This window comes from Daucus carota, chromosome 2 (assembly GCF_001625215.2).
Source record: "Daucus carota subsp. sativus chromosome 2, DH1 v3.0, whole genome shotgun sequence".
NCBI classification, from domain to species: Eukaryota; Viridiplantae; Streptophyta; class Magnoliopsida; order Apiales; family Apiaceae; genus Daucus; species Daucus carota.
Genome location: NC_030382.2, coordinates 27,717,314 through 27,861,492, shown reverse-complemented (window position 1 = coordinate 27,861,492; position 144,179 = coordinate 27,717,314). Strand labels below are relative to the sequence as shown.

The following is a 144,179-nucleotide window of genomic DNA, read 5'->3' as shown; positions in this document are numbered from 1 at the left end:
TGACTAGTAGATCCACTTTGACTTACTCCCCCTGAGCTGATGTATATCCTATTTGATGATCCTCCACTTTGACCACTGTGACCATGATGATCATTTGTATTGTTGCCAATACTTCCTCCAGATGGTTCAGGATCAGCATTCTCTTCATTTGCATTAGGATCTCTTATATCAGCTTCAGGTTCATCTTCTCCTAAGTAGATGTCTTCTAAATTCTCAAACTCCAGAGAATCAGATTCATTTTCCTTTTGAAGACTTGGGAGTCTGGTATCATCAAATCTTACATTGATGCTTTCAATCAGCTTGTCGTCATTGATCAGATAAACCCTGTAGGCCTTAGACTCCAAAGAATAGCCCAGAAATATGCCTTCTTCAGCTTTGGCATCAAACTTTCCCAAATGCTCTTCTTTTAACACAAAGCATTTTGCACCAAACACATGAAAGTAACTCAGTGATGGTTTTCTGTTGGCCATTACTTCATAAGGAGTCTTATCCAAATCCTTGTTAATCAGGGTACGATTTTGAGTGTAGCAAGCAGTGCTTACAGCTTCAGCCCAGAAATAGATTGGAAGTCTTGATTGACTAATCATAGTCCTTGCTGCTTCAATCAAGGTTCTGTTCTTCCTTTCTACGACACCATTTTGTTGTGGAGTCCTTGGTGCTGAATACTGACGAGAGATGCCCTTATCAGTACAGAAGTCATTAAGAACAGCATTACGAAATTCTGTTCCATTATCTGATCTGATTGCCCTTACTGGCAGATCTGCTTCCTTTTCAATCTTCTTGATATGATCAATGATGACGAGTGCTGCTTCATCCTTTGAATGTAAGAATAATACCCATGTGTATTTTGAGTAGTCATCGACGATCACAAGAGCATATCTTTTCCTTGATATAGAAGGAATGTTGACTGGTCCAAACAGATCCATATGAATCAGTTGAAGGGGTGAACCAATGTCAGTCATGCCTTTGCTCCTGTGTGATGCTTTCTTTGACTTCCCTTTTTCACATGCATCACAGAGTCCTTCTTGACAGAATTCTTTCTGTGGCAATCCTCTCACAAGTTCCCTTTTGACTAAAGAGTTCATAGTCTTAAAGTTCAAGTGTGAGAGCTTCCGATGCCATAACCAACTATCATCAGCAGAGGCCTTGGTGTAGAAACACTTGACCTCCCCCTTACTTGCTGAGTCTATGTCGGCTATAAACAAACTTGATTTTCTTACACCACGGAGTGTAAGATCCTTGTTCTTCCGGTTCTGGATTAAGCAAACTTCCTTCTGAAAGATTACGTTGTATCCTTTGTCACAGAACTGACTGATACTTAGTAAGTTGTGCTTGAGTCCTTCAACTAGAGAGATATCTTCAATGATGACATTTCCAACTTTCAGCTTACCATATCCCGTTGTAAAACCTTTGCTGTCATCTCCAAAGATTACAATTGGGCCGGTTCTCATTACCACATCTGTGAGCAGGGACTTTTCTCCAGTCATGTGTCTTGAACAACCACTATCAAGAACCCACACAACTTTACTTTTCCTTCCTGTGCCCTGCATTCACAAATGGATTAAACTTTCTTTGGTACCCAGACGTTCTTGGGTCCAGGTGATTTAGTAGAAACAGGATTATCAACAGAAACTGGTTTAACATGTGCTTGTTCAGAGGTGACTGGACTCTTCTCCTTTTTAGTCTTAGCAGAAGTGCTTTTAGACTTGGAGTTGGGAGTTTCCTTCTTCTTAGAAGGACTAGCAGTCTTTGCCACAGGGGCAACAGAAGGTGCAGGCATATTCATATTCATGGTAGATGGTGCAGAAAAAGATGCATTCAACATGGTAAAGCATGCAGACATCATATTCATAGCACATAGCATGCAACCTACTCTACCACATGGCAAATGAACAGCATTCATGTTAACAGTATTAGGCATGCTAGAAACAGAATTATCTACTTTAATCACTTTACATGCATGAGTAAGATGATTAGTAGAATTGCAATTATTACAAACCTTTCTAGCATTAGAATTCCTAGAGTTGGTGTTCTTAGGATCTAACTTGCCATTCCTGTTGTTCTTCTTTTTGTTGGAACTAGTACTTCCTAATCCAGTTTTATCTGAGTCATCTCTGACATGGGAATTAGAAGGTACATCTTGTGATTCCTGTTTTACTTGAGGCTTAACAACTTCCTCATTTTTCAACTCTTCCTTGATGACAAGGTCTTCTTCTATCAGAGGTTCTGTTTGTGCCATTCTAAAGATAGGGGTCTTGGTGTTCTTCAGAATTTTAGGTATATTTGTTCCTTCAGGAGCATTCTCAGTTCCTGCTGAAACAAATATGCCTTCATTCTCTTTTCTTTTCTTTCTTTTAGCCCTTTCCAAAGAACTATAGTCAAGGCCAATAGCAACCTTCTTATCAACCCTTTGACTATCCAAGATCTCTTTCTGTAGAAAGGCAGAATTCTGATAGGCCCTAAGCTTAGTTTCTAGGTCAGCAATCTGAGACCTAAGGGACTCCTCAATTTCTGCACTACACTTCTCCTTATTCTCTAGATATTCAATTCTATCTTTAAGGTTAGTGTTTATGAGTTTCTCTAAAGCTAATTCATCTACTCTTTCTTCAAGTTTAGCTATCTTTAGAGAAAGACTACTGTTATCTGATTCTGAAGCTAATAAACTAGTGTGCAAGTTATACATCTCTTGACCTAGTTCATTTATAGTCTTTTTATAATCAGCAGTAGTCATGTCATCAACAGAAATTTCAGGAGATACCTGAGATGGAGATTCCTCGACAGTGTCAGCCATTAATGCAAATGCATAATTGCTCTGGACAGGTTCATCATCAGAATCTGTGTCATCCCAGCTTTTTCCCTCAGCAATGTAAGCCTTTCCTTTGTGCTTGGCCACCATTGCTTCCAACTTAGCTTTTAGCTTCTCATTCTCTTTCTTCAGATCCTCATAAGAATTCTTCTTATCATATGAGTTGCTTCTGACAGGAGCTGCTTTGGGTTTCCTGCACTCCGTTGCAAAGTGCCCTAAGTCATTGCAGTTGTAGCATCTGACCTTGCTCTTGTCATACATGTTTGGTTTGAAACTGCCAGTAGTCTTTGACCCTGAGCCTGAGTATCCTCCTTTACCCTGAAACTTGTTCCCTGAAGTTTTCTTGTACCGGGGGTTCTTCCTGAACTTGATATGCTTGAACCTTGCAGCCATATAAGCCATTGACTTATCTTCCAGCTGCTCCAGCTCTTCTTGAGTGTAGAACTCATCCTCCGGTTCTTCAGAAACTTCATCAACTTCAGCTTCTACAATCTCAGTAATGGTAGAAGGATAGTCAGCTTTGATGGATGAACAATCACTCTGAGCAACAGTGTGATCATTGATACCATATTCAACTAATTGTTGATAACCAAAGTATGGTTGATCAGCAATCAGTGCAGTGGTCTTCTGTAAGGCCATACTCTTGGATTCTGTTGATCCACCACCATATATGATCTTTCTCTGTTCAAGTTCCATCTCAAACGTCTTCAGTTTTCCAAACAGCTTTTCCAAAGTCATAGTCCTGAAGTCGCTTCTTTCCCGGATGGTCTCTGTCTTTACAACTAGATGGGGTGGCATCACAAATGAGAACTTTCTGTTAATCTCTTTCTGTGGATAAGTCTTTCCATGCAGGGTGAGTTCATTCAGTAACAACATGAACCTCTCGTAGATTTGAGAAATGTTCTCTCCAGGTATTGCCTGAAATGCTTCATATCTGGCAATTAGCATATCGTATCTGTTTTCCCTGACTTCTTCAGATCCCTCCATCAATGCTTCAATAGTGTCCCACATCTGCTTTGAAGTTTTCAGACTTAGTATCAGATGTGTCATTGTCTTGGTCATTGATTCAACAATTATGAGTTGCAGATTATGATCTTGTGCAACATATTCCTTATCAGTGTCAGTGTATTCACTTTTCTCTTTGGGAACAGACTTCTGTGGAATACGAACACCATTTTCAACAGATTCAGGAATAATCTTCATAGGCACAAATGGACCATTTTCCAGAATCCCAATAAACATGGGATTAGCAACTCTGATGTACAGCAACATCTTCATCTTCCAGTTGTTGTAGTCATCCTTGTCAAATGGAGGTACTTTGATTCCTAACTTGTGTGTCGACATTGTTATCAGATAAAATTACGATTGTACGGACAGCTAGCTTTTCAGATTGGTTACGGATCTCAGATCTGTATATCGATCAGCTAAGCTCTGATACCAATTGTTAGGTCCAATCAGACGTAGAAGGGGGGGGTTGAATACGTCGTACCAATTTCTTCGATTTAATTTAAATGCGGATAATCTTTGTTTCAGTCCATGTTAAATCAATCGTAAATAAATAACTCCAGCAAGTCGGGGAATATTCTTGTATTAGAAATAATCCTCGGGTGCTACAAATTCCAACACAAGTGTCGGCTGCAGAGACTACAATCACTCTATTACAAACTCTCGATAAATACGATCTTCTAATTGAACTCTCGAGAACGTGTATAGTGTGTGCACTTACAAAGTGTGTAGTTAGTTTCAAATGAAACTACAAGCTCTATTTATAGGCTTTACAAAATCTAACCATGGTTAACGAGTTCGTCCTGGACGACTTGAGTTCGTCCTGGACGGATTCGTTTTATAAAAATAAAACTAACTCCATACTATAATGAAGATGGCGCCAGTTACATATACATATACATATAAGTATGTATATATACATGTATCACAAGGTTGTGCTTTCCTGGGGTCAAACATGGCGCCTCCAAGTCAAATCTTGCGCTTATACATTGTTCTCCTGTGGCTTGTACTTAGAAAAACTCTAAGGAAGTTGCGCTTTGCCCCAAGGTGAGAGTGAGGCGCAAACTTTGACTGGAGTCAAAGGTTGCGCTCACTATAGCTTTCACTGAGTCCCAGTAAGTGACTTAGAATATTTTTGAGAGAGGATGGGAGTCGCAACCTTTGACTTAGTCAAAGGTTGCGCTCAATATTGTGGTGACTCCAACTGTAGAGTACTTAGATAATATTCCAGAGTTGCGCCTCTCTTCATTAGGGGGTCAAAGGCGCAAACCTTGACTAAGTCAAAGGTTGCGCTTTGACCTCCAGAGTACTACCACCTCACAGTATAGATACTTAGAAATATTTCTAAGTAGAAAACTTGCGCCCCTTTTCTCCTTGTAGTCTTGTGTATCATATACATATGTATATTTATATATATTATTAATTGACTTAATAATTACTTGAATTAATTTCTTATTCAAGTAATGATCAATTAATACCACATATATAAATATATATATATATACATATATACATTTAGATACAATTCCTTGAAGTCACTTTCTGAATTAGCTTAATTGATTTGATCAATTAATTCGTTGATCGAATCCACTGAATACTTTCGTACGTCCTGACGTCCTGTGCACTGGTCTGGTTCACGAACGACTCGAACTGAAATAATTCGTTGAATCCTTTGCTTGATAATATACTGGATCAATCATTCCGGGTTAGATGTTGCTTCGATAAATTTGATTATAAATAATCAAATTAAATATACTGGAATCTTCTGGTCTTTGATACTTGATCTTCAGGCAATCTTGATAGCAGACACATTGAACTTTATTCTTCACTGAGGCTTGAACATATTAATGAACTTCTTCCAGTGGACGGATGCTCGTCTCAGTTATCTTGATTGTCTTTGTCTGTTCGTATCGAATCTCCAACCTGTAGATTCCTGTATTATACTTACGTATTGTTTCCTGTCTTTCGTTGTGTTGAGTTATCGTAATTACAGTTACGTTACATTATGCTTTACAATTTTTGAGCATTTTGATTCAAAATTATTTAAATATTCATTTGTTGTCTACCGTTATATATTGTGAATAATTTAGTATCAAATGAGAAAATACTAGATTATTAATTTCTTATATAATATAATAAAGTTTTACAGTATAAGTGGTGTTAGACAAACCACTGGAACGACTGAATTATTATTTGGAAATAGTCTATCTTAACTATTAAAAAAATACTTGTATACTTTGTGAGCATTTAACGGAATCAAAATGGTAGAATTTTTTTTTTTCTATTTTGATATGTAACAAGAACTAAGATTCTATAATATTATTATTTCTTAGATTCTTATGATATAGTGATTGACACTTGAATGCAATGCACATGTTTTGATTCATATATGATGTAATTTATTATTAACTAAAAAAATTATGTATTCGACATTGACAATATAGTCAGAGTGGGATATCTAATTTAATTAAATTAAATATCAGAAATTAATTGAATTAATGGACATGCGATATCTTTAATGTGGAAAATCTAATAAGTAAATAATATTGGAGCCGAATTAATTAATGAAATTATGATGTTAGCAGAGGTATTGCAAATATTAATTCTTTAGTAAATCAAATTAATATTTAATGACATTGGGCTTGACATGTGTTATATGCATTTGATGATATCAGATTTTCTTATCAGCATTTAGAATTAGGATTTGCTATCAAAGTTTACACGGAGAACAGAGTTTTTCAGATACTGAAGATCTTATAGTTTACCAAAAAGAAGATACTTTATATTGGTTTGAGACCTAACAATTGGTATCAGAGGCAATCTATTAACATACAACAATTAAGATCCAAAAAGCTGTACAATCATGTTAGAGAAAACACAAACACCAACAATCAGTAGATTTGAATCCATAAGGATTCCAATTCTCAGGGCATCTGAATACCCACAAGGAAGGTGAAGATGGCTATGTTTCTAAAAACTACAAATCTAGAAAATCTTGATAGGATCTATAATGGTCCACACAAGCCAACAAAGCTTTCTATTGCAGTTGGAGAAAAGCAACAAAAGATGATTCCTAAGGAAAAGATTGACTACACTCATGAGGACATCAATTTCATAAGCAAGGATGCCAAGGTAAGGCATTTACTTTATAGTGCACTTGACAATATTATGTCCAACAAAGTTATAGGATGCAAAATGTCCAAAGAAATGTGAAATGTTTTGGAAGTCGGATATCAAAGAAAATGGCAATAAAAAAGAACATAAAACCATACTCATACAGGAATATGAACATTTTGACTCTAAGACTGATGAGTCATTGACATATCTTTATGACAGATTTATTTAATTGTTGAATGATCTGTCACTGGTTAACAAGGTACATGATCTTGAATACTCCAACCTAAATTTTTATTAGCTCTATCTGAGAAGTGAGATTTGAATGCCACCACCATTAGAGACACCTATGGTCTGGAAGACATGTGTCTTGATGAAATCTATGGTAAGACACATGAACTTAAAATGGAATAGAAAAAAAAGAGACATGGAGGAAAGTCCATGTTAATTACCTTGAAGGCTGAGGAGAAAGCTCCGAAGGAAGTTGTTGTGAAGAAGAATCACTTCGAAAGAAATGCTCTACTTACAAAATTTGACAGTGAGTCATCAAGCTCTAATAATGACTCAAACTCTAATAATCTCTCATATTATGATGAAGATCATACTAATAGTGAGATGATGCGACTTGCAGCCTTGATGGCCAACAGTTTTAAAAAGATGGCCTATAAGAACTTCAAGAAGGGCAAGAAGTTCTCTAGAAGGAATTTAAACTCTGATATGAAGAGTTTTATAAAAGTTGAAGAAAAAGATGACATATATGACAAAGTGGACAACTTCAAAATAAATTGTTACAATTATGGTGAGAAAGTGAACAGATCTAGATCCAATCAGAATGAATTTTCTATTTATAGGAGATCGACAAAACTCTGAATATGATTCACTTTATTGATGAGTTGGTTGAGGATCGGGGATTTATGAAAATCAATTGTACCGTTAGTGATCTTTTTTGAAGGGGCTATGATGATTTTCTCATGCAGGTACATAAGAATATATTATGAGTGCTGAGAGAAATATTGTGCGTCAAACACTGGAATTAAACACTTAGTGAGATTCTGAGTAGAACCAGTGAGGTATTAGAATGAGAAATATGTGAGCATGATTGAGTGCAAACATATATAGAAATTGAGAATAGTGTAACACTAGTGAAGTACACAAAACAATATTTGGTATAGGACACTCACAATCTGTTGGAAGAATTGAAGAAAATAACTACAGTTCATTTCATTTCACGGTGTGAACTTATTGTTGATGATTCTTTATGAATTAATTGTTTTCACAGACATTGAGGAGGATTTAGGCCTTTGCTGTAATTGAGCCTTTATCTAACCTCCCAGAGCAAACAACTCTGGATCCTAATTGGATAAACCATTTAGTGGTTGGCAACTTGTGGACCATGATTTAGTTTTATCAGATGAGTCTGCAGAGACTGGGAATTATGAACTCCTATTAAATCACCGGTGACCCCTATAAGGGCAGCCAGGTACTCAACATTCTAGAAGCTCAGTATTTGTGTGGAGGGATACAATAACAGAACTCATTAGCGACAACCCTTACCCAAAAATCGAGAGAAATTTGAGTATCGAGTGATACAGCTGCAAAATATTTTAGTGAGACACCCAATGATTACCAAATTTAAACTTATAAGCAAAATGGATGTTGTTATTGGAATGTTTGACTGACTACTGATGGATCCATATTGAAGATGTTATCGGTACCTAATGGGGACCTAGTCGGAACCTATCCGCGATCTGACAATTGATATTGGGACCTAACAAAAACAAGGACCTTTATCAATTGGTAATGCAAAAGACACGATTGACAGACCTTACTCATTACTTTTCCATTTGGAACCTACTTTATCAGTTTAGGGACCAACCCAACCAAAGTAAGCTTTTCTTCTGAATCCTATCTTTGAACTCCACTTTAGTGTTGTTTAGTTCTCTATGGGAAGATTATATTTTGGGAGAGGAAGTATCGTCTATTTACTTTCCTTAACTATATCCTCAGAGGATTCAACTAAGGGGGAGAAATTATTGAGGGGGAGAAAAAGTAAGTATTAAGTTCTCTTTAACTGTTTACAACTAAGGGGGAGAAAACTACTAAATAAAATGGGAGGAGAAGTAGTAATAATAATACATATATACTCCTCATCACCGTGTTGTATTCGTATTCAGGTGGAATGTGGTATGATTCCGAGGAAGTAGTGGAAATGGCTCACTACTATCTCCGACAGAGGGAAAAGCATAAGCAATAACTAGATCTTTCCTATGAGGAATCATGATGGTACATTTATTCTTCAATAAGTGATAGACATGAACGTATTCATTCGCTGAAGGATTCATTGAAATTGTTGACTATTCTTCGCATGGAATATTTTGAATCCTTTTCAAAATAGATCGTGAAAATTTATCTGGCAGCTAAGCAAAAATCAGAGAAATAAAAGTGATATGTACATCTGCTATTTTTACTCATGAGATCTGGAAAATGTATTATATGATCCATGAAAATTATAGTATTATTTACTAGTCTAGGACCTCTAGAGAATTTGTATGTTAGAATTAACAAACAAATAGGGAGAAATTGTAAGTCTAAATGTGAAGACAACTTTATCTGTTACATAAGGATGATAAATCAACAATTGAATATTTTCGGGGCAATTTTTTCGCATTGTGATATCCTGAACACTAATAATAAATATTATGCTAATTATAAGGCCCCACGTCCAAATCCCCTAAATTATAAATCCTCAAACTTTTTACATGTCCTTTTTACACCCCCTACCCCAAGACTTGCATTCTAATTACAAAATATGCCACTCCAATATGTATGCCTGCTATCCCAAATAAATTTTATATATAGAAAAAGCTATACACATCTTTCCATGTGTGCAAGAAACAAAAAAGGAGCATGGTTTTTTAGTTGACTCCACTGAGTAGAAAACTGTGTTCTCGATTTCCACATTTCCTCATTCCTTTCTTTTGCCAAATAACAAACTGAAGGTACCAACAACAGTGTTGTCCCCCACCCATTCTCGGTATGTTGCATCTGTCAATCACTCATATAGTAAGTTTTGAAGCTGAAGCTGTGTACCGAAATTGCAGTACCATCTGATTTCATTCCTCTTCCGTTCAAGATTGCAGGTTTGTTATGTATTGATTTTCAAAATTCAAACAACTTATGGTTTCATTTGATGTCCTCATCTTCATTACACCTCTAATTATATTCTCCATTTTATCTACATCCTTCCTGATTTTTTTTCTCAATAATGAAAGAGGTTAGATTTTCAGCAGTGGTTCAGTTTTTGGGTCTAAATCCTGTTATTAATTCATGTTTTTTTTGTTTATGATGCAGCTATCTTACGACCATTTGAAGCTTGATAATTTCACATCATTTGTTTCTGATATAGGTGATGTGCCCTCCTCTTTATATGTAGTTCTTTATTTGTTATTTAATGAATGAATGTTGAATATGATTTTATCTTATCTTCTCCTAGGTTCGAGTACGAGGATTGCTAGATTGAGGTCTGGGTTTGGAAAAGAGCTCAGGGAAAACAGGAATGAGATTAACAAGGAAAATGGTGAATCTTTCTATATATCATTGTTGTCATTTGTTTATATTGTTTTTATGAAGACATTTATTTCATAGTTGGTACCAACTTCATTTATTTTTGGATCTTGGAATGTTTGTGAAGCAGTCCCACCTGGAAGAGGAGTTGGTAGTGTTATTACACCACAACCTGACTATCATAATGTCAGGGGAAGAAATCCACTGTCAAGGCAATCTATTATGCCACCTACCACATCATGTAACATTCTATTTTACTTTTTTCATAGATGTCTAGATTGATTCTTCACTCCACTGTAGTCACATATAAGTAATAAATGAAGATAAAATAAATATGCTTATACCTGATTTCCACATAATAGGTCCCAGTAGCCATATGTGTAGTCCTACCAGACCTGTTGGTGGTTTGTTAAACACCATTGCACTTAAAGATTCATTCCATAGCACTCCACTTTCATATATATCTAATAATAATTGTTGGAACAAGACTGCAGGTAGTGGTTTGTTGATTATCTGGTATTCTTTCAATTAATGATCTGATATTCCATTTTATAAATCAACTAACTCTACTTAGGTGAATCAAGTAACAAAGGCTCACATGGGGCTTCATCCTATCAACATGTGCATCATGCATCTCATGATAAAGGAGTCTCAAAATCAACTCCTTCGTCTTGTGTTACAAATACGGGAAGTTCAAGAATCAACCTTAACAGAGGAGGTAATATATTATAGGAGTATATAATGAGCTTAATAGATCAAGTTCCTTAACACTTAATGTTCCTAATTTCTTGACAAATCATTGTTCAATCAGCAGGACTCAATGTGAATACTGGAAGATCAACTCCTTTGTCTTGTGTTACAAATACAGGAAGTTCAAGAATCAACCATAGGGAAGCAGGTAATAATTTATATATGTCCTGCACAATGAGGTTAATAGATCAAGTTCCTTAACACTTTATGTTCCTAATTTATTGAAAAATCATTGTTCAATAAGCAAGACTCAATTTGAATACCGGAAGATCAACTCCTTTGTCTTGTGTTAGAAATACAGGAAGTTCAAGAATCAACCTTAACAGAACAGGTAATAATTTATACATGTCCTCAATGTGAATAGATCAATGAGGTTAATAGATCAACTTCTTCAACACTTTATGTTTCTAATTTGTTCCTAAATCATTTAATATCAGCAGGACTCAATGTGAATAACCTCACCACCACATCTGGTGTTTCTAAGAGTAAAACAGAAATCACCACTGTCCAACCGAGGAGAAAATACAGAAAAATTAAGAGAGCCACTTTAGATGAATCTTCCACCCAATTGTTTGACGATCCCTTTTCTCCAATATAAGATTCTCTTGCTGATTCTGTTCCAAATACAGGTACTTCATATTTAAAATCTTTCATATTTTTCATTTGTTTTTTCTGTTTATTTGTTCTTATATAATCTGATGTTGTTTCTTCTTTTTAAGGGAACCGTGAAAACATAGTTCAGGATGATGACCTGATATACGATGGTGGTAAGGTTTAAATTATATTGTGTTTTTTTGTGCCTTTCATTATATTGTACAACGATCACCCCCTACTCCACCCTACCTCATGCAGCTGTACAACGATCCTGTGAAAGCAAACCATTTCAAAAAAAATATCCGTTTGTATAACACAATGTTTGCCTTTACTTCTATGGGGGTGAAGGTTGATCATTCCATCAATAATGGTCGTTCTCCTTACATCTATAGGTTAAATGGACAAAACCATCATGTTTTTGGTTCCCTTATTCCGAATAACGGTGGTGACCCAAAGTTTTGTCAGTTATATATTTATGATACTGAGCATGAGGTTGAGAATCGAATGAGGTGGGTTAACATGGATAATGGTGATACAGTTGATGAAGAAATTGTCTGCGGTCTGTTAAATATGCTTGATTCCACGAATGAGCTGGTTCCCTATTTCAGAATGGCGCGTGATCGTTTTAAAGATGATCCTGTACAAGATCATAAAATAGTCATGAAGGTTTGTCGTGCAGTTACCGGGCGTGAAAATTTCATTGGCCCATCTAATGAAGTCTGGGAGATCATGGTAGGTGATTTAGAGGATACATGTGGTCTTAGAGACATTATTATTGAGAGTTTTGCAGATGGTCTTGAGCGAATATTAGATATCCATCCTAAGCTGATGGCACTACAGTACCCACTGCTTTTCCCTAATGGCGAAGATGGTTACCATGATGATATACCTTATGAACGGACCAAAAACAATGCAGGCAAGAAACGTAAAAGAGTCACCATGAAAGAGTTTTACTCATACAAGATACAAGTCCGTCCGAGCGAAGGTATTGCCCCCTTAATGCGAATTCTTACTTTGTATAATGTTAACTTGCAGCCTGGATTTATTGTTATCTGTTTGTAACATATAAAATATTATTTGCATGATTTTATTGTTTAATATTGATTTTATTATTTTCTTAATTTGGACAAAATCACCACTTCATCTGTGATTTTGTTTTCAACTTGCAGCCTGGATATATTGTTTAATATTGATTTTGTTTTTTTTCATTTTAATAGGTAGTACTGCAAGGCTTGGTGGCAGATTATTCCAACAGTATATTGTAGATTCGTTCTCGGCTATTGAACAAGCACGATTATGGTGGTATCGCACACACCAAACAACCTTGCGCAGTGATCTTTACAGCAATATGAAGAAAAGCCTACGCAGTGGTGAAGAATCTACAACTAATGTGGGTAAAGGTTTTATTTTACCTGCAAGTTTTCTTGGTTCTAAACGCTACATGCAGCAGAGCTTTCAAGATGCTCTTTCTGTGTGTCGTTATATTGGTCATCCCGACATATTTCTGACGATGACTACGAATCCACTATGGGATGAGATAGTGCAGATGATGAAAAACATGCCTGGTTGTAATACAGTTGATTCACCTGACATTATTGCCCGTGTCTTTAAACTTAAACTTGATCAGATTGTGGAGGACATTAAGATGAAGTCATATTTTGGAACATGTATTGGAAGTAAGTAATTTAAATGTGATTTTTTATTGTTTTAAAACTGTGTTCTGATTACAGCCATAAGTTTATGTTATTATTTTTTCAGTTGTTCTCATTACACTCATAATTTTATGTCATTATGTTCGCAGTAATGTAAGTTGTTGAGTTCCAAAAGCGCGGGTTGCCACATGTGCATATACTTATTTGGCTGGATGGAGATTCCAAGAAGAAACTGAATGCCAATGTTGATGCATTTGTATCAGCTAAAATTCTGGATCCTGAAACTGATCGTATTGGTTACAATGCTGTGGCAAGGCATATGATGCACGGTCCCTGTGGACTGGAGAATCCAAAGTCTCCATGCATGAAGAATATGAAATGTACCAAACACTTTCCAAAGCAGTTAGTTTCTCCCTCTTACTTCACTAATGCAAGTATACTTTTCAATTCTATTTTATTTCTCATATGCCTTATTTTGATGGAATCATGTCATTGTATACTTTTTAATGCAGGTACTCTTCCCAGACAATCTTTGACCAATCTGGCTTCCCTGTTTACAAGCGCCGAAACACTGGAATTACAGTTAAAAAAGGGAAGTCGTTGCTTGACAACCAATATGTCGTGCCTTACAACCGTGATTTATTGGTTAAATATCAGTGCCACATGAATGTAGAGATCTGTTGCCATGCTCGCAGTCTAAAGTATTTGTTTAAATATTGCCTCAAAGGCCATGACCGTGCTACGGTGGAGATTTCCAAAAAAAATTCAAATGTTGATGTTGATGAAAATCTTCTTAAGGATGAAATTCAAGCTTATTTTGATGACCGATATATATGTGGTGCTGAAGCTGCATATCGCATATTTGGATTTGATATCCATTATCGTTCCATTTCAGTCTTACGTCTTTCACTTGCCTGGCAATCGTAATTGTACTTTCCGTGAAGGCGATGAGCTGCAAAAAGTTGTAAACAGGGAGAAGTTTAAACGCAGTCAACTGGAAGCATTTTTCCAACTGAACATTGATGACAGAAATGCCAGGAAGTACACTTATGATGAAATTCCATGCTATTATGTGTGGAATGCATTAGATTGTGTATGGACTGTCCGCAAGAAAGGAAACCAAATTGGAAGATTATTACATTGTCACCACACTTCTGGTGAAATTTGGTACTTACGTTTGTTACTTACCAAGGTGCGTGGTCCGACATCTTTTGACAATTTAAAAACTGTTGGTGGTTGGATTTGCAAGACATTCAAAGAAGCATGTCAGAAGTATGGCTTCCTAGACGACGACAATGAATGGGATGAGTTGATGACAGAGTGTTCGAAGTGTGGGTTCCCTGGTCAGATAAGAGAGCTTTTTGTGCATATCATCGTTAATTGTCAGGTGTCTGATATTAGAGCATTGTGGAATAAACACTGGAAGGAAATGTCACACGACATACTCATGCAGCAGACCAGACAAAACCAGCCTGCAGATACTATTCTAAGTGGGAAGCAGCTTCAGTTTAAAGTTCTTGCTGGTGAGTATTTCCAAAGACATTTAATTTTTACAAGCCTCACTTATTTGGCTTTCAAATTTTCATAGTAAGTACTTTTACATTATGTTTTAAACTCTAAGAGTATGTTCTTCATATGACATATAAAGTCCTTTTTACAATCCTCACTTATCTGGTTATCATATTTTGATCTGAGGTAAAACATAATAAGAGTATGTTCTTCACATGACATATAAAATTTTAAGCGCTCATAATTTATGTGCAGAGGTTGACAAATTGCTCCGATCCAGTGGCAAGTCATTAAAGCAATATGGTCAGATGCCTCAGCCTTCATCATCATATCTGCAAGCAGGTACTGATAACTTAATAAATGATGAAACCAGTTACGATGTCAAAGTCATGGAGGATGAGTTCAATAAGCTATATCCAAACTGCAATGCTGAGCAGCTGGAAGTATATAATGCAGTAATGAATTCGGTTCAGAATGGCGAAGGGGGTTTATTTTTTGTGTATGGTAGTGGTGGATGCGGGAAAACTTATGTATGGAAGACACTAATTTACAAACTCAGATCACTAGGTAAGATTGTTCCACCTGTAGCATCTTCTGGAATAGCTGCAACCTTGATGCCAGGAGGTCGCACAGCTCATTCCCGTTTCAAGATCCCCATTGTCCTGGACGAGGATTCCTCATGCTCCATTGCTCACAATTCTTATATTGCTGAATTGATCAAGCAGACCTCCCTTATCATTTGGGATGAAGCTCCCATGCAACATAGGTACGCCTTTGAGTGCCTAGACTGTTCACTTAGAGATATTATGAAATCTGTCAGCAAGGAACGCGGTCAAATGCCTTTTGGAGGTAAAACAGTCTTGCTCGGAGGCGATTTTCGGCAAATTCTCCCGGTTATAACCTGTGGTGACAGGGCTGACATTGTTTCAGCATGTATTACAAGATCGAGGCTATGGCATGCAGCAAAAATTTATATTCTTAAGCAGAACATGCGGCTTAATCAGGGTCAATCTGAAGAGGAAATAGAGATCCTGAGGGTTTTTGCTGAATGGGTACTTAAGATTGGTGATGGTAAAGTTGGCCCTCCTCATGGTGATCTCAGCAACTATGAAGAAGATGATATTTCAATTCTTTCTGATTTTTGTGACACTGAACTCCAGAACTCAGTTGAGAACATGATAAAATGGACTTATCCACAATTTACTGAGAATTACCAAAATCCACAATACCTAAGTGAGAGAGCAATTTTAACACCTACTAACCAAACTGTTGGCCATCTGAATTCTGCTATAATGGACACAATTCCAGGTGAAGAGTTCACATATTACAGCATTGACAAAGCTGAAGAATTTTGTGGTACAGCTACTGATCTTGATTTTGCCTTTCCTCCTGAATATCTCCACTCTTTTAATATTCATGGCCTCCCGCCTCATGAACTAAAATTAAAGGTTGGTGTTGCTGTAATGCTTATGCGTAATTTAAACCAGACTCTTGGACTGTGCAATGGCACACGAATGATGGTCACAAAGTGCTTGAAGCATTGTGTCCAGTGTGAAGTCATATGTGGTGCATTCGCTGGTACGAGACATTTTATTCCTAGAATGGAACTGTGTCCCAGTGAATCAAAATTGCCTTTCAAGTTGCTGCGTAAACAAATGCCATTACAGATTTGCTATTCAATGACTATTAACAAAGCTCAGGGTCAGTCATTGCAAAGAGTTGGTTTGTTTTTGCCTAAATCAGTTTTTACTCATGGCCAGTTGTACGTTGCATTAAGCAGGGTAACATCTCCCAGAGGGCTCAAACTCTTTATTGATGCAAGTAATGGTCAGTCCACTGATGTCACCAAGAATATTGTATACCGCGAGGTCTTCTACAACTTGCCAGTAACTTAGAATTTCTGGAAATATTTTTTTTTTGAAGTTGGCTTATTATGTTTTAGTTTATGTCTGGAATAGAATTCATGATGAGCCTTATGTGCCTCAGTTGCACACTATTTTTTGGGGACTACATGTGCTGTTATGTACTGATAATATTTATGGAAACATGTTTCAATATATCACTTTGCATAATCGCAATTATCAGTTCCATTAGTTTGCTTTGTCCAATAGATTATGGTGTTCAGAAGTGAATAAACAACTTCACTTTGAATAGTAGGCAATATAATTAAATGCCTTCACTGTATTTGCTTACAGTTTTAATTTTCATGAATTTGAAACTTATATTTACAGCTCTCAAAATCTTATATAATTTATATCTTCAATTTATGTTAGACTACAATTTATCCATGTACTTTTGATAGCCTTGACCGTGTACTTATAAATGTACCAAATAGAAAGAATTTCTTAATTTTGTAGTACAGGATATAAATTGATTTCAGAAATGGTCAACCCATAATTATGAAAAACTACATCCAATTTACTTAACCTGACAATGGTTTCTGCCTCTTTCCAAATCAATTTGAATTTGTACATATAAATGATTATTTAGAAGAACAAATAAAAGATTTAAAACACCAAATAAAACGGACTGTTGGTCGAATATAACAACATTCAAGAATCATGTAGTATCGTGACATATAGTTCAATGAAGACGGTATCCTTCCCCGATTTTCAAATTAATATATTATACAAGTTGTCCTTATTAAATAATTTGTTCATATTAATATTTATTTTGCTGATCTAAATAAATAATTTATGCAAATAATGTATGCAATGTTACAATAAAACATCGATATACCTAAACTTGAAATATTTGTGTACATGTAGAGGCTCAATCTTCCGTGTAATTTTGATAGCCTTGACCGTGTAATTATAAATGTACCAAATAAAATGAATTTCTTAATTTTGTAGTACAGGATATAAAATAAGGTCACAAATAGTAAAACCATAATTAAAAAAAAAACTACTTCCAATTTACTTAACCTGACAATGATTTCTGCCTCTTTCCAAATAAATTTGAATTTGTACACATAAATGATTATTTAGAAGAACGAATAAAAGGTTTAACATACCGAATAAAACGAACTGTTGGCAACATTCAAGAATATTGTAGTATCGTTACATATAGTTCGCCCAAAAAGGTAGCCTTCTCTGAATTTCATGAGAAAACATTATACTCTCCTCAATTTCTTAAATCCGTACTATAGTATACAAATGTCCTCATAAACTGTATGACTATTAAATACTTCTCAAACAACTATTATGCTTAATATATTAGACATAATGAGGGTAATATCGATAAATACCACCATCACCAACATTCAAGAATCATGTAGTGTTTTTCCCCTAATTTTTTCTAACAAAATTGTAGTATAATGTGTGTCCAAAAGAATTCTGTAGTTTGTGCTTAATTATACAAATGTCCTTATAAACCACTACACCGACTAATTTATTTTAAATAAGTATTATGCTTAATAATTATTTTGTTGTGTAAATAATAATTACAGATACACAGCAATATTCCACGTTAATATTGTTACATAGAAGTAAGACCTGATACACCTCTGCAAAAAAGATACCCAAATATCCTCTCCAGATTCGTTTCAAAGTTGACGTTGTCATGTATGTCCAAGAAAACAGCTGGATACTCAACTTTTCTCAACTACATAAGATCAGCTGTCAAACCTTATCCTTTGACTGTCTTCCCAAGCAATCAATTTCAGCTCACTTCGCCTTCTCTACACTAACAAAAACCAGGTCTTCTTTAACTCCTTCATCCTGCACACACCTAATTTCTATTCTCACCATCTGCTTATATTAATTTCTAGCTTTCTAAAACAGGATGACAAACCATTTGACGTTTAATCGATATGACAAAGTGAAGTATTTGAAAGAAGAGAGAACTGAGTGGACTCTACGGGTTAGAGCTCAGGTTGTCTGGAAAGTCATTAATAGGCAGAGTCAGGAATTTCGCGGCATGAATATCATATTTATTGATGATTCGGTATGAGCTACGATATTTATTACTGATTTATAGTCGTTACAACCATAAACTTTATTTTTCACAATTTATATGATGGGTTGCTTTATGTTTTCATATGCAGAAATCCAGGATTCATGCTTTTATGAGTGCAAAGATTTTTGAGTTGTTCAGGATGCTCTGAAAGAAGGTTGCATTTACACCCTTTCAAATTTTCATGTACGAACTTATGGACTTGAGGAGAACAATCGATCTGTCAGGTTTGCAAAGCATATCTATTTTGCAAACCATACCCGTCTACAGCTAGAGACAGAAAATATCACCAAGATTCCCCCCTATGGTTTTGATAAATTCAGTTTGTCTGATCTTCCCAAATTTCTTGCTGATGGTAGATTCTTAATTGGTAATTTCTTAGTGTTTTCATTTATTAAGTGATTAATAAGTGATTGACAACTAATAGTAGATACTAATTATGTATTATTGAATCTTTTTTAAGATGTTCTTGGATTAATACAAGACACCAATGTACAATGCATACGCTCAAAAGATGATGACAAGAAATCGCATATCAGATTTAGAATTACTGATGGGAGGTACCAAAACTGCATATTTATATTAACTAAGTATTAATACTTTGAAAATGATTCATCCACATCCCTATCCATTTCAAAATAGGTCTTATGTCAGCGTTACATTCTTCAACAACTTTGGAGGAGAGTTTGAGAAAGCTCTCAGAGAGTGTAAAACAGAAAAAGTGGTTGTTCTAATCAGTTCTGCTAAAGTGAATGAATATGAAGGTGTCACTATTTATTAATATCAATTTCATTTATCTTCATTGTCAACAGCTTATCATCCATTACTTTTGTGATACTGAAATAGAATTAATTTCCCTCTATGCAAGGACACCCCTGCCTGAACAACTATGCAGCTACTAGGTTCTATCTCAATATCAATCACCCAGGTGTTGACTCTCTTAAGAATTGATATGACCTTGGAAACTATTAGAGTACTGTTAGTATTAATTCAATTAAGATTATAATTTTTATCTTTTAAATTCCTGTTTATGAAACAGTGTTGTCGCTTGTACTATGTCTAATGTTTCTTTTGAGGAAGCAGAAGAAACCATTCCTCCTATACTAACTATTGTTGAGATTAAAAAATTGGGAGTAGACTATATTGAGGTAGATTTCTATCCATTCAATAATGATCACAACTACAGAGCTTATGTACAACTATATCTTACTCACCTCATAATGTTGTTTGGCTGCAGAAAAAGGTAAGGTGCCAAATTACAGTGAAAAAAGTTGATCAAAAGACGAATTGGTATGGCAATGTATGCACTACATGTGGCGAAGAGGTGAACATAGTCGAAGCTAGGTATAAATGTGTTTTCTGTTCAAGAAACATACCTTATCCTGATAAGAGGTATGATTTTGATTCAAATACAGTATTCATCCAAATACATTGTTTCCTAAGGCCACTAACAGTAATGATTCTTATTAAACTCCTAGGTTCCGCCTGGCCACTGTCTGCAATGATACTACCGGAGTTATTGTAATTATCTTTCCTGATGATGAGATCCAACGAATTATTGGGAAAGATGCTTTTGAGGTGGAAATGGAAGAATAAGATGTAATAAAACAATTATGACTTAAATATATGATCTAACTTTTTGTTATTCTTAGTTATAGTAAATGACCATGTTCATATTTTTTAGGACTTTCTGTGTTTTAGAGTAAAACTGACGTCAGCTTCCCAACCATTCTAAAAGTATTTGAGAAGAAAGATTATCTTCTTACTCTGAAGATTGTTGATAGGAATGTGAACAACTCATCCAACATCTACACGGCCACAGAAATTAACAATCCTCTTGAAAACAATGGCAATCACAGCCCTACTGCAGTTCAAACTATCCAAACCGTGGATACCTCCGCTCCTATTGTAAGTATTTAGTTTTTAGCTCAAAATTTAAAGATCATTCTCCATATAAGAAATAACATTTTCCCTTTTGTAGCTGGTAGAGACAACTGTCGAAGTTCCAAGCAGTCCTCCAACTGCCAAGTCATCCAACAAAGTGCGACAGCGTGAAAAAAAGGGTAACACAATTGAAGTCATGGAAGAAAATGTCCCAATTGGCAAATACAAAATGATCAAAACTGAGAAGGTGTTGCATTTATTCTTCTTTCATATGTAATATCTAACTTTTCTGATATAAATTTTTGACTGTTTTTTTCCCTAATGCAGCCTTGAAATTTCAGTCGGAGGGACATCACCAAGGAGTTAACTTTTTAATTACAAATGCAAGATTAGTCTGAAAGCTGCAGGCCTCTTTTGTTTTTTGTTGAATTGCATCTATGCATGCCTTTAAGTTGCTGAACTACTTTCATACAGTATAACTATTTCAAATGAAGGATGTTTTTAAATGTTCATTTGTATTGGCAGATGTACTGATTTCCTTGATGGTGTATGTCCTTTTCTAGATATATTATTTTGTTCATGAATGGATGTTTATGTATTCTATTCAAACTGCTTTTCTTACTGCTATTCTGAACAACTTATAATTTTGTGAAATTGTCACAAACCCCTTAATTATGATGTTGACAACACAGGATGAAATACAAATTACAATATCGTCTCACTATATAAAGCAGATCAAGCAGGTTTTGTACCACACAAACCTCTTGAAAAGTTGCATTATTGAGAAATACAGATAACAATGTCCAACAAGAAGGTTGATAGTTTCAAAAATCTCAGAACATGGAAATATGATTGGAAAGTCCCTGCCAGAGTTCTTAATATTTGGAGGGGTTACACAAAAACTGGAGAGGCTTTCAAAAGTTTCAACATGTTATTAATTGATCACAAAGTGAGTTATTTTTTTTCACCTACTTATCTATCAATAGGCTCCAGAAAGTTTTCAGCTAATTTTGGTTTGTTTTGGATGCAGAGGTCTAGGATACATGCTTTCGTTCCTACAAATGTAGCAGATCAATTGGAGACTATTTTGAACATCAGCGACATTTATCTATTTCATAATTTCACTGTAAAAGATCTGACTGCAGAAGACAAGTTTAGGCTAGGCAGAAAGCAAATTCAAATTCAGTTGGGAGCTGAAACTCTCATTAAAAAGCTTGAAGAGAATGAATTTAGTGTTGAAAAATTCTGGTTTGATTTTTATGACCTTGATGACCTTAAGCCTCTAACTAAGCAGACAACCTAACTGGCTGGTATGGGAAAACGTACTTAAGAGATTGTCATTTTTTATGAGTTATGTACTGTTATATCAAAATAATATAACTATGCAGATGTCATCGGAATTATTGAAGAACATGATCCTGTTGGTAAGATCAAAAACAGAAATAGACAGATTCAATCTCAGATCAAATTCAATATAACGGATGGAAGGTCTGTATGTCACCTTATATTTGTCGTGTACATTGGTAACACAAACTATGTGCTTAACTTTTTGGTTTATTGTTCACAGTACAAGTGTAAAAGTTACTTTCTGGGATGACTTTGCCCACATGTTTGCTGATGAATGTAAGGAAGAAATAGTTTTTCCACTGATTCTCATAATTGGGAGTGCTAGAGTTCAGCTATGGCAAGGTATAAAATTATCCTATCTTCACATCTTAATATATTTTTTACATCTGATTGCTGCTCTCTATTATAATACAGATGAAGTAGTGCTATCAAATGTCCCCGCCACCACTATACATATTAACTGCAACCACTGCAGTGTCACAGAAATGCGGAGAATGTGAGTATATGTACATTACCAAAGACAATTAAATTATGTACTGAAGATGTGCAAATAACGCAGTGGTGTTGTAACTGCAGGCTTGACCAGAGAGACTTCTCAGAGAGGAAGTTAACTCAACATGCAAGGACTTGTTCAACTGCATACAAAGTCAAAGATCTCAAAAATCTAAGTGCTGTATATACTGAAGTAATTCTTAATTCTTCATTCTATTATTAGTTTTTCTTATGATCTTTTTCAATATGGATTTGCCCCCCTTATTACTCTGTGTAGTGCGAGGTCCTGTGTGTAGTTCAGATAGATAAGATTCAAGATGCAAGAGAATGGTGTCATTACATATGCACTTCATGCTATGAAAAACTTATAAAGGTTGACAACGAGGATACTTGCACCACCTGTCAGAGATTTGTGCCATTTCCTGATTTCAAGTACATGTCATTACTGATCTTATTTGTTCAGTTCACTATATCATAGATATATGCTTAACCCTAATTATAACAAAAAATTGCAGCTTTGAAATTTATGCTGAAGCGAGTGATGATACCGGATCAATCATTGTCATCTTAGAAGACAGGGAAGTTCGTAACCTACTGCAAACAACAGCACTTGAACTGATTGCAAATGTAAAATATTAATCAAAAGTCAAAAAAATGTTCTATTACGTCACAGTGCGTGAAACAATTCTATATTTCTTGCCGTTAAAACAGGGAACCAAGCAGGACACCATTCCGGAACTTTTCCGTGTTTTGGAAAAAAATATGTACACAGTCAAGTTGTTCATATCAGAGAAAAATACTGTTCAAAAAGACCACTGCTACATTGCAACAGACATTATGCAGGGAGCATACAATAAGAACAATCACAGTGAACATACCAGCTTCCCCCATCCAATTCAAGACATGAATGCAGAGGTATTATCAGATTCTATATAGATCTTACAAAAAATTGATGACACTACATAACAAGTATAACACATCAATTTTATTATTAAAAATTTTAATTTTTACTGCAGCCATCCTGATCAAGTTGCCTAAATGGATCAGCATCAACATACAATCTTGCATCGGATTCTTAGTTGTCAGAAAGTGAATCAATAGCATGGCCAATGATTTGTATTCCATCACATGTTTTTATCATCAAATTTGATCCTATCATGATGTAGTCCCTTTTATTTATATTAAGATATTTAAATTTGTGTTCTTCATATGATTTTAGGCCTTCAACATCGACTAAATCATGTAACAGCCAGACTAATATATTTCGAAAATAAGGTATATGTTATTAGGAGACATAATTTTCTGTTCATTACTTCAACTGAACCAAACATAATTTTTCAAGATTCAACAGTTCTGCAGGTTAAGTACAAAATATGATATGCAGTGCCAAAGAATGCAAAATCATTTTCGACTAACACACAAAGAAACAATGAAAACAGACAAAAAAATTGGTTCATGCACCCTGCTGAGAACACTATAAAATTAAAACATTACAAACACGAAAATAAAACATTACAAATACGAAAATAAAACAAATGATCATGCACCCTGCAGAAAACTTTCTTAATTTTTTAACAGTTTCATTAGGCCTCATTCACCGATAATAACATTACAATACAAATATTTAGTTTTATGCCAATGCAAAGCGTGCACAAATACTCCAAACAACAGAAGACTAAAGATCCACATAATATCTTAATAATCCATAAAAATTAATAACTCCTTAAATAAGCTTTAAAATGACTTAAACAGTATTTGGTGACTCAAAGATGCAGAGCATGACCTTCTTTAATTTTGGACTACTTGATCAATTCCATACATCCACTGGCCAAATCTTTAGATATCAAAGCTTCCAAATGTCACCTGTTGAAGACTAAAATATATTGTAAAACTAAATATGCAGAAGACGACCGTTGCATAACAAAGATTACAATGGAAACAGAATAATACCTGACAACAAATTATGCACTGTCATTCCTCATGACTTGAACAGCAAAGTGAGTACGGAAGTTATCTACACCCTCCAACAAAACAACATCACCCAGCCGGAGGCCCAAATCATCCCTAAATTGGATCCAACCATCATGGATGGTTGTACGTCGAGATTTGCCACCCCGGGACCTCACCTGCAATCTCCACGCATTATCCCCTGAATAGATATTAATGTAGTCTCTATTCTTCCAATAGGCAGTCACATTGTAGTGCTCAGTAGATATATCCTAGATGAACAGAGCAAATAGTTCTGGACAAATTACCAAAAAACACCAAATCAGCAAAATAAAAAGTTGAAAATACTAATCATCTTTTTCCTATCTTACCACTCCATAAACATATCTATATAAGTGATGAGCCTGGACTGTTATCTCAATACGAAAACGCACAACCGGGTTATGTGAGTTTAGACCTTCAAAACAAATGAAATAATATATTCAATTACTTCAGATTTGGAAAAACAAAAAGAAAAAGAAATTAACATATAAATTTCACATACCAGTTGACACTGGTGTGCCGGGAAACAAGTACTCGACAAAGTGGTCATCAAAAACTAAAACCGTTGTTAGGTCCAATCAGACGTAGAAGGGGGGGGTTGAATACGTCGTACCAATTTCTTCGATTTAATTTAATTGCGGATAATCTTATTTCAGTCCATGTTAAATCAATCGTAAATAAATAACTCCAGCAAGTCGGGGAATATTCTTGTATTAGAAATAATCCTCGGGTGCTACAAATTCCAACACAAGTGTCGGCTGCAGAGACTACAATCACTCTATTACAAACTCTCGATAAATACGATCTTCTAATTTAACTCTCGAGAACGTGTATAGTGTGTGCACTTACAAAGTGTGTAGTCGTTTTCAAATGAAAACACTAAGCTCTATTTATAGGCTTTCCAACAACTAACCATGGTTAACGAGTTCGTCCTGGACGACTTGAGTTCGTCCTGGACGGATTCGTTTTATAAAAAATAAAACTAACTCCACAATATGGACCAAAGTTGCGCCTGTAGTGAAAGTCAAAGTTGGCGCCCCTCTTAGTCAAACATGGCGCTCATCAGTACACCTCTGTGACTTGAGATGGAATTTTTACTTGGCCACAGAGTTGATTTAGTGTCAAGCGCAAGTTTTGACCAAGTCAAACCTTGCGCTTTGACACGGTCAAAACTTGCGCCCTTCAAAGGAGATGGTGCCACAGTGTAGTAGCAGAGTTAGACGAATTGTGAGCAATGAAGATTTTACTGTATGTGGCGCAAGTGTTGACTTAAAGTCAAACCTTGCGCCTGTACAGTGGATGAGTGAAGTTTGTTACTTAGAATAAATCTAAGTAATGAGACAACCTTGCGCCACTCTTCAAAGTCCTTCCCTGTTATCTCTCATAAGACTGAGGGTTGACCGTGGAGACTTTACATAATATATATATATGTATATGTATATTTATGATTTATTAATTGATTTGATAATCACTTGAATTAATTTCTTATTCAAGTAATAATCAATTAATATCACATAAATATAAATATATAAATATATATATTAACTTGAAATTCCTTTGTCACTTTTAGGAATAGTTCTTTTGACTTGGTCAAATATTCGTTGATCGAATCCACTGAATACTTTCGTACATCCTGACGTCCTGTGCACTGGTCTGGTTCACGAACGACTTGAACTGAAATAATTCTTTGAATCCTTTGCTTGATAATATACTTGATCAGTCATTCCGGGTTAGATGTTGCTTCGATAACTTTGATTATAAATAATCAATTTAAATATACTGGAATCTTCTGGTCGTTGATACTTGATCTTCAGGCAATCTTGATAGCAGACACATTGAACTTTATTCTTCACTGAGGCTTGAACATATTAATGAACTTCTTTCAGTGGACTGATGCTCGTCTCAGATATCTTGATTGTCTTTGTCTGTTCGTATCGAATCTCCAACCTGTATATTCCTGTATTATACTTACGTATTGTTTCCTGTCTTTTGTTGTGTTGAGTTATCGTAATTACATTTACGTTACATTATGCTTTACAATCTCCCCCTATTTGTTTGTTAGAGTTCGACAAGCAAATCCTTTAAGAGGATAACTCAACTGACACAATGAAAAAGCATACTATTTTAAACAGGAAATAATACTAAGTACAGTCTGGATTATATCTTACATTTTCCAGAAATCAAAAGTAAATACAAGCAGCCATTGTTCCTCTAGCCTGAACTAATCTTTCCTTGGTTTCTTGGCTCTTGCATTAATCAGCTTTTGCTCAGCTTTCCTCTTTGCAGCTTCCTCTACTCTCTTCTGAGTAAGCTTGTTTTCAATCTCTTCAATCCTTGCTGTAATGGTACTCAGTGCCACTTGCTCCAGTGTATTCTCAGGTGGAGGTTGCTCTAGATTTTTCTTCATCTTCTCTAAAGTCTGCAGGTGAACCATCTTTTTCAACTTCTTAAAAGTGACATTCATCTCCATTCCTTCAATCTTCATAATGATCCTTGATGGATGAGCATGAACTCTAGAAGTGTTGTGGACAGTCTCTACAGCTTTTCTTATCTCCAGAAGATCAATCAAATCTTTGAGCACACTCTTGTCTTCTTTTACCACTGACCACTTAACAGCTGCAACTGCACGAGTGATTCTTTTGGAATTGAGTTTTCCAATCTCTGTGAGTGGTATAGCAGTGACTTCAGAGTCTTTCTTCTTCTTGAATAGTACAGATGTAGGATTGTAAGTGACAACAGGTGCATTTGGATTTTCAGGAATTTCAGGGTTTAGTGGAGGCAGTGGATATGGTGGTTGACGATTGATGGCTGATAAGTCTAAGTCTCTCAGAGCAGCAAAGTTCAGACGATAAGCATATAACAATTCAGCAGTTAGTCTTCCCTTGCTAGTCCTTGAGCACTTCTCCCTGACTTGAGCTTCCAGATATTTCAGTATACGAGGATTGTATGTTGATAATGCTTCATCAGTGAGTCCAATACTCTGAATCATACCATCCTCGAAATACTTGATAACTGAAGGCTTGTCATGAATTTCAACTCCAATATCAGATATCCAACCTTCCACCATATCTCTGAATATTTCATTATGCTTTCTGCCGGTTGAGATGATCTTGTTTCTTACCACAAACAGCTCAGTTAAAGAAAGATCTCTGAGAAACTGACTTGACACATGCTTGAGACCATGGCCTTCTCTCTGTAGCTCAAATGATATGTTCACCATCCATCCTCTCCTGGGAAGAACAGCAACAGACACAGTAGAAATGATATCATTTAACACCTCGTGATAATCATGTAAATCCTTGTAGTTGTTCCTGAAGGAGTCAAAGATATCTTTTACTTCGTCATTATCATTGTCTTGAGTGACCTCTGGAAAATCAAACACAGATCTAGCAGCATCCCATTCAGCTCCATCTTTATGTAAGTTGGCAAGTCTCCTTTCCCTTCGAATCCGTCTTTGGTTTTCTAACTTCTCCCTTGCTCTCCTTTGCTCAGCATAATCCCTAGCAACATTAGCAATGTCTTGTGGATTTGCAATTTCAAACTCTTCAGCAGGAAAGATGTCATTGTGATATGCAAGTTCATCAGCAAAGACTTCAGCGTCTGGGATTTCTCCTTCTTCAAGATCTTCATTCTCAGCACCAACCATCCTAATCACCCTGTCATCCACAAACTCAGGGATGTATTCATCATGACTGTAACTGAATTGATGCCTAAGAGCAGAATCAATCAGTTCTTCAGACACCCCTGTTATCACCCTCTTTCCCTTTGCTTTTTCTGCTGCTCTCTCCCCCTCAGTTGAGTAATCCTCTCTGGAAGGTTGAGATGCCAGCAACTTAGCCTCCAGGGTAGCCAACCTTTGTTCCATTGTTGATTTGATTTCTACCAACTCCTCCCGCAGAACAAGATTCTCAGCTTCTAAGTGTTGAACTTTGAATTTCAGAGCTTCAAATTCTGTCACAGATACAGTTGGAATAGCAGATTCAATTGTAGGTTGGGATGTGGGGTTCTCACTTGTTCGTTCTGTAGGTGTTTCTCTCGTTTCACTCAAAGCCAGAACACTCAGTGGGTCAGAGGGTTTCTGTATATCAAGTTCTGTTGGTGTTTCCCTCTCACTCAAAGACATTCCAGCATCCTTAGATGTACCTGCAGAAGAAATCTTCTTAGCCTCTTCTAGAGAGATCACAGAAGGTGCAATGAAGGTTCGTAAGCCTTCGTCCTCGGTTTCCTCGTCAGATGAATCTGAGTCATAAGAAACAAGTTGCCGACCACTTGAAAGTGGTGAGTCCTTTGATGGATCCTGAGTTGGAATCTCAGGGTGGGTAGACACAGGGCTCGAAGGATGTGATCCTTGAATCGGCGAAGCACCCTGGTTTCCCACAACTGCCTTTGACGGCGAAAGACTTTGTGACAAGTCCTCTATAACTGGCACACTTCCTGATATGAAGGGCTCAGAAACAGATTGCCGTTCACCTTCGAGAGGTGAAGAGTCCTTTGAAGGATCTGGGAATGTTCCTCCCAGGGGGGTAGACAAGGATGTAGAAAGTGGCATTTCATCCAAGTTTCCCCCAGAAGCCTGTGAGGGCACTTGACCCTGAAAAGGATCAGAAACAACAGTGTCTATCCCTGACATGGACGACAAAGTGTTCGCAACCGTCAATTCCTCAACTGTGTGTGCAACCTCACTGTGCATTGGAATAGTATTTGGCTGAGGTGGTGAAGAAATAGACATATCTGCAGTTGTCTCAGGTTCTATTCTCCTTTCCTGACTAGGAGACAGAGCTGCAGTTTCAGAAACAGACTCCTTGTGTGGTGCACTTAAGGCACTTTCTCCCTCTCTCTCAGAAATAAGACTTGGTTGGCTGAGGGGTAGAGTAGTTTCTGCTTCAATTGTTTGTGAAGTGGTGCCTTGGTTATGAACTTGGGGGATTTCAAATTCATTGGCACTTGTGAGAGGTGGTGAAAGCTGATTGGAATCCAAAAGATTCTGAACCCAATCAGGTGCATCGAAGGACAAGTTGTCAGAGTCAGAAGGAATACCTGACTGTAGCAGTGGATTGTAAGTGTTAGAGAAAAGTTCATCAACATCCACCATTACATCAGCTGCAGTGGTTTGAATAGGAGTATTCACTTCATCTTCAGAATCAGTGGAGTTGTCTTGCAGTGAATCCTCTCCTTCAGATTGAGCATTGTCATCTGAGGATGTCTGTGCATCTTCAACTATCACTTCCTCTTCCATTTGAGAAGTTTGAGTCTCAGGGATATCAGCTTGATGAGATGACTCAGTGACTTCTTCCGCTTGTGTTTCAGGGGCCTCCTCTTCCTGAACCACAGGATCAGCAACATTTTGAATGTGGGGTGGAGGCACATTTGGATTGTTCAGGAATTCTTGCATTGCCTCCGGAAGAACCACATCTTCATTGTTGGTGTAGTTCTGATGGTTTTCCAGCATAGAAATGACCCTGGTAGTCATGAAAGAGCATATAACATTGTCTATATTGGGATAGACAGCTCTCTCAGCAGGAGTCAGCAGTTGATTCAGCACAATCTGGAAGAACCGAGGATAGAGGAGTATATTCCTGTTTTTCCTGAGGGAGTCCTGAAAAGCTCCCATGATCAAGTGTCCCAGATTAATCCTTGTATTCTGAGCTATTGCAATTCCAATCTCCTGGTTGAAGGTGGTGATGCCATGGAACCCTCCAGTCTTTGGTGCAAATACATGAGAAATGGAATTAAAGAAGAAATTCCATTCTCGAGGTAAATGCTTGACATACATTTTGCTCGGAAGATCACCATTCTCCCTCTGGCAATGAATAGCAAAGAAGAAATTTGTTCGTTCAGCCTTGTCTGGAACAGCCTCAAAGTTGTTAGTTGGCAATTGGAGTGCAGTGTTCAGGGTTTGTTCAGTAATCATCAGTGTTCGTCCCTGAATGACGCACTTGAGTCCAAATACCTGTCCTTCATTTACAACAGAAATAGAAGACAGAAAATCTCGAAGTAGAGATTTGTTAAGATAAACTGATTCTGTCATGGCAAATCTAGCAAAGGAAAATTCTGACATGTAACGAACCCAGCGTCGATAATTCGCTTGCGTAATTAAATTATTATTTTCAACAATAGTGAAATTTGTTTTCGGAATATCAAAATTTGCAGCCATTTTTAATTAGAATTAAAAATGATTATAAATTTTGTTTCACGAATAAACACGAACAAATATTCACTTTATGTTACGAGAATAATTAATTAATAACGCTCCGAAAAACCCTAATCCCAAGAATTTTAGAATTTGATGAAATTCAAGTATGTTGTTCTACTCGAAATTCTAAGAATTATGGGATCGGCTTCGCAAATTTTCGATGCTAAACTCACGTACAAATCTGTCCTAGAAGTTGAAAAGCTTCGAAAAACCCTCACGAAAAATCTTAATGGATTGTTAATATTCTGGTATCAAATGAAAGCCCTCGTCACAGAGGTTCTAAAACTGGTTCCAGATCACAGAATGGGCAAGAATCCAAGGTGTGGTGTTCGATCAAATATCTCGACTTCGAGTAATTTGAAAACGGCTGAGAGAGGTTTTAGTGGTGTGTATATGCGTATGTATATATGAGAAGATGAAAGAAAACTGTTTAAGGGAGAGTTATATATACACACAGTAGTATTGAGGCGCAAGTTGATTAATTACCAACTTGCCCTCTATACTAAGTACAGGGGACGAGGTAAAGCGCAACAATCAAATTTACTGTCGTGCCCTCTATACATGTATGTATAGAGGCGCGAACTCATGACTTAGAAAATTCTAAGTCATTACAGTGGCTACATATGATCAAAGCGCAACCTTTGAAAAGACTGTTTTGCCCTCTATACTGGAGTATAGAGGCGCAACTCTGCTAATCGGAGAAATGATTCTAAGTCCCTTATACAACACATACACAAGTAACAGAGGCTGGTGGCGCAACGTTTGACTGAAAAGTCAAATGTTGCGCCGAGTTCCTGACTTGGCTGAAGAGAAATGTACACAGATACATTCCTGAACAGAGGCGCAAAGTTTGACTTGAAAAAGTCAAAAGTTGCGCTCTGTTACCACTTTGTACTTAAAGAATTTTTAGAAAACAAAATTCTTTCAAATCCAAACGCCAGTATATCAATTTAGTAAGTATTTTGAACAAATCAAAATGAATTAATAAATTGATAAGAGAACTCACAATTTATTCAAATAAAATTAAACCGAATTAAATTCAGTTAAATGATATTTAAATAATTATGCTGCAAGTATTTTAATTACAATTCAATTAATGGTCAACTTAAAATAACTTGAATTGCTCCAAATCCATTAATCAAATATAATTAAAATATGAATTAAATAAACACTAATATTCATTAATTGAATATAAGCACTTAAATAATTCAAGAAAATTAATTCTAAATATCTACCACTTAGCAATTAATCACATAATCACATAAAATCATGCAAATCATATAAATCATGGCAAATAATTAAAACTAATTATCAGTAAATTATGTAAAGTACTGGATGCACTTTGTAAATTCACAAGTCCTGAAAATATGGACATTTTAAAACTTGTGAACTTACGAACAAATTGCAGTTATTTCTTGTCTAATTAATTAGACATATTTAACATCCCAAGTTCACCAACCAGTCTAGAGAAAGTGGATTCGTCTAGTGGTTTAGTGAAGATGTCTGCAATTTGTTGATCAGTAGGTACGAAGTGTAACTCTACTGTTCCATTCATGACATGCTCGCGAAGGAAATGATACCTGATATCAATATGCTTTGTCCTGGAGTGTTGAACAGGATTGTTGGCAATGGCAATGGCACTCGTGTTATCACACAGAATCGGAATTTTATTCAACATGAGTCCATAATCTTGTAGTTGATTCCTCATCCACAAGATTTGAGCACAGCAACTTCCAGCAGCTATGTATTCAGCTTCCGCTGTAGACGTAGACACGGAGTGTTGCTTCTTGCTATACCATGACACCAACCTTCGTCCAAGAAACTGACAGCTTCCTGAAGTACTTTTCCTATCAATCTTACATCCTGCAAAGTCAGAATCTGTATAGCCAATCAGATTAAAACCTGTATCTTTAGGGTACCAAATCCCTAGATTGGGGGTTCCCTTAAGATACCTAAAAATACGCTTAACAGCTATAAGATGTGACTCTTTAGGATCAGCCTGGAATCTAGCACATAAACAAGTTGCGAACATGATATCTGGTCTACTAGCAGTTATGTATAAGAGAGAGCCAATCATACCTCGATACTTCGTGATGTCAACTGACTTACCAGATTTGTCCTGATCAAGTTTGACAGCAGTTGGCATAGGGGTTTTGGCAGGAGATGCTTCTTCCATTCCATATTTCTTTAGAAGATCCTTGATGTATTTAGATTGGCAGATAAAAATACCGTCAGGCTTCTGAATAACTTGAAGTCCTAGGAAGAAGGACAATTCTCCCATCATGCTCATCTCATACTTGCTCTGCATTAACTTAGCAAATCTCTCGCACAAAAGATCATTAGTAGAACCAAATATAATGTCATCGACATATACTTGTACAAGAATTGTATCATCCTTATGCTTTTTATGGAAAAGAGTTTTATCGATGATACCTCTGGTGAAACCATTTTCAAGTAAGAACTTGGACAGAGTGTCATACCAGGTTCGAGGGGCTTGCTTCAGGCCATAGAGTGCTTTGAAGAGAAAGTATACAAAGTCTTCAAATTCCTTGTCTTCAAACCCAGGGGGTTGTTCAACATAGACTTCCTCTTCCAGATCACCATTCAGGAATGCACTTTTCACATCCATCTGATATACTTTGAAGTTGGAGTGTGCAGCAAATGCTAAGAACATCCTGATTGCTTCAAGCCTAGCAACTGGAGCATAGGTTTCATCGTAATCAATTCCTTCTTCTTGTGAATAACCCTTTGCAACCAGTCTTGCCTTATTCCTCGTAACAATACCATCTTCATCCAGTTTGTTTCTAAAAACCCATCTAGTGCCAACTATAGATTTTCCTTTAGGTCTTGGCACCAGTTTCCAAACTTTCTGCCTTTCGAATTGATTGAGTTCTTCCTGCATTGCAGATACCCAATCTGGATCACTTAGAGCCTCTTCAACTTTCTTTGGTTCTATCTGAGACAAGAACCCAACAAAGTTGCATTCATTCTGAGTTGCTCTTCTAGTCTGTACTCCAGTGTCTGGATCACCAATGATTTGTTCAACAGGATGGTCTCTACTCCATACCCTTTGTCTTGGCAGATTCAATCTTGATGATTCACCAAAATCATAGTTGTGTTGAGTGTGATGACTAGTAGATCCACTTTGACTTACTCCCCCTGAGCTGATGTATATCCTATTTGATGATCCTCCACTTTGACCACTGTGACCATGATGATCATTTGTATTGTTGCCAATACTTCCTCCAGATGGTTCAGGATCAGCATTCTCTTCATTTGCATTAGGATCTCTTATATCAGCTTCAGGTTCATCTTCTCCTAAGTAGATGTCTTCTAAATTTTCAAACTCCAGAGAATCAGATTCATTTTCCTTTTGAAGACTTGGGAGTCTGGTATCATCAAATCTTACATTGATGCTTTCAATCAGCTTGTCGTCATTGATCAGATAAACCCTGTAGGCCTTAGACTCCAAAGAATAACCCAGAAATATGCCTTCTTCAGCTTTGGCATCAAACTTTCCCAAATGCTCTTCTTTTAACACAAAGCATTTTGCACCAAACACATGAAAGTAACTCAGTGATGGTTTTCTGTTGGCCATTACTTCATAAGGGGTCTTATCCAAATCCTTGTTAATCAGGGTACGATTTTGAGTGTAGCAAGCAGTGCTTACAGCTTCAGCCCAGAAATAGATTGGAAGTCTTGATTGACTAATCATAGTCCTTGCTGCTTCAATCAAGGTTCTGTTCTTCCTTTCTACGACACCATTTTGTTGTGGAGTCCTTGGAGCTGAATACTGACGAGAGATGCCCTTATCAGTACAGAAGTCATTAAGAACAGCATTACGAAATTCTGTTCCATTATCTGATCTGATTGCCCTTACTGGCAGATCTGCTTCCTTTTCAATCTTCTTGATATGATCAATGATGACGAGTGCTGCTTCATCCTTTGAATGTAAGAATAATACCCATGTGTATTTTGAGTAGTCATCGACGATCACAAGAGCATATCTTTTCCTTGATATAGAAGGAATGTTGACTGGTCCAAACAGATCCATATGAATCAGTTGAAGGGGTGAACCAATGTCAGTCATGCCTTTGCTCCTGTGTGATGCTTTCTTTGACTTCCCTTTTTCACATGCATCACAGAGTCCTTCTTGACAGAATTCCTTCTGTGGCAATCCTCTCACAAGTTCCCTTTTAACTAAAGAGTTCATAGTCTTAAAGTTCAAGTGTGAGAGCTTCCGATGCCATAACCAACTATCATCAGCAGAGGCCTTGGTGTAGAAACACTTGACCTCCCCCTTACTTGCTGAGTCTATGTCGGCTATAAACAAACTTGATTTTCTTACACCACGGAGTGTAAGATCCTTGTTCTTCCGATCTGGATTAAGCAAACTTCCTTCTGAAAGGTTACGTCGTATCCTTTGTCACAGAACTGACTGATACTCAGTAAGTTGTGCTTAAGTCCTTCCACCAGAGAGATATCTTCAATGATGACATTTCCAACTTTCAGCTTACCATATCCCGTTGTAAAACCTTTGCTGTCATCTCCAAAGATTACAATTGGGCCGGTCTTCATCACCACATCTGTGAGCAGGGACTTTTCTCCAGTCATGTGTCTTGAACAACCACTATCAAGAACCCACACAACTTTACTTTTCCTTCCTGTGCCCTGCATTCACAAATGGATTAAACTTTCTTTGGTACCCAGACGTTCTTGGGTCCAGGTGATTTAGTAGAAACAGGATTATCAACAGAAACTGGTTTAACATGTGCTTGTTCAGGGGTGACTGGACTCTTCTCCTTTTTAGTCTTAGCAGAAGTGCTTTTAGACTTGGAGTTTGGAGTTTCCTTCTTCTTAGAAGGACTAGCAGTCTTTGCCACAGGGGCAACAGAAGGTGCAGGCATATTCATATTCATGGTAGATGGTGCAGAAAAAGATGCATTCAACATGGTAAAGCATGCAGACATCATATTCATAGCACATAGCATGCATCCTACTCTACCACATGGCAAATGAACAGCATTCATGTTAACAGTATTAGGCATGCTAGAAACAGAATTATCTACTTTAATCACTTTACATGCATGAGTAAGATGATTAGTAGAATTGCAATTATTACAAACCTTTCTCGCATTAGAATTCCTAGAATTGGTGTTCTTAGAATCTAACTTGCCATTCCTGTTGTTCTTCTTTTTGTTGGAACTAGTACTTCCTAATCCAGTTTTATCTGAGTCATCTCTGACATGGGAATTAGAAGGTACATCTTGTGATTCCTGTTTTACTTGAGGCTTAACAACTTCCTCATTTTTCAACTCTTCCTTGATTACAAGATCTTCTTCTATCAGAGGTTCTGTTTGTGCCATCCTAAAGATAGGGGTCTTGGTGTTCTTTAGAATTTTAGGTATATTTGTTCGTTCAGGAGCATTCTCAGTTCCTGCTGAAACAAATATGCCTTCATTCTCTTTTCTCTTCTTTCTTTTGGCTCTTTCCAAAGAACTATAGTCAAGGCCAATAGCAACCTTCTTATCAACCCTTTGACTATCCAAGATCTCTTTCTGTACAAAAGCAGAATTCTGATAGGCCCTAAGCTTAGTTTCTAGGTCAGCAATCTGAGACCTAAGGGACTCCTCAATTTCTGCACTACACTTCTCCTTATTCTCTAGATATTCAATTCTATCTTTAAGGTTAGTGTTTATGAGTTTCTCTAAAGCTAATTCATCTACTCTTTCTTCAAGTTTAGCTATCTTTAGAGAAAGACTACAGTTATCTGATTCTGAAGCTAATAAACTAGTGTGCAAGTTGTACATCTCTTGACCTAGTTCATTTATAGTCTTTTTATAATCAGTAGTAGTCATGTCATCAACAGAAATTTCAGGAGATACCTGAGATGGAGATTCCTCGACAGTGTCAGCCATTAATGCAAATGCATAATTGCTCTGGACAGGTTCATCATCAGAATCTGTGTCATCCCAGCTTTTTCCCTCAGCAATGTAAGCCCTTCCTTTGTGCTTGGCCACCATTGCTTCCAACTTAGCTTTTAGCTTCTCATTTTCTTTCTTCAGATCCTCATAAGAATTCTTCTTATCATATGAGTTGCTTCTGACAGGAGCTGCTTTGGGTTTCCAGCACTCTGTTGCAAAGTGCCCTAAGTCATTGCAGTTGTAGCATCTGACCTTGCTCTTGTCATACATGTTTGGTTTGAAACTGCCAGTACTCTTTGACCCTGAGCCTGAGTATCCTCCTTTACCCTGAAACTTGTTCCCTGAAGTTTTCTTGTACCGGGGGTTCTTCCTGAACTTGATATGCTTGAACCTTGCAGCCATATAAGCCATTGACTTATCTTCCAGCTGCTCCAGCTCTTCTTGAGTGTAAAACTCATCCTCCGGTTCATCAGAAACTTCATCAACTTCAGCTTCTACAATCTCAGTGATGGTAGAAGGATAGTCAGCTTTGATGGATGAACAATCACTCTGAGCAACAGTGTGATCATTGATACCATATTCAACTAATTGTTGATAACCAAAGTATGGTTGATCAGCAATAAGTGCAGTGGTCTTCTGTAAGGCCATACTCTTGGATTCTGTTGATCCACCACCATATATAATCTTTCTCTGTTCAAGTTCCATCTCAAACGTCTTCAGTTTTCCAAACAGCTTTTCCAAAGTCATAGTTCTGAAGTCGCTTCTTTCCCGGATGGTCTCTGTCTTTACAACTAGATGGGGTGGCATCACAAATGAGAACTTTCTGTTAATCTCTTTCTGTGGATAAGTCTTTCCATGCAGGGTGAGTTCATTCAGTAACAACATGAACCTCTCGTAGATTTGAGAAATGTTCTCTCCAGGTATTGCCTGAAATGCTTCATATCTGGCAATTAGCATATCGTATCTGTTTTCCCTGACTTCTTCAGATCCCTCCATCAATGCCTCAATAGTGTCCCACATCTGCTTTGAAGTTTTCAGACTTAGTATCAGATGTGTCATTGTCTTGGTCATTGATTCAACAATTATGAGTTGCAGATTATGATCTTGTACAACATATTCCTTATCAGTGTCAGTGTATTCACTTTTCTCTTTGGGAACAGACTTCTGTGGAATACGAACACCATTTTCAACAGATTCAGGAATAATCTTCATAGGCACAAATGGACCATTTTCCAGAATCCCAATGAACATGGGATTAGCAACTCTGATGTACAGCAACATCTTCATTTTCCAGTTGTTGTAGTCATCCTTGTCAAATGGAGGTACTTTGATTCCTAACTTGTGTGTCGACATTGTTATCAGATAAAATTACGATTGTACGGACAGCTAGCTTTTCAGATTGGTTACGGATCTCAGATCTGTATATCGATCAACCTCGCTCTGATACCAATTGTTAGGTCCAATCAGACGTAGAAGGGGGGGGTTGAATACGTCGTACCAATTTCTTCGATTTAATTTAATTGCGGATAATCTTATTTCAGTCCATGTTAAATCAATCGTAAATAAATAACTCCAGCAAGTCGGGGAATATTCTTGTATTAGAAATAATCCTCGGGTGCTACAAATTCCAACACAAGTGTCGGCTGCAGAGACTACAATCACTCTATTACAAACTCTCGATAAATACGATCTTCTAATTTAACTCTCGAGAACGTGTATAGTGTGTGCACTTACAAAGTGTGTAGTCGTTTTCAAATGAAAACACTAAGCTCTATTTATAGGCTTTCCAACAACTAACCATGGTTAACGAGTTCGTCCTGGACGACTTGAGTTCGTCCTGGACGGATTCGTTTTATAAAAAATAAAACTAACTCCACAATATGGACCAAAGTTGCGCCTGTAGTGAAAGTCAAAGTTGGCGCCCCTCTTAGTCAAACATGGCGCTCATCAGTACACCTCTGTGACTTGAGATGGAATTTTTACTTGGCCACAGAGTTGATTTAGTGTCAAGCGCAAGTTTTGACCAAGTCAAACCTTGCGCTTTGACACGGTCAAAACTTGCGCCCTTCAAAGGAGATGGTGCCACAGTGTAGTAGCAGAGTTAGACGAATTGTGAGCAATGAAGATTTTACTGTATGTGGCGCAAGTGTTGACTTAAAGTCAAACCTTGCGCCTGTACAGTGGATGAGTGAAGTTTGTTACTTAGAATAAATCTAAGTAATGAGACAACCTTGCGCCACTCTTCAAAGTCCTTCCCTGTTATCTCTCATAAGACTGAGGGTTGACCGTGGAGACTTTACATAATATATATATATGTATATGTATATTTATGATTTATTAATTGATTTGATAATCACTTGAATTAATTTCTTATTCAAGTAATAATCAATTAATATCACATAAATATAAATATATAAATATATATATTAACTTGAAATTCCTTTGTCACTTTTAGGAATAGTTCTTTTGACTTGGTCAAATATTCGTTGATCGAATCCACTGAATACTTTCGTACATCCTGACGTCCTGTGCACTGGTCTGGTTCACGAACGACTTGAACTGAAATAATTCTTTGAATCCTTTGCTTGATAATATACTTGATCAGTCATTCCGGGTTAGATGTTGCTTCGATAACTTTGATTATAAATAATCAATTTAAATATACTGGAATCTTCTGGTCTTTGATACTTGATCTTCAGGCAATCTTGATAGCAGACACATTGAACTTTATTCTTCACTGAGGCTTGAACATATTAATGAACTTCTTTCAGTGGACTGATGCTCGTCTCAGATATCTTGATTGTCTTTGTCTGTTCGTATCGAATCTCCAACCTGTATATTCCTGTATTATACTTACGTATTGTTTCCTGTCTTTTGTTGTGTTGAGTTATCGTAATTACATTTACGTTACATTATGCTTTACAACCGTTGTGATGCCTGAGTCCTCATAACTGAACAGATGTAAGTTAAAGCCACTAAAATTTTCCAGCCCCGCTATTGAGCAGAACTTACTCAGTCCATGAAATCTTTTAGTGTCATGATGGTAACCACCCTTAATTCTTTTCCCATTACTAAAAAAAAAGTTCTGGTAGCCTCCCAACATGGGAAATGTTCTCCTAAAGGACCTAGGAGTAGGGCTGAGCATTCGGCCGGTTCGGTTCAAAACCGAACCGAACCGAAAAAACCGAAAACCGAATAAGACTTTTTTCCGAAACCGAACCGGACCGAATTATTATTCTAAACCGAACCGAACAAACCGAATTATTTCGGTTCGGTTTTGGTTTGGGTTTAAAAAACCGAAAATTTTAATTACATTCATGGATCTCATCCCGAACAATCTTGAAACCCTCTGCTAGCAAAGACAAGACATGATCAGAGAGCTGAGACAAAGCAGCATTAACACTAAACAAAACAACACTACACCCTGCAATAACACCCAACAGAACACTTACTCCCTGCTTTACCAAAAGCTGGCCACTTAATCTCTCCGATCTATTCACACACCTTTGAAATAATCATCACTTTCTTGTGGCTTCTTGAGACACACCACTGCTGTTGGGGTCTTGAAGGGAAGTGTGATTTTTTGTGACATTTTGGAGTGACGGGGTGAATATCAGGGTGAGAGTAGAGATGATGTTTGATGGGGTTCTCCGAAGGAAGAAGGGAAGGGAATGGGTAAGAGAGAAAGGGGATGCTAATCTGGAAATATACAGAAAAAGGTAGGAATAATAAACATAATATATATTTATTTTATTTGTAATAAAAATTCGGTTATTTCGGTTTAAACCGAAATATTATATCAAAAACCGAACCAAACCGATTTTATTTTCGGTTCAAACCGAAAAACCGAATTAACCGAAATTCTTGAAAAAACGAAACCAAACCGAACCGAAATTTTACAATTCGGTTCGGTTTTACGGTTTCGGTTTGGTTTTGCTCACCCCTACCTAGGAGGCTCCTGTAAAATTAATTAATTCACATGCAAATTCCTAAGCAAATTATAGATTCTTTTAATTAAGGGGTAAAGGGTGCTTACAAATTCATCAAACCTCCTTTTTGAACATTGACTACCCGAAAAAAAATTAAATCAGTAACGTATAAAGTTCCAACAGTAAAATAAACATATAAAGTGCTATTAGAGTTAAGAGGTGAACAAGTACCATCTCGAGGACGCGTTTGCTGCAAGTGGTGAACTATCGGTAGGTATTCAATCTCCGAAAAGTCAGTCCCAATCACATAAACATTGAAATGATAGGAACCATCAAATTCAAATACAAGCATTTGCCCTGGTTCCAATTCGAAGTCCTCATACATAGTGGAGTTTCTAGATATAACTCCATCCTCTTTGTGGAACACAACCGGAATCTCATAGCCATTTCGAAATTTCAAGAGGAAACTATCCTGAATACGGCTACCATATTTGCTCAGAATTTTTGAAGGCAAATCCTGAGAAAATAGACCTATAGTTAGGGGAGCACCCGGAACTACTTAATACAAAACAATTGAACTAACAATTTCATCTGATAATGTGTCCATGTTTGTTATAAATCTGATGAATTTCTCAAGAATAATACCCGATGTTTCCATAGCCCTGTGTCAATTAAAATGGAAGACCTAATCTCACTTGCATGCAATCCATTTTGAAAGAAAATAATCTCAAGATAGGAAGAAAAGAATACCTGAAAGGATTTCTGATTGAAGCTGCTTGAAAATGGAGATGCTGAATGACTTGAGCGAACACTGATGTTACTTGAGAGCTTAAATTAAGAATGTGCTTTGTACTGATGAAATAGGTGTTAATAGTACCGTTACAGACATATGTATTTACTACCTTTTTTTTATAAGCACATAAATTAGGTAGTGAGTTACGGTTAATGAATTGAGCTACAGCTTTTTGTGGATTACAGCTTACCACAATTTTTAAGTCTGTGAAATAATACGAATTGACTCAAATCGTATAATATGTGATAGCCTACGTTAAATAATTTTGTTAAATCAATCATATTGTCTTCCTAAAATGTCTGTAAATTCAATTTGACGGAATTATGGAGAAAGAAAATATATTCAAAATTTGACTTTTTCAAATGGAATAAAAAATTATTTAGTTTTTTCAAATGAACCAAAAAAAAGTAAAAAATTTGATTCCTCACTTATAATTGGATTACATTTTAAATTAAATATATATAAATAAGGATTCCTCAATTATAATTTTTTTGAATTTATATATATTAATGAAAGACAAAAGTGGTTTGCTCAATTAACGTTCACAGGATTATTTTTTACAAAATAAATCACGTCAATTATCTTCGGTGGATATTTTGACTGGTATAGAAAAAATCTATGCAAAAAGGTTTGGAAATTTTTGATTTTTTCAAAACAAAAAATATGAAAAAATTATTTTAATGATATTAGAATATAAATAAAATATTCATTTTGTGTTGTTACCCACATATGTATTTACTACCTTTTTTTTATAAGCACGTAAATTAAGTAGGGAGTTACGGTAATGAATTAAGTTACAGCTTTTTATTGCAACATCTTACCACAATATTTAACTCTACTACAGTTATGAAGAATCTATATTAAATCGTATAGTATAGACTATGTTAAATATTTTTCTTAAATTAATCATATTGCCTTCCTAACATGTCTGTAAATTCAATTTGACAAAATTATGGACAAAAAGAAATATTTTCAAAAAATGACTTTTTTTGTATTTACAAATGAACAAAAACAAAATATACATAAAATGATTCCTCACTTATAATTAGATTACATTTTAAATTAAACATATATAAATAAGGATTCCTCAATTATAATTTTAAGTGAACTTATATGTATTAATGAAAGACAAAAGTTGGTTGCTCTCTCACTTAGGAATTTAGAATATACAATTCAGATGGCCGACAGTTTAGTTAGTAGATGTTAAAATTGCTCAAAAAAAATTATTTTAATGATATTACAATATAAATCAAATATTCATTTTGAAAGCTGTAGCGGGCATAAATACTACTCCCTCCGTCCCATTTTATGTGACCCTTATTCCTTTTTGGGACGTCCCAAAAAGAATGAACCTACAATACTTACTATTTTTGAACACTACTTTTCACTATTACAACCACTACTTTCTTCCACTATCTCTTTTCTATAATAATATAAACACTATTACACCCACTATCTTCCTCCACTATCTCAAATCTATTATTAAATATTGGTAGGTCCCACCACTTTACCCACTTTTCAACTAAACTTACTGCATTTTTCTTAATCTCCGTGAAAGTCAAACCAGCTCACTCTTTTTGGGACGGAGGGAGTAGTAATTAAGAATTGACTAATTGAGATATTAAGAAATCATTGATTTTTTACTACTTTAGTCGAGAGAGAGATAAGATATCTTATCCCACAAAAAAGGCTTTACTTTGAGTGTATGTGAACTAACAAAGTGTAATAAATAAGCTGCAGAAGAGAAGAAAGAAGATCAGATCCACTGAACAAAATGCCACATACAGGTTTTGGAGCGTCGCTGAGCTCGCCCAAGGTGGACGTTGCCATCGACACCGGCAATCATTTTCTTAATCACACACTCGATGGTTTCTTGAAGATCGGCTCTGTATGTATATATGCATTTTTCTTGTATATCTAATGTTTGTAACCCACATTGTTCATCACTTTGATCTGTATTTTAAATGGGTCGTGGGTCTGGTTTTCTTAATAGGTTGCTGTGGCCAGAACAGCTGCAGAGGAAACTTACAATGCTGTCTCACAAGGTTACTCTCCTTGCTGTTTTTTCTTATCTTTCGTGTTCTTTTTATAATTTTTCTTGATTAGATTTAGTTTCTATTTAAGTTATTTTTATAATTTTATTTGATTATTTGTCATCTTGTATATATTGTATTATAAGATTTGATATTCATATTTGTAAGAACATTACAAGATTAAATGACAAAATGATAGGGACAGAGGGACTTTTAAGAAAGGTGAAACATATACTTGACTTTGATGCAAAGTGCAAGCAATTGTTTTGATTGAACTTAGGAACATTGCAGAATATGCATGATTTAAGTATAATTCGTGTCAGATGAAAAAAAAGTGGTTGCTAAATGCTAATGCACTCACCGGAAAATATGAATTAAATTAAATTTTTTGTAGATTGTTCACTGCTTTCATGTTTGGATATGTTTTTCATTTAATTCGTCTGGTGGAATTGAATTTTGCAGGGAGTATATCGCAGCACAAGTTTGAGCAATCAGTGAGCCTTCCTTTCTTTAAAAAAATAAATCCTGTTTATAACTTCAGAAAGTAGTTCTTCATGTACATGAATTTCTGCCACCATATTATATGCCATTATGGTGCTAGTAAGATACAGTTTGCTAGTGTAAATTTGATAGACATGCACAAGATATTGTGAGAGTAAAAACATGAGGATTTCCTAGCTGGCAGAAAACTCTCCCTGATACTGGAGATGAACAAAATTTTGAAGCTGTTAAATGCTAAATTCGTTATTGATATCACATATCAATTATCATACACTTCTTAATTTTCGGAAAACTTCCAATATCCGCGATGCTGCCTAGATGCTACGAAATGTAAATTGTAAGCCTCTTAGTCTCTTACTGATAATAAAAAGAGCTCTAATAGCAATGTTTTGTAACTATTTCAATAAAATACATTACTTGCATTTTATTATATACCCCACAAATCTAAATCACTTCTCAATGTCGTTAAAATTTTACATTTTTTGGGTTCTTATATGATTCTTTTGTAGTAGCTCTCGTACCATGACCCTCCGATCTTTGTAGTGTCTATACTCTATATCCTATAATGAATGCTTTTGTAATCTTAGTCATTTTTTTAGATCTAAAGAAATACTCTGTAAGAGTATCATTAGAAAATAAATCTGACAATGTTATTATATTGCAGCTAAAGAAAATGTGTAAAGAAGGCGTGTATTGGGGTAAGTTTTTCTAATATATTAATCTAGTAAGAAAAAAGAGTTCATTTGCTAGGCTTTTGCTTGATTCTTACTATAAATTCTTGGTCCTTTGAGTCTGTAATATAACCCTGATTGTTGACATATTGTAGGATCCATAGCTGGAGTTTATGTTGGTATGGATTATGGAGTGGAGAGGATCCGCGGCACAAGGGACTGGGTAATTCGTAGTCTACTTAACCTATATCTTATATTACTAAACCTCCTACATATTGACCTTGCATGACTCTTTCAACTTGATTCTTGCCTCTAGACAGTTCAATCCAACAATAAAAAGACCATAGGGTCAATTTGTTATTTTTTTTTTTCACAGCTTCATATTACTTTCTTCCAAGTTATCCCGTGTCCTGTTTTCATATAATACTGAAAATCCTGTTCTTGCCTCTTTGTATTCATAAGTCATAACATTCTCATGTTGCAGAAAAATGCATTAATTGGCGGTGCACTCACCGGGGCTCTAGTATCTGTCATCAGCAGCAACAAAAGGGACAAAATTGTGAAGGATGCAATTACAGGAGGGGCAGTTGCAACTGCTGCAGAGTTCATTAACTATCTGACATAAAGTGAAACTATGGCAATATTCAAATTGGTTTTGTAGCCAGTTGTGATCATATATTAGTATATTATTTACTTTGTGTTCTCTTAATTTTGTCAACTTGTAGACATCAAAATCTTATATTTTGCAAATTAAGTTCAAAACTATCACTATGGATTTTTTCGGGGTGTCCAACATTTGCCTAGCTCGAACCATAGCACTGGCTACTACACTATAAAGGCTATAGTTGCGCCATCTCCAACAAGTAGTTGCTTCTAGTGTAGTGGCATGTTGTGCAGTCATGTTAGTGCTGACAGATGCTGGGGGGATTGCCTTATCAGTTTTCCTAGTTCATAAACATGTCAGAAAGAAGTTTCGATGAAACCAAATTTAACATTTCAAAATGATAATCCGAGGAAGATTAAGTTGTACATATGAGCTAAGAACATATATACATAAATATTTGCTCATGTGCAGCAAATTTTTTGAATCAATTAGCTCGTGCAGCAAATTTTGTTATCAAGTAGCATACTAGGGTCTAGGGCAAGATAAATTGAGCTCTGCGTATCTACATCACTAGATGACATGCATGCTATTTCTTCTCATTATTTCATGGAGAAATATGTTTGACAGGTAAGTTATCCAGGTCAACTGTACAAACTATAAAAGGTAGTACACACTAGTAACAGATGCTCAGATCTACCAAAATCACATTCTTTTCTGCAAAACAATGCATATGTATATATAGATCAGGTTGACATCTTTTGAAATTAGAGGATGGTATCTACGTACAAAGTATAGTGGCCAATAAACTTGTTAAAGAACTACATAAAACATGTGATCACTTTTCACAAGCAAAAATAAGACCTAAATAATTTGCAGACTGCATGATAATTCTCCTTCACTCACCAAATTGGTAATGCACTTGCAGCATTGGGATTTGGGCACCAAACTAGCATCCTCATTCCATTCTAGATTATTGAGAATGAGAAAGGCCCCTATATATTTAAACCAATGATAACCACATCAGGTTCGAAACTGTTCAGTAAGCTTCAACAGACTGTAGGTCTCTGAATCTGGCCTAGCCCCTCCTAAGATCATCCTCTTCAAAAGTTTTGGATCAAATATTTTGGCCTTAACATACGCCTTGATTAGGGTGTTGTACACAAAAGTATATTTGGTATAATTTGCTTTCTTTAATTCTTCAAACAACTTCTCTGCATTCTCCACATCACCCTTCTCTGCAAATATTTCAACCATTGAATGCGTGGTTTCTAGCCATGGAGTTGATTGCCTGATCTTCATTATTGCCGAGTGTTGCATCCCCAGCTCTAAAGTTCGCAGAGCTTCCTTTGCTGACCCCGCTTTTAGTAAACCTAAAGCAAGGTGTCGGTAAGTTACAGCATTTGGGTTGCATCCAATCTGTTCCATCTCTTTGCACACTTCTGTTGCTTCACTAACAAAACCATGTTTACAGTAAACAGATATCATTGAATTGAACTGCTCAGTTGACTTCAATCCCTGCTTTGTTTTCATATCATGCCAAATTTCTTCAGACCGCTTTACCTCTCCAATCCTACCAAATGCTTCAATCGCCAATTCAAAGCTCTTGGACATTAAATGAGGAAGTTCTTGTAAAGACCGCCATTTTCTTTCAACGTCCTTCCGCTTTCCCAAGTACCCATACAGCATAATAAGAATGTCTGTTGTTGACCAGTTATTTCCTGTCATGCACTTCTCTATAGCTTCAACATAAGCTGCACATACAGTATACAATCTTGCTTCAGCATATGCAGTTCCCAATATGCAGAAAGATATTTCATTGGGTTCAACTTTTGCTCGCTTCATATCTTCATACACATTTACCAACCTATCAATGTTATGCTGATTTGCTTCGATCTTCATCAGAATGTTAAATGTGGATACATGAGCAGTCACTTTATCAGCTCGCATCTGCTTCAAAATTTTTGGAATGGCTTTTTTACGTCCAGGACAGGAATGAAGAATAATCAGCCTATTGAAACATAAGTGCGAGATCGAATAACCAAGTTCCCTCATTTTTCTCATGTAAGCAAGTGAAAGGGTAATCTTGCCCTTATCCAAGCACGCCATCACTAGACTGTTATACAGCAACTCACATTGAAATTCTAATGGAACACAAGAAAAGAGTCTTTCACCATGAGAAACCCCATGAAGCTTAGTGGTAAATTCCAGTAAATACGAGTAGTCTAGTTGCTTTGGCCTATATGGTCTTTCCCTGATCACCCATTCCATTACCTGTTAAAATAATAACCCATGCTCAATTTCAATAAAACAACATGCTTTTGTATTAGAGCTCAGGCGTTATGAGAACCGGTCAACTTCACATATTGGGCCGGTTTCGCCACTGTGCCTTTAAAAAATAAGGGCTTAATTTTATTTTTTTTGAAAATATTGTTTTTATAATTTTTTGGATATAAGTGGTGAAGGTGCTTCATTTTCGTTATTTAATAAAAAAATAAGGGCTTATTTCATAAAAAAGTAGGATTTTATGTACTTTTCTTCAGAAATAAACCCTTATTTCTAAAAAATAAGTTTACCAAACTGCACCCTTATATACCAACTTACTGTTTTACTTGCAATAATTTCCATGACAAGGATACCACAATTTAAAACACTGACTACACATATCTGAGATGCTATCTTTTGATTTTGAAATATATATTCGGGTAATAAGATCATGGAAGAACATAAAGCTAAAATATTGACCTTTTCGGTGAGGCATAACTACAAACAGTTGGATGTAAACATCACAGACAACAGACTTAAATGCATGGTTACCTCAAGGGCACGTTTGTTGAATCTACGCTTGCGTAAACGATTGATGGTATGAAAAATATCGGCTCTTTGGACTGGTAGGCCTTCACCCATCCAACTCTGAAAGGCCGAACCGATTGATTCTCCTCGTGGGAGCATCTCAATTCTTCTACACAACGTGATCGTTTCTTTATCTTTATAATCTTTAACATTTTCGTCAGAGTTATTAAATGTTTGGGTACAGAAGTGGTAACAATTGGGTTGAGTTGGATAGACTGTCCATGTATAGCAGAATGCTGGACAAATTGCCCGTAAGAGATTTTTTCTGTTTATGATTAATGTCTGCATCGTTGGACGGAGAATGTAACAGTACAATGAATATCGGATTTTACGGCGTGTGTCATGTGCACAAGCTAACAACACGCTAACAACCACTTTTTAATCGGGTGCTAGATTTTTTTATTAGCTTTCATCCCATTAGTAATGATGATTTTACGTGCACTTAAATCTTCGGATCAATCAAAATATTCCGCTCAACTAAAAACTAGTTACTAGTGTGTATAGAAAATCCAATAAATATTTCGTGGCGAATCGCGGTGGGGAGATATTTAGTATCCTAACCATCCCGGTCCCCGAATTTTTTGTAAAACTTTTCCCGATCTGTCTCCCGATTCCCGAAAAACTGCATGATTTCCACACCCAAACGGATGGGACGGGGATCGGGCGGGCTGGGCGGGGGTGAATGCCACCGGCAGCCAGTCTTGTAATCTGAGGGTTGTCTGTAAAGCTGTTTACATAGTATATATATATTTCAATACCAACATAGCAGTTAATTACAAAGGAACAACACAAGTGCGTACACTAATCTAAGCCATCTGTAAAATCCAAAAAGAATGGAAGTTCTAGATGGTAAGATCAGAGATGCCTTATTCAATATTCATTAATTTAAACTGAACATATATAAACAAAGCGACGAGCTGCTAAGTCTTTGCTGGTAATCTCCATATATATCATATGCATGATGTTGATGATGATCAGCAGTTGCATGGATCACAGGTGCAGTTTGATCCGCACTTGCAGGCGTTTCCTCCTTCTGCTCCAAAGCTCTTCTCAGCTCCATCAAAATAGCTGAAATATATAGTAATATGAATAATCATTATTTTTGTTCACAAAATTTTCATTTTGAACAAGTTGGAATTTCATTAATTAGTCTGTTGGCGGACACAATTCATACCTCTTCATTGGTGCAACACCAGCAATGATGGTGGCAGTTGCGGTGTTCTCCAAGTCAAGGTGAGAGCAGCTGCATATGATATGATTGTTATGTACAAATTAAATTTTTTATGATTAATGATACAGATCTAAAGAGCAAGATGAAGAAGGGCAGATATATGTGTCCTTTTGAAGCTTCCCAAAACTTTTCAAGAACTTCCAAAATTAAAAACCGTAAAAATTTACAGTGATTTCCCAGTCCTTGTTTTTGCAGCACATATGTATAGGGTCCTAGTCCCTAACAGTCGATTGTCAGGGACTTTTTAATCGTTTCTGGTCATTGGATGCATATCTAGCCATCAGGATTATAAATTTTTTTTAATACGCAAGCGCTTTTAATCGCTGGACGGGTAAAATGACTCCAGCCAGGCTGGACGTATTAAAAAAATGTTATAATCCTGACCGCTAGATGTTCATCTAACAACCAGAAACTAGCTTGCCAAATAAAAGATTCCTGACTGCCAGGGATCAGGACCTGATTTGTATATTATGTAAACATATAATTGTTATCATATTTGTATACAGTAGTAAAAATATGAGGGTTTGGCTTACTTGCAACCGCTGCCACATTTGCAGCTGGAACCGCAGCTACAAGTTGATGATCCACAGCTAGACATCTTCTTTGATATGCAAGAAACTAATATGCAGGTTATACCAAAATAGTGAAGACTTGCTCAGTTCTTGTTGAATAAAACTTCTCCTGGCCTGTCTATTTATAGTCCTAGAAGGAAATTAGAATGTGATATTGACCATACACTTGTATGAATCGCAGTGTAGTTACGTATACTACAATATGATATGTTAGTCTCCTCCACTACTTCCAAGTCTTCTTGCTCATATTTATCAAATCTATCATTTTCACCCAGTTAATTGAACATAGATTAGTGGTATATTAGGTAGAAGGGTGTGTCCTTATTAGTCAATTGGACAATTGCAGAAGCAACATAATTAAACTCTACTTAGATTTGTTTCTTCTTATCTTAATTTATATACATCTTCTAATCAAATTCCCTTTCTGTGTATTAACTATCAAGTTTGCATGGCAGAGGTAGAGTAAGAGAAGAACCTTCCAGGTACAGCAACCGTCTCTATAAATTTGGGGTCTCAAAATGATCAAACATCAGTTAAAATGGGACAGAAGGGAATATGTAGTTTCTGAACAAAGAGAATAACGGATTAACAGTTAGCATGCCGCTACAGATATTGTCCTAATTTCTAAGAAAGAATAAACTGTATTTTTTGAGAAAAAAAGGGAGTATATATATTACTGCAACTTGTTGTCATTGAAGCATAAATGAGCTTAGCATCACACTGACTTGACTAATAACAAACAAAAATATTATTCAAGAGGCAGGAAGCATGCTGCTATGTACTAGATAATTAAAGCTGTCATGATCAAACAGTTGGTTGACATTTCTTGTTAACACTTCCTCAGTTATTTGGCTCTCCAATCTCAAGAGAAAGAAGGCCTGAAATTGTCAGTGTTTTGTCCGGCAATCTTATAACCGGATGCTGTTTATGCGCAACAACATTTTGTTATTGCTGAACACATTTTACATGCATTCATTCTGCACTTGTAGCTAAGTTTGATAGAAGAGTTTGAATTTAGAAAGAATGCTTAAACTTTGTAAAATTGACAGAGGTACAATTGTTGTGCGATAAAACTCAGTTTCCAACATCAGTATCATGGTTTTTTCTAATGATTAAAAAAGTAAAACATTTACCTTTGTTTGATAACTCCAAAACGTTCCCTGGGCTCCTCTTGTCGTGAGAAAAGAACTTATCAATATTGTGCAAGTATTACAATGAGCGGGAGATGGAGTAACCCCAAAATCAGTCTTCTCAAAGAGCAAATATATAAAATATTTTATTCAGCGGAGTCGGACACTCGTGAATTCACAGAATAGGGGTTAAATCCGAGCTCTTGCCCGTAATATTTTCCCCATCTTTCATAAGCAAAATGGGTTTTTAGTTCATGAGATTAACACTTGAGCAAAATAAATCTATGAACTTATTGCATTCTTACCTAATTAATATAAATGACAATCTAATTAAGCTCTATATTATCAAGTTGCAGCCTGTGGGATTCTTCCCCGATCACAAGCTTCCTAAGACTGCTTCTTAGCTCCTCAACCCCTTCATCTAGGACTGCACAGACCGGAAAAATAGGAACACCAGGAACTCTTCTTTTCAATTCCTCATATACTTTATCTGCCCCTGGTTCATCAATTTTATTTGCCACAATTATTGATGGACGACTTGATAGACCCACACGATGGAACTCAAGCTCCAAAATCAAATCTTTCAGTTGCTCCCAAGGATGGACTCCTTTTTTGCCATCTAATGCAGCAGCTAAGTCGAGCACATAAGCAAGAACCTTCGTGCGCTCAATGTGACGAAGAAAAGCATGTCCAAGCCCACGATTTTCATGAGCCCCTTTGATAAGGCCTGGTATGTCGGCCACTACAACTGAAAAATCCACATAATTCACATTTCCCAAATTAGGCCTTAAAGTTGTGAAGGCATAATGCCCAACTGTAGGCCTAGCTCTGGACAAAGAGCCTAATAAAGTAGATTTACCAGCATTTGGCATTCCCACCAGCCCCACATCAGCAATACTTTTAAGTTCTAGTAAAATAACAGCATGAGAACCAGGCATGCCAAGGCTAAGTGAGGAATGCTCGTTAGCCTCAGGTTCAATATCATCAACTCCCTTGTTCTTTTGTTCCCCCAACTTTAGAAGTTTGGGGTTCTTAAAGGCTTTTGGATAACACAAATTGCCCAACCCTCCAGTTCCTCCCCTTGCAATAATTATCTGTTGACCAGGTACGGTTAATTCCGCGACATCATATCGAACCTGTTCTTCTTTCTCTGTGTCTTCTCCCAACTCTGTTTCTGAGATATTATCACCCATGATATTAGGTTCAGTCCCAGACCCCAGATTTTTTATATTACTTTCACTGTCTTCATCCCAAGTTTTGTTACTAATATCCGGAACTTTAGAGATTGAATCATTTGACGGGCTTTCACTTGCTTTCTTTGTGTTGGCTGAATTCACCAAACTATTGTTATACTTTGTCTGCATCAACTGGGAACTCACGTTATTGGATGATTGCTCAGTAGTTTTGGGATTGACGTCTACTGTACTGGGGATATCCCATGGTTCAAGATCTGGCGAGGAAATCTTTTCTACCACAACAGGAATTTCACCGTCTACTAGATGAATTACAGTGCCAACAGGAACTAGAACAACCTACCAAACAAAAAAGGGCATCAGTGCCCGTCACTATAGTCTCAAATAAAAAAATCATAGAGTTAAATGGCAATAACATCATAGAGTCCAAAAACGATAAGAAGTTGATGAATTTCAACCTTATCTGGCCCTCGACTTCCTATCATATTCTTGGAAGTGCCATTTCCTCCTCGTTGTGCATTCTGTTAGATATCAGGGTTATAACATATAGTATAAATAAGAAGCAATAACAAGTACAAAAGAGACCAATAACTGAAGCAAGAATTTTAAAAGGGAGAATACACAACTATGTGATGCTTTAAGCTACTGAAGTCCCAAATTCCGGGAGAACATTCCAATATCACATCACCACCTCTTCCACCATTGGCACCTACAGGAATATGCATATAACTTAAAAAACGAACAACCAAGTCAAACAATATTATTCCTGTCCCAAATTAACTGTTTTGTTTTACTTTTTGGTGGCGAAATTGACCCAACTTTGACTGAATATTATAATATATAACTGAAAAAATTTCAAAAATATTATATCATTAAAAGTATATCTAGTATACTTTAGAATGTAAGTTTTAAAATTTTAAATTTATATAAAAATAATTTTTATATTATAATCAAAGATTGGTTAATTTAACCTCAAAAATTCAAACAGGACTGTTTTGGGACGGATGGAGTATTATGGTGGCTGATTTAATCATATTATTTACTTGATATATTTCAAATTAAAGATAGATAGAAGAAGCATATTGTTGGGCATAACAAACATATAGTAATTGTTCGTGGAGAAAAGCAACTTGAGAAATTGAACATTTTTAATAGATTACTAGATAAAGTCAACGAGATTTAATATACACGATCTTGATTATTATAGTTATATGCATATCGGAGAAAATTAAGAACCCACCATCAGCTTTACCACGCCGATCATGCCTGCTGCGGCGAATGCTGTAACAACCATTTCCCCCGTCACCTCCTTTAGCTGATAGCCTAATCCGGTCTATCATTCTACGGTCCTGCAACAATATAATAATAAAATTATAGCATAAGAAGACCAGATGTATTTAACAAAGATAATGCAAGAGTGAGCATAGACCTGTAAAGGATCATTCTTTGATTTTTTGAAAGACGAGTACGAGCAGGCTTGCATAAGCCAAGGTGACTTTGAGAAATTTCCAATACTTTGTAGAAATTGAAGGTTTCTTCTGCAGTTTACCCACATCTCTATTATAACATGTGTCCCTTGAGCTCTTCTGAGGCTTGAAAACCCATGCCAACAACAGGGTAGATCTATGTTAGAATTATTTATGATATATGATAGTCCTAATATTTGAAAAAATCAATATAACAATACTGTTTAACATGATACTCCCATAATATGGCAGAACATACAAAAGCCTCAATCATGTGCTGCACATTGTTTTGAAGTGCAATTAATACATTAATCTATGTGTTAAATAGTTAAATATATATAAATTTTGATGATAACCACCCCTTGGATTCCTCTTGTCATGACCATTATACAAATGTATACCCTCAATTCTCAAATTCTAGACTAATTCTGGGCTGTGTGGTGCCTAATGATGTCCAATCTGTATGTAGGGTTAGTGTAGACCATTTAGGTTGCAGTTACATATTGCACTCTACCTTACTCCGACTGGTCACTTCCGACCATCATACCCGTGTCGACCCGACTCACACGGGACACAACCCAGAGTGATCCGTCATGCGAAATTCCGACCTGTTGTCGAAAAATTACTAAATGATATTTCAGCCTGTATATTTTTACTATTGAGATTGTTTAAAAGGATTGTTTTTGTTGCTACTTGCTTATTCATGATCATTTTACAATGATGAAGAAGAAAATCACTGAGGGACAAATGAACTGCCGGCGGGGAAGAAAAGAAAAGGGCGTGATAAAAGGGAAGAAGAGAATGAGCTGTATTCTGTGAAGCAGGGATACTTCATATTACTGAAGAATCCAGGGGGGGAGGGCAACATCCGTAATTTCATAGCATATTAAACAGAAACAAAAAACAATCCGCCTGTATTCTTTACCAGTTGTAAAAGCAGAGAGAGGGTCTGAATTTTCTATTAAAAGCTTTTATGGGTATTAAAAACTTTTATTGCAGTAAGAATGTAAAGTTGGAATTTGTCCAAATGTATTATGAGCTAAAAAGTATTATAAAATTTATAGTATATTATGTCGTGTCCCCGTACCCTTGTCCGAAATTCGGACGGTGTCGCCATGTCCTAGATTTTCAGATGTGCCGAGTCCGACAATCTGATAGGTGTCATGTCCAACACTCCCTACCCGAGTCTGAGCGACTTAGATTACACTAAACCATCTTTCAAACATACCAAAAAACAATCAAAGTAAACTGAGATGTATATAGAAATTTTGGTGAACTATATATATAAAAATGAATACTAGCAGGAGACAAACACGAGCAAATAAAAAGCATGGAGTAGATTTACATTTTCATGGGAAATAGCACATATGAAACTTTCCATTTTGTATTTCATTATTTGCTACTGATTTAATATTTCAGTTCCAGAAATTTATGTTTCATAGAAAAGTGGCACAGAGGTGCCAAATACTATATTAATAAGGCAAACCCAGTTTAAAAAAATCAACACTTGTTAATAGACCTAACGAAAAAAATCCCACGTCATAGGTCTTATTGAGGAGAACACATTATTTTATACAGTGTTAACATGTTAATATGATGATACTCACATTATCTGAATTATCAATTATGAACTCTCACTGTTACATTTAAATGACTAACGACACCCTACTTCAGTGTTAAAATAACAATATCATTTAACTTCTTTAAAAATAAAATAAAATATATCATTTAACTTGACGCTCTTCACCAAAAATAAATCATCGCTTTGTTAATTTATGTGTGTGTATGTATATATGTAGTTTTTTCCATCTTGCTACAAAGAAGACATGACTAGTGAGCAGATTAATCATCCCCCAATCCCATGGCTGAAGCTGAGTCACTGACACCCGCAAAACCATAAACACACTATAGCAAACATAACTCGACATACATTCCATCCCAACCTTACTCCTCTTTGTTTTATTAGTTACTTTCGGAACCACACTCATGATCAGTCCACTTATAAATTAATCATTTACCTACAAACTACAATAACATTACATAGAACTACTGAACTAGACATATTGACAAACATCTGGTATGCATATGATTATGAATGCGTAAGAACAAACAACATAGAGCATAAATTGAAGGGGGCTTTAACCTGAGTGGGAAGACGCTAGAATTTCTGAATACCCGGGAAAAACCCTAAATCTTCTACAAGCTTTGCTGCACACTATCCACCTGACCGCCTTTCAATTGCTTGCTTGTTTAGTAGGTTCGGCTTAACCTGGAAATGTGTCTATTTTTCGGGTTATATGTATTTTATAAACCATTTTTTCTTTTTTTTATTATCAATCTGCTATTTTGCATTTAAGTAATAAAATAAATTTAATATTTATGTGATTAATTAATTATTTAATAATAGAACTTTATTCTAATAATTATCAATAGAAGTAGTGGAAAAAACACGCTCTGCACGAATGAAAAAAATTGACGATAGTTTTTTCTTGTCATCAAACCAAATCAAACTCACTGTAATAAACCAGCCTGAAAATAAACAGAACAAAACCGAGCAGTAAAACACAATTTTGTTAGGATAAATAAGCTGGGGTTTGATGAAAGAATGAAAAGGTGGCTGAAAACACAAGGAGAAGTAGAGCAAGTTGGAGTGAGATTCTGTTATTGCAGAACAAGTTTCATCAGTTCGACCATTTTAAAAGTGAGAAGTGATAAGTTAATAATAAAGTGTCCGAAAAAGAAGTAAAAGTTCCGAGAGAGCCTTAAAGTTAATAATAAAGTATCTTCTTTGCTACATTTATTTAAGCAATATCAAATTTATATATACCAATTACCAAGCCTTCAAAATTGTAGTACTATGCACTTGTACATCTACATTTCTCCTTTCACTGCTATAAGCTTTACACGATTACAAGAACAATACCTATTTTCTAAAATATATACACTCAAAGACATGCAATAAACTTCATTTTACATTACTGACTTAAAATACAAAATCAGCTTCATTTCCCCTTGGTCTATGCTAGGCAGTCTCTTCAACAATCTCAAGTACATATTAGTTCTTCCAAGAGTTCATCGAAAATCAAATCCTCCAACTCAAGTGCCACACACTCGGAGTCTGTTTGGAGATTCATCCAACCATCAGCTTTTGACAAATCACGTTCCACTACATCGTCTGGTGGCTGGTCAAGTTCAGATTTAAAGCCAATGTACTTGAGAAGATTTTTCAGCACCTCCTCTTCATTGGATGGTTCGCGCAATGAATGGACTTGGCAACTTGTTGATAATTGCCTTGGGTAGTATGTGAATGCTGTCTCATATATTTGGATAATTGATTCATTGATTAAATCAAACAGGAGTTGGTGATGATACAGTAAAATGAGGTTCTCTTGTGAACATTCTGATTCATGGGGCCACCAAGATTCCTCTACTTCATCGAATATTAGTGGGCTTATTGGTTGCTCAGATGAATACCATTCCCCATGAAAGCCTTTATCGTTGAAGTTTGCCACCGTAAGGATGTCTCTCACATAACTTAAGTCAGACTCTTCATCTTTGTCCAACTTGGTATCCATGTGACTTTTAAAATTCTTGCGTGTATTGTTAAGATTTTCAGGGCATGCTGTACTTGTCATCGACACAGAATCTTTATCTGAGTTGTTGAGCAAGGTGAGCAAAGATTCTCTCTCGTAGGAATGATCGCATGTGTGCTCCAAACCTAAAACCAGCATTATTTGAATGAGTGTTCTAATTACAAAGTATGACCCTTTCTGCTAGATGTAAATTTAACTCTTGGATGGATAGTATAGAGAAGTAGAGTAAAGAAAACTACGTATTTGGCAAGTTCAAAAATTGAGCTATAAGTTCAGTGACAAAAAAATGTTCATCAGAAAACTAATATGTCTGCTCATGCTTTCATATATTATGAAGTTCGGTTGATTTAAGGTAGACATTAAATACCTTCTGATACCGAAAGCTCTGTTGGGCTTGCTACATCCTCTTGCAAACAGCTTATAAGAGTTGAGTCCATTAGACTTGTTCTTGTGTCCTTGTCATCGTCAATCTCCATGGAGTTGACTTGAAGATCTTTGTAACAGCTGCTTTTCTCAAACGCTGGTCCAACTATTTCCTCACAATGTCCATTCATCAAAGCCGTAGTACCACAAACATCGATCACCCTTGTCGAGCTCTCCAAATATTTCTCCTCTTGATTACTTTTAACATCCTCCACACTTGTTTCAGAATGCAAATTTCCTTCATTTTTAACCAACCGTAAGCACTTCTCTGAGTTCTTACCCACAGATTGTTCCACCGGCTTTGATTCACTCAGACTATTATCTTCAGTAGCTGTTGTGCAAACCAGAGAATGCATACTTGACACATATGGATATAAGGTTTCGAGAGAATCCTCATCATGATTGGGCCAAGGAGATTTACCATGAGGCAAAGACTGATTCCTTTTGAAGGATATTGGAGCATTCCCAGTTGAGGAGGTGTCATATTCGTTTGTAAATCTAACACTCTTAGATATATCCAATTTGTTTGTCATGCTGAAGCTATAATCAAACAAGCGAGCATATCTGTGCAGTGAATCATTTAGGGAGGATGTTCTTCTGTGCCTCAAAGTACTTCTAAGATTATTAATAGGACCAAAAGTAATATTGCAACTGTTTAAGTCCTTGAAATCATCATCCCGTACTGTTCTTGTATCACATATTCTAGTCAACTGCTTCTCTCTCATGGAAGGTAAATATTCATTTGAAACTTGATCGAGTAGTGAAGCAGAGCTGCAAGGAAGCTTATTTCTATCTGCCTTGTCACAAGGAACCTCATCTTTATCCGTATTGTTCTGAAGCTTTAATTTTTGCCTCTGATCTTCCATATGTGCAAACACTTCACTACCCACTGTTTGTGGAGTCTCATTATGCAAATTTTTTCCTCTTGAAGAAGACCATGTTTCTGTTTGTTTGTCTTCAAGTGTAGCAGGCTTATAGTTTTTTCTGCGCAAGTATGACAAATTAGCTGCAGGGAATGTCCCTGACTTTGTTAATCTAGCTTTTGCATTAGAATTTTTAGGCATCCAAAAGTCATTTTCTTTGCAAAGATCCACCTCTTGTTGATATTCTTGAAAAAGATCTTCATTTATTTGTAGTAGTTTTAAAACATCCGCATGCTCTTTCAACTGTTGCTGGGAAGCATTCTGTATAAACTGGGTAGCATGTGCTTGATCCACCGATATTTCTCTTGCTCCAGAGAAACTGTAGTTTTGAGAAAGCCTTTGGTGCTCAATGTAGTCCATTAAACTTTCTTTAGTGTACAAATCAAATTTATTCCAGTCACTAGCCATCATCATAGCTGGACGCTGCAATTTGGTGGCGCCATCCTTCCTAGGAAAGAATATGATTGGACTTCTCCAATCCTTACCTGTTTTCCTGAAGCTGTCATTTGATGTGTCTAGATGCTTGACAGAAAGAGTTCTCTCCAGCTGCAAAAGTGCAGGAAAGTTCAGGCCTGTTCTTTTGTTATCATCTTCCTTGCGAATCATTTTAGCAACTAGTGCTTTCACGCGAGCTTTGAGAGACCGTTTATGAGTTGGGCTAGCCTCTGTACGTGGATTAACCTGATTAACATTCCATAATGTTAGCAATTGATTATGATCAGAGAACAAGGACCTCCAAAGCTTAATAGAATAAAAAAATGTAGCAAAGAAGTATACAAGAGAATGACTTGTTTCAGCACCCACAAGCTTCTCTCCAGCACAATCGGCACCTGGTGTTGTCTTCGGAATTTTACTGTCTGCAACAACAAATACATTCCCCAGAACATTAATACGGGACTTTCTATGCACATTCATCAACTCCCAACTAAACAACCAACTTCTTATCAACTACTCTAACAAATTAGGAGAATTACATTCATTGAGACCATTTAGAACATCAATTCTTTTGATTTTTCTAATGTAGTACATTTATAATACATATGCTATTTAACCATCATATTCCCTAAACTACTGCATCTTGAGACATTAGAATGCTAAATATAGAACCATCTATGCATCAAGCTTAGAACTGTCACCCATCAAAGTACGACTTAAGCGTGATACAAATTCAACACTGCGACGTAACTCAGTTGACATTGTTAATTGAGGTGTGTGCTACTGCTACCAGCAATTTCAGTATGTCAGTTAACATTGAATGATCCATTAACATTCCCCAACATCAATAAGACACAGATAGATGAACCTAGAGACAAGCACCAAGACGCGAAATAAAGATCCATCAAATTAAATGAAACAAAAACTTACTTTTGGCATTATTCTGCTTATTGTGCCTTTTGTGAGGTAACATTTTTCTGACATTGTTCTGCCAATGATGGTAGTCAAGAGCGCAAATTATTCTCCACAAGATTCCCCGGGATTGATCATTATTCCGGTAAGCTGGGTACTGCTTTCCCATCTACAACGCAACAGGATATAATTCTTCAAATTTTTTAAAATACGAAATTCAACAAGGCCCTTTCTTCTTTGACAATTATAAAAACAAGTATCATGTTAGTTATTAAAGATAGCTATTATCACACAAACACACTCACACACCAAAAAGCTACAAATCTCCTCCTAATGTGTGCCCATTTGGCTAAACTTATTTCTCAGAAATAAGAACTTAATTATGGAAAAAAGTACTTACATCTCTAATTTTTCCTGAAATAAGCCCTTATTTTTACTAATTAACAGAATATAAAACACCTCAATCCTCATTAACATTTATATCTAAAAAAAATCATTTTTTTAAAGAAATAGGCCCTTAAATTTTCCAAAATAAGCTAATAAACAGCTCCTTACACTTTGACATCTATATAGAGGAACTAACTACTTGTGCTTATGAACAGAACTCAAGTACAAGAAACACTTGTAATAAACAATACAAACCAATACAAATTTACTCTTAGATTCACATAAGCTATAAAAATAAAGGCATAAATTAGCCAAAACATCTCAAACCAAACGGAACACAAGGAGAAATGATTTTGCAGGAAACGCAAAAAATTAATAAATTAACAAAAGGCAGCAACAAGTAAAATCTAACCTCTGAACAGAAGGTGGGCGGAGAGAATGAATAACAGAGAGAGAGAAAACAAGTTCTGGTGCATGCGCATCAACTGATCAAACTAAAATATAACGGCTTGAGGAGACTAAGAGCAAAGAACATGTATAAAAGAGAAGACTGAGATAGAGACAATTTATCTAATAAATAATTATACTAATCGTAAGTATTGTAAAGTAATGACTAACTAGTAATCAAGTTAGCTGAGGGATGTTGAGTTTATCCTATAATACATTGTAAATCAGTATTCTCTCCGTTTCAGAATAATACAAAAATAATATATTTTTATAAAATATTTTCTAAATTAAAGTACTATGAATATTAAATTTTTTTCAAAAATTTTTTGAACAAACATTTACATCTAAAATTATGTGAGAAAAATCAAAAGTATTATTATTTCAAGGAGAGGAAATGAGAAATTGACCAGGACCAAGAACAGAGAAACAGTAATCGAGAAAATGGTCAAAGAGTTTAAGGAATCAAACTTCAAATAACAACTAGAAGAAGTATACGTCAAGCCAGGTTAGGCGCGCACCCATTTTACCAGTCAACTACTTCTCCCTCCCTTTCATGTACACGTAGACATACATATAAAAAAGAAAAATGGCAGAATATTAGTAATATTCTGCTTTTAAGAAACAAATGACGCTATCAGGAGGCTGAGATAATGTCATGCGCCCGAGTTATAATTAGGAGTCCTGAATTATAATTAGAAGGAACACAAATGATAAGAAAGTAAACTTTATAACTTTCACTCGTGCTTATACTCCCAGGTTTTTTAAAAAGAAGAAAACAAATAAAAGTGGATGCAAATATAACATACTTTCACTTCAAAAGTTTCACTACAAAAGTGGGATGAAAGTGAAAGCACATTTGCTTTCACTTGTATTCACTTGCTTTCTCTACTAAAAAAACTCAGGAGCAGGACCGAAATATTTAACAAAGCTATTAAAACAACAAGAAACGTAAGCCATTTGAGGAGCTGTTTTGTTCGCTTGACAAATCTAATTAAAATGTTATGTTGAGAACGAAGATACTTAAAGCACCCTTTCACAGTGTTCCCCTGATATATACTCCCTCTCTCCCGATTTATCACATTTTAATATTTCTAAAAAATATGTTTTGATACAATAGTTTTTAATTTGAGTAGTCATAATGGTGTTCCAACACTCTTACTTAAAGCAGTCGCCTCATTTGATCTATGGATATGGCATGCATTTTCGGGGGTTGCTGGTTCCAACAATGATATAAATGTTTTAGATCGTTCATCATTATTTGATGAAGTGCTAGAAGGTCGTGCCCCGAAATTAAGTTATACTCTGAATGATAACAATTGTAATTTGGGATATTATTTAGCTGATAGAATATATCCAGAATAGGCTAATTTTGTCAAAACAATTCCACGTCCACAAGGTGAGAAGAGAAAGTCATTTTCCAAATATCGAGAAGGTCAGCGAAAAGATGTTAATTAAACGAGCATTTGGTGTATTGCAGTCTCGTTTCTGGAATAAAGGAGATCTCGCTAGAATAATGAGAGCATGCATCATACTACACAATATGATGTAGGGGCGAGCAGGAAAAACCGAAACCGCAAAAAAAACCTAAAAAAACCGAAAAACCACACCGAAAAAAACCAAACCGCAAATAAAACCGAAATAAAAAACCGAAATTAGTGGTGCGGTTTTATTTTCGGTTTTATGCTAAAACCGCACCGAAATTAACCGAACCGAAATATATATATATATATATATATATATATATTAATAATAGTAATAAAGCACTTTAGTCATTTTTAAACTTCACATCTAATTTTATATGGAGGTTCTTCTTCCATACTTGCATACTTGTTGAGTCACTTAAATAACCGGGCACCTAAATATTTAGAGGAGCGCTTGATCGAAAACTATGGCTATTGTGATTTGCCACAAAGCAGAAATATTTCTGTTGTTATTCAGCTAATCAAATTTTATTATGAAATCTATTCTACTTTTTTTTATTTATGTACTTTTTGAAAACTTTTTATTTGAATTTCATGATTAGTTGATTTTGGGTAATTTTATTGACTTGACATCATCTAATTTCTTGTCAAAATATGTATGTTTTAGTTTTTATTGTGTATTAAAGTTTTTTAGATGAAAGTATGTAATGTTTCCTATATCCTCATATAGAAACAATAGTAAATAGTAACCGAACATATTGTACATATTCATGAAAATTTTATATTTTTTTAAAAAAATCATTATGCACAAGAGTAGCAAATAATAGTGGAAAAATCGGAAAAAAAACCGCAACCGACTAATGGTTAACCGCAACCGAAAAACCGTTTTAATTGGTGCGGTTACGGTTAATGATGATTAACCGAACCGAACCGCATTTATCGGTTTGGTAACGGTTAATGTCCGGAACCGCACCAAACCGCACCATGCACACCCCTAATATGATTGTTGAGGATGAATTAAAGAGACACATATGCTACACCATTTGGTCTTCTACCATCTTATGATGACACAACAAATGGAATACCACAACCGAATTTAGGCGAGGAGCCTTTTGCTCCGTATGAGAACTATATTGAAAAAACTATACAGATCCGTGACCGACAAAAATATCGTCAATTACAGACCGACTTGATGGAGCACATCACAAAATTCCACAATTCCAGCTAAAATGATTTGAATTTCATGTTTTGAATAATAAATATGTTGTTCTTGTAGCATTTTTTTAATTATATGTCATGTACTTGAATTTATGAAAAATATTTAATTTTAATTTTAAATTTATGTCAATTAAAAAAAATCATATTTTATTGTGTGTAACTTGATTTAGTTATATGAAAAATGTTAACATATAATAAAGACGTTAAGAAAATTTTTGGCCATCATACGATTGGGGGGAATTGAATGGGATTGCCCAAGATATATTCTAAGGCCAACTTTTATTATGTGGCACATTTGTGGGGTTACTTAATTAAAAAGTTGACCACATGCACTGGAGCTGCTCTTAGACCATCTCCAATGCAAGCCAGAATGCTTCATAGGAGACTATAAGAAGGATCCGTGATATGATAATTGCGTTGAATGAAAAAAGTGGCTAGGCTAGAGCCCAAGTTGGCGGGCTCAGCCAACTCTCTCAATTTTATTATTGTTTTTGTTGTGTATCCTGATATGTCCAGAACTGACCAACAGTGAAAATATAATATAATTAAAAAGTGAGGTCGGGCTACCATCTTGCATGGATTGCAAGTGTATGTCTTGTTCGTGTGATAAGGAGTATTTCATATTTTAAAGTTTAAGGGGGAATCCGGTATTATGGTGGGTATATTTATCTTGTTACTTTTAGTCCTATTTCATTTCTTGAGTTTTTTTGTGTGAATATGGAGAAGAGTAAAGCTAGTTTGGAAGAAATGTGTGCACGGCTGGTGTTAGAAGATGAGGAGGGAGAGGAAATTCTGGTGGGAGAAGAAGAAGTAGTAAAAACTAAGGAATCATTCATTTTGGTGGGCCGATTTCTAACAGATAAAAATATTAATTTTCCGGCGATGCAGCATGTTTTGTCATCATTATGGCGACCCAGAGAGGGGGTGGAAATACATGATTTGGGGATTGGAAGGTATTCATTTGTCTTTTATCACATATTGGAGTTACAGAAAGTCATTGATGGGGCACCATGGAATTTTGAGCAAAGCTTGCTAGTGTTTCACAAGTTGGAAACAGACGACCCTAATGTGGTTGCATTAGATAGAATGGATATATGGGTACAAGTTTATGATATTCCATTACGTATGCTGACTGAGAAAATTGTGCAGTCAATAGGGAACTTAGTGGGCACATTTGTTAAGATGGATCCAACAACTTTGAATGGCTTGTGGAAACAGTATATTAGAATTCGTGTAACAATGGATATTAAGAAACCATTGAAGCGCCGAATGAAATTAAAACGAGAAGGTGGGAGTTCCAGTTGGATCAATTATAAATATGAACGTTTAAGCATGTTTTGTTTTGTATGTGGCCGATTAGGTCATTCGGATAGAGACTGTGAGATAGTTTATGCGAATCCGGAAAAGATGGTGGAGTGGGCTTATGGGGTGTGGCTTCGAGCTCCCACCAAAAATACTAGAATGCAGAAAATGGGATCGAAATGGTTAAGAAACGGGCCTGATGGTGTGCGGTCATGGCAAGTCGGTAACAATCATGGAGGCGGTGTTGATGTTGCAGTTCGATTCATGGAAACTGGGGGTGTGGTTAGCGAAATCCCAAGGGTTTGTTGACATAATTCAAATTTCTCACTGAAATCAAGGAGGATCACAAAGTCATACAGGTAACCAAAAAGCAAGAAATACGGTAGATTGATATGAGAGAGCAGATTACGAATAATACAGTTATGATAATGGATGTCAAAAGGAAAAGGGTAGATACAGAAGATGAAAATAATGAGATAATTGAGGAGGATGTGGTGAACGGTAATAATACAATTACTAGTGTGCCAAAAAATGTATTAGAGGCGGGTTCTCGACTCTAGACCCGCCTAGCCCAATGAGTGTCTTGTCCTGGAATTGTTGTGGTTTGGGTAAGCCACGAACAATTCGGTTTTTGAAAGAAATTACCCAAAATAAAAGGCCCAATATAATTCTCTTGTGTGAAACGTTAGCTAAAAAACAAAAAATAGAAGAGTTATGTTGTATGCTTCACTTTGCAGAGTATGTAGCTGTGGATGTTCAAGGATGTAGCGGGGGCGTGGCGCTATTGTGGAGAAATAAGGGGGGATATAAAGTGTTGGAAGCCATGAGAAACTATATTGATGTTGAGGTTGAGCATAATGAAATAGGGCGATGGCGTTACACCGGATTTTATGGATTTTTGAAACATCAACGACGAAGAGAGTCATGGGAGATGCTAAAAATGTTGAAAGATAAATCTGCGCTACCTTAGTGTGTGTTAGGAGACTTTAATGACATGATGTATACTCATGAGAAGAGGGGATTGAGAAGCCATCCATTTAACTTATTAACTGGTTTTACTACTATTCTTTTTGATTGTGGACTGATGGATTTAGGGTATGTAGGAGAGAAATATACGTGGGGTAAGTCTTGTGGGAAACATAACTGGATTCCGGAAAGACTAGATTGTGGTGTAGCAAATCTAGGTGTAACATAACTGGATGCATCAAACGTGCAAAAATATAACAAATCTAGGTGGGATTATTTGAATTTATTGGAAAAACAACAAGTCTATTGGAAGCAGAGGGCAAAGCAATATTGTTTACGGGAGGGGGATAAAAATACACGTATTTTTCACCATTTTGCATCAACAAGAAGGCAAAAAAATAAGCTGGAGCGGATTAAAGATGTGAACCCCCACACGAGGTTTGTGAATAAGTGATTGTTTGATAATGAGCAAGGAATATCCGTGTTTCTGCTACCTTGATTGGTGGGAGAGGCCACCGAATTAGGATATCACTACTAGCACGGACTACGCAGGAAATTTATATCCTCTAGATGTCTCGGCGCTTTCATTATCTACGTTGTCTCTAAAATTGAAATAGGATCCTATAGCGATAGATTTCTCGTTATATTCTATGGCCTGTGGTAAGTATGGTGACTGGCAGGAAACAACAGAGGGTGTGCAAAAGGTGATTGAAGATTATTTTGCTACTTTGTTCAGGTCCGTAAATACAGATGGGAAATTATCAGATTATGAGTCAGTGAATCAAGTCTCGGGGTCTGTTAACGAGGAGCTCATAGATGAGGTTACTTGTGATGAAGTCAAGAATTCAATTTTCTCAATGCACCCAGATAAGGCATCTAGACCAGATGGATTTAACCCCGCTATCAGGAATTTTGGGATGTTGTTCAAAAGGATGTGGTCGAGTTTTGTCATACATTTATTAGTTCTGGGTTGATACTTGAGGGTGTAATAATGCATTGGTTTGCTTAATTCCGAAAATTAGGAATCCTGAGGCGATGGCAGACTTGAGACCCATATCATTATGCAATGTTCTGGCTAGAATACTTTCAAAAATATTATCGAATATATTGAAGAAGTGCATGTGATCTATAATTTCTGATAAACAGAGTGCCTTTATTGAAGGGTGGTTGTTGACAAACAATGCACTTATAGCTTTGAAGATCAATCATCACATGAAAAGAAAGACTCAGGGTAATGCTGGAATTGCAGGCCTTAAAGTTGATATTTCCAAAGCCTATAATAGATTGGAGTGGTCTTTTATTCGAAACATGATGCAACGATTTGGTTTCAATTAGGTATGGACCGATAGGCTAATGTATTACATCACCTTAGTTAATTACAGCTTTATTTATAATGGCGTGGTGTATGGTAATATCAAGCTTGAACGAGGATTACGGCAAGGCGACCCCATTTATCCGTATTTGTATAAAATATGTGCGGAAGGGCTTAATGCTATTTTACGGAGAAACGAAGAATCTGGATTGATTCATTGATTCCGAATTGCTAGGGGTGCTCCAACGATCTCACACTTATTATTTACGGATGACTGCTATTTACTTTTTAAAGCTACCAAGGCAGAAGCTCAGACTATGATGAGAATATTATATAGATATGCTGTTATTTCTGGGCAACTAATCAATTATATTAAATCTGTAGTTATGTTTTCGGCAAACACAAGTGATGCAGCTCGTATTGAGGTATGTACTGAGCTAGAAGTTCAACATAAGTCAGACCCGGATAAATATTTGGGTATGCCAATGAGAATTGGAGCTAATAAAACGGCTGTATTTGGTTGTTTGGTAGACAAAATTGAGCAAAAATTACAAGCTTGGAAGAGGCAGAATATTTCAAAGGCAGGAAAAGTCACATTGTTGAAAGCAGCTCAATCCATACCTAACTTTTGGATGAGCTTGCTATTGGTGCCAGTGGAAATTTGCACTAAGATCGAAAACATAATGAATGGGTATTGGTGGGTGATAAGTGGTATTTATACACACTTATAGGCCTTCATTTCCACTTAAATTGGTTGGTTGTACTTAAGTGTTTAGTGTCTTTTGATGTGTTTTTATTATTTTTCTGTGCAGGTCACGAGTTGAGGTGATGAAGTGATTTTCTATCATTTTAGGTTGTTTTTGGGGCATTATTTGCAAGAATAGAGAATTGTGGATTCATCACGACTTGGGATTTTGTGGGTACATCTTCTACAAACCCTCACGAGAACACACTCGTCCACTAGAGCTATCTAGGGGTTTAAAGGGCTTGTTGCATGTGCTAAATGCAACCGTGATCACCTACGGAAGTGGTACTAGAGCGAGGAAGGGCATGCACGCGAGAACGAGCTAAAAACGAAGAAACAGGGCTGCCAGTGGCAGACACTAGCGCGCCCGCGCTATCCACTGGGACCACTAGCGCGCCTGCGCTAGTTTAGCGCGGCCGCGCCCAGCAGAAGTGCCCCGGGCCGATTTTCGAAGCTTTTCTGATGGATTTTCGCAGCGGTCGAGGCCCGGTTGACTTGGTCAATGCACTTTATTATTTTTCATGTGTAAAACCCTAGCCTCGTAGTAGTTGAATATAGTAGAATATCAGATTATAGTTTTATCAGTTTTCTCTCTTGTAATCAAGCACATTATCAGTTTGTATTGGATCGTTCTTCGCGAGGAAGTGACAGTTTCGAGCGAGATCGTGAACATCAAATCTGTAACGTTGTGTTCTTTATTATTAATTCAAGTACTTTTATTCCATTTAATTCTCGTAGTTTATTTATCATGTTTTCATTAGAACCCATGATGTCGATTAGTTTGATTATGAACTAACCGCCTTCATGGGATTCTAATGGACTTATCGATGTAGTCTAGTAAAGAATATTAATTGCTGATTTTGTGACGTACGTTGATTTCTTTGCATGAGCCGTGCTTATTCTTCTTAGGAGCGTAGCTAACTTCTAAGTTGTTGGTTAATTCTTTCTGAAGCGAGAGTGGATGATTGAATTTAGAACTATGCCATGTAAACATAGGATTATGTGAATGAAACATAATTTGTGGTAGACTTGAACTATTTTTATCACCCTGTGTAATCACAATAGACGACTTGCTATTAAACCTCTCTGCTTACACTACCGCTATAGAGATATAGGGTCTGAGCTTTGTTGGTGTCCATGAGATCTCTGTCTTAATTGTGGATTTTGATTGGTATGATATGTGTGCAACGAGAGTTGGCATGTATTACTTTCGTGTTGTCTGATTAGGATCAACAGTCGCATGTTTATCAGTAATTTCAATTCTAGATGAATTCGATAATGAAGTTAGAATCCCATGTGTTTTCCTATTCTGAATTTGATTAGTAAATTTAGTTATTAGTATAAAAGAAACCATCCTTGTTAATTGTCTTGGCAGTGAAAATTGATAATACATTGTTGCATAGGTGCGTATTCTTAATTCACCAGTCTCTGTGGGAACGAACAAATATATTACTTATGATCACGTGCGCTTGCGTGTAGATTTTTGCGAACAAGTTTTTGGCGCCGCTGCCGGGGACTCGGTGTTAATTAATTAGTTTATGTACTTGTCATCAGTGTGCATTAAAATTCACTGACTAGGATTCTATTCTCTTCTCACTTTTCTTCTTTTCTTTATTTCAGGTACTTGGGTCGCGTTTATGCAAACACGTTCTCAAACCCGCAAGAAAGCAATTGATTCATCTTCTACTTCTTCTTCTGATTCTGAAACAATGGATTATGCTAGGACAGCAGTTGGTGAGGCGTCACGCGGCTTTTCTCGATTGAAAATCAATGATAATCAGGCTGACACAATTGAGCCAGCGATATCAGCCAGTGGTATTCGAATCAAGCCATCAATCATTCTCAAGCTGCAGGATACTATTCAATTTGGGGGATCTGTTCTTGAGGACCCAAACCTGCATCTAAGGAATTTCGAGAAATTCATTATTGCATTGGATTTCAATATCGGACCTAAGGATCTGGTGAAGCTGAGACTCTTTCCATTCACGCTACGTGATGTAGCACGATCGTGGTTTATCTCTCTCTCGGCAAGCACTACTAATAGCTGGAACAAGTTGGAGAAAATATTCTGCACAAGATTTTATCCTCTAATTAAAGTATCAGCTATCAAAAACACTGAAAGTAAATTCTCTCAATTCTCGGGAGAATATCTTTGTCTAGCTTGGGAACGGTTCAAGAAGATTCTCGAAAATCTTAATGAAGATGACATGCCTCCTGGAATGGCAATTCATTATTTCTACAGGGGTCTTAATGGTCAATGTAGAGCAGTGTTGGACGTGGCAGCTGGAGGAAATTTGTGGAGCAAAAGTTTCGATGATGCTTACGAACTGATAGAGAACCTGGCTGCTGCTGAGCACAGAGACCTAAAGTGGAAAATTCCAAAAGAGGAAGAATCAGAGGAGGACGAAGCGGTCGAAGTCACTCAGGAAATTCAGATGACTAATTGGCACAGAATTAGAGCTCACTCAGACTCAGATTCTAATGCATGTGGAGACACTTGTCCTCTACTTTCTACCAATGCGAGTAACCAATCTGTAATTCAATCACCTGCTGATTCAACATTGAATGAAGCACAGTACCGAAGGATAATCAGGCGTATTGACGCGGTGGAAGAACGAATTGGTCGCTTTGCTGACATATTAACGGACTCTCTTGCTGAAGCATTCTTAGCACTAGATGTTAATGTTACTTGGGATTCGTTTGGTTATGGAACGAGGTATCCTCCACAGGATACTTCATCGGAATCGGATTAATTCTGGACTTCACGTCGAGCTAACGACGTTAAACAAGCGCTTCGTGGGAGGCAACCCACGCATTGGAACCATTTTGTACCATTGTAAACCTCAAAAACACAAAAAACGAGAAAAATCAGCCCTCGGTGTCAGACACTAGCGCGCCCGCGCTAGTGTCCAGCGCGCCCGCGCTAGAGTGTACAGCGCGCCCGCGCTACACTTAGCGCGGCCGCGCTACTGACTGTCCAGGAGCTCGATTTTTCTCCCAAAAATATTTTCTTTTCGTTTTTAAAAGCCCACAATCCTAATTTTGCATGCCTAGCCCGAAATATATCCCCCATAACCCTAACTCAACTCTCATATCCTTATATAAACACAAAACCCATCTCCAATTCCTATTCTAATTCTATAAACCCTACATTATATATACACATCCATACACACAACTACCTCCAAATCTCTCAAACCCACTACACACAAATCTCTTACAACTCTAAATCTCTATCAATGGCACCCAAAAGAGCCCGAAGATCACAAGGACCAAGCACCCAAGCCCCTACATCTAGCGATTCTTCCACGATGGGTGAGGTTGAGTTCACCTCCGATGGTGCACGAACCGAGTTTCAACGGCTTATGAATAAGTCGATAGTTAAGGAGAGGGGATTCCTACCCACGGCGGAAGATGGTGAGCTCTTGAACATGATTCAAGAACGGGGTTGGGAGTCTTTTTGCGAGGCTCCGGAAGCGGTTCCCTTGGCTATTATTCGGGAGTTTTATGCTAATGCCAAGGAGAATCGCGATGGATTCACGGTGGTGCGAGGAATCCGGGTGGATTATAGTGCGGAGGCGATCCGTAGAGTGATTGGGGGGCGTGCCAAGCGCCGTAATGAAGAAGATTGGGTTGTTGAGAGGATCGGGCGTGCCAAACGCCGGTTTGATGATGATCCGGTTGATCTTGAGAGGTTGGTGTATGATATGTGTGTGCCGGACACGACTTGGAAGATGACAGCACCTCCTTTGCCGGCACATGTTTCGTTTCCAGCAGCCGCGTTGAACCGGTATGCGAAGGCGTGGAACGCCTTCATCTGTGCTAACATCATGCCATCTTCACATGGACATGAGGTGACAGTGGATAGAGCTATTCTGCTCTTTGGGATTGTCTCGGGCAAGTATATTGATCTGGGACATGTTATTCATCAGGGGATTCTGAGGTTCTTACAGGGAGGAACCACTGGTGCCATTCCTTATGGCACAATTGTTACGAAGCTCTGTCGATCAAGCGGTGTTCGTTGGCCAGCCAACGAGCAATTACAGTTGCCAGCAGCACCTATTGATCATTCGGCGATCAGTCGGATGACGGAGTGGGAAGGAGGAGTTCCCCACCCTCGAGGCCTCGGGTACATATATGATGAGATGCCAGGAGGACGCCCAGAATTTATTAGGAGGGAGCGTCCTAGAGCTTCTGGAGCTGGTACTTCTCAGACGGAGAGGAGCTCCGAACCGATGGGAGATGTTCATTATCGCCGACTAGCGAGACGGATGGACACTATGCATGACATCCACCAGAGGTTTGCGTTTGACTTGACACAGGCTCTAGGTAGTGCTTTCCAGGCACAGGGTGTCACAGTTCAGTGGCCAGTATTCGGAGCAGGGATGCAGTATCCTCCACCTGATTCACCTCCAGCGGAGGAGGGGGAGGACTCGGACTCCGAGTAGGTATGTGGGTGCTCTAGCCTTTTTATCACTTTCAATGGGGACATTGAAAATTTTTAGTTTGGGGGTGGTAATCTAAGGAAGAGCATATTATTATGTAGTTTAATCATTGCATGTGTTAGTTAGTTCATGTAGTTCACGTTTATTTTATTTTGCTTTGATTATTTCTCACGTTTTCTTTCTATTTTTCTCAATTTTTTTATTTTTACATGTTTAGTGGTAATTGTCGTAGTTAGTATCACGAGCATTTGCATGAATTATGAAGTTAAGCCAAGCTAATTGCCTATGATGAGTTATGTGCGTAGTTCTTGATTAGTAGTTTCAATTGCAATGCTAGGTTAGTACTTGGAAATTGCTTGTGTTGGAAATTGTAATTCACATATGTTCTTGAGATAGGATTTAGACGAAATTCCATGAATTCTAGGATTGAATTGAACACCCTTCAGCTTAGGTCTGTAAATCTTAAGTTTGGGGGAACTGAGGAGTAGATATACCTTTCTAAAAAGAAAAATATAAAAATAAAAATAAAAAATAATAGTAGTAAATAAATTCACTAAAAAATAAGTGGTAGAATTAACTAGGTTGAGCTCATTAGTACTCGAGTAATTAAGTCTGAGGGGACTTTGTGCCTAACAACCTAAAGCCCTTCGTGGTTTGGGATTGTTGACCCAACGCTCGCTACATGGGTAGTAGTGCATAAATCTTTAGGGATCTCAACCATTGCACGGTTAAATAAACCACTAGAATAGAGTGAATAATTGGTGTGTGAAGTCTTGTGGTGTTCGTAACGCATTTACACTGCGAAGCGCTCTGACCTTAGACCGAGCAATTAATCACCAATAAAAAGAAAAAGAAAAAAAATAGTGAATAAAATAGAAGGGTGTGGACATTCTTTGGGACCTTGGCTTTTAGTTGGACTTGAGTGACGGGGTGTTAGTTTTAAACTTTTACGATTCTTGATGGGGATTCTGTGGGAGTAGTAGTTTTTGTCTTGTCTCAATAAAAGAGCATGCTTGCACACACTGGCACTCCACACTTGTAAATAGAAGAGTAATTGACTTAGTAGCGAGAGAGATGAAATTCGAGAACATTAGCACAATCTGAGGTATTATAATTGGCAAGGCAATTACTTCATAGTTTACTCTTTCATCACGTAGTTGCATTCATGCATTGCATTGTATTATTGTATAGTGTCGTTGACGCTTGAGGACAAGCATCAGTTTAAGTTTGGGGGTGTGATAAGTGGTATTTATACACACTTATAGGCCTTCATTTCCACTTAAATTGGTTGGTTGTACTTAAGTGTTTAGTGTCTTTTGATGTGTTTTTATTGTTTTTCTGTGCAGGTCACGAGTTGAGGTGATGAAGTGATTTTCTATCATTTTAGGTTGTTTTTGGGGCATTATTTGCAAGAATAGAGAATTGTGGATTCATCACGACTTGGGATTTTGTGGGTACATCTTCTACAAACCCTCACGAGAACACACTCGTCCACTAGAGCTATCTAGGGGTTTAAAGGGCTTGGTGCATGTGCTAAATGCAACCGTGATCACCTACGGAAGTGGTACTAGAGCGAGGAAGGGCATGCACGCGAGAACGAGCTAAAAACGAAGAAACATGGCTGCCAGTGGCAGACACTAGCGCGCCCGCGCTAAGTGTTAGCGCGCCCGCGCTATCCACTGGGACCACTAGCGCGCCTGCGCTAGTTTAGCGCGGCCGCGCCCAGCAGAAGTGCCCCGGGCCGATTTTCGAAGCTTTTCTGATGGATTTTCGCAGCGGTCGAGGCCCGGTTGACTTGGTCAATGCACTTTATTATTTTTCATGTGTAAAACCCTAGCCTCGTAGTAGTTGAATATAGTAGAATATCAGATTATAGTTTTATCAGTTTTCTCTCTTGTAATCAAGCACATTATCAGTTTGTATTGGATCGTTCTTCGCGAGGAAGTGACAGTTTCGAGCGAGATCGTGAACATCAAATCTGTAACGTTGTGTTCTTTATTATTAATTCAAGTACTTTTATTCCATTTAATTCTCGTAGTTTATTTATCATGTTTTCATTAGAACCCATGATGTCGATTAGTTCGATTATGAACTAACCGCCTTCATGGGATTCTAATGGACTTATCGATGTAGTCTAGTAAAGAATATTAATTGCTAATTTTGTGACGTACGTTGATTTCTTTGCATGAGCCGTGCTTATTCTTCTTAGGAGCGTAGCTAACTTCTAAGTTGTTGGTTAATTCTTTCTGAAGCGAGAGTGGATGATTGAATTTAGAACTATGCCATGTAAACATAGGATTATGTGAATGAAACATAATTTGTGGTAGACTTGAACTATTTTTATCACCCTGTGTAATCACAATAGACGACTTGCTATTAAACCTCTCTGCTTACACTACCGCTATAGAGATATAGGGTCTGAGCTTTGTTGGTGTCCATGAGATCTCTGTCTTAATTGTGGATTTTGATTGGTATGATATGTGTGCAACGAGAGTTGGCATGTATTACTTTCGTGTTGTCTGATTAGGATCAACAGTCGCATGTTAATCAGTAATTTCAATTCTAGATGAATTCGATAATGAAGTTAGAATCCCATGTGTTTTCCTATTCTGAATTTGATTAGTAAATTTAGTTATTAGTATAAAAGAAACCATCCTTGTTAATTGTCTTGGCAGTGAAAATTGATAATACATTGTTGCATAGGTGCGTATTCTTAATTCACCAGTCTCTGTGGGAACGAACAAATATATTACTTATGATCACGTGCGCTTGCGTGTAGATTTTTGCGAACAGTGGGGTGGAGGTGGTGAGCATAAGGGAATTAGATGGATTAAATGGGGAACATTATGTGATGTCAAGGAGGTGGGGGGATTAGAATTTCATAAATTACAGGAATTTAACGTGGCCATGTTAACTAAACAAGATGGCGGTTGATTAATAATGCTAATCCTCTGGTCACAAATTTGATGAAGGCTCGATATTATGCAAATACTGATTTTCTGGACGCTGTCTTAGGTGCGAACCCAAGTTTTATGTGGTGGAGCATTATGGCAGTGCAAGGGATTGTTAAGCAACACTGCAGAAGAAAGATTGGTGATGGTAGGAGTACTAGAGTTTGGCAAATCCCCTAGTTACCATGCCGTGACAATGGTTTTCCTACAACTGTAACTCATGAGGAATTAAAAGATATTTTGGTTCATAATTTGATTACTGAAGATCATAGAGCATGGGATGCAGATGTGTTGAATGATTTGTTTAACGAGCGTGAGAGAGCATTGATCGAGCAGATTCCAATACCTAGTCGAAGTAGACCTGATTCATGGTACTATCCTTTGGATGATAAAGGTCGTATGTTTACTGTCTAGAGTTGCTACAGAAGTATTCGAGGAGAGTGTACAAATTCTGAAGGTGGATTTTGGAAGCAGTTGTGGAGTCTTCAGTTGCTTGGCAAGATTGTAAATTTATTGTGGAGGGCTTGTAAAAATGTGTTACCTACGGCTTCAGAGTTAATTAAAAAGCATGTCAATATCGACTTGATGTGTCCATGGTGCCGTTCACAACCTGAAACTCCAGTTCATACGCTGTTTATGTGTACATTTGCTAGGGAGATATGGAGTAAGATAGGATTACAAGATATTATTCCTATAGATGAAAATGTAACAGTGCTACAAGTTTTGATTAATGCTTTCAGGGGTAGTAATCGATATAAACGAGCTCTCATTGGTTTGTTTTGTTGGAGCATTTGATTTAGACGCAATACTTGGGTGTGGGATAAGCATTCCATATCAGTGTTTGAGGTACATTCTATGGCTTTGCAATTGTTACAAGATTGGAGACGTAGTCAGGAGTATAATGAGGGTAGTGATCATCGAAGCCAACGAACAAAAATTCGATGCTGGTGTAGACCTCAGGAAGGGTGGATTAAAGTAAATACAGATGCTGCTTGTCATCATCAGTCGGAGTTTATAGGAATGGTTTGTGTTGCTAGAGATAACAGGGGTAGTTTTGTACGTGCTTGAAGTTTGAAGATGAGAGGAAGGATGTCGTCACGGGAGGCTGAGGCATGGAGCATTAGAGCGGCTTTATTATGGATGAAAGAATGGAGGAGCCAAAAGTGTATTTTTGAACTAGACGCAAAATCAGTAGTAGATGCAGTGCATGGTATTAGAGGATATTCCAATTTCACTATAATTGAAGAGTGTGAAGAAATTCTAAAACACTTTAAAGAAGTGTTAGTTGTGTTTGAAAATAGATCTGCGAATCAAGTTGCCCATGAGTTAACACAGGTGGCTTATTCCATGACAGATCCTATGGAGTGGGTGGATTGTGCTCCTGACTTTCTGCTTCGTAACCTTATTCTTGATGAGTATTAATGCAAGTACAACTTTTCAAAAAAAAAAAAAAGTGAGGCCGGGCTAGTTACTAGTTTTCAATTTGCACTGGAGCAACTCATCCTCTTTGTATGTAAAATAGAGATTTGTCTAGTAGGCCTACTCAGGGCCGGTCCTTAGAATTAGAGGGCCTGGTGCGAATTTTTTTTGGGCCCTTTTATAAAATATATTAATTATATTTTAACTTATTTAAAAATATTATTCATATTTAAATTCAAATTAATATATAATTTATATAAAATAAATTTGAATTAGCAAATTTATTATGAAGCTCAGAAAATTGAAACAGGATGTTAAATGATAATACTAAAGTTTGGATTAAAAAATAATAAATTTCATATAGTTCTTAATTTAGAGAAATGAAAGACTTGAGAAATAGAATGAGAAATTAAAAAAAAAACTGTGTTCAAATAATACAATGACAAACCTTAACATTATTTTATATTGATTAAATTTTAATTTTTTTTAAAGTGTGTTAAAGGAGGGCATTATTGATAAGAAAATGAAAATTATTCTCTATAAAATTAACAATTATAAAGAGTAAGCAGTCGTTTTTCTCAGTTTTTTTTATTATATTTGTGTACTAAACTAAGAAGCTTCTCAAAAGGGATGTGGCATACTATGTAGATCCGAACAACGAACCACCGCCAATCAAGAAAGAAGGTACCGAGCGACCAAAGAAAACAAGGTGATGTAATATTTAAAAGATTTTGATGGATCAAAAGATGATTTTGCTCGTGACAATTTCTGGATTTTATTTTCGGATTCGGTATGTTTATTCTCTCAATTTTATAGTTTTTCAAAATATCTCCGTCTCTTTGAAAAGGTACGCTTCTTTCATCTTCTTTTGATTATATTGTTATGATCCAAAATAAATGCTTGTTATGTGTTTTTGCTTGTTCTTTTTGTTTTGTCTATCTTATGAATTACGATAACATATCTCATCATAGAAATCATTTTATGCTTTTTCTCTTCTAATTTTAAGGTTGTATAGAATTTTGAGTTGATTGAAATCATGGATTCGTATCTGTTTTAGAATTTTGTTTGATTAGTTTTGTAGATCAAGTCGAGTTATGTATCAATTTTTTCGCCATTTTTTCTAACATGTTTTATCTTAGCCGGATTTGTGATGGTTGACCGGAATATCGATTTGAAATTAGGTCTGTTATAGATTCTCGATATAGATTTTCGATAGGTGTTCTTGATTGTATGTGTTTGTTAAGTGTGTGATTTGATCTTCTAGATTAATCTTTTTAGTTTTTTAACATGTTTTTAGGTGCATGTAATATTGTTGAGTGTTTCGATATCAATTTATTTTGAATTATGGCGTTGCTTTTTTTTTTTTTTTTTGAAAATGAGAATGAATCTCAACGAGCAGAATCGGCAAGATCTTGACCGAGGAGTTCCTTTCATTCAAGAAAGCTTATCATCTAACCATCGGACATGCAAGATGACCGGGGACATTTAGATAATAAAACTTTAACGTCTGATAAGAAAGCACCTTTCTTCTGGATGGCCTGAAATTAAAACACAAAAATGTCATATCTCAATGATATAGATATAATAAATTAAAACCCAAAAATCTACATATTCAGTGGTTAGCAAAGGATTTTGTATAAAACATAAGGGAACCAATATTTAAATAGGAAAACTAAGAATAAAATACAAAATATAGTTTAAACATATTGAGGACAGAGGTCCAAACCAAAGGAAATCCTTTGGTTTGAGCCTCTAAATAGTATTCAAATTTGTATCCATTCAGTCGAAATATTTTCATCCAAAGAAAACCAAAATTAAAATCACTTTTAAAAGTACTAAAACTCAATTGTAGCAGTATTTCGTCAACTGACGATAGCTAATAACACCAATTATGTACAAAAATCACCAAATGTGATTACCAAATATAATTGACATTTAATCAAAATAAAGTCATCAAAATGACACAAATTCGTCCATTGAGGACAACAGATTATTAATAACCATAAATGATCCAAAAGCCATCAAATATGGCACTCCCCGAGGGCACAAAATAGCTAACTAAATTAGCACGACCATATAAAATTGCTCAATCCATATAAAACTTTATTAAATTATAACTCATTAACCCCTAATTAAGCACAAGCAATCAACCAATAATTAGTCACTAATTATCTAATTTAAAGGCAAATAAAATTGGCAGTTTCAAAGCCATTTAAACTACTAATTAAAGCACTATCAATAATCAATTATTTATAACCGAACAAGTAATTATCAATCAATTATATTAAATGCAAATTAATACCTCAATAAAATCAATTAAAACCAATATTCAAATTTGTAACTGAAAAAATGAAAGGAATCAATTAAACACAATTAAATCAATTCAAATTAAATCAGGAAACCGCAAAATCGACAACTATTCCGACCAATGGTACTAAATCCGGCCAATAACACCAAATCCGGCCAACTACATACCAGACCGAAACACACTAAATCAAACCAAAACGATTCCTTATTACTCCTTTGTTTCCAAGAGTCCCAAACCACCAACAACCGTATGAAAAACCAAGGCATTCCGGCAACCAACAACAAATTCGATCACAATCGGACAACACAAAATGAATCCAGAAAATCGAATAAAAAAATAACGATAACCCCCAAAACACGATTGACAAAAGCATGAAACTAAAAGTAACAAAGCAAGCAAACAAAACCGTATTCGGCCAAAAACATTAAATCCGACAACTACATAACTCACTCAAAAAATATATAATGTAACATGAAACGCCCATGTAAAGACAATCCATATATATCAACAAACAACATAAGAAACTCAGCAATTAATGAAACCCAACAGATCTTGAAAAATTTAACAAAAACAGCGGATGAATGATGGGATAGATAGAGGATTGAGAGAAATGAATATTGACTAATTGTATTCTCGATTTAAATAGCACATAAAATTGACGAAACTCGAATTTAACAAGAGGATGATATAGAGAATCAAGACTCGTTAAATCGGTTGCATAAATAGTTTTGGATGATTCATGAAAAACAGACGGCTAAATCTATGAAAAGAAAATGAATACAGAAGAAACCCCTTAATCGTTTACTCACAATTAACCGAGCAGGCTGTTAACGGAGGGGCTGGATTGAAGGTATGGCGGATCTGGACTAGACGCTGAGTGGCGAGTCGTCTCAGGATAGACCACTTTGTTTTGCTGGAAGAAAATCATGGCCACAGGATGAGGAGAAGAATGGTTATTTCTAGCTTCATTCTTATCCTGCTATTCTGGCCAAAATTGGAGTTGTAGATTAACATAAAAGTAACGAAATTATGGCGTTGCTTTTATATATTATATTTGTTTGTATATTTATGTGCAAATTTTTTAAAATGCAAGTATTCAATTTTTTCGGTTAATTTTGGAAAGGAATATATCTTGATAAATATTCTTTATGAATATTTAATAACATTTATGATGGTCTTTATTTATCTTCTTAAGGTTTAAATTTTAAATTTTATGAATTCATAATTTATCATGATTGTTTGATTTTTAGGCAATAATTTAATTTTAATTTGGACTGACTTTAATTACGGGATCTCTCTTATTGGTTGTTCATTATTTATCTTTATTAGTTTTAATTGTATTAGTTACGTTTTAAATTGTGATTGAATAAATATTCTTTATGAATATTTAGTACCATTTATGGGGGTCATTATTGATGATATTTTATGCCTTTAATGGCTTTTAGTGCCATTTTTATGGCTTATTTTACCATTTTGATGGTCATTGCATTTAATATATTTAATTACGTGTTAAACTCAATTTTTATTCTTCAGTTAAATTATTAAATTTTAATGTGTCTAACCAAAGGATTTTCCTTTGGTTAGATATTTATTAATAATTCTACATATTTATTATATATATATATATATATATATATATATATATATATATATATATTTCCTCTCTATTTTTTTTATATATAAACTCTTTTGTTTTTGTTTTTATTAGATTTTCTTGTATATTAATTTATATTTTGTTTGATTGTTTTTTCTCAGGATACTGTGGAAGCGAGCTGTATGGGTATTCTTTTCTCATTCATTTAAGCTTTATTGTCTAAACGTCCGGAGTTATGCTTGCATGGCTTTCGGTTAGATGATAAATTTTCTTGAAAGAAAGAAATCCCGGTTGCGGTTTATTGTATTTCGATACAATTCATCTACGATTATGTAGACCATACAAAAAAAATAAAAAAAAATAAAGAGTAAGCAGTCCAAACTACTTAAAACTAATAAAAAATATAAAATAATTTTAAGTTAAGTGGGGTTGGCTGCTCGCAAGCCTGAAACATACAATAAAAACTAAAATATATATATATATATATATATATATATATATATATATATATATATATATAGAACTCTGCTGGGGCATCTTACTGTAAAAAATATTTGGGCCATTGGCTCTGGTGGGCCCAGTGCGGGAGCACTGGCTGCACCGGGTCAGGACCGCCCCTGGGCCTACTAATGGGACCCAATGAAGTTGGAGATAGACTAACCATTGGAGAAGGTCTTAGTGACGCGATGACATTGCAGGAGCGAAGACAGTTGATAACAATTGTTATCAATACTTTATGTCCAAGCTGGCATTATCTCCCCCACACAGGGGCAATGAAAGTTTCAAAATGATAGTCCAAAAATTATACTCTCTCCGTCCTCCCTAATTGCTTACATTGGGGGACGGGGGATCGACACACATTTTAATACTCTCATAAAATATAGTTTGATAAATTAGTTTGAATTTTTTCAGAATAAATATTTACTATCTTAATTTTTATACAAAAAAGAAAAAATTCAAAAAAAAAGTTATAAAACTATATTTTACACGCGCCTTAAAATGCATGTCGAGCTACGCAAAAAAATTGTAAAGAAATGAAAGGGACAAAGGGAGTAGTTTTTTTGACAGTTGATTAAACATACATAATCAGGCGATGACAGTTATCCTTAACTCTGACCAACCTTAACCTAACCCTAGGCAGCAATCGTATAATAAATTAATATAAATAAATATTATTGACATAAAAAATAATATAATACCATATTACATTTACATAACAAGAATTAGTAACAACATAAGTTACATGTATTTTATTTTATAAGAGAATATTATTCGTCTCTCAAAGTTAAAAAATGATATAACTTCTTTTTATTTTTTGCTAAGTAACTTTTAATTTATTAATTTCAACCTAATATAATTGGTTATATAATCGATTTTTTTTTTGAAATTCTAAATAACATATAAATCGTGATAAAAAAATTGCACCAAAATTGTATCTAATGATAAATATTATTATCTACTTAAAATATAATTAGAACTAGTAAAATTATTATATTTGAACAAAATATAATCCTTCAAATAAACAGTTAAAATTTCATTCCAACTTTCATTTTTTTAATAACTCAAACTTAAATGAAAACATTTAATTTAAAATTCGAACATGAAAAAAGTTGGAATTAAGCATTATGTTTTTAATCCCGCGTGGGGTCGAGAACATAGTCTTCGTCATAGTCTTCATCTTCATCCTCCGCCACAGTCTGTTTCACGGTTACAAAGAAATTGACACATATATTTCTTTGATCGCCCGAAACTTCCCCAAATTCTCCCTCCTCACGTGCATCAATTTTGGCTTGTAATTCCTTGCACTCTGTCTCTATTGCAGCTATATGTTGGTGGTACTACTCATCTGAAAGTTCCACTCTAGGCATCTCACGAAATTTGTCATTATAAAGTTTAACACAACCTGCAAATATCGATCGCCCTCGTCATCAAACTCCTGCTCCGTTGGAACCTAATCTTTACCTTTTTTTAATTCCTTAGTAGTAAACATGCATAGACGGTAATAAAATCATTCCAACCGACCTCTTTAGCATTCTTTTTAGCTAACATATTTTTTCTTGTAAGACTTCTTACTTCAGGCTCATTGGAGCTCCTCTTGGATGCTGATTATTTTGGTTGTTGGTCATCCCTCCCAACCTTAACTTCGACTGTTTTTTTTCCAATTAAAGTTTGCTGGAACTTGAACTCATTGGCCTTTTGCTCTTATCTATTTTGATGTAGCTCATGCAGTGATAATACAAACATGTGTTGGATGTATTTTCACAGTTTAAGTGATAATACGAAAATGTGTTGAATGTATAAGGGATGACCTATTTATAAAACAATTCTACAATGAATTATTGTTACAATAGATTGTAGCAATTTAAGCAGTTAAAGTTATAACATAAATTTAATTTTGAAATAACAAGTCCTTGCAGTCTATTGTTGGGTATCCCTATTTTGTTGCGGGTTGTGGTTGTATGACATTATTGTTGTCTTCATTTTGTAGTGTCTAGTCAAGCTTTACTTTATATAATGCAAGATAAGGATGTGAACTTTCAGCGATTATCCTATCTTTTTACAGGATTTGGTCCTATGACATTATTGTTGTCTTTATTTTTGCAGTGTCAAGTTTATCTTTTCTTTACAGAATGCAGTATATGGATGTGACCTTTCAAGGAATTTCCTATCTAGATGCAGGATATGGTTGATGTAAATTATGGATATATTTTCTTGTTTAGTTATAGGTCATTATCATCTATAAAAACTTGGAGAGATTACAATAAAATTATGAGTTATTTTGAGCAACTTTTGTGAGAAGTTTGTAAAAAGTTTAGTAGTAACGGTTATATAACGGTTACATTTTTGTTTATTTAAACATTATAGAACATACCATTAAAGAAGACTCACTCGATCAATTATACATACTCATAATTAAGCTTTGTTATGGATAACGAGAAAAGATTCAGAAACAATGCAAATGTCGAAAAATCTTTATTGAAGAACAAGGCAAGCGAGTTCGATGAAGGGATGGAAGAAGGTAAGAGTAAGAAAAGGAAGGCTGAGAAGATGAAGTTTGCAATGAAGATGAAGATGGGGATGCTGGAATATCGAAGAGCAAGAAAAGGTAAAGACTGGGTAACTAGCAAGGATGAATATCGCACCTAACATATTTACAAACTATAGGGATTTTCAAGATTATTACAATTGCAAAGATAAGGATATAAATGATTCTTATCTTGATAAACTATTACAAATGAGCAACGATAGCCATGTTACAAGAGAGCGCCCTTGAATACGAGGCGGAATTGAGAGAGATAGAGAACAGAATGATGTCGAAAATGAACGTGACGAAAGTTGTTGCCTTTATCCTTTGTTAAGATATTTAAAGATATTTTATTAAACCTATATAGTATTGGGGACGTTGTTCTTGTCTATATGTTGAAGTTGTTATAACGTACTTTGTTATTTTATAATAAAAATGTCAAGTTTAATAGTGTCGACCAATTTGCCTATATATAGTCCACAAGTTATATACTTCTGGTTCACTTAAGATGGATAAGAGGAAGAGGCCTATGTATTTTCTTATTAGATGGTCAGACAAAAAGAAAAGCAGCGGCGTCGTGATATTCTTGAGTATTTTGGAGTTGATGAGAGGATGATTAAACATTATGACGACCAACGTGAGAAGGTGACCAAGGCATTTCATAAATGGAAGATGTCAAAGATGGAGTGGCCAGTTGAACAAGACAAGATCAATGAATAGGAGGACAAGAAATATAGGAACGTGAAGATGTAGAGGACACAGAAGCAGCTATGGAAGATGAAGCAAGAAGAAAACGTGAGAAAAAAAAAGGACGTAGAGTTGTGGTTAACTAGGCATGATATTCCAAGAGTGAGAGCATATAGACATCAGGACATTAACCAAGAGTTTATTTAACTCTCATATGACATTATATATATATATATATATATATATATATATATATATATATATATATATATATATATATATATATGTAGATATATATATATATATAGGGGATGGTTCAACGAGGAACTCTCCCATCCTCGTAACTGGGTAACTTTCAATCCCAGCCACACAACTCAGGTCTACATGTAAATATTAATCCTTAGACACGTAGCCCACTTGTGAATGATTTTTTATTTTGTTTTTGTATTGCATATTATCAATTTAATTTTTGTAAGTACTTTAAATCATACTATTAATACTAAAATACATCAAAAACTATACTGGAGATACTTAAACGTTAAGAAAACTTATGTCCTGTATTTATATAATTTTAAGTGCTTTATTTAAAATATAATGTTTACAAAGTTTAGAAAATTATCTTCTATATCTTAAAAACTTATGACATATTTCATAGAATAAAATAAAAAAGATATTATAAGTCAAAGAACAAACAATAAAAATTAAAATATATGACAAATAAAATACAGAACATGCGAGAAAATAAGAACAAAAATTTACACAAATAAATTATATTATATATAAACAAATAAAATACTAACATGTGTGAAAACTAAAAAATATAAACAAATACAGGACATTGTATTTTTTGTTCTTCAATTATTAATGTTATGTATTTTATGTACTTTATTATTTATATCTATTTATTTGTAACAGTATTATATGGAGTTGATTTGAGTATATTTTATTTGATACAGGACGGAGGTACGTGTTTACAGAACTTGTAATTAGGCTAAAAAAGTACGTGCCCTCCTTTTATGCCGTGTATTTTTAATACAATATTTGAATTCTTAAAGGAGTTACCAAGTTACCATATTTGTTGGTTCCTCAAGGAGAAGGCCCCTATATATATATATATATATATATATATATATATATATATATATATATATATATATATATATATATATATATATATATATATATATATATATATATATATTTATATATATATATATGTGTGTGTGTGTGTGTGTATATAATCGTTTGCAGGTTAGCCAGGGCCTTCTACCTTGTCCCCAGTGAGATCTCCAACAAGGCAGGGTATTCTAGACCTGTCAGATGTTGTCCCGTATTTTGTGTATGCTGAGTTATGTGGAGTGGTTGATCAATTAAAGGTTGAGAACAACAGATTGTGAATGATCGACTCTAATTATGCGTAGGACAATTAGGTCGATGGTAGACATGATTGATCCCTAGCTGCTAGGCTTGAAACTTTGATAAGGATGGCGGTAAAGGAATTGTGGCTTTTGTTATTTCATTGCTCATGCCTGAGTGTAAATATATATACAAGAAGTTAAGAGTCTATTGCTAGAAGCACTCCACTGATTGTGGATCCAGACTCTAAAGATATTACATAATTAAATGCTTAAGATATGCACACGTATTGCTATAGTCAGTTCCATGATTACAGGGATTGCACTAGCTGTTATAGCTGTTACGCCCCCGCAAGATGGAGGCGCCATTTGCGACTCCCAGCTTGTTGCGAATGAGTGTGTAACTTTGTTTCGGTAGTGGCTTGGTTAGTAAATCTGCCCACTGATCTTTGGTGTGAACATGACGTACACTAAATGTACCATCTGCAACACGCTCACGAACAAAATGATAATCAAGGGATATATGTTTCATCCTGGAGTTAAAAACTGGATTAGAACTAAGATATTGAGCCCCTGTATTATCACAATAAATGATGGGAGGTGAAGAAGTCCGTATGGATAATTCCTGCAGCAACTGGTTGATCCATAGTACCTCTGATGCTGCATTAGCCACAACCTTATATTCTGCCTCGGAGGAGGACCTCGAAACTGATTTTTGTTTGCTAGACTTCCAGGAGATGGGATTTGAACCCAAATAAATGATGTAGCCAGAAGTTGAGCGGCCTGTGTCACGGTCACCACCCCAATCTGAGTCACTGAAGGCTGAAAGATTGAACTTGGCATTGCGATTCAAAAATAGGCCAAAATGGATTGTGCCTTTAAGATAACGCAGCACACGCTTAAGAGCAGACCAATGAGTTACCGAAGGAGCATGCATAAATTGAGACAGACGGTTGACAGCATAACAAATGTCAGGTCTCGTAATAGAGAGATACTGTAGGCTACCTACAAGCTGTCGGTATGGAGTTGGGTCAATTCTTTGGCTGCCATCTTCTAAAATAAGAGATGTGGAAGATGACATAGGGGTCAATGTTTCTTTGGCACCGTCCAACCTATACTTGGTAAGTAAATCAGATATGTGTTTTGCTTGTGACAAGAATAAGCCAGATGGCAGAGAGATTACTTCGACACCGAGAAAGTGATGTAGATCCCCCAAGTCCTTTAGAAAGAATTGCTTGTCTAGTTGAGATACAAAAGTATTCAAAAAGGACATACAATTTCCGGTTAGCACTATATCATCAACATACACGAGAAATATGAGAATCATACCATGCTGATTGTAAATGAACAGTGAGGTGTCCGCAGCTGAGTTTTTGAAACCAAATTGGAGTAGAAATTTTTTGAGAGCCATGTACCAGTCTCGTGGAGCTTGGCGTAATCCATAAATGGTTTTGCGTAATCGACAAATATAATTCTGAAAGTTTGGATGAAGAAAGCCAGGTGGTTGAAGCATGTAAACTTCTTCGTTCAGATTTCCGTTCAAAAATGCATTGTTGATGTCCAACTGCCTTAGGGGCCAACCATTGGTAAGGGCAAGGCTCAACACAATGCGGATCGTTGCCGGCTTTGTTACAGGGCTAAAAGTTTCACAAAAGTCTATTCCTTGCCTTTGTTGAAAGCCCTTGGCAACAAGGCGAGCTTTATATTTATTGATAGAGCCATTCGTATTTCTTTTTACGCGAAACACCCACTTGCAAGAGATAACATGCTGAGTTGTTTTTGGAACGAGCTCCCATGTTCCATTTTGAATCAATGCATCAAATTCAGAAGACATAGCTTGTCTCCAGTGAGGGTCTTTTAAGGCCTGAGTAACTGATGAGGGTTCCAATGAAGGAGTTAAAGGGTGCATGGTTGTGTGATTAACGAAGGATGAGTTGTAGTATTTTGGATTAGGCACACGATTGCGACCGGGACGATTGATGGTAGTGTCTAGTGTAGATTGTGTAGTGTCTGGTGTAAATTGTGTAGTGTCTGTGGTGGAGCTTGAATCACTTGAGATGGATGGAGATGGAGCATCAGTGGAATGAGAGGGTGAAGAACTTGGTGGAACATGTGGAGTCTGGACAGAGGGGTTCTCCGGAGTGTGAGATGCTGAGAGACTAAGTGGTGCTTGAACAATCGAGGGTGGTACCTGAGGTGGCATTGACACATTAGATGGTGATGAAAATGACAAAGAGGTCGGAGAAGTACCTGGAGGATCCACAATAGCAGGGGCTGATGAGGACTGCGGAGGAGGAACCTGAAATAAGAATTTATTTTCCACAAAGCGCACATGATGGGAAAAATATATCTTATTATGAGACAGGTCAAGACATCTATAAGCTGACTTTGAAGTGGAATAACCTAAAAACACACAGGGAGTGGAATATGGATCTAATTTGGAGGAAGAGTATGGTTTTAACCAGGGGTAACAAGTACAACCAAATATTATAAGTCTACTGTAATTTGGTTTTTTATTAAACAAAGACTCAAAGGGGACATATGTGGAGCTGTTTTTGTGGGCATCCGATTTATTAAATACACTGCTGTCTCAAAAGCATAGGACCAATATTTTAGAGGAAGATTGGCATGATGCATTAGTGTACGACCAGTTTGCACAATATGGCCATGCCTTCTTTCAGCAAAACCATTATGCTCGGGTGTATGAGGAGAAGATGTAAAATGAGAGATACCATTTGCTTGGAGGAATGATTTCAGGGCAATATATTCTCCACCATTATCGGAATATAAAGAGATGATTGATCGTTGAAAAAACTTTTCCACAATATTCTTGAACAGGATAAAAGTATCTTTCACATCTGATTTGTTTTTAAGAGGATACAACCATATATAGCGAGTGAAACGATCAACAAAAATAACATAATAACGATACCCATCAGAGGAAGTGATTGTAGGTCCCCAAACATCGGAATATATTAACTCAAGAGGTTTCGAGCTTGACATGGAAGAAACTCCAAAAGGAAGCTTTCGACTTTTATTACAAAGACAGGAGTGACAACTTAAAGAAAAATCAGAAGGAATATTAGAAACTAGTTTATTCGACTCCAACATGCATCGAAAAATCTTGGTATGAGGATGCCCGAGACGATGATGCCATGAACCAAGACTGGAACATTCAGTATCATGGACTTGTGGAATGGACTGGTGTGATGCATAATATACATCATTTTTGTTCTCCCCGCAGAGTAGGATTGCCCCCGTATTGAGATCCTTGACTAGAAACTGTGATGGAAAGAATTCAACAGACACATGATTATTCAAGCAGAACTTTGCGACAGAGACAAGATTTTTTTGTAGAGAAGGGACACAAAGAACATTGGAAAGCTTGAGTGATTTTTTAGGTGTAACTAACTGTGAGGTGCCTGTGTGTGTAATTGGCAAACCTGAACCATTTCCAAGAAGTATTTCATCTGGACCACCATAATCCGAATACGTAGTTAAATTGGCTGGATCATTGGTGATATGGTGAGAGGCCCCTGTGTCAAAGAGCCATTGTTGTGGTTGAGAGCTATGAGTTGATGTAGCATTAACTGATGGTGAAACTCTTGGAACACTTGATGGAGTTTGGATGCCATTGTCCTTAAGAAAGCGAGATAATTGTCGACATTCTTTAGTGTCATGCCTTGAACGTTGACAGAAGCGACAATAAGGACGATTCCCAGAGACATATGTTGGTGAAGTTCCATGTTGTCGATTAAAAGACTGCTGTTGATATCGATTGGGATTGTAGTTTCCTTTACCCCATTGCGCAGATTGTGTACTGCCATTATGGTTGAGAGGCTTGTGTGTGTAGTTTGCTGTGACAATCACTGGTTCTGATGCTTTAGACTTGAGTACTCGTTCATAATCAATTAATTGTTCATGTAAGGCACCAAATGTTAATGGGGCTTCCCGAACAAACATAGCATCCTTAATGTTTCGATATTCATCCCCCAGTCCAGACAGAGTGAGAATGAAAAGATCATCATCTGATACAGGTTGTCCAGCAATTGCTAATTCATCAGCTGTGATTCTGATGTCACGTAAATAGTCAGACATATTACGGGCGTTGCATGGATTGTTCATGAGATGAGTTTTGAGTGACATGATGCGAGAACGTGATTTGTTAGCGAAAAGAGTAACTAACTGATCCCACATTTGTTTGGCTGTGTTGGCAGTAGAGATTAAGGGTTGGATGGTTTCATGGTAGCTTCCCAATAAGGCACCTAGTATGTATTTGTCTTGACGATTCCAAGTGATAAAAGCTGGGTTGGGTTTGTCTGCTGTTAAGAATTGAGATGGTGCAGAGATAGTGCCGTCGATATAGCCAAGGAGTCCGAGACCTGTGAGGACTGACATGATCTGTGTGCGCCAGACTGCAAAATTATTTTGGGATAGCATCGTGGGAAACTGCGTTGAAGTATGCACTGGGATAAGATCAGATGAACCAGATATATTAGTGTAGGTAGTGTTTTGTAGTTGATGGTGTAAAGCAGAAAAGAAAGGAGAATAAGGACCGGATGCAGTTAAGCTTTAGGCTCTGATACCATAAAGGAATCGTGGCTTTTGTTATTTCATTGCTCATGCCTGAGTGTAAATATATATACAAGAAGTTAAGAGTCTATTGCTAGAAGCACTCCACTGATTGTGGATCCAGACTCTAAAGATATTACATAATTAAATGCTTAAGATATGCACACGTATTGCTATAGTCAGTTCCATGATTACAGGGATTGCACTAGCTGTTATAGCTGTTAGGCGGATGATAGGCTTCATACCAAGGTCCCGCATCGGGACATGGAAAGTCATCTTTTGGTTCCTATGATTGCAAATGAATTCCAGTTAAGATTAGGGTAGATGGATGCCTAATTTAAACTTTATTTTTTTTTATTTCGGTTGTCGTGTTAAACTTTGACTATTACTTTCTGCACTAGTACTTTGGTGAGTTCCTGATAGGAACTCAATGTTGTTGTTGTTGATGTAGTACTTTATTTTCTTTTCTAGTAGTTATGCCATAGACTGATTTCCTTTACTATCTCTGTGATATTAGAATTGCTATCCCATACCTTGTTATATACATACCTATATTGTTCATGGAAGATTGCATAAACTAAATTTATGACCATGATAACCTTGTAGATTACACCTAATCCTCTTTGTTTTACTTCAGTATAATGCCTCCAAAGAACCCTCACGGAAGACCCCCACTTAACCGAGAGAATTGAGCAGATCCAAATCCTAATATTGCACAACTCATGGAACTCTTACAATAACAAGCAATCACCCTAGCTCAACAACAAATACTACTCAGCAAAAAATGCAACCACCTCTTTGTAATAGGAACTACATTTAAAGCTTTTCAATCAGTGAACCCCTAGAGTTCGAAGAAACCCAAAACCCTGTGGAAGCCCATGCGTGTCTTAAAGGAATGAAAAAGGGTTTTGCCTTGGTTAATGTTGGAGAATAACATAAAGTCGAGTATGCTACATATTTTCTGACAAGGGAATCAAATTATTGGTGGGAGTCAGCTAGGACTCTAGAGACTAGAGAAGACATCACCTGGGACAGATTCAAAAATATATTCTTGGATAAGTATTTACCCCGTTACATGCAATCGCAAATGGAGATGATATTTTTTTTGAGCTTAAATAAGAAAACTTAACTGTTGGAGAGTATGAGAAGAAAATTTAAAAAATTGGCAAGATTTGTAGGAGAGTATGTGGACACAGATAAAAAGAGAGCAAAAAGATTTCAACAAGAAATAAAGCCGTGGATTCGATGTCGGGTAGCAACCTTCGAGCTACGTTGAAGTGGTCTAGGAGGCAACAATGATTAAAGGAGAAAGCGAATAGAACCAGAATGAGAAGAACAATAAAAAGAGAAGATTCAAATCAAGCAAGGAAGGGTCGAGTCAAAGGAACCATGCCCCGCGGAATAACTCTAGATTCAGATTCCGACGCCAAGATAGACCTAGGAACTGTAATAAAAAAGAAACTGGAAACCGACCACAAATAACTAGTGGACAGGAATCCTCGTCAGCTTCATTACCCGATGCAAGATCTACACTAAGCGACATACGGGAATATGTAACAAGGCGAACATTGTCTGCTTTAAATGTCACACCAAAGGCCATTATGTAAATGAATGCAAGAATCAGAAGGCCAACGTTATGGGTTTCAAGTGCGGAAACATTCGTATCTATAGTTACATGATTCGGGCATATATAGTGTTGAATCATTATTCATTTTTTAATTAAATCTTATGTTAAAGCGTTTCACTCGATTCGGTCTACTATGATCCACTAGATTTTGATAATATTTTAATTGACATGAGATTTTATTTTATGTTTTAATCAATTAATTTTAATAAATTAATTGATTAATTTATTAACTTGATATAGATGAGACATTGATGTGGCGTACACGTAACATAGACCATCATATTTAATGGCTCTCTAACAAATTAAACAAGCGAGCATAAAAATGATTGATTTATGAACGTAAGTAATTGATTATAAGATTGGAAGATTGAAAATATTTTTAAGACAAACTCCATTAAAATTTTTATATATTTGTGATGAATTAACTATTCATATTTTTATGGTTAACAAAGTCAAAGGCTCCGGCACAGGAAGATAATAAACAGAACCACAATTTTCTCAAAAAATATTATTGTAAAAAGATAGTATTGTAGTTAAATCAAAGATGACGAGGGTAAACTCTCTCCCTCTATCTCTCTCTCTCGCCCCTCTCCTCTCTCCCTCTTCCTGTGTCTCTCCTTCTCCTGTCTCTCCCTCTTCCTGTATCGAAACCCGAGTCTGATTTTTCAGTTGTTTTAAACCCCCCTTCTATGTCCAATCTCCATGATCATAATAAAGCTAACCCCACAAACCAACCATCTGGGGTTGCTCAAAAACCACTGAATCAAAATGGGTAATCGTCTGATTCGAATGACAAAGAGAGATCACGGAGAAAATAATATGGGTCAAAAGCAAGAGAATGGGTCGATCTCAAAGAAAAATGGCGGCAGAAGTAGAGATGTTGCATAAACAAGCTCTGGCTATGGCTATTCACCAACACCAACTGTCTCAAAGATTTGAGGGAGCCATGTCCAGGCGAATTGGATCTCGCCGCCGTAATCAGACAGAGGCTAACAACGTTAATAGTGGACCTAAAATGGTACAGTAGTACTTTAGTTGTTTTGTTTAGTTATGACTTTTGTTTCATATTTTCTTTGGAATTAATCGGCCAAAATACACACTAACTTTGAGAACAAATCTTTTACTAATGTTTTGGCCTTTATACTTTAGTATAGATGTTTGTAGGATTTGTGGAGTGTTTTTTTAGGTTTGTGTAAGATTTGTTGCGGACGTGGCAAATGGCGGAGCTGCTTGGAATGATATGGAGATGGATATATTTCGGGTGGTCATCGTTCTCTTGACGGTCGTGTGCGGAAGAGATAGCATGGCGGTGGTAGCGGTGGTGGCTGAGGGTTGCAGCACGGTCAGTATGGATTCGGTTTCGAAAAGGAAGACGTTAATTGGGGCGTTAATTGTGCCTCATAATGAGGGCGTTATTTGTGCCTCCTAATTGAGGGCGTTTATGGTGCCTCATAATTGAGTGCGTAAATTGTGCCTCATAATTGAGGGCGTAAATTGTGCCTTATTTGAGGGCGTAAATTGTGTCTTAATTAAGGGCGTTAATTTTATTAATTATGCCTTAATTAAGAGTTTAATTGTCTCAATTATGAGTTATCATAATTTTATGAATATTTTAAACACCACATGCATATACACGTGATTTTATTAATAATTAATCATTGGATATATTTTTTATTTTTATAATATATATAATTTGTTATATATTGACTTATATTCTTCTTGTTTCCTTTGTTTTATTTTTCAGGACTCTTGGAAGAAGACCGGTTTTTCTTTTTGGACTTTAAAATTTTATTGTCTAAATTTCCCCGGTCATCTTGCATGTCCGACGGTTAGATAATAAGCTTTCTTGAATGAAAGAATTATCACGGTGAATTGCCGGTTCATATTTGTGAGATTTATTCTCATTTTCAGAAAAAAAGAAAAGATGAAGAGGGTAATCTTTCAATTTTAAAAAAATTCATGATTTGTTTTAGTAACTATAAATTTAAAGAAAAATTCATATATTTTTACCTAGCGATTAGATATCATTAAAAAGATGTCCGGTTAATATATTCTTGGACATTGGAAGAGCCCCTTATTTTTGCAAAAATTGGTTTGGTGGTGGATTTTAAAACCGTACTCAGACTTCGATAAAATTGATGTTGACAGTTTTTTGAAATAAAAAACAAAAGAGTTTTCAGAAAGGTTTTGAAAGGTTGATTTTATGGCATAAGGGGCTAATTAATGGTCCAGCCAGATAGACCGGCAAAATATTTTGTTTTTGCGTAGGTGGCCGGGACGACGGTCTAGCGGAGATAGGTATTATATGAAATATTATAATACTTTTCTGCCAAAGGCCAATGTGTTGCCTTGTATTGGTACCTGTTATTGAGACATACTTCTACGAAGTATGACTCGTTATTATCACACAGACTGATCAGCTGTGATAGTATGTCGTTGTCTAAAAATTGGTCATTATTGTTTAAGCTTATGATAGCTTACGTTTACCGTCAAATTTATCTTGTAATTTTCAAGCATATTGATTTATATGCCTGATAAACTTTTGAGTTACAATTGTTTATATTTACTTCAAAAGTTTGCTTATTTCAACTACTCTGATTTAATTCAAAAGAATTTATATCATGTGGCTCTTGCCTTTCGTATTATCTTGCTGAGCATTCTCGCTAACCCTTGCTATTATTTCTAACCCTTTCAGTTAGGGAATAAGATGATTCGATTGTTGAGATGCGCGTAAGATTGATGCTTGGCGAGATTGCCAAGGAGATGTCTATGAGAATAGTTCTGGTTAAAATTGGTTTATTTCAATTCAGTTGTAAATAGATTTATTTATTTGGTTATTGGTTACTCTTCTCATCGAGATTTAACTGATAATGTAGTTTAAGTTGTAATTAGATTTGATAATTTTAGTTTCTGATTTCGATGCTGTAACCTATTTGCGATCCTATTTTTTGGGGGTCAAAGTGATTTTGATTAAAATATCTTTTAAAATTTCCAAAATTTCAAATATTTGTTTTACCTTCTTCCGCAAATATAGGCGTTTTTAAATGAGTTTTATGACAGTGACACCAAATCCAGACCCTTAGGGCTATACCCCAAAGGTCTCCGCAAATATAGGCGTTTTTAAATGAGTTTTATGACAGTGACACCAAATCCAGACCCCTAGGGCTATACACCGAAGGTCATTATGCAAGTGAAGGCAAGAACCAGAAGGCCAACGTTACGTGTTTCAAGTGCAGAAATATCTATATCTATATCTATATTTATACTTACATGATTCGGGCATATATAGTGTTGAATCATTCTTCATTCTTTAATTAAATCTTAGGTTAAAGCGTTTCACTCGATTCTGGTCCACTATGAACCACTAGATTTTGATGATATCTTAATTGACATGCGATTTTATTTTGCGTGAACTTGTGGATTTACCTAAAGGGTATCAGCTGCGGGTACCTACGTTAAAAAATAAAATAAAAAACTAGCCTAATAGCCCGTGCAAGGCACGGGCAGCTAGAGTAGACGTTGGTTAATATTTTTGCTCCATTTTTGAATTGGTTTAAAACAGCCGGTGTTCACAGAACAGGGTGATCGAAGTCGCAATGTTTTTGGATAGCGGAAGAATGGTAGTGAGTGCCCAACTCAGCCTATTTAATGTTTAATGCTAACACTCACATTTCGAGCCATTTGTAACCGAACATTCCACCACCACAGGTTGAACATGCATCTCACTCTCGCTGAAACTTGCACTCTAAAATCATGCCGCTTGCTCACCAAATCACCATTCCATCACACACACATTTTAGACCAACGCAGCCCTCTATTCTCAATTCCAACATAGTTAGTAATTAACCAAAATGGATACCTATTTCCCAGAAAATCTATTATGACAATTATAATGTTTAGGTGATATAAAATATTGTTCAAAGTTTGGAGTAATATTGTTCTTAGAAGCCTTGCTGCGCAAAATGTAAATGGGCATACGTAATGTTGACTGCTAACATCTAAGCAGTCTTCATCCTTTTGTCCTTGTGGGTTTCTTCCTCAGCAGTAGATGTTGTGGCGGGCGTCTTTGAACATTCGGAGACTCGAGTGACCGTGTATTCTTCGCATCCCGTTGTTATGTTGTACTGAGTCACCTTAATTTGGAACGCACAGAATTTGCCCACCATGTTTTTGATGGGAGTAGGTATGTCTTCCATGTTTCCTTCCTGGTCCATGAAAAGGTTTGGTTGGTTAATATGCCGAAACGATATTATTGTTGTTGAAAATTTCCACAACCAATTTGTGTACCTGATCTAGTTCTGTCAATATCTTCTCAAGTGGCACACCAATCAGCTGCTCGGCCTCTTTGTTGAAGAGGGTAAATGTAGTGGTTTCAGAATCGTCCTTGACCCGAGCGACCACCCTGTACCTGAACCAAATTTGTACAGAGAATAGGTGTTAGTCTTTCATTTGTAGTAAAGGTCATCCGTGCCAAGCCTGCGGTAAATAGTAACTGGCCGGAGAATATGATGGGTCATACTGGTGGGAGGACATTATAATTGACATTAGTAATCAGGTGGTGGCTTGTCTGCAGTTAGGACGTTCATACCTGTGTGAGGTTTTTTCCTTGGTATCCTGGCAGCCGGGGCAGAAAACTTGTCCCTCCCTTTTTTGGACGGCGCGTGCACAGGTTGTGCAGCATTCATAGTACCATCCATCTCCGTTCAGGATCTCAACGACCTCCGCCTCGCATAGGCAGCGGATTTGCTGCAAGTAAGACAAATGTAAATTGGATTTGACGTCCATGATTTTCAATATTTAGGTTGTGAAATGTATAAATGTGTGACGGGAAGTTCCTTGCAATTACAGTTTTCCCCGGAGGGATCTAGAGCTCGAGCACAGCGCTGATGCCCAACTGTTGGACACTCTGCTCATCCATGGCCACGAAATGCATTGTAGCCGGGCGTTTGAGTGCAGCACCGCGCTTTTCACTTGCCACTGACATTGAGTCCCTGAGTTGATTCAGCGGGGGGTAATCAATATTGACAAAAGTCCCAGTGGCATCTGTGCTTGACAGGGACGCCTTATCTGATTTGTAAACATTTGATTGATGTGTTAGTGACTCATGCATAATCTGATCAATAGCACTCTATTGCTTGCGATGGAGTAATTAAGGACTGTTATTGGGTTTGTGATACCTGAGAATTTTTTTGCTAGTAGTCCAGAGATGACGACAAAAACGGCGGAGCTGGTGTCCTTTGCCATAGTTGATTGGAATTGTATGCTCTGTCCTCCCACAGTGTCACTATTATCTTTTCGTTTCTGCAACAAAAGGAAACCCTTTCAAGATCACTGGTGAGGTGTGTGTATTCATAATTATGGGTGTTGTGATGTGCACTGTCATTCCCTACACGGATACAATAGTTACCGTAGGTATGGCTTGGACCACTGGCCACCCCACTGAGAATGTAACTGACATGTTCAATGCTATAATAACAAATTAACAACCAAGATAAGCTTTGCATAGGCCAAAAATATGTTTCTACTGTTGCATTCCTTCTACATTTGTATAAAATATAACAAATAATTGCAGAATTTAAGAAAGCTGCTAGACATAATTGTAATGGTTCATCTGAAACTTCTTTACGAAGGCAAAAGCTTACAGAACACAAGAGCATAAAAGGATGTATTCAACTCTTCCTATAAAAGGACTCGTACTTCCACAAAACACAAATCATGTATTTGGAATATCAGAACTCAGAGTAGGTCGAGCTGTCGGTTGAAAGATTCCTCGATAGTAAACAGTTTGTCAAAGAGTGGTTTTTTTTATAGAATAGCCTTATGAGGTACTGAGGTTTGGGTGATTCCTAGTTTTAGTGATTTGGAAACTGGATATCCACCGGGTGAACAGACTGACGTTCCTTTGCACGATACTTATCATGAAGGGAATAAATAAACTCATTTTACCGACAGTGAAGTATAAAGTATTGCATATATTAAACTTATATCGATTTTTATAATGTTACTGCACCACCAAAGACACACAGTTTAGCAAACCCCGAAAAAGGCCAAACAGATCACAAAAAATAAGCAGATAAGCGCACTACTACTCTACTAACACCACATTATCCTAAACCGATTAATCATATCATCTAACACACATATAGTTCAATGACACCACCAAAAGTAAAAAAAGAGGCTTATATACACATCTATAAATCCTTAAGTTACAAATCCTCAGCTATCTCCTCTGAATGCCAATTGACACCCAAAACAAAAATGTTCGAATCAATTACTCTCCCGGTGCATAGCTATGAAACTTAAATCCCTGTGTTGTAGCATTCATAAATTAATTTAGGAGGCATTTTTTTTAATGAAGTGACCAACTGTGTTAGAGTGCCATGTATGATATGAGCTTAGTATAGCTTATGGCCGTAGTTTTTACAGTATTGCGAGAATGGCTTGTAACGGCAGAAAACATAGGACTGTCTGTATCCCGACATGTAGGACTAATATGGTAGTTGTCCAATGATAAATGAATGGAACGGTGTTTATGGATCTAGTTAAAACAGTAGCTGGTTCCGAATGACGACGTAACGTCTAATATGTTTTATTTGGATATAAGTTTATTGGTTTGGGCAATTATTGCAACTCCATTTTAAAATTCCCAGTAGGAAGGACAAGGGCATTGTAAGTGGTATTATGTGTGCAGTGCTATGTTGCTTTAAATTATTGGATCAATTATGGAGTCTGTGTTTGGAAGCGGTTAACATCTGGCCCTAATTTTTTGTTGTAACAGTTTAAGTTGATTGCGTGGTGTTATATATATAACTATAAAAGCAGTAGAACATATGTCGCAGGTCATCCAAAATCGTTATGGCCTAGGATGCATGGGTTGCTAAGCAAAAATATAAGGACAAAGTCATGGTTACAGATGCGGCTAACGCCTGTTGTTATTAGACTGTCCGTATTAAGTTCTGATGACAAACCTCTCATTGACGAGTGCCACGTCGAGCTTTTGTGCCCCATTAGTCCTTATCTCTAGCTTCCCAACAGTAGTTATCATTCCAATCACATCTAACAAAAGGCACAAAGATCACAAATATTGTTGTTGTTTACAAGTTGATAGTTGTTCATGTATCCTTACCTATTAGGGACTTGACCTCTCCCACCAATTTAGAGACGTTCTCAAATGGCTTCAGCTCAAACTTGTAGCGCGGTATCACCTCCTTGTCAAGGATCTCTTTGATCACAGTCTTGTAGTAAGTTGATAGCGAGTTCCCTGTCCACAGCTCTATATGATTGGGGCCCGGGCACAACCTTGAAGTTGGTGATTGTGTACACAGATTGCTCTTTCAGCTGCGGTAGGTAAATGCTTTTCTGATTGTTTCCTATCACTGCGAGTATATGATCCCCCTGCGATGAAATTCTAGGTTAGTTCTTAACTTAAACACTAAAAGCATAGGTACATATTCTGTTTGCCATGTATGGTATAGTTTTGAAGTGTTGTGTGATGGTGAGATGGCATTTTGTACCTTCTCGTCAATGAGAGTGATGTTCGTGTGCAGAACAGTCCTTGTCTTTCGGTTTATGGCCTCCCAGATCCGTCCAACGCGCACCGTGACTCTGTATGCATCCGAATTCGTTGCGAGCGCTGATATCATAGTATTAGTCAACGTGTGTGAGAAGTGTTATCCTTTTTTCGTTCTGTATTATTTGTAATGATTTGTCAAATTTATACAGACCCAATATAGTAACGGCTGTCGAATGAGCTGTCCTGAATGCTCTGTGAAGTTTCGAAGGCCGTTCAGACTAACCATTGTTATTAAAATTCTTGTTTATGAAGGGACTGTACGCCTCCGTCACTTTGTTAATAACCTAAATCAAAGTGTAGCTCCGATGTTAGTAAATTCTGGTGACATGCGTGTAGGTGCTTTTGTTGGGGATATATATTACATTTAATAATTCAAGTGTTTGTAGCTTATACTGGTTAGGGTATTATATTTTGACAATGGTCGTTAAATAGACCGCACTCGCTGCAGGTCTATTTGTTTTAAATTTTTTGAAGGGCACACATTTTTTTTACCAACCGGCGCCATCTAACTTACTTTATGTTCTTTGATTATTTTGACGGAGGAGTGCGTCGTCATATTAGTAGTCCAGTTAGTTATGACATTACATTTAAGCGTACAATTAATCAATCACAAATATATATATATATATATATATATATATATATATATATATATATATATATATATATATATATATATATATATATATATATATATATATATATATATATATATATATATATATATATTATAAAGGGCGATGCGGACGTCAATAGAATTAATCGTTGCGGCCTTCTAGCTTTTTTTAAATTTCGGATATAAAATATATTTGTAATCCAAAAATCAGGGTTTAGGGTTATGAAGCTAATACTATTCTTTTCTCCCTGGATTATAAAGGTAATTTAATTCCTTTATTATCTCTGAACCTCAGAAGTAATAAGGATGTCCGTATCAAAAATTGTATGAAAGATTCTTGATTAGTATCGTGTATGAGTGGGGGGGGGGGGGTTAAATTTATTTTCACATGAATAATATTAGTATTTTTAGCTAACTATAATAAATCCTAATAAATATTGCGTTTGATGGTAGGCCGACTGAAAGTTATATCTGTAATCTAATTCTTTGTGATCAGTATGTTGTCTGATAAGTTAGGAGCCTAAAGTAAGTTGCATTTATTATATTGTACATAATTTTATAAAAATTATAATAGTTATTGACTAATAAGATCTTCGATGCGAGGGAGGTTGGGGATTTTTTTTTTTTTCCAAATACTGCGTCTGATGGGAGGGTAGCCTAACTAAATTTTTATAATTGTTATTAAAAAATTTTGGCAATTGTGTTTTCAGCGGTAACATGGTACAGAACACCGTGTATGCATTTATAATATTAATTCGTGTTAAAATTTATAATGGGTTGACAATGACGATGCTGAACGCGGATTTCTTCACTATCGTTATTTAGGAAATGGGTTAATATGATGGAGCCGGTGTTCTACCTTGACATAAAAATAGGGTTCAACTCCACCGAGTATGTGTGAGTATTTGGTCTGATTAACCGAGAATGAAGCAAATAACCGATATAATTCTGGTTCGGCTAACTGATATTTCCATTTTGGTTGGATTTTCGGTAGCACAATTGTTGAATTTCGTTTTTTTGAGTATCCTGTTTTTTGACGCCGGCTGTTTTTAATCGAATGGTCAACTGAATTTCAATATACCTATTAAAAGGTAATAGTTTTGAGATTTCTACCATGGTGCCGATGTTAAAAAATCGTGTCTCATATTATTTGAGTGGTAGTTGAAGGGATGTAATATACATAAAGTATAAACCGCATGTCACATACCTGAACAGAGGCTGTAATCCAACCCAATAGCTGCCAATAATTTCTAAATGGTGTACAGTGAGTGTTGCGATCAAATTATCTAATATTTTTAATCGTCATAATTCTTTTGAATTTGGATTTAAATCTTTGGGTGCCAATTTAGATGTTGTTTATCTCTAAAGCCATTAGTAATTTTTAAGAATTTTGAGTAATCTGTTTTTTTTTTAAAATTTAGGTTTCTAAATTCGGCTTTCGGTCACGGATTACCGGAACTTTTTAAAGCATTATACATTTTGTAATCAATGAATTCAATGATTTGAGGTGAGTTTGTGCTGTGCATCTTAGGTTTTTTATTTCCCATGCATTTTTTTAAAATGGTGTATTTCATATAAGAAAGATTGGTGCATGCAGGTTTTTCGGAATAAATTATTACCGGAAATTAATTCACGAAATGCTGTAACATATGAATATTGTAGCGACTTGTGCATACGTAAACCAGGAGGCTGTTGGTATTTCATTTCATACGCTTGAACCTCTTTATTATGTGATTATTTTTTGAGCTGATCCTGACTGTAGTTAGTAATCCTGTGATTCAATACCGCTATCAATCACAGTATCAGTTAGTGAAGTGAAGAGTCTCTTAAACATTAATAAGCAGACATGTGCACTTATAAATAACATCAGTCGCGGGATACTTTTGCATCCACCGTGCTGGGTTTGCTCACCTGTGTTTAAGGCCTGTGGGATGAATAATATGGAGAGGTTGCCTGTTAATATGATTGGAGAGCTGCTTGAGGCCGCGCTTGGGCACGGTTTCCAGTTTTTCTACAATCTGTTCAAAGCTTGGGCTCAATCTCAAAGAACCCCTCTCATACGTGAGATGCTTGGAAATGCTTGCAGATCTCGGCTGTTCAGGTTTTGGAAGTGCGGTTCGAGTGAGGACATGGCTTCATTTGAAGAATTAATGGATGTTGCTTGTCATATGGGTATTGGCGATGCAATTGTGTTTACAAGCTGCCGAGACATATTTCGTAATCCCGGAAACAGCAATGCTCAGTTTGTTGCACTCGAGGAGTTATCTGCCACGGGTCGTTTTCTTGCTCAAGTTGCGACCTTTATAACAAAGATATTGTTCCGTCGCCATAGCAGCGTGTCCGCGTTAAATGCCCTCTTGAGCCTCCATCAAAATAACCTGTACCGTCAGCGCATAGTCTCTGACGTCGAATCTGTTGAAGTGATATACCGCCTTGCAGTGCCACTGGGCATACCTCCCACTGTTGACCGTCTGATGTCCTGCCCACTTCACTCAACGGGAGATGCCAAAATGTTCATAAGCAATTGCTTGGAGTCGGAGGTGTGCCTATTTTGTGATATGGCGTGCATGATTAATAAATTTGCCATTCCCGGTGCCACTAAGTGAAGTATCGGTGCGAGTCGATGGTTCTGCGTGCATGGAGGGTAGAGTTACGCGTTTATCTTTTATAAGCAATGTTATCTTTCCTTGTCATTGCGTTTTTTTTGCGTATGTCGTGCTTGATGTACCCTTTCTTCCTGTTTTAATCCTATCAACTTTGCCTGTCTACGCGGCTGTTTGAGTCCTATGAGCAAATCGCATTGTGAACATGTAGTTATATTGAACTGAAATTGATGTGTGTGTTTGGCTCAAAATAATTGATTTCAAATAGCAGCGACAAGTTTTCGTTAAACTATTTTGGCTGAACGCGGTCAATTTACTTCCTACTAGTAATTCCAAGAGAAGACATAAAATGTAATATGTCGAAGATATAAGTCTATTTTAATTTTTTTACGAATCGGAGATATACGTTTAATTAAGGATAGTAAGTGTGTTGTTATAATTAAAACCCCAGTTAAAATACTCTATTAGGCATATGATATTTTGAACTTATCCATTTTCAATTTCCTCTCATGCCACTACGCATGCATAAGTTTTACAGTATACTGAATGTAATTAAATACTTTTATAGATGAGAGTCAAGGTGTATTCACATTATTAAAATTAGAAGTTGTGCCTCCTCTTTTTATTATTTATATTAAACATCTTTTAAAAGTATATATTTCTTCTTTGTTATGTGAGAGCAAATAAAACAACTCCCTTTTTTTTTTGGGACACGAGTTGTTATAGTGAAACTAATTTTGGTTATGTGCTGAATGTAAAGAAATACTTTTAGACATAAGGCCGATAGGGTGTTTGACCTTATTCACTGAAAAATCCAAAAATCTCCTCTTAGTTTAATTTAAATTAAATACCGGTTACAATGGTTGTTCACACGTAACGCTTTCTTGTTTTGGCACAGGAATATGAGAAAATAATGTTTTATATATACTAAAATTCAAATTGTGTACTTGTGGTATGGTTGTTGTCCAACTCTGTGCACCTACGGCTTGGAAAATATGGAATTGAATGCTACGGTGTGCTAAATTGTGCAAGGTGTGTGCTGACGTTAAGCTAGTGACTAACACTGTGTATGTTATTGTGCACTGTTCATGCACACCAGCGACTGATTTCCCCTTCCACACTTTATATAGCATGCACCGATAGGGTGTCTGACCTTATTCAGTGAAAAATCCAAAAATCTCCTCCCCATTTAATTGAAATTAAATACTCGTAACAATGGTTGTTTATACATAACTCTTTCTTGTTTTGCTACTGGAAAATGAGAAAGAAATGTTTTATATATACTAAAATTCAAATTGCGTACTTGTGGTATGGGTGTTGTGCAACTTTGTGCACCTATGGGTTGGAAATTATGGCATTGCATGGCACGGTATGCTAAATTGTCCAAGGTGTGTGCTGACGTTAAGCTGGTGACTAACACCGTTAGTGTTATTGTGCATTGTCTATGCACACCAACGACTGATTTCCCCTCCCACACTTTATTTAGATTGTAATTGTACGTTCTCGCGTATGTATCTTTTTTTTATTTGGAAATCTGTGCGAATTATATATGTGTCTACCGCTTTTTACCACCTTTTCACCCCAATTTTAACTTACCATCTCATTGCTATATTAAAAATCACGGGGTCACACCACCTCACTCATTTTCCTTCCTATTTTCCACTAATTTAATTATGGTTTATAACCTCCGTATCCCTCGCAATCTATAAGAAACTGGAAAGACGGAGGTATTATTATTATATTACATATTAAATATTTCACACATAATTTTGTAATCTCTCTGTTAAATTATTTTATGAAAAAATGTATAAAAAAATATATATCTCCCTCCTAATATGTCTATTTAAGTTTATTTATTTTAATAAAGCATATTTTTTTGAAAACTAATATATTTATTAACGGAATAAGAAATTATAAAGCATGTTAATAAATACGGTGGAACTACTTATCAAATTTCTGGTTATTGTTTCTTGTTGGTTTGGGAAGTTTTTTTCCTTATTTTTATCTGGCAACCTCTAAAGCAAAATGTGAAATGATTTGTCACTACCTAATTTTTCAATTTTTTCCCACCGCCTATTTTTTTCCTGGGCACCTCTAAAGCAAAATGTGAAATGATTTGTCACTGCTCAATATTCAATTTTTCCCCCTAATATTCATTTATTAGTTTGTTTATTTAAATAGACCATGTTTTGTTATAATATTTTTTTTTGGTGGAATATAAACTATTGAATAATGTAAATAAATAAAAGGGAGCAACATTTTAAATTCCAAATCTTTGTTTATTTTTTAGTTTGCCAATAAATTCGCCAACTTATTTTATGGCCACCTCTAAAGCAGAGTTTAATCTTTTTTTTCATCAGGCTTATATATTCTGATCACACAGTAAAGATTGTATACCTGAATTGATAACTTAGTAATTGTCTGCAATACTTTTATTCATAATCTCTGTAATGAAAATGTGGGAGTTAAAATAAACAAATTGATGTGTTAATATGTATTATACATTTTTCTTACTGTCAAAGCCGACAAACCAAAATCAGCAAACCGAGCAAAATATATATATATATATGTGTGTGTGTATTGTTCAATTAAAATTATATATAAAATAGACAATAAGGTACAATAATTTAAATGAATTAATATTGTTGTCATAATATTTTTGCCTGGAAGGAAAAAATTATTCGTGGCGTCAATTTACATAAGTGATTTGCTGGAGAGGATTATCATGTTTTCATCCGGGGACATGCGGGAGAAAAATCCAAATAAGGGAAAAATTAAAAACATGCCACCGAGAGCGGGACGCAGCAGTTTTGCGATAATGGAGGTTAAACCCCGCCAAAATAAGCAAGCTGCTGAGAAGTCAATTCTACCTTCCTAAAACTAACAGTGCCATAGGTTGAGGTATGGAAGTACACACTTTGCACTGGTCTAGATAGTCCAGCATGCAATATTGTAGTTTGCTTACCACAACAAAGTGCACTAAGGCAATACCACAAGCACACAACATGCAATAAACATTTTATAGATGAGACTGATTGTACGGTTGAGCATTAAAAATCCAAATCTGGAAATAAGGAAACCGGAATAAAACTAACTGGACTCAATTTTAGGCACGGTCATTGGGGAGTTGATAAATTTGGAGTCGATGCATTTGTGACACACATAAAGTAGTTTTATTTCGTTGGTTCTGTGCAGGTAAAGCCTAATGCAGCTGTGCTTGAGGCATAGGTTCTGGTCGATAGCTGCATATCAGTCAACATGTCCGCCCATTGAAAAGCTTTTTATTAACTGAGTGTACTGGCATATCTCCCTGATGATGATATTACCTGTCGTGTTGGAGTAATTTGATGGAAACAGCTCAACCCTTATAGAACATGTTGCGCCCCTAATCTTTTTCAACCGTGTTGGAACAGCGTAGACGTCCTTGGCCTGGTCACGAAAACATGGGGGTTAATTTTATTTATTAACCCTATGGCTGTGTTTGTAATGTAGCGGTGTAGTGTTCGAGTGTTATAACTACCATCGAGTAATATTTGATGTAATCGTTGACGTGCATTCCTGTAAGCTGCTTAGGCCCTTTCCCGTGATCAATGGTTTGGCTAGAATGTCTCCATCCCTTACGAGCACCGGGATCAGTTTCCTGAAATGCAAAACGTCTTAGAATGTTTTTGGCGGTTGTCCTTATTTTCCCGGTATATGGTTTCTTTGAAGGATCTAAAAATGTAATTTACCACCTACTTCTGTATAGTTGTTGAGTCGCCGCGGCCACATTGCACGCAATAGGCGTTTTCTGCGGTAGTAATTTGTGTGCCGGTGCAAACATTGCAGACTATGTATGCCTGATGCTCGGGCACGAGGACCTCCATAAGTGTGACCGTGCACTTAAACTGAAACCCGCATGCATATGGTACTGGTTAGCAGACGTGCGTAGAGACAATGACTTATGTGCATTGCATCAGGGCAGTATGTTTGTAGGCAATCATATGTCATACCTTCTGATGCGCCCATAGTGTTTCTGTGACTAACGCATTCAGACTTTTGTAAAGCTGATCGGTGTTCGCTGTTCCACGAATTTGTATAGGTGTTTCAGAAGGGACATCGCATATGAATTCGTGAACCGCATCAGCCACCTTTGATGAAAGATGCATCGCGTGCGCGCATTTTGGGTTGAAGTCGAAAGTTGTTGCCGCGGTTGATGACAGGTACACCTTGCCTGCAACACAACACGTGTGGTGAAAAACAGTGACCATGTTTTTTCATGCGCATAGTAATGTATAGTTTTGTAGCCTGCGTACCGTTTCTCTGCCTCAAAACTAATCCGGCAACAATCAGTACGACATTCTTTCCTCTATGGAATTGATACTCAAGACTGAATATTGTTGTTTTGATACCCCAGAGTATTATACTGACCTCAGCCATGCTGCATGAATTAATATTTTGTTTAGTTTTCCGCGTTTCTGTGTCGATGAGCCTTGCAAGGTAATGTATGAAATTGTGAAGTCACTCTATGCATCTTTTGTATCCTACCTGTTCGTGAGGATGGTCATTTCCAGTTTTTTTATGCCGTTAAGTGGAGCAGTTATGTTGGAGACACTCCTTATCACCCCCAATGCATCTGTAAGTGTTTGTTAATTGAGGAAATGCCTATTAGTATGCGAGTGCACAAAGATATTTTCATTACATATGTAATTAAGTGCGGTGATAACTTAAAAGGTATAGGGTGACCGGCTGTCGACATTACCAGTCAGGACGTTATCGTTCTCCAGCGTTGAGCTATCCATTGGCCTTTCGCACATGTCTAACTTGCAGGGAATAATTGAGTTGCCTCCGACGAAATCGAGCAGGCCGGTGTTCATCCCAAACAACAACATTTTCCCTGTTTTAATGGGATTCACAGCAGGGGCGGTGTGAACAATTTTGAAATCGTGGACCCAGTAGAGGAGTCCGGCACATGCCTCTGGGAATAGCTTTCCTTTATCCAAAATGGGCGCGACTACCCAATATTCTTCATTCTGTTTTTGAGAGTCTGTTATTAGAATTAGTAGAAAAGTAATCGGGGTTGCGGGTGGAGTATTAGAATGGAACCTTACCTCGGTATCTAACAGCAGGAAATTCATGACAGCATCATATGGTGTGCGAAACGAGAAGGTGTCCCAAATTCTTATGATCCGGATTATTTTTTTACACGTATGGTAGCCATAGCCAAGGAGTCCGAGTCCCCACACAGTCGGCGGAGGCCAAACTGATGGTGGCCGTTTGCTCATGCTGCTGATGCTTTATTTAACCGTGTTTTGTTGCGGTGGCCATGTATCTATAAATCATTTATCACCGAAGGGTGAAGGGTATATCAGTGGTTACTGTGCCGCATAGAGTGTGTGTTTTTAACTGCATGTCTGCGTTCATGGTTTAATAAATACGGGACCCTTGGTTGGCACAAGATTAATAGGTGGCAGTGTAATTTTGTTCCTTAAATTTATTTAACCGCATAATGTGCCTCTGGTTGAATATGTGCCCTCGCTTACGCTCCCATTACCTGCAGGCCCCAATGTTTAACCTTTGCAAAGTATTTTTTGTTTTTAAAATCTTCCACAGTGTATGTATAAAATTAAATTATATTAAATTAACAATGACGCGTGAATTTTGATATTATTACTGGTTTCGATACCAGCGTTATTTGGGTGATAGAATTTGAGAAAATGACGAGCCTTCTGAAAAAATAACAAAGAGTCTGACCAAACGCTTTTAAAATGATCCATTTTCAACCATCACCATATCTTAATATTATATACTAATGTATAATAAGTGCAATTGGATAATTTGGTCTAACGCCATAAGAGCTAATCATACGTTGGATCGTATAATGATCAAATGAGCATCTTTAAATTATAATAAAATCAACTTTTGACCATATGGCAAATGTTATCTAATTGCATGTTGATTATTACATTTCTTAATCAATAACAAATCCTGTTTTATTTTCCTTTGTTTTATCGCAACATAAATATCGTCCACCGATTATTAGTGCAGAATCATATAGGTCTTTTGGTCACAGAATTTATTTGATCTTATATATTTTTTAAAGGAAAAACTGACTGAAATGAATATGATGCACAATATTAAATTTAGTAAGCACGATTTATGTGATGAACGAAAATCTGGCAACAAAGCAACAAACAAACTACTGAAATTTGGTTACATCAATTTTATGAATTTTTTGTGTTTATCTAATCCTTATTCCCTGGAATAGGATTTTATTTTTTCAGATAAAAGTGTGATTGGAATCCTCAAAGAAGGCTCAGACTTGAAATGTATGGCTAGGTCGAAGTCTGTGCGTGCGTTAATTCACTACTCTCTCTACCCCATTTAATTTTATACGTATATTTTTCAGAACCCGACACGCTCTTCAGTAATTTTATAAAATATAGCGCCACAAGTTACTTTTAATTTTTTTTTTTCTGAATAAACATATAACACGCCGAGTTTTATACAGAAAAGAAAAATCTTAAAAATATGTTATAAAACCATTTTTTATCGGAGCATTACAGTCTGCGCCGTGTCCCTACCCGCCACTGTATCCAACTTAGGGGGATGTAGGGAGTACATGTTTACTTCTGCGCTTTACGCCATACAAGCAATCTTTTATATCTATATAAACATTCAAAATATATGTTCAAATATATTTATGTAATAACAAAAGCCAAAATTATGTTAAGCATGCTTAGGAAAATACTCCTTGGTAACCAAACTCATGCAAAATTAAGAGCATAAAATTTGTACAGCGTGCCTTATATTTCTAAATTAAACGGCAATTTGAAATATGATAAGTGTGCCTAGGAAAGCAATCCTAAGTAACCAAATTGTTACAAAACTAATATTGTAAAATTTCCATAGTGTGCCTTGTACCTCTAAAACAAACGTTAGATTGAGATAAAACATTAAATTATACTAATAACATAGAAAAATTATATAATTTTATAACCGCTACCATGAACATGATTAGGTAACGCAGTTTGTTTGTGCTAGACAAAAGCTTTTGAGGATAACCTCTAAAGCATGAATGAAGGATAGTTGATGTCGTCCCTAAAAGCAGGTACCTAAGTGCGTCAATTGTTTAGGTGCTGTTTGAGCCCGCGGTCGCAGAAACTACATATAAGATGAGAAGGCACGAGGCACAGATGAGCTCCACATCATAAGGTTTGTAATAAATGTAACCTGATGCTTATCATTTTAATGTTTAGTATAGGAAAACCATCTTGATTGCCCATATGGAATGTGGTTCATAATAGATTCGAAATTACCCGGGCATAGAACAGTTGCATACATTACTATTCAAAATGATGTGTGTGAGGAGCCCCTCCAATTAGCCGTGCTGACATGGTGGCATCACTGTAGTCTGCGGCATAAACATGTAGACATTATTTGATACCTCTCAGTGAAACATCTGACATTACCAGAAATCAACAGTACAAGAATCATAAAGAACAATATGAAGCAATCACAGTACTGGATATAGTGATCGGGGAACATGACAACTGAAATTGTAGTGAAGAGTGCATTGTTTCTGATAAAATAGAATAAAGTATCATTTTCCTGTCCAGTTAAATTTAGGAGATCAGTTTCCACTACGGGCTGCATGAGCAGGGATACTATATGTAGTGATTAAACGTTGTGAAGAGCAGATACGCCTGGGTCTCTGCTGCATTATAGATATAGCAATTGAGTTTATACCAGCTAACTACTGTAATCATGATGCGGCTGGTATTATTTCTTAAAAAGGATGCCAGTATGGAACATGCTATTTATCAGCACAGGTGTAATATTAGTTTTAGAATGAAACTGTCTGCAAGCTGCAAAATGTATCCATGTAAATTGTTGTCACTTGTATTTTGCCATTCACAAGGGATGCAATTTTAGTGATTAGGTGTGTAGTAAATTAGAGGTCCAAGATGTACGCACCTCAACTCATCAAATATTTCGCGGTACACTATATTCTTCGTGTCCCCTGCATGTGCCTCCTCATCGTCGACACAAAGAATTCTTAAGCCATGCGGGGATGCCACCCTTGAAACCACCACATAAAGCTGACCATGGCTAAATACAGGCTTTGGCAAGTAAAGGCCGACGTTCTTAACCGTTTGACCCTGACTTTTATTTATTGTCATAGCATAACATACTGATACCGGAAACTGTTTGCGCTTCAATGGTGCTGGGAATGTATTGTCAGATGGCGACATACTGATTCTCGGTATGAATGTGATCCCCCCGATCTTATTGCCAGTTATGATCTGCGCCTCTATCAGAAATTGATAACACCTGGTCACGATAAGCCGTGTCCCGTTACACAAGCCCTTTTTGGGATTAAGGTTCCGCAGCAACGTTATAGGCGCACCCACCTTAATCTTCAGTTCATGATTAGGGAGGCCGCTGAATTTCAAGGAGTTCAAATACTCCGGAGGGTATAAGATCTCGTCTGCGACCATGTTTGTGCTTCCTTTAGAAATACTGTCATAGCTTCTATAAATTTTAACCTCTCCTGGCAGCCTCTGCAGGACCTCATTGTTAACAGTCTCAACATATTCATTGAGGGGAGTTAATATCGCGCGCTCACGAATGTATTCAATGTCAGAAGGCTTCTCACACAGTCTGTCATATATTTTGTCGACAATTGTTTGCACAGGATCTACCTTTGTCTGCAGCAAGACCTGCGTGATAAGCAAAATGCAAGAATAATATTCATATCAGTCTTAAGAATGGGTGGTTGCATGCGTGGTCCAGAAAACGGCTGCAGCGTATTAAAATTATGGTTCTGGCACTAAATTGACACCCTTTTTTCCCTCCCGCGAAATTATTCGTTGCCTGGAATTAGCAGTATATAGAAATGTGTACATTGTAACATATGCCCCTTGCATTTTATGGGCTGTGTCAATGTTCAAAGCAATGGTATGAATTGGTTGTATAGTAAGTTTACATACCTCTTCTGGAATTTTTACCCATGTGGCCTCCATTTCGTTGTCAAAAGCAAAGGCTTGTTGAGTTCCATTACCCAATGCTAACACCCAATCTCTGAACACCATTGTTTCCCCATCAATGGTGATTGGTGGGACATCTTTCTCAATCCGCATGTTATCCACCAATTCGAATAATGTGCAGTAATTCCATAATTTGGACTTGCTGATGCTTGCACCCACAACCTCCTGCCGTCCCTTTTTTGGGAGGACCGGCAAGACCTGCCTGAAGTCACCTCCGAGTAGCATAGTTATGCCGGCAAAAGGCATGTCTGCCGCATCAGGGCTGACTTTGGATCTAATATCACGAAATGTGCGGTCTACTGCTTCGAAAACATGATGATGAGTCATGGGTGCCTCGTCCCAAATGACCATGCTGGCTTCGCATATGAGTTCTGCAAGATATGTATTCTGTTTGATCTCGCAGCAACTAAACTCATCTATATGTAGTGGAATTTTAAATCGTGAATGCGCTGTTCGGCCGCCATCCATCAAAAGCGAAGCAATACCAGATGATGCAACAGCTAGCACAATCTTCCCCTGACCTCTTAATCTGGAAATGAGTGCTGACCACAAGAATGTCTTGCCTGTGCCCCCAGGGCCATACACAAAATAAAGGCCTCCAAGTTTAAGTTCCACTGAGTTAAGAATTTTGTGAAAAATGAACCCCTGCTTGTCATTTAAGCAACGGATTATATTCTCCACTCTGGCGCTAAGGTCAGCTCGATCATACATCATTTCCTCAATCAGTAAGTCATTTCTGTATCTGTTTGTGGTTGCTCTATCCACCAGTGGCAGGCCAGGAGAGTCAACCAATTTCTTTCCATATTGTTTTAGTAACTCATCAATTGCCTCAAGTGTCAGCATTTGCTTATCAGCGACACTTATTTTAAGAGTCGGCACATTTAACTTTTTTCTTCGAGTGTATTCCACATCATCGAAGAGAGCACACCAATGTTTTTCCCACAACTCCTTTGGATCGCTGACACCACAGAACACCAATAATGTCACAAATAAGCCACGTAGCTGCGCTGCACTGGCATAGACGGCGGCATCTTCAAGCGCGATATGCCATTCCTTATCTGAGTCTAGGAGCCCCTGGTGAAAGCATGCCTCTTTATATGTATTATAAACAACATCACCCACTCTTCTAATATCCTCGAAAGACTTGGGTCCCGTCACACTGTTCAATAACAGGCGCATATAAAATCGTTCGCCAGATGCAGGATGAGCGTAAACCATTCTACCAACAACGTCAATACTTTGTTTCCTCCTAAACCAACGACGTGAAGATGAATCCCACCGGAACCTTTTTGGGAATTTGACAAATGTTAGGTCTCGCCCAAGCTCATCGGAACGATTGGTTAGTAACCATTGTATGAACATTGTTCCATCTGGATCAATTCTCTGGACAACCTGAGGTAAGGTCTCGTCATCACGAAATGTGACCTCCTGCTCGTTTTCAAGGTGGAAGTACAAGCGCTGGACAAATGGCTCTCGAAGGTGTATTGGGAATTCAAACAAGCGCTAACATGATTCAGCTGCAGAAACATAACGGCATGACAGATAGCTCTTCACCTCATTATGCTGTGCGCCCTCCGATGCAGAAGTTGTTGGGTGATCTAAATTTGCAGGTTGTCGGTCAGCCCTTTCCATGAGAACGGTGGCCATGTCTGGCCCTTTGCCGATGTATTTGAAAAGATATTTAATTGCCAACGTTCTGTTGCACCATTCAACATTTATGTGGCCTTGATATTTTACAAGCAACCCCCGATGGTAAGGAACCACATGCCTGGAACGAAAAGTAAGGCGAATATGAGATGCGTCATAAAATGATTTTTCATGGAACAACAATAATTCTTATTGGAAATTGTTAGAGTGGACGTCTATTTCTATTTCGAGGGAAGAAGAATGCGCAAAAACGGGTGCTACCTGTTGTCAAGGTAAATTTTACCACGCTTGATGGTTCGGCCGTCCTCTCTCCTTCTATACTGGGCGTACCCATCGCCATCAATAACAGTTGCCCCGTTAAAAGGTTTGGGATAGTATATGGAACAACGACCATTAACCATGCATGGACATTTAGGGTTTGCAGAGCCACATGGTCCGTGCATCATTAGCTGTGATACTATTTTATATCCGACCGGATCAGCAAGCTCATCTGGTATCTCAGCAGAAATTACTTTATCAATGTCCCCGGTCTCTGCTATTTTGTCTCCACCCGCCAGCCACAAGACAATATGGGCATGTGGCAGACCTCGTGTTTGAAATTCCACTATGTAGACCACTGCGAGGGAGAAGCAGCTCATGTTGTAAGTAATGAAAGTTGAAAATAAGCATTGACGACACGAAAACTGTTGGTTAAAGTTATTTGTTTGGTATAAAATGCCCCGGGGTTCAAACTTGGAATCGAGCTATAAGGTGGTTTTAAATTAAAATTGTGACACGGGAAATACGTACCTGCCAGCGCACGGCCCATGACACGGTTTTTTGTCAAGTCAGCAATCATAGCATCCAGCTTCATTTTAAATACCCGAGCACAAATGTCGGGACGAATAGAGGCGTCATGTGACGATGAAAGCTGAATTGCCGCCTGAATTTCATCCCATTTTGGGTTGCAGGTAAACGTGATGAAGAGGTCTGGATGTCCGTATTCTTTACAGATAGCCTGTGAATCTTGAAAGTTTTGCTGCATGTATCTGTAACCCCCAGTGAAGCTAGAAGGCAAAATTATGTGTTTTCCTATATCACTTGCGAGGATGTCCCCACGATTAAAGCTGTCCACCACATTGTTATAGAGATCTGCTCTAATCAAAGACTGGTTTTTTTCGACTTAAAGCAACCTTGTTCTTTCCACAGAACACCATGCATCAACCAGAAACTGCAGTCCTTGACTTTTACTATGAACCACTATATCCCTCTTATTCGCAAAGTCGTTGTCCACAACAAGGGCAGCAAATTCAAAGTTGTTTTCGGCGACAACAGTGTCAATTTTATAATCCTCCTCGGACTGCATGTTACAGAACCGACCGTCGGTTGCTCGCCTCTCAAACAATCTCAACCGAACCAGAAGTTCCTCCATTCCTTCAAACCGCTCCCTGACCTGGCTAAATATTCTGATTAATGCATTGTTCTGGTTCAGCATGTTTGCAAGGATCGCAATAATAGATCTATTAACATCGTCCGGACTCTGTGTGAAATTGAGCCTATGTTCATTTGCATGCTGCCCATCATACATATATAATTGTGCAAACTTGGGGGTAGTTCTATCTGGCGGTATTAAAGATCCAAAATTATGATACACTTGCCCTGTCACCCGGAAGACATAGGGACCTATGCCAGAGTTGATAGAGTCATCCACCTTTCCGCCAAATGAGCAAAATGCAAAAACAGTGTTAAACATTCGACTTCCATAAAAAAATGCCTTTGCAACTGCATCATGACCAGTGAGCAATTGAATCAGCTCCTGTGGGGCCTGTCATAACGGCGGGAGCTGGACCTTCCCCTTACCACAACATATTGAATATGATTTTGGGACTGGACTAGCATGGCGGCCTGTAAACTCCGCCGGCCACACCATTGCACGGCAAGAAGCACAGGTTTCACTTGGCGGCCCTAAGTCAAGGACAACATTGCTGTCATCTGCAGCAAACATAGATCATGAGCTTGACAACAATTCTTAATTAATTGGTGATTATTGTGTTCCAGTTTTGTTATATGGGTGGGCAAGGCAACACTTGGCCGCGTCAAAATATTGCCTCATGGGCCAGTGTAGTTGACCTGAGGCAACACCTATGCCACCAAGATCGGAAATGCCTAGCCTAACGACCAAGATGAATTTGTGGCAGAAGATCATTAACACAAACCACGCCAGATCTCATATTGTAAGAAAAAGACAGAAAACCTTTATGAATACTTACTGAATGCTTTCTTCTTTTTATCAATAAATGTGCGCTGACGGGGTGTTTCGAGCAAGCCTGCACAAGGGTATCATAATTTAGGCACTCACCAAGAGCTGAGGAGGCTATGTAATCTGGATTCTTTTAATATGCCATTGAGAAAGTATACATAAATTGGGTGTTGTTTAGCAGGCCGAAAGGTGAGAATATAAACCAGTATTTCGTTAAATATAGTCTACATGTTCCCGTAAATATTCAGACGCACAAAGTCTAAGGTGGTAGAATAATGATGGGTTGAAAGGGACATTTGTTGCGGTGGTGGCTTATAGTCCCTGACAAATTTGTGCTTCTGCACTTCATGAGGCTCAAGTTATATCTACTCAATTATTTTTGCATGAAATTCCGGAATATCATTTGTTTGAGATATGGGTTTTAACAATCAAAACAATTATATGAAAATTCATTAAAAATCTTTCCCATCAAACTCAGAGAACAAATGATAAATAACTGGAATCTTATAACATGATGAACAGACAGTCAATTGGTAAAATAATTATGGGCTGAAAGGGCACACATGTCGTGGTGTTCTCTGTATTTGCAGATCCGGCGACAGAGGATCCATATAAGTTAGAGGATCCAGCTCCAGCTCCAATCGTGGTCAACTCAGGCCCTAAACAGCAAGAAATGATAATTCTTTTAAGGAGATCGGCCAGTACATATCTGTTCCAAACGGAATATTAAGCAATACCACACATACTGGTAAGGCATAATTGATGAGGAGGAACTTAAGGAACCACTGTAAATCACGAAGAAATGCTTTAGGAGGGAAAACACAGTTTCCATATGAATAATGAATTTACAGTTAACATTTATCATCTTCACTAAGAAGCTTCTTTTGGTGGATGGAGGTCCCATCAATGAAAACCTAAAGCTGTCTTCTCAAAATCTGCACCATGTCAACGTTACGCCTTCAATGGCAACTCCTACATTATATATCTTATTGTTTATTATTTGTTGTAATAGGATTTTTTAAGTACCTAGTTTCTTAAATTGCATAGTATATTTTGGAAGAATTATTGTCATACCTAACCGCGCAGCACTTGGTTCCTGTAGACGAAGGTATACTTTGCAAGAATTGGGAATTATTTGTTTTTCTATTTATTCACCTGTTCATTTGCCTCCTGCCAGCCCACCTTTTGTTCATGCTCTGTCAATGACTTTAATTTGCAGGATTTGAATGTCGTTATGCGGAAGGAAACAGTTCATACTCTGGTGTTGTCTTTGGATCTAATGAGTTATATGACATTTTAATTCTATTTTATTTTCAGATATTCTGTTATATTTTCTTGGTGTTGTCTTTGGATGTAATGAGTTATATGACATTTTTATTCTATTTTATTTTCAGATATTCTGTTATATTTTCTACCATGCTTGAAAAGGGTATATAAGCTGTGTTGTGCCATAAAATCTCCCTGGGCTTATTTTATAGCCCATCATATTATTTGGGCTTCATTTGGGCTTATTGAAATCATTTGGTTAAGGATAATGGGCTTCACCATGGCTGGGTGAATCATTGAAGGTGTACAGGAAGGTATATGGACTTGCATTGGAAGCATAATGAAGACTGCCATCAGAATGGGGTTGCATCTGAAGGCGCTTTAGGGGTTACCGCTAAGTGCATCCTGGCTTGCAGTTACGGGGCTGTAGTTAGGGGATGCCGCTGGCAGGGCTTCCGCCGCCTGGGCAGAATGGCAGGCAGACTCCAAACAGGACTCTTCTTCCTTGTTTCAAGGGGGACGAATTGGGAGTGTATCAACTATTATTTATCTACGAGTTAAAGGATAAATACATCTATTATGGAGATAATTATAAATTGGTGAAGATAATTCAAGAATATTCGGATATATATTGAAGATGAAGGCTTCAAGTGACCTACTTGGAGTGGGATGCCGCTGGATAACTACTGAAAGAAGGCTGTTTTATCCTAAACTAGAGGGGATAAGAGCTTATCTCTTCAGAGTCCTAAATCGAGAACTACATGGGCTTGATCCCTATAAATATAGGGTATGTAGGCACCTTGCAAAGGGACTTGGATCATTTTCACGAGTTCTACACTCTAAAGAGAGGCACGTGTAACCTTTGTGACATATATTTCCGGGCAATCGCAGGGCTTTGGAATTCCATAATTCCGGCCTCGTTGTTTGGTTCTTTGTAAGCTCAGCCCTTAAACACACTTGTTTCTCATTTGTTTTTCTTAGTTTGTGCTAACGGTAGCCCCTAAGAGCTAGCCGTGATTTTCGTAGTTGTAATAGATATCCCTATAATTGTGCTACACGGTTCTGGGGGTGTTGTATCAATTCCTCTCACAACACTTTTTGGCGCTAGAAGGAGGGGCATTACTGATCTTAGAGAGGAGAGATGACAGAAATTCCCGAAAACACTGAAAACCCCAAGACGCCGGAAGGCGCTACGCAGGATGAAAGTGATGTTCCAAGCGGGGAACTAACCCGCGAAGAGATGAAGGCAAAAATGAAGAGAATGAGTAGGAGGATTGCCTCCTTGAAAAGAAAGTCAGCAAGGTCGAAAAAGGCTAGCAAGGTGACTCCCACCAAACTAGATTTCGGTGGAGAAGGCGGCAGGAAGGAAGGTGGCAACCCTGAGGAAGAAGCTAACCCCGAAATGGATGATAGAGAGCACTCGCAGGCTGCTAGTGTGTTCGACCGCCTTGGGAGGAAACTGACCGAGCAAGACTTGCGGCACAGGCTTGGCAACAAGGCCCCTAACGGGGATGGACCTGAAGGCTCGCAACATAGGGTTCCTCCCAGTCAAAGACATGAGAAGCCCATGTCTGAAGCTCAGTCAAAGGATAAAAACCAAAGGCCGTCAAAGGTTATCTCCATTCATGACGATGAGGAAAGCTCAGGGTCGCACAATGATAATGAAGTAACCAAAAAGAAAGATCAGCCCCTGGATGATGACTATGAGGTTGCACTTGATGATGGGGATGATAAATGCAAGATGGAAGAACTGCTGGAAGCCCTAAAGAAGGTGAAAGCCGATAAGAAGTCGAAAGCCGAGCTTACCGTAAAGTCACCCTTTACTAAGAAGGTTAGGGAGTCACCCCTACCTCGTATCTACAGGGGGGTTGGCGACCTGCGATTTAACGGAACCACGGATCCCGTGGAGTATCTTAGCCGGTTTGACACTGAGATGGAGGTCTATCAGATTCCAGACCTCACAAAATGTCGCTTGTTGGCTGCAACCCTCAGGGATGACGCTCATCACTGGTTCAAGAGGCTTCCCGCTGATTCCATCAGCTCTTGGAGGAAAATGTGCGAACTGTTTGTGGGACAATTCAGGGCTTCCGTCACTTACGCCCCACCTGCCAACACTCTGGCTAATATTAAGCAAAAGGAACATGAGACATTGAGAGAGTATTTCAAGCGCTTCAACGCAGAGGTACCCCGGGTTAGGCCGACTTCAAAGGAAACCCTGAAGAACTTCTTGATAGCGGGGGTAAGGCCTGGAACAGACTTTTGGAAGGAGTTGCAAGGGCGGGAGCCTGAAACCCTAGCTGACTTCTTTGCTAGGGCTGAACCCCATAAGGTGATCGAGGAATCCCTAGCTAAGTTGAAGAAGGAGTCAAAGTCTGAAAGCCGTAGCAGCTGGAAAAACAAGAGGGATAGGTCTTACAGCCAAGATAGGAGGAACACCTACAAGAGGAATCCCTACGTAAGGCCTGCTGGTGAAAAATCCTCGAGTCGAGATGGCAAGACCTCGCCCATTACCGTGAACACAACCAGCACGCAGGGCTTCGACAAGTCAAGGTTGACAATGAGGAAGACAAGAGAAGCGAGGTACCACGAATACACACCACTGACAGCTTCTATAGATCATATTTTTGAGGTCGGAGACAAGGCGAGACTCTTCCGGAAGCCCTTTCGAAGTGGACCCCCTGGAAAGAAAGATCAGGGAAAATATTGTGCTTTCCACGATTTGAACGGACATGACACGGCGGAATGTGTTCATCTTAAAGACCACATAGAGGATCTTATCAGAACAGGATACCTGACGGAGTTTGTAGCCCAACAGGCTAAGAAATATAGGGAAAAGAAAGCTGAAAGGACAAATAACCAGGAAGCCAACCGTAACACCCGGGCTGGTAGTGTACGAATGATCATCGGAGGACCCTTCGTGGGAGGCCAGGGACGCAGTGCTATGAAGAGATATGTACGGGAAGCCCGAGGGCCGCCCTTAACCAATGTGTGCCATCTGTCTGAAAGGCCTCCCAAAATGTTCAAAGGGGAGACCATGGACATTACCTTCACTGAGGGGGATGCGCGCGCGGTACACCATCCTCATAGCGACGCCCTGGTGGTAACAGCCGTGATCGGAAATGTCAATGTACACAGGCTTCTTGTCGATAACGGAAGCTCTGTCAATATCTTGGCCTACAGTGCGTACCAAAGAATGAAAATGGCGGACAAAGATATGATGGCTTGCTATAATGAGTTGTATGGCTTCACGGGAAATGCCGTCCAGATTGTTGGAAGGGTAAGACTCCCGATCACCCTTGGAACAGAACCCCGGGCTACCACTCAAGTTGCGGAGTTCATGATAGTCAATGAAGACATCTCCTATAACGGGATCCTGGGCAGACCCATCTTAAGGGATATGCGAATCGTGACCCAACAAATAAAGTTCCCAACCCCCAATGGGGTAGGATGCGTACGGGGATGTCAAGCTGACTCCCGGGAATGCTACAGCAAGGCTTTGAGGGCCGCAGTAAAAGCCTGTAAAGAGGCCCAACAAATGGATGAAGACATCCCGGAAAGCTGTTACAAGCAAGTGGATATAGAAGAGGAACCCGAAACCAAGGCTCAGGGAAGGGTTTTAATAAAGTTTGTGAAAGCAACCTGCAACATGGTGATTATCGTGCAACATCCGGGGGAAGACCCTTATCTAGAAGCCTCGCATGCCGTGCATGAAGGGCTTGCACCCACGGATGCACTCCCAATGAAGAATATTGATACAGCTGAAACCCTGGTCGAAGGGATTGTGGAAGATGTTACTGACAGTGACTTTGAAGGGGATGGTCAAAAGCAGCCCCAAAATAAAAAGCAAGAAAATGAGTGCGAGGCACCTTGTGACTTCAATAGTGCTATGGTAACCTATCAACTCGGAAACCGAACACGGCTTCCCGTTCATGAAATCCTGGGTACGCAACCCCAAGAGGGTGACAACAAAGAGGTTATCGTTGAGATCGACCTCGACCCAAGGATGCCGGAAACCCAGGTGAAGACTGGAGCAGCTGGGGATACCCTGTCCATCTTGGTGGATGAGTCCAACCCCACTAAAGAACTAAAAATTGGGGAGCAATTGGGGCCGGACCTAAGGGAAACCCTGACCGCATTCTTAAAGAATAATCTGGACGTCTTCGCTTGGAACCATTCGGATATGATCGGGATCCACCCGGAAGTCATGTGCCACCACCTCAATATTGACCCAGACAGGAAGGGAGTCAGACAGAAGAGAAGACCAATTAGTGGGGAAAGGGCTGCCGCTCTTCAAGAAGAGGTAGACCGACTATTGAAGGCAGGCCTAGTGAAAGAAGCTTTTTACCCCACATGGCTAGCAAACCCAGTGTTGGTGAAGAAACCTAACGGAAAGTGGAGAACTTGCATAGACTTTACTGATCTGAACAAGGCTTGCCCTAAGGACAGCTTCCCGCTCCCTCGAATTGACCAATTGGTGGATTCCACTGCGGGGCATGCACTGTTAAGCTTCATGGACGCCTACTCGGGCTACAATCAGATCCCCATGTTCGAGCCAGATCAGGAACACACCTCCTTCATCACTGACAGGGGGCTTCATTGCTATATAGGCATGCCGTTTGGTTTACTAAATGCTGGGGCTACATATCAAAGGCTGGTCAATAAGATGTTTAAGGATCAGATTGGGAGAACGATGGAAGTGTATGTGGATGACATGCTAGTAAAACAAAGGAAGCTTATGATCATGTTACACACTTATCAGAAATGTTCGACATACTGAGGGATTACAGGATGAAGTTGAATCCCCAAAAATGCGTATTCGAGGTTGAATCCGGCAAGTTCTTGGGCTTCATTGTCAATCACAGGGGAATCGAAGCTAACCCTGCAAAGATCAAGGCCTTAATTGAAATGAGGTCGCCTAGGAATGTAAAAGAGGTGCAATGCCTTACAGGCCGGGTTGCCGCCCTAAACCGGTTCATCTCAAAATCCTCAGATAAATGTAGAGAATTTTTTGCAGCCATAAAAAAGGGGCAAAAATTTGAATGGACGACAGAATGTGAGGCTGCCTTCCTGAAGCTGAAGGAGCTACTTGGAAGCCCGCCACTGTTAGCCAAACCAACGGAGGGTGAAGCCTTGATCCTTTACCTAGGGGTTTCCGAGTTCTCAATTAGCGCTGTCCTGATCAAGGAGGAAGAGCAAGCCCAACAGCCAGTATACTATGTGAGCAAGAGATTACTTGATGCTGAAACCCGCTACTCAAACATGGAGAAGTTAGCCTACGCACTAATTTTGGCTTCCCGCAAACTAAGGCCTTACTTTCAGGCTCACAAGATTGAAGTACGAACATCCTTCCCTCTCAGACAGGTCTTGCACAAGCCGGAAGCCTCTGGAAGAATAATGAAATGGGCAGTCGAGCTAGGCCAGTTTGACATAGAGTAGAAGCCAAGAACCGCCATAAAGGGGCAAGCGCTAGCTGACTTCATCTTGGAATTTCCACCCACTTTTGAAGTCAAAGGGATGGAATGCATACCTGAACCCTAGTCTCCAATAGCCATACCCGAGAATTGTTCCCCTTGGTGGAACCTGTACGTCGATGGGGCTGTAAATGGAAATGGGGCCGGGGCTGGCATTGTCTTAGTCAGTTCGGAAGGCCATAAGCTGCAAAGCTCCATTCATTTCGACTTTAAAGCCACCAACAACGACGCGGAGTATGAAGCCCTAATAGCTGGCCTGAAGCTGGCCTTGGAGATGAGAGTGGAAAATATGAATGTTTACAGTGATTCTATGCTGGTAGTCTGGCACATCCGAGGAGGCTTCCAAGCTAGGGGTCCCCGCACCGATCTCTATATGCGGTATGCCCAGGAACTAATTGGGAAATTCAGGGAAATCAAGCTAGAGCAAATACCAAGATCTGAGAATGCAGATGCCGATGCCTTAGCCAAATTAGGCTCTCAGAGGGATGCACACATGCTCGGGGTGATCCCCCTCGAAATCCAGTATCAGCCTAGCATTCCCAAAATTGAAGTCATGGACGTTGAAGCTGATGAAACTAACCTTTGGACAACCCCAATCCATGAATACATAGCCAACGGAACCCTGCCTACAGACAAGGATGAGGCCAGGAAATTGAGGTACAAGGCAGCCCAGTATGTAATTTATGATGGAATCCTTTACAAAAGGGGATTCAATCGGCCCCTCCTCAGGTGTGTTGCTGGGGTAAGATGTGAATACATTATGCGCGAGGTGCATGAAGAAATCTGTGGGAATCACTCGGGGGGTGCCTCCCTCGCTCACAAAATCCTCCGTCAAGGCTACTACTGGCCTACCCTCCACAAGGATGCTCATGCCTTCGCCAAGGCCTGTGACAGTTGCCAAAGATTCTCTAATACAAACAAGAGCCCTGCGGTACCCCTGAAGACCCTGACAAGCCCCTGGCCGTTTGCTGTTTGGGGTATAGATCTGATTGGTGAATTACCAAAAGGGAAAGGAGGGGTGAAATATGCAGTCGTGGCTGTAGATTACTTTACTAAATGGGCTGAAGCTGAACCCCTGGCTTCCATTACTGCAAGGAAGTTGGTAGACTTCGTTTATCGTACGATCGTCTGTCGATACGGGGTTCCCTACAAGCTCATATCAGACAATGGGAAACAGTTTGACAGCAATGAAATCATGAATTTCTGTGAAAACCTTGGCATAAAGAAAGGCTTCTCCGCGGTGTGCCACCCTCAGAGCAACGGTCAAACGGAGGCCGTAAACAAAATTATTAAGCACACCCTGAAAGCCAAACTAGAAGAGAAAAAGGGATGCTGGCCAGAGGAACTCCCCATGGTGTTGTGGTCTTACAATACCACTCCAAGGTCTACTATTGGCGAAACCCCGTTCACCCTAACATACGGGTGTGAAGCCATGGTTCCCGTAGAAGTTGGAGCAGGATCTTTTCGAAGGGATAACTACGACCCTGAGAATAATGAAGTCAACCACAGGCTCTACTTAGATCTGATTGAAGAAGTACGAGATACGGCTCAGTTGAAACTTGCTGCATATCAACAGAGGACCCGTAAATATTTTGATAAGAAAGTAAGGGCTCGACCCCTCAAAACGGGAGACCTAGTTCTCAGAAAAATGATGCCTAGCATGAGGGTTCCCGCTCATGGAGCCTTCGGTGCAAAGTGGGAAGGCCCATATATCATCAAAACAGTGCTTTGGGAAGGTACCTATCACCTCACAGACATGGATGGAAGACTCATACCACGGGCATGGAACGCCCAACACTTAAAGAGGTATTACCAGTAGCTTCACCCGGGTAGTATTTCTGTAGGCTTCGGCTCAAGGGTCAGGACAATAAAGGCGGTTTATTAGTTGTAATCGCTATGCTTTTAGGAAAATTATCAGGATACTACTTGCTTTATGTGCTAGGATGCTCGGGGGGTAGTGTCGTTACACCCCCCAAAATTATGCTATGTCAACTTTTTACCAAGTGATTTAATAAAATTTCGCAGATTTCCGTTACAAAAATGTTGCATATGCTTGCTTGCTTACCATGATTGTTAATTGGATACTTCATGAATGCTCTAAAAAGTATTTAGGGTTTCGATTGCATCTAGTTCTCCACCATAATTAAAATTATGCTAAAGAACTCGGGGGGGTAGTAGTAGGCATATCATTAATTACTTGGCATATCATTAACATTACTTAGCTTAAATTTAAAATTGGATATCAAAAACACCAAAACTCAACAACTTGGCGGCACTAACTGGAAGGAAAGCTTATCAAAGCTTTCAAGGCAAAAGCTTTTCAAGCTTTCAAGGTTTTGGGCTTACAGTAGCCCTTCACGGTTTCAAGCTTATCAAAGCTTTCAAGGCAAAAGCTTTTCAAGCTTTCAAGGTTTTGGGCTTACAGTAGCCCTTCAGGGTTTCAAGCCTATCAAGGCTTTCAAGGCAAAAGCTTTTCAAGCTTTCAAGGTTTTGGGCTTACAGTAGCCCTTCAGGGTTTCGAGCCTATCAAGGCTTTCAAGGCAAAAGCTTTTCAAGCTTTCATGGTTTTGGGCTAACAGTAGCCCTTCAAGGTTTCAAGCTTATCAAAGCTTTCAAGGCAAAAGCTTTTCAAGCATTCAAGGTTTTGGGCTAACAGTAGCCCTTCAAGGTTTCAAACTTATCAAAGCTTTCAAGGCAAAAGCTTTTCAAGCTTTCAAGGTTTTGGGCTAACAGTAGCCCTTCAAGGTTTCAAGCTTATCAAAGCTTTTAAGGCAAAAGCTTTTCAAGCTTTCAAGGTTTTGGGCTAACAGTAGCCCTTCAAGGTTTCAAGCTTATCAAAGCTTTCAAGGCAAAAGCTTTTCAAGCTTTCAAGGTTTTGGGCTTACAGTAGCCCTTCAAGGTTTCAAACTTATCAAAGCTTTCAAGGCAAAAGCTTTTCAAGCTTTCAAGGTTTTGGGCTTACAGTAGCCCTTCAAGGTTTCAAGCTTATCAAAGCTTTCAAGGCAAAAGCTTTTCAAGCTTTCAAGGTTTTGGGCTAACAGTAGCCCTTTAAGGTTTAAAGCTTATCAAGGCTTTCAAGGCTAAAGCTTTTCAAGCTTTCATGGTTTTGGGCTTACAGTAGCCCTTCGAGGTTTAAAGCCCGTCAAGGCTTTCAAGGCCGAAGGCTTATCGAGGCCTTCGAGTTTAAAGCCTATCCAGGCTCACAAAGCATACTTGGTGGAGCTATTACAAGGCTAACTTGGTGGGATTACTAAAAAGCTTACCTGGAGGAATTATCGCGAGGCCTACGTTGTAAAGTTGCCCCAGAACTTATACGAGGAGACTACTCTAAAGGCTTACACTTAGGGGTCGTTTTAAGGCTCACATCCAACGGTGTCCCTAGATTCTCACGCATGTGAGATCAGATTCAACTATGCTTGAATGGATTATTACAATGAAAGACTAACTGCTTTCATATACGCTAATCTTACACGGAGTTAACGCAAACACATCAGCATACATCCGCAAGGAAGGAAACGACCTTGAAGAACAAAGTCCCAAGGGTCATAACCCCCTAGAAATAGGACAGTGTATAAAGGGGATACTCCCTGTATTCGCTCTGCTTACCTGCATGGAAAGGTTAGATGGCAAGTACATACAACATCACGAGAAATATAGAAGAAGTCATACAAGGCAAAGCAAGGAAGGAGTAAAAGCGGTTATATAAAAAAAAGAGCAAAATATTGCAAGGGAAATTCCTCCCCACACCAACAGGGGGAGGCCCTTTACAATATTAAAAATATCTTGCGGAGCATTCTGAGGTGCCCGCACCCTCATCAGAAAAAATATCAAATTCGTGACGACAAGCGCCACGCACAAATTCAGGGTTAACAAAAAATAAAAGTTTAATTAAACACGGGGAAGGAAGGATTAAGAAGCAGCTGGAGAGGAGGAGGCCTTGGGGACTTCATCAATTGCCAGGGCGGCCGAAGAGATTGCGTTCTGGGAGGGAGCCACAACTAAGGCCTCCACCTGGGCCACCACATTAAGTTCCGGAAGGGATGCCTTCTCAGCCTCCTGTCGGTCCTTAACCGCAGTTTCTTCCTCAGGGGTACCCCCAAGAACTTCCTTGGCGCCGGCTTCGACTTTCCCAGAGCTGGTGGCATCTTCAACTTTTGCCTCCTCAAGGGCGAGAGCAGCATCGGGTCCCAGCTTGGCCCAATCATTGTCAGGGAAGAAGCGATAGGCGGACTTAACGCAATCTTTGACCCCTGCGGCAACCCCTGCCTCGAAGACGGCGGCCTCCCGCTCCTTCCTCGTCGCCCTCGCGGCGACTGCAGCCTCCTGCAACTCCTTCACCTGGCCCTCCAACCTCTTCACCATCTTCCCAAGGCCGTCTGTCTCCTCCTCCAAGGAACGCCTCACGGCGTCCTCCTTCCTCCTCTCCTCACGGACTTTGGCTTCAGCCTCCTTCAGCTCCTGGTTGGCCTTCCGCACAAGATCTCTGTCTTTGACAGCGGAAGCCAGGTCCGCCTAAGCCTGCTTCAAATCCGCCCTCATCGTCTCATTGACTCGGGCTGTGTCAGCAACATGCTCCCCCATCTTTAGATCGAGGAACAGGCTCTTAGCGTTGGCCACCACCTTGTCACGGGTGGCCTCGGCTATTGAAAGCCTGTCCCACTCCCGAACGGTAGCCTCGGGGACCTGGTCAGAGAGCATTCGCTGAAAGAGCTGAGTCTTTTGAGAGGAGGAGGAAGCGGGAGAGCTGCGGGCCAGGGTTAACCTGGGCTTCTTGCTTGTACGGCCTTCAGCTGAAGACCCCGCCTCAGCAGCCTTGGAGGGGTCCTGCTTGCGACCCCCGGAGGAGGTCTTCTTCTGCTCCAGAGAAGGAGAAGGGAGCTGGGAGAGTGGCTTGACAGGAAGGGGAGCCTGAGAATCGGAGGCTTCCCCGAACAGATCCTCGTACTTAGTGGAACGCTTGATAAACCTGGGGATGTTGGCAGCCTTATCTGTGGAAGGAAACAAGGGAAAGCAATCAGATACTATCTGGTTATATACAGAAATATGGGAGGATGCAAGCATAGCAGATAGCGTAAAGGTTACAAGGCATGCACGACATATATAACAGGAAATCTACAAAGCAAATATCATATAAGGAAAATAAGTTCAAGGGGGCAAGCTAAGAGGAAACCTGGGCTTCCTGTCGCCTCCACATCTACCCCCCCTCGTCAACGGGGGATGCATCTACCACCGTAGTGGAAAAACCGAGCCTCTCCAGATTCTCTGGAGTAAGTAGGCTGGAGCCATCACCTAGCTCGGTGGATAGCCCCAACACATGCTTGGCCCTCTCAAGGGACTCTCCCGCCAAAGGGGTCTGCACTGGCATGTCTACAACAAACACAAGCATAAGGAAACTCCATGATGGTACAATCAAGAAGGCTCTCAATGTGAGATTTGTACCAGATGCATCAAAGAACGTGTTATCTTTGAGCGTGTTGGCATCACGAGGGTACAGATTCGTTGGACGAGGGCGAAGTTGCAAGGTGTATAAAGGAAAGAGCTTGATTCTACAAGGGGTGATGAACAAGAAGAACATCTATTGTTTAGATGGTGGAGAAACGAAGACGAAGACCGAGAAAAAGGTGAGATTCTCGGATTCAGTTGAAGTTTTAGGGAATTCGAGCCGAGGAAGGATTTGTTGGGTTCCGTCCCGAATTCCTAAATAAGTCAAGAATCCTAATTGGAGAATGTATCTTATTTATGATAATTGAGGTAATCCGATTCTTGGTAGAATATTAATTGTGGAAGGATTTCTATCCAAGATAGGAAAAGATGGTAATTATCATAAATAGGATTTTGAAGTTGATTAGGATTAGAATATCTTGGATGCCTATAAATATAGTTATTTGTAGGAGTTTTATGTATTGCAAAAGTTAGAGAGTTGTGTGAGAGATACACAAGAGAGAACTTTTGTGATCAAGTTGAGGTGTTTGTATACAAGAGCGTTGAGTGAGGGAGCGACTCCAATCTTGTAATACATTCATATTTAGTGGATTGGTGGTTTTACCCTCCCTTGAGGGGTTTCCACGTTAATTGTTGTGTTCTTTACTTTCGTGCTTGTCATTGTGTTTGATTAACGTCAATCTATAGTGGATGCGATCCTAACAAACTGGTATCAGAGCGAGGTTAAGAAGTTGATCCTCGGGGTTGCGAGCTACAGTTATGTGATGTGGGGAGAGGCTCTCCAGAACAACGATTGGAGGTCTTGGACGGCTTGTGTCGAAAGTCTTTCCGACAAAGGTGGTCGGACGGCGTGTCCCGCAAGATGAGGAACCGATGAGCAACGGCGGTATAAGAGTCACAAGATTGGTGGTTCTTGGATTGAGGGGAGATTGTTGAGTGGGTTCAACCCAATTCCCACATCGGAAAGATTAAGAAGATTTATCTTGGATATAAGCAGCCAAAGAACTCCATTAGTATGAGGCCTTTTGGGAGGAGCCCGAAAGCAAATCCGTGCGGGCTTGGCCACGGCCCAGAGCGGACAATATCATACTAATGCGGAGTTAATGGGTGTTGCGCGGCCCAACAGCTTGGCCCTCTCAAGGGACTCTCCCGCCAAAGGGGTCTGCACTGGCATGTCTACAACAAACACAAGCATAAGGAAACTAAACGGGAACCCTAAAGGGCTAAACTAGACAATGGATTAAGGAAAAGCTGGCTTACTGGGGGAGAGATTAAAGTCCTTTCTGTAGACTGGGCAGTCGTAGCAGTAAAGGAAGAGCTTCTGCCAGTCTGACATCGACTGACGGTTACCCTTGATGCCCTTCTTGTGATGGGTATTCCAGGCAGTAAGGTAGAAGAACCCTGGGGTCCTCCCAGTAAGTTTCAGCTGGAAGAACCAACCCAACTCCAAGGCAGACATCCTCACCCCATGATGGATGTCATAGAGGATGTAAAGGCAGACCGCCATGCGGTAGGAGTTGGGGGTGAGCTGCATAGGGGAGACCTCATAGAAGTCTAAGACCTCCAGAATGAAAGGATGGAGGGGGAGAGACAAGCCCAGCCTGAAGAACTGGGCGGAAAGCACGGCCTTGGGGTAGCCAGTGCCCGGCTTGAGGGTGTCGAAGCGGTGACACCTCTCTCCTGGCTTCGGGATCCCCAGGGTGCAGCCAGGGTTGCAGGACTCCAAGAGGGACTGCAGCCTCGTAGGAGTCATGATGGAGTCCATGTGCTCGCAAGGCAGGACTACAGCTGGAGGCTCGATCACCTCCACGGAAGCCTCAGCCTCCCGTTCAGCCTCCTCGGGGCTCCCCTTGAGGGCTTCAGCGGCAGGGTCCAGCGGGAGGCCCGGGGTTATATCCGCTTGACTGGACTCAGAGGTGGTCCAGTTGAGCTCCTTCACCACTAAGCTGCGCCTGGAGCGGGTCCTGGAGCTAACCCCCAAACTCGGCTGAGCATGCTGAAGGTCCAGGCTAGGAGAGGATCCCGCGTCAACGACGACAACGGGAGCCTTGCTTGTGGCAGACTGAGAAGAGTGTGAGGACATGGATCCTTGAGACATCTACAAGAGGAAAGGATGGGTTAACGAAAGGACACAGCAAGATGTGAGGAGGTCGAAAGAAATAAAGACAAAAAGGGAGAAGGAGAAAGGGTTTGCGAAAGACCGGGCCGCAAAGGTGGAGCCCTACGGGTGCGGAGAAGGAATGGAAAGGCTTCAATTGTAGCCCTAAAGTATAAGGGGACTACATCCCTCACAGGAAGCAGCACAGGCCACGGATGACGGTTCATCTTCTTCGGGAAGCCCAACAAGGGACCCGGAGCGGGAAGCCTAATCCTAACCCTAATCTCAACCACAACAATCAACGCCCAATCACAATCCTAAGATACCATCTAAGCAAGTACAATGCAGCAAATCACACAACAAAACATCCAAAGCGGATAAGGGGCATAAAAGAGGGTTCGATTGTAAAAAAGGGGTTCCCCCTGGAGGCAATTAGGAACCTAGGGTTTACGACCTAGGGCTACGGTCATGGCCTCAAAGCAATGCAACAACGCCAAGAAAGATAACCCAGTTGGGAAACAATCAGGGCCTAATTGGAGTCAATTAAAACCAGTGGTGTGTGTACATTCAAAGGATGAGTGTACATGTTTAACTATACTGGCATGCAGGGCAAATTAGCAGTTTAATCAAGCATAATAACATCAAGCAAGGCGAGTGTGAGTGTGTGCACGCGTACCGAGGTGAACAGTCAAGAGAAAAAGAGACAAACGGGCATGGATCATATAAACGTTTAGTTGCAGACATGGTGAAAATGCGATAAGGAAGAACGAAGACGAAAGTAAGGGGGCTTACCTTTGGTTGGAGTTGGAAACGGAGTCGGAGAAGGAAACGCCGGAAAGAAAGAGCAAGGTGCGCCTGGAAGTGCTTCAGTCGGAAGAGAGAGTGTGGAGTGAAGTGTTTGAGAGATAAAAAGAAAAAGTGGAACGAGGCTATATGCGTGTGTATATATAGCAGTGGGAAGTGGGGAACAGCTACGCCAGGTGGCGTGCCGTGACTGGCTTGGCGTGGAGAAGGCTTTGATGACGCAGGGCTTCCCGAGGCCTAGGTGGGTGGCTGAAGAGGTAGAGGCAGGCTAGGACTTTACGGCTGCACCACCTAATTAGGGATTTTCTGTTGCAATTCAAACCAATTTGAATTTAAATTAAACCCCGAAATCTTTGGGATTAGCCTTATCACAAACTGACATGGCACACGCGGGAAACTGAAAAGGTGGAATAAAAATTGCGGAAGCTCGGACATATTCGTGGAAAATAATTTTTATTATTTTGGGAATAAATATTCAAGGTTTTCGGTGGTTGTACTGAATTAATATAATTGGTTTCATAATTATGTGTGGGAAATACATCTGAATTATTTCTTGTTTCTTACACCGGGCTACGCCCACGTAAGCTTAGAAATAATTTACGATTAATCTCTGACATAATTTAAGGGCTTGCAGCTGGTTGATTGAGGGTTATCGTTCTTAGGTTCCTCTCGTATTTAATACTTCAAGGAACCGGGGGTAGTTGTTGTGCCATAAAATCTCCCTGGGCTTATTTTATAGCCCATCATATTATTTGGGCTTCATTTGGGCTTATTGGAATCATTTGGTTAAGGATAATGGGCTTCACCATGGCTGGGTGAATCATTGAAGGTGTACAGGAAGGTATATGGACTTGCATTGGAAGCATAATGAAGACTGCCATCAGAATGGGGTTGCATCTGAAGGCGCTTTAGGGGTTACCGCTAAGTGCATCCTGGCTTGCAGTTACGGGGCTGTAGTTAGGGGATGCCGCTGGCAGGGCTTCCGCCGCCTGGGCAGAATGGCAAGCAGACTCCAAACAGGACTCTTCTTCCTTGTTTCAAGGGGGACGAATTGGAGACATATTGGGAGTGTATCAACTATTATTTATCTACGAGTTAAAGGATAAATACATCTATTATGGAGATAATTTTAAATTGGTGAAGATAATTCAAGAATATTCGGATATATATTGAAGATGAAGGCTTCAAGTGACCTACTTGGAGTGGGATGCCGCGGGATAACTACTGAAAGAAGGCTGTTTTATCCTAAACTAGAGGGGATAAGAGCTTATCTCTTCAGAGTCCTAAATCGAGAACTACATGGGCTTGATCCCTATAAATATAGGGTATGTAGGCACCTTGCAAAGGGACTTGGATCATTTTCACGAGTTCTACACTCTAAAGAGAGGCACGTGTAACCTTTGTGACATATATTTCCGGGCAATCGCAGGGCTTTGGAATTCCATAATTCCGGCCTCGTTGTTTGGTTCTTTGCAAGCTCAGCCCTTAAACACACTTGTTTCTCATTTGTTTTTCTTAGTTTGTGCTAACGGTAGCCCCTAAGAGCTAGCCGTGATTTTCGTAGTTGTAATAGATATCCCTATAATTGTGCTACACGGTTCTGGGGGTGTTGTATCAATTCCTCTCACAACAAGCTGCTTACTAATGACATGGAAACTATAGCTGGTTCTTCCCTGTCAAGGAGTTGTTCAGATTTTTCAGGAATAGGTCGAACTCAGGATCTCCTCGAAGATATAGAGGTAACTAACTGATCCATGATTTTACAATACACATTGCACCTATCCACAGACCTAAAAAATGAATTATTTACTACTTGCAGATGGGACATGAATAAACTTTAAGAAGTGATATCTCCTGGGTAGAGCTACTTGTGTAATCCTTTATGCCAAATATTATAGATTGCAATAAATGCAAGGTATTTATAAGATATGCATAGCACTTTGGATATTATTTTAGGATTGTATAAGTGTCAAGGGACTGATTTTGTTGAGGCATTTTCCTGTGATGCCAGGTTGAGAGGACTTCTCCGTGTAGATTAAACTAATATATTTTTAGAAAGTTGTATACCCTGAATCTTTCTTTCGCCTTGCATTGTTAAAAGTAATTTATTTATGATTAAAGCAGCTACTTAAACTATATATTTGTCTTAAATGCTATTTCCAATTATTATACTGAATTATTTTAATGTTTAAGAGGGGTGCCAAGATTTTGATCCTTAAGTTTCGTATTCGACTTCCGTTTATCATAAGCACCTAATTAGAGTGGAGAGGCATGAGGTATCGATAAAGAATTGGATTATTGCGAGGCTCTTTGGGTTAAGTGACACGAAGTTGGGACGGAATCATGGAATAATAAAGGTTTACAATCAAATATTCTCAAATTATTATTTTAATTATCTTAAATTTTTATTTTTGCTTTTTAGTTATTAATATAATTTTCTATTAGTTATTTATATACAATTATATAAATAAAGATGAAAATAATAAAATGAAAATTAGTTCAATATGCCCATATTTATATTCAACTACTCTCAAAACTCTTTGAAAGCTTAAATTTAAGTCGCATGTATTTAAATTCTAAATGATTTAAAATTATTTTGAATTGATTTCGCTTATCGAAACCCCAATAAATAAAAATCCAGTAATAAGAGAATTAATGAGGAAATTAGTATGCAAAGAAGGAAAGAGGTGGTAATAAAGAAAGAGATTAGGGAGAGAGATTAGATACGTACGTATAAAGGGATGAAGGAGACATCGCACTGATGTCACTCTTCTGGATTGTTCTTCGCCAGCTCGCTCAGATCGAAGCCATGGTAGATTCTCCCCCCCCCCCTCCCTCCCTCCCTCTCTTTCCCTCTCTCTCTCTCTCTCCCTCCCTCCCCACCTCTCTCCCTTCCTCTGTCTATATGCACAGATGATTACTGTATTATCTTTGCTGATTTTCTCACTCAGATTTGAACTTCTTGTATTTGAATGCACCAATTAGTATCGATAGACAAATTTATACTATTTGCGAGTATAATCTGCATTCTCTCAATGATTTTGCTCTTCTTAATTAACTTCTGATTCTTCTTTTGCTTGTTGTGTTGATTGTTTTTAATTATGATTTGTGGTGATAATTACTGTGATAAAATGGTTGTGTAAGGAGGGCTCCTAATTGCGCTTATACATTCATGGACAGTTAGTTCAATTTACAGAGTTTGGTTTGAGATACGGATGTTGTTAGTTAGCTCTTCAATTTTGCGAAGCATATGAGTTTGGGAAAATTGTGTTAAAAGTTTTAATCTTCTGTGGTTGGGAGTGTGCTTAAGTTTCCAGTAAATTGGATGGTATCATAATTTAGGCACTCACCAAGAGCTGAGGAGGCTATGTAATCTGGATTCTTTTAATATGCCATTGAGAAAGAATACATAAATTGGGTGTTGTTTAGCAGGCCGAAAGGTGAGAATATAAACCAGTATTTCGTTAAATATAGTCTACATGCTCCCATAAATATTCAGACGCACAAAGTCTAAGGTGGTAGAATAATGATGGGTTGAAAGGGACATTTGTTGCGGTGGTGGCTTGTAGTCCCTGAAAAATTTGTGTTTCTGTACTTCATGAGGCTCAAGTTATATCCACTCAATTATTGTTGCATGAAATTCCGGAATATCATTTGTTTGAGATATGGGTTTTAACAATCAAAACAATTATATGAAAATTCATTAAAAGTCTTTCCCATCAAACTCAGAGAACAAATGATAAATAACCGGAATCTTATAACATGATGAACAGACAGTCAACTGGTAAAATAATTATGGGCTGAAAGGGCACACCTGTCGTGGTGTTCTCTGTATTTGCAGATCCGGCAACAGAGGATCCATATAAGTTAGAGGATCTAGCTCCAGCTCCAATCGTGGTCAACTCAGGCCCTAACACTACAAGAAAACTGTTAATAGACATCATAGGTCAGACATCGGTCAGATTTGCCGCCGATGTTAAAAATGTTTTTAACATCACCCCTTCTAGAGGCGATGTCTTTAGCATTTTAAGACATCAATGAAATTTAAACCGATGTCTAAAATATCTTTAAAAAATTTCAAAACACACGGCCATCCCTCTCTCCCCTCCTTAGTCAAAAAAACCCCGCCTTAGAACCAAATATTCCCCCGCCTTAGAACATTTTAGGCTTCCCTCCTTCACTTCAGACATATTTAACATAAAATTAAAATCAAAAATCTAAACTAATAACTAAAACAACTACAACATTTCTTACAAACTCTCTCACTCGACTCTCTCTCACTCGACCTCTCTCTCTCGACTATCTCTCTGATCTCTCGACCATCTCTCTCACTCAGCCCACCCACTCACCACCGCTCACCACCGCTCATCTTCACTAAGAAGCTTCTTTTGGTGGATGGAGGTCCCATCAATGAGAACCTAAAGCTGTCTTCTCAAAATCTGCACCATGTCAACGTCAAGCCTTCAATGGCAACTCCTACATTATATATCTTATTGTTTATTATTTGTTGTAATAGGATTTTTCAGGTACCTAGTTTCTTAAATTGCATAGTATATTTTGGAATAATTATTGTCATACCTAACCACGCAGCACTTGGTTCCTGTAGACGAAGGTATACTTTGCAAGAATTGGGAATTATTTGTTTTTCTATTTATTCACCTGTTCATTTGCCTCCTGCCAGCCCACCTTTTGTTCATGCTCTGTCAATGACTTTAATTTGCAGGATTTGAATGTCGTTATGCGGAAGGAAACAGTTCATACTCTGGTGTTGTCTTTGGATCTAATGAGTTATATGACATTTTAATTCTATTTTATTTTCAGATATTCTGTTATATTTTCTTGGTGTTGTCTTTGGATCTAATGAGTTATATGACATTTTTATTCTATTTTATTTTCAGATATTCTGTTATATTTTCTTCCATGCTCGAAAAAGGTATATAAGCTGCTTACTAATGACATGGAAACTATAGATGGTTCTTCCCTGTCAAGGAGTTGTTCAGATTTTTCAGGAATAGGTTGAACCCAGGATCTCCTCGAAGATACAGAGGTAACTAACTGATCCATGATTTTACAATACACATTGCAGCTATCCACAGACCTAAAAAATGAATTATTTACTACTTGCAGGTGGGACATGAATAAACTTTAAGAAGTAATATCTCCTGGGTAGAGCTACTTGTGTAATCCTTTATGCCAAATATTATAGATTGCAATAAATGCAAGATATTTATAAGATATGCATAGCACTTTGGATATTATTTTAGGATTGTATAAGTGTCAAGGGACTGATTTTGTTGAGGCATTTTCCGGTGATGCCAGGTTGAGATATTTTTATCATCTCAAGGCGAGTCAGGTTGGTGGTGTTGTGTAGAGTTAAATAAGAAATCAATAACACCGCCCTTCGACCCGGCTACTAAAGTAACACAATTCCTATATAGCAGCTATATGTATTATAACCTGGCATTTGTCGATGTAATTTAGCGAGAGAAACAGATTTTATATTAAAAATATTAAAATTTGTTTATTATGTCAGCACACACTTCGTGTGCTTTTTATTTGTGCATATAAATCGATTATCTTGATTCTGACTGTTATTAACCATATGTAGTTGCTCGAAAAGTGGGATCTATTCTATCATTAAGTCATTATTTTCTTAGAAAAGCTTTCGGTTCAATTTATACAGGGTATACACAATTATCCAATTGAATGTTATTCTCATTTTTATTAGCCGAATTGAACTTCCTGTTTCTCATAAGCCGGACTCCCGTGATCCAAATGATGCAATAGTATATAATCTCAATACTAAGAACAACAAATTATCAGTTAGGCGGCCAAGAAGAGGCTAACTTTGTGAAGCTGCAGCCTTTAAAGCATCTTTAACCCTCTCTCCATGCAGTAGTGGCCACTGGCCGGTGGATGTAAACAAATTATCATGGTTTAATCACTATTCCAGGCTCTCTCTTAAAGTTGTCAATATTCAGTATGGTCAAAAAAAATGCTGCTCTGAATTCTGATGACAGGGCACTTATATAATGAATAATGAGTCTGCTATTTAATAAAATTCAAACATTTAGTTATAATTAACTGAAAGCTGCTTGAAATTAGGTATTTGTGTTTCTGCACTTCATGAGGCCTAAGTTATATCTACTCAATTCGTGTTGCGTGAAATCCCGGAACATCATTTGTTTGAGATATGGGTTATAACAATTATAATGATTATATGAAAATTCATTAAAAGTCTTTCTCATCAAACTCAGAGAACAAATGATAAATAGCTGGAATCTTATAACATGATGCACAGACAGTAAACTGGTACAATTATGATGGGCTGAAAGGGCAAACCTGTTGTGGTGTTCTCTGTATTTGCAGAACCGGTGACAGAGGCTTCATATAAGTTAGAGCATCCAGTTCCAGCTCCAATCCTGGTCAACTCAGGCCCTAAACAGCAAGAAAATGATAATTCCCCTCAGGAGATAAGCCAGCACATATCCGTTGCAAACGGAATATTAACCAATAATACACATACTGGTAAGGCATAATTGATGAGGAGCAACCTAAGGGACCACCATAAAACACGAAGAAATGCTTTAAGAGGGACAACACAGGTTCCAAATGAATAATCAACTTGTAATTAACATTTATCATCTTCACTAAGAAGCTTCTTTTGGTGGATGGAGGTCCCATCAATGAAAAATTAAAGCTGTCTCCTCAAAATGTGGACTATGTCCACGCTCCGCCTTCAATGGCAACTCCTACTCTATATACCTTATTGTTTATTATTTCTTGCAATGGGATTTTTTAGGTACTTATTAGTTTCTTAAATTGCATAGTATATTTTGCAACAAAAACTTCCTGAAGAGGCAACCACTAAGCTGGGCACAAATTACGGAGCATAAAAGCATACCTAAGCTGGTTTCCTCAACATTTGTATTGCCCGCCGGACGAGCATCATCTAACGCTGGACAGGCATCTGAACTGGATTGGCCACCAGTAGGAGATCCAGCGATGTTTGGAGAGTGGGCGGAACATCCCCCTTCCGATAGCTCCTCTCCTAAACAGGAAGATAAGAGTAAAGCTAGTTAGTGGAACAGCCGAGGTAAAAACACGCACACAGATCTTAAACCAGATTTCCGCACGCACGCTCCCTGGACTCGGGCACACACAACTGCAGAGGCTCGGAAAGCAATTCGTAAGAATACCAAACACTCTCCAGCAACCACAAAAATTAAAAGTCCACGTAAACGGGTGCCTCACGGTTTTAAAGGCTTGGGGACTGGCTCTCTGAACAGGGAAGGGGGAGTAGTTGATCCTAGCCCAAAACAACAGCTTAGCAGTGTACATACCCCGCTTGTAAGCACGCTTGGCATTTTGCAACCGCTTGGAATTCTTTCGCCGCTCCACCACATCAGCGGTGACAAGGAGCCTTGGCCGACCTCTTTTTCTTGGTTGTTGTTCCATAGATCCGCAAGGCTGATAAACGCTGACAACCTGAAATGTGACAGATCTCAGCAGAACCTGCAACCAAAGTGAAATCAGTCTCTGAACCAGTGTTTATCGGTAAATAGGTGCCAGTGGCAGATGTATCTGCTCTATAATATTTAAAATGATTTCGGATATGTTAATGCATTGTCCAGCTGAACTGTATCTGTGACGCTGGATTTTGATTCCATTTGTTCTTCTAGCTGTTCCTTCTGATTTTTGTTTAGTGGAAGTTCCCATAAGGCTGAACATAAGCCAACCATTTTGGGTGAGGTAATGACTCGACCAGTGTTACTTTCAGTCATGTAGCTGTTGCTTAGAAGTTTGGATGTAATATGACCTTACTATCAAGGCCTCAGTTAATACCGGGGCCATACTGTAATAAAATCAAAATCCCCGACGCAATTGACGCAAGGAAAAAATAGGCTGTGAACCACTGATGGATGCGTGAGTGAGTGTCCAGGTGCAGGCATAACGTTTGAAAACCAAGCTAAATGAACATTTCTCGTACATGTTAGTGACCTGACCCGACCTGACTAAGCAATAATCTATGTATTAGTAATCTGATCTAAACCATATACCTTTTATTTCCATATCTATCTATAATGGATAGATTGCACCATATCTATTCAAGCCAAATAACCAGTCAAAAAGCTCTATTTCATCAAGTAATAGATACGGGTGGCTAGGTGTTAGCAGTCTCTCTATTAAGCAAACAGTAATCACTAAACGTGTGTGTAAACTCTTTTTAATAGTTGGTTAGAAATAATGAGCCCAAAATAAGCTTGAAAATTTAATGGACTCAGAAAATCAAATCTACTATTAAATAATGATGAAATTATAGTTAACTACGTGGAAAAGTTCATCATAGTATTTATTATTTGCATTTGTAATACCCATATGCTACAGCTTATTAATTTTGTAATCACTAAATCTGTACACAAAATTTTTACAATGTGTTCCATTTGTGGGTGTTAGACGGCAAATATATTTTATTTATGATAATATAAGTGCCAAAACTTGTAAACGTGATTACCTAGGATGGGCCTATCAAAATGAAATCCAATTAGTCATCTTCATAGAAGCTAAAATTATGATCAATAGTCTCTACAATTGTTGCCCTCTAACTAATTTCAAAGCCGCGAATTATTTCGAAAATAAGTATGAAAAGAATTGTTAAGCTGCCAACATTACCTCTACTAACCACCTAACCTTCTGAATTGGTAAGAGCAAGCCGGGAAAAAACCCCAAATAAGGGGAAATATCCATGCCAATTCGAGCTTTATTAACCTATCTAACTACAAGTAGTTAGGAATATATCAGTGTCTAAATGTATCAAACTCTTGGGCATCATCACTACCCTGGCTACTCTTTCGAATCTGAGTTATAAACTGAAATTACCGAAAAAATTAACAGCACATAGCCTGCCCAAAGCCTACTATTATCAACAAAGAAGGGCATTAGAACACAAGAAAGAAAATTAATACGAGCAAGAATGATGTAAAACTGACAAAGCAATGTATTATAAGTCAGCCCGGCATTCACCAAGGGATTCAGAACAAAAGGCAAATATGCAGGTAAAGGGATTGGCCTTAAAATGCAGGGCGAGCCGCGCTGCCTCCCGTAAGAGTGCTTCCCCAGAAGATATAACTACTCAATTAACCCCCTTTGTGTGGCAGAGCACGTGGCAACAATGAGCACCAGACAGATATACGAAAGCTGAATTCAGCCGACCCTCAAATTGTGACACCAAACAACGCCGTTAGATGCCAATCTTCAACACAGAGACAAAACGAAGCATAAACCACAGTTGCTGACCCGGCGGGACGAAGCACGATCAAAAATACGGGCAAAGAAGTCGATGAAGCGCATGAGAGGGGGAGCCGACTGGCCTGGAATGTGAAAACAAGTGGGATGAAAGCCCAGTGTAGAAAGGCCACACAGCGAGCCCCGGGGGCAGGTTGGGGTATTTTTTTTCCTCAGACTATGCTAGGCTCGGAAATATGCTTGGGGCTATTATTTTTGCTCAAGAGGCAGCCTTTGCATCTACCTGTTGTGCTATAATATATATAGATAGATTAATAGATTTATTTGTTTTCGCGAATCGAGTAAGATCAGATTCAATGTTTTAACTTAATATAGATGAGCTGTTTAAAAAAAAAAACTTGATATGGATGAGCCATTGACGTGGCGTTCATGTGACATAAACATTATCATATTTATGTCTCTCTAACAAATTAAACAAGTGGACATAAAATTAATTGAGTTATGAACAGAAGTAATTGATTATAAAATTGGAAGACTGAAAATATTTTTAAGGCAAACTCCATTAAATTTTTTATATATTTGTAATGAATTAACTTAATTGTTTATATTTTATGATTAACAGAGTGTCAAAATTATGAACACGACCATCAACACAAAAAGTCTGTAGCACATGAAACAGAAACACAATTTTCTCACATGATATTATTGTAAGAAGATAGTATCATTGTTAAATCACAGATGACGAGGGTAATCTTTTAATTTTAAAAATATTAATGATTTGTTTTAGACTTTTGTAAGTAAATATTTGAAGGAAAATTCATACTCCCTCTAGTATCTATACATTTGTATTGGGCACTGGACTAAGAAAAGTGTATAAAGTAATGTAAAGTGATAAGAGAGAGAAAAAAGAATAGATAAAGTGGTGGGACCCATTAATATTTAAGTGATAGATTTGGAAAAGTAGATGAAGTCAGTGGGTGGATGAGATTTTTATATTATAAAATTTTATTATTTTGAGAAAATTTTGAAAATGTATAGAATTAAATGGGACATAAAAAAACGAAAGTGTATAGAATTCAAAGGGACGGAGGAAGTATATTTTTACCTAACCATTAGATCATGATTAACATGACGTCCGGTTAAATATTCCTGGCCGTCGGATGAGCCCCTTATTTTTGCAAAAACTGGTTTGGAGGACTGTACCAAACGAAGTAAAGACACGGGCGTGCTGCATAACGCGTTGCAAGTACGCATCACCCTTGAGCTTAGCTAAATGTGAATCTAGTCCACCCTCTCACTCTTTCCTCCCCTCTTCACTCTCCCAAGCCCAAATCTATCCTCTCTTACAACAATGGTAATAACACCCCGTTATTCCCATTCTACCCCTACTCTCCTCCTCTACTTTCTACTAGTCTCTGCCACCACAACCCCATCTCTCTCTCTCAACCTCACCGCCATCCTCTCTCCCTTCCCAGATCTCTCCCTCTTCTCCTCTCTCCTCCTCTCCACCGCCGTCTACGACGATCTCTCCACCGTCACATCTCTCTCCCTCCTCGCTCTCCCCAACTCTCTCCTCTCTCCCCCGCCTCCCAACATCGCCGACATTCTCCGCTACCACATCCTCCTCGAATACCTCTCCCCCTCCGATCTCCGCCACCTCCCCCCCTCCGGCCGCCTCATCCGCACTCTCTTCTCCACCACAACCCCAATCTCCGTCAACATAACTCGAGACACCGTCAACAATTCCGTCAACATAACTCCATCCGACGACGGAGCTACTAGCATCACCGTCACATCCTGTGTCAAAACGATGCCGTACAATGTCTCCGTTTATGTAGTGAACGCAATGCTGATTCCGTCGAGTGTCGATATAATGGCGTCGGAATCGCAACCGCCGCTAGGCCTCAACATCACTAAAGCGTTGATCGACGGCCATGATTTCAACGTCGCGGCGGCGCTGCTGGAAGCTTCCGGAGTCTCCGATGAACTCGAATCCGCCGAGAACGGTGCCGGAATCACGCTTTTCATCCCCACCGACGATTCATTCGCCGATCTACTCCCCAGCGTCAAAATACAATCCCTAACGGCAGATAAAAAAACGGTTCTGTTAAAATACCACGTCTTACATTCTTATTACCCGCTCGGTTCGCTCGAGTTGATAGTGAACCCGGTCGAGCCCACCTTCGCCACCGATTTAGCCTCTGCGGGAGACTACACAATAGGCATTTCCCGGCTTAACGGGTCGGTGGCGCTCAAATCGGGTTTGACCCAAGCTTCCGTCACGCAAACTCTGTTTGATGAAAAGCCGATTGTGATTTTCGGGATTAATACGGTTTTATTGCCCAAGGAAATTTTCTGGAATATTACGATTAACACGGCCGTTAAAGTTGTGCTGCCGGAGACGAAAGACGAGTTGGAATCGCCGACTCAATTATCGGCGCTGAACGAGTCGGGTGCACTTAGGCGGGTCGGGTCGGGAAGGTACATTGCTGGTATGTATTGTATATTAGGATTTTTGTACGTATTGGTATGAATCGACTCACTTTCCTGCTCGGTGTTGTAATTTATTTATTTTTTTTAGCTTTTTGTGTAGATTCAATTTATGCATCGTATCGTATGCGTATGTAATAAAAAAAAAACACATAATCAAAGGAGGAGTCATTGTAAGCTTTTAGCATCTAGATATCAAATTGTTTCCAGGAATGCTTAGATATATAAAAAATTATCTTAAATTATGTTGTCATAGGATGTGTCGAAATCTGATCGAATTCATTATAATAATAATGAGATTTCTTGTATATATTAATCACTATCAGTATTTTTCATTTATCCGGCAAATCATTTGATAAAGAAATTTGAGAAAATTTTTTAAGTATGTGTGGCATAGTATTAGACTTCAATTGATGTTATTGAGGTGAGTAAGAGGACTAATTATTTTCATCAGTAAATAAAAGTTTGACACATATTATCAGATGATATACTTTTTTTTGGCAGAGATATATATTACATAAAGGTTTAATTGTTACGATAAGAATCAGTTCCAATTATCATTTTCATCACTAACTAAAAATTTGACGCTTTATTTAGTTGAAAATTAATTTGAGGTCCTAACATTTTTCTTAAACAAATTAGGATATTGATTCTGAAATCGAGTCACCTTCCAAATTAGTAGTATGAATTTGCATTCACCCTGTTTTAAAATCACAGGACCAAGTTGAGTTCAAAGATATCTTATATCATATTATAATTAAGACTACTCCCTCCGTCTCAATTTATAGGTCCACTTTGGAAAAAAAATTTGTCCCAAAATACTTGTCCCTCTCTTTTTTCAATACAAATTTATCTACATATTAATTGTGACTTTTTTGAAACTCAACATTATTCTCACTTCTCAATGCATTAAATCCCTATATTTATTGTGATTTTTTTGAAACTCAACTATATTCTCACTTTTCAATGCACTAATTAATGATACATGAGATAAGATTCTATCTAACCAACTTTTTTCTTAATATGCGTGTTTATTCCAAAATGGACCTATAAATTGAGACGGAGGGAGTATTATTTTCGAGTCTTATTTTTGAGGCACCTTTCTCTTTGACCTATCCTATATTTTATAACAAAATCTCATGAACACTCTCTTTTTAGCTATTTTATATTAAATTTTAATGATGAAAGAGTATTTTTAATAATAATTTATTAAACATATTAGGAGAATAATGCATATTATTGTAGTTCAAATTAGTAAAATATGTCCTAAAATACTAAGACATGATATTTTATATTCCCTCGATCTCATTTTAACTGTCCACTTTTCCAAAAAAGAAATTTCCAAAATATGTTTTATACTCTTTAACCCATGCATTTTTTACCAGTGCCAATATGATATTAAATACAATCAACTAGTTCCAATATTAAAAACGGGATGGCTAACCTGTGCCCTAAGGGCACAGGATAAGTGTCATTAATACAGTTAATGCTCCATAGTTATCCGTGTATCCCTGTACAGAAGCATTCAATATTAAGCTATTAACTATTTGTACATTTACTTTTGATCTGTCTTCCAATTTTTATATTTACAATAAAATATTATTTTATTTCAAAAAAAGTGAGAACGTAAAATAATTCTTTTGTCATATTTTATATGACAATTTTTAATTGATTTCATCCTACAAATAATATAGAAGCCCCCTGCATACACATCAATTTTTTAATTTAAAATCAATCTTCTAACTAAAATCAGCCAAGATATTTAATAATAATTTTTTATCGATTTTTATATGACAACTTTAATTAATTTCATCCCACAAATAAAAACGAGGCCCCCC

General features: G+C 37.8%; 9 protein-coding genes and 1 long non-coding RNA gene across 11 annotated transcripts; 4 read left to right on the top strand and 6 right to left on the bottom strand.

Moving 5' to 3' along the window:
* Positions 1 to 6,769: 6,769 nt before the first annotated feature.
* Positions 6,770 to 16,889, top strand: LOC108207279 (uncharacterized). Its single transcript, XM_017377738.1, has 13 exons — positions 6,770 to 6,943; positions 7,340 to 7,732; positions 10,277 to 10,331; positions 10,419 to 10,502; positions 11,064 to 11,207; positions 11,304 to 11,387; positions 11,959 to 12,011; positions 12,182 to 12,818; positions 13,051 to 13,509; positions 13,644 to 13,887; positions 13,998 to 14,386; positions 14,430 to 15,008; positions 15,250 to 16,889. The coding sequence occupies exons 1-13, from the start codon at positions 6,770 to 6,772 to the stop codon at positions 16,887 to 16,889; spliced, it is 4,935 nt and encodes a 1,644-aa protein (XP_017233227.1).
* A 26,237-nt stretch (positions 16,890 to 43,126) lies between these two features.
* On the top strand, positions 43,127 to 45,472 carry LOC108208900 (outer envelope pore protein 16, chloroplastic). Its single transcript, XM_017379495.2, has 6 exons — positions 43,127 to 43,387; positions 43,493 to 43,544; positions 43,995 to 44,026; positions 44,698 to 44,731; positions 44,860 to 44,927; positions 45,189 to 45,472. Exons 1-6 carry the CDS (start codon positions 43,274 to 43,276, stop codon positions 45,327 to 45,329), a joined length of 441 nt encoding a protein of 146 aa, XP_017234984.1. The 5' UTR covers positions 43,127 to 43,273; the 3' UTR covers positions 45,330 to 45,472.
* Positions 45,473 to 46,189: 717 nt separating this feature from the next.
* LOC108208899 (pentatricopeptide repeat-containing protein At1g07590, mitochondrial) lies at positions 46,190 to 48,578 on the bottom strand. Its single transcript, XM_017379494.2, has 2 exons — positions 48,123 to 48,578; positions 46,190 to 47,579 (listed from the first exon to the last, which is right to left on the bottom strand). The coding sequence occupies exons 1-2, from the start codon at positions 48,444 to 48,446 to the stop codon at positions 46,329 to 46,331; spliced, it is 1,575 nt and encodes a 524-aa protein (XP_017234983.1). The 5' UTR covers positions 48,447 to 48,578; the 3' UTR covers positions 46,190 to 46,328.
* A 295-nt stretch (positions 48,579 to 48,873) lies between these two features.
* Positions 48,874 to 50,084, bottom strand: LOC108208901 (metallothionein-like protein 1). The gene is made up of 3 exons (XM_017379496.2): positions 49,923 to 50,084; positions 49,333 to 49,401; positions 48,874 to 49,226 (listed from the first exon to the last, which is right to left on the bottom strand). The coding sequence occupies exons 1-3, from the start codon at positions 49,985 to 49,987 to the stop codon at positions 49,133 to 49,135; spliced, it is 228 nt and encodes a 75-aa protein (XP_017234985.1). The 5' UTR covers positions 49,988 to 50,084; the 3' UTR covers positions 48,874 to 49,132.
* Positions 50,085 to 51,209: 1,125 nt separating this feature from the next.
* LOC108208898 (probable GTP-binding protein OBGM, mitochondrial) lies at positions 51,210 to 56,034 on the bottom strand. Of its 2 annotated transcripts, none has more exons than XM_017379492.2 (6): positions 55,894 to 56,034; positions 53,714 to 53,876; positions 53,525 to 53,633; positions 52,911 to 52,993; positions 52,743 to 52,805; positions 51,210 to 52,623 (listed from the first exon to the last, which is right to left on the bottom strand). In XM_017379492.2, the coding sequence occupies exons 2-6, from the start codon at positions 53,837 to 53,839 to the stop codon at positions 51,418 to 51,420; spliced, it is 1,587 nt and encodes a 528-aa protein (XP_017234981.1). In that variant the 5' UTR covers positions 53,840 to 53,876; positions 55,894 to 56,034; the 3' UTR covers positions 51,210 to 51,417. The 2 variants fall into 2 exon arrangements, with proteins under 2 accessions (XP_017234981.1, XP_017234982.1); XM_017379493.2 differs by having other exon boundaries at positions 53,714 to 53,870; positions 55,894 to 56,033.
* A 512-nt stretch (positions 56,035 to 56,546) lies between these two features.
* LOC108206482 (uncharacterized) lies at positions 56,547 to 60,972 on the bottom strand. The gene is made up of 5 exons (XM_017376796.2): positions 60,836 to 60,972; positions 60,055 to 60,205; positions 59,467 to 59,546; positions 57,711 to 59,370; positions 56,547 to 57,468 (listed from the first exon to the last, which is right to left on the bottom strand). The coding sequence occupies exons 2-5, from the start codon at positions 60,203 to 60,205 to the stop codon at positions 56,795 to 56,797; spliced, it is 2,565 nt and encodes an 854-aa protein (XP_017232285.1). The 5' UTR covers positions 60,836 to 60,972; the 3' UTR covers positions 56,547 to 56,794.
* Positions 60,973 to 64,226: 3,254 nt separating this feature from the next.
* LOC108207278 (uncharacterized protein At4g02000-like) lies at positions 64,227 to 65,120 on the top strand. The gene has a single exon (XM_017377737.1). The coding sequence runs from the start codon at positions 64,227 to 64,229 to the stop codon at positions 65,118 to 65,120; it is 894 nt and encodes a 297-aa protein (XP_017233226.1).
* Positions 65,121 to 105,858: 40,738 nt separating this feature from the next.
* On the bottom strand, positions 105,859 to 115,269 carry LOC108207277 (uncharacterized). The gene is made up of 12 exons (XM_017377736.1): positions 115,125 to 115,269; positions 114,458 to 115,046; positions 114,075 to 114,391; positions 113,547 to 113,901; positions 113,193 to 113,406; positions 111,582 to 113,096; positions 110,566 to 111,311; positions 110,293 to 110,305; positions 107,351 to 107,621; positions 106,602 to 106,822; positions 106,130 to 106,249; positions 105,859 to 106,038 (listed from the first exon to the last, which is right to left on the bottom strand). The coding sequence occupies exons 1-12, from the start codon at positions 115,267 to 115,269 to the stop codon at positions 105,859 to 105,861; spliced, it is 4,686 nt and encodes a 1,561-aa protein (XP_017233225.1).
* Positions 115,270 to 137,515: 22,246 nt separating this feature from the next.
* LOC135150586 (uncharacterized) lies at positions 137,516 to 139,893 on the bottom strand. The gene is made up of 3 exons (XR_010288726.1): positions 139,676 to 139,893; positions 137,949 to 138,120; positions 137,516 to 137,656 (listed from the first exon to the last, which is right to left on the bottom strand). It is a non-coding gene; the product is annotated as an uncharacterized LOC135150586 (long non-coding RNA).
* Positions 139,894 to 141,077: 1,184 nt separating this feature from the next.
* On the top strand, positions 141,078 to 142,534 carry LOC108206475 (fasciclin-like arabinogalactan protein 4). The gene has a single exon (XM_017376789.2). It carries the CDS (start codon positions 141,203 to 141,205, stop codon positions 142,382 to 142,384), a length of 1,182 nt encoding a protein of 393 aa, XP_017232278.1. The 5' UTR covers positions 141,078 to 141,202; the 3' UTR covers positions 142,385 to 142,534.
* The last annotated feature ends 1,645 nt before the right edge of the window (positions 142,535 to 144,179 follow it).

Coding starts and splice junctions, on each gene's coding strand:
- LOC108208899 (XM_017379494.2), bottom strand. CDS start 48,446: ATGCAGACATTAATCATAAACAGAAAAAATCTCTTACGGGCAATTTGT. Junction 47,580..48,122: donor TCAACAAACGTGCCCTTGAG/GTAACCATGCAT, acceptor TTATTTTAACAG/GTAATGGAATGGGTGATCAG.
- LOC108207278 (XM_017377737.1), top strand. CDS start 64,227: ATGGAGAAGAGTAAAGCTAGTTTGGAAGAAATGTGTGCACGGCTGGTG.
- LOC108206475 (XM_017376789.2), top strand. CDS start 141,203: ATGGTAATAACACCCCGTTATTCCCATTCTACCCCTACTCTCCTCCTC.
- LOC108206482 (XM_017376796.2), bottom strand. CDS start 60,205: ATGGGAAAGCAGTACCCAGCTTACCGGAATAATGATCAATCCCGGGGA. Junction 59,371..59,466: donor CTGAAACAAGTCATTCTCTT/GTATACTTCTTT, acceptor AATGTTAATCAG/GTTAATCCACGTACAGAGGC. Junction 57,469..57,710: donor AGAGCTTTCGGTATCAGAAG/GTATTTAATGTC, acceptor TGCTGGTTTTAG/GTTTGGAGCACACATGCGAT.
- LOC108207277 (XM_017377736.1), bottom strand. CDS start 115,269: ATGTTTGCTGCAGATGACAGCAATGTTGTCCTTGACTTAGGGCCGCCA. Junction 115,047..115,124: donor ATCATATTCAATATGTTGTG/GTAAGGGGAAGG, acceptor GTCATGATGCAG/TTGCAAAGGCATTTTTTTAT. Junction 114,392..114,457: donor TGTTCTGTGGAAAGAACAAG/GTTGCTTTAAGT, acceptor TGTGGTGGACAG/CTTTAATCGTGGGGACATCC.
- LOC108208901 (XM_017379496.2), bottom strand. CDS start 49,987: ATGTCTAGCTGTGGATCATCAACTTGTAGCTGCGGTTCCAGCTGCAAA. Junction 49,402..49,922: donor AAATGTGGCAGCGGTTGCAA/GTAAGCCAAACC, acceptor TATCATATGCAG/CTGCTCTCACCTTGACTTGG. Junction 49,227..49,332: donor GGTGTTGCACCAATGAAGAG/GTATGAATTGTG, acceptor TATATATTTCAG/CTATTTTGATGGAGCTGAGA.
- LOC108208900 (XM_017379495.2), top strand. CDS start 43,274: ATGCCACATACAGGTTTTGGAGCGTCGCTGAGCTCGCCCAAGGTGGAC. Junction 43,545..43,994: donor TTACAATGCTGTCTCACAAG/GTTACTCTCCTT, acceptor TGAATTTTGCAG/GGAGTATATCGCAGCACAAG. Junction 44,027..44,697: donor AGCACAAGTTTGAGCAATCA/GTGAGCCTTCCT, acceptor ATTATATTGCAG/CTAAAGAAAATGTGTAAAGA.
- LOC108207279 (XM_017377738.1), top strand. CDS start 6,770: ATGGCTATGTTTCTAAAAACTACAAATCTAGAAAATCTTGATAGGATC. Junction 12,819..13,050: donor ACAAGTCCGTCCGAGCGAAG/GTATTGCCCCCT, acceptor TCATTTTAATAG/GTAGTACTGCAAGGCTTGGT. Junction 14,387..14,429: donor TCGTTCCATTTCAGTCTTAC/GTCTTTCACTTG, acceptor CTTTCCGTGAAG/GCGATGAGCTGCAAAAAGTT.
- LOC108208898 (XM_017379492.2), bottom strand. CDS start 53,839: ATGTGGGTAAACTGCAGAAGAAACCTTCAATTTCTACAAAGTATTGGA. Junction 53,634..53,713: donor CAAAGAATGATCCTTTACAG/GTCTATGCTCAC, acceptor ATATTGTTGCAG/GACCGTAGAATGATAGACCG. Junction 52,624..52,742: donor GAAGTCGAGGGCCAGATAAG/GTTGAAATTCAT, acceptor TTTGTTTGGTAG/GTTGTTCTAGTTCCTGTTGG.